This window comes from Malaclemys terrapin, chromosome 11, assembly GCF_027887155.1.
Source record: "Malaclemys terrapin pileata isolate rMalTer1 chromosome 11, rMalTer1.hap1, whole genome shotgun sequence".
NCBI classification, from domain to species: domain Eukaryota; kingdom Metazoa; phylum Chordata; order Testudines; family Emydidae; genus Malaclemys; species Malaclemys terrapin.
Genome location: NC_071515.1, coordinates 9,538,234 through 9,654,794, shown reverse-complemented (window position 1 = coordinate 9,654,794; position 116,561 = coordinate 9,538,234). Strand labels below are relative to the sequence as shown.

The following is a 116,561-nucleotide window of genomic DNA, read 5'->3' as shown; positions in this document are numbered from 1 at the left end:
ATTGTAGTTTGGTTACCTTAAATCCATAGTCTCATCTATTAGTCTATTGGTCAGACTCACTGGTCAGACTACATCTCTCATGCTGGACCACAGCCTGGGACTCCCATGATGCCCCACTTCCCCAAAAAGAAGAGTGTAGTGCATCATGAGAGATGTAGTCCAACTAAAGAGCCCTGTCTCTAGAGAAGAATAGGAGCAGCGGGAACCTGAACTACAACTTCCATGAGGCACCACAGTATTTCCAAATAAAAAATATTTCATTTTGTTGGCCCAAATACTCTGATATTCAAATTTTTGCTGAAAAATAGAAATTTTCAGTGGAAAATGTAGACACAAAAGTTATTTGTCTTTCTCAACATTTTCCAACTAGCTCTGCTCCTGTCTCTTTGATTGCTGAGAGTGTGGTGTGTTGTAAGGAGCTGTGTGTCTCTTGATACCAGAGCCCAGACTACCTCCTGATGCAGCTCCGCTAACCCATTGCCTTGTTTTGTATTTATTTCTGTTGGTTAACATTACCCAAAGTTTACACGTCTGTGCTCCCTCCCCAGACCTGACTTCATTTATTGTAGAAACAGGCAGAGAGTAAGACAACATTTAGTAGAAACTGCTATTCACATAAAGACACGAAGCAAGCAAAGAAGAGTGTTAGGAAGAGGTACTAAAATAGATACTGATACTTAGCATATCTAACCATGTAATATTTTGACTATTATCTCTACCCTCCCCTTGTTTTCCCCTGCTAATGTTTATCATACTCCCTTGTTGTGTCTTGTCTTAAATCAGGCCTCTCTCGTGGAATCATTTATGTATGTGAATAGTCCTATTGGCCTAGTCTTGACTAGTGTAATGAGGCATAATTCTCCAGCCCCTCTTCTTTTAGTGTCCACTCCATATAATGTATTCAAGTCTTCTCCACCCACACCTGTAGAGTGCAATACCTCTTACCGTCAGCCCCTCTTCATCAAAGCCCTGGGAGGAAAACAGGTCTCCCTTACATGGATCAGATTAGGGCGGGGCCAAAGCCAGACCTGCCCTACCCCGATAACATTTCCTTCCTGCTTTTTATCAAGATAGTCATCTGAGGGGCCAGTTAGTTCCTTGATTTACCCAGCCTCCCGATCTGATTAGCTATTTCATCCCTATTTCCTCAATCAGCTGTCACTAGGGAAAGTAATTGATGCTACAATGATCAGAGGGCTAACCCATCTTTTAGACCTCAGCAGTCTATCACAACTAGGAAGAGGTCATGACTGACAACATGTTATGGGTTTGTCCTTCCTGCAGACATCTTTTAGCACACCAGCTAGTTGTGGTCAACCTTATGAAGGAGTCTAGGGTCAACCATGACCAGCTAACACCTGTTAAAAGCTTTCTACACCAGGAACAAAGCCATGGCTGGTGTTGTATTAGCCAACATGATGTCAACCATGACCACTTTCCCTAGTCAAGCCATTGCCTTTGAACTAATAGATTAATAGATTTTAAGGCTTACTTCTGAGGGAATTCTGTGCCAAAAAATTAAAAAATCACCACAAAAAATAAAAATGATGCACACACTATTTTAAAATTCTGCATATTTTATTTGTTAATAAGTAAATGTGGAGGTTCCGCATGGCAGAGAGGAGCACAGACAACTGGCTGCACAGAGGTGGGAGATCACTCTGCAGTGCCCAGACACAGACTCGACGGTGTGGCTACACCCAACCCTGACACAGTGCAAGGGCTGGGCCTGCCCCAGAAACACCCCAGGGCCCTGCCCCTCCACACCAGGCACACCAAGATAGCAAGCGAGAGGGACAGAATCTCACACAAATGCCCAGCCCTGGCCCCCAATCTGGGTGTGGGGCAAGCAGGCTCAGCCTGGCAGGATCCAAGTGTGGGGGGATCCAGATGTGGGGTAAGAGGGTTCTGTGTGGGGCAATCTGGGTGTGGGAGTCTGGGTGTGTGACTGAGGAGTGATGGGGGCAGGAAGGGGGAGGTGTGGTGTGGAGCTTCCTGCAGCTGGGTGAGGTTTCTGAGGGTGGGTCTGCCCCAGCCCCAGCTGCTCCTTGTATGGGAAGAGGAAGTCCCATCCTCCCCAGCCCAGACAGGACGAGCAGCGGGGCCCCGGCACAGGGTAGGACCCACTGGCCAGGGTGTCCTCAGCCTTGCACACACACACACACACACACCCCCGTGGTTTTTACCTCTTCGCCAACTGCTCCAGGTACCCGAAATGATGCACCCACACTGCTGGGGAGGGGCATGTGATAGCTCTTGCGGCTTCCCTTTGCTTACCAAATAATCTCTATAGAAACCACATTGGAAAAAATGAGCTAGAGAAGAAGGATGGCCCAGTGACTAGGGGACTAGTGTGGCTCTCAGAGGACTAGCATCAACTCACTTCTTTACCAACAGTTTCTCTCTCATTCTTAATGCCAGCTGAGCTACTACTGTTAGTCAGATCTCAGACTTCAGAGTAAAGTGGATTGCTTCCGGGGACAGAAAGGCATTTCCCTTCTCCTCTCTCACTCTGTACGTACAACATTACTCTATCGGGTTAGAAGCTCTTGCTTCCCTCTGAAACCTCAGCTATTGGTCTCTGCTAGAGGCAAGATACGTGACTAGAGGGACAAAATCTTCGATCCTTGAGGGCAGGTGACCCATTTGTTCTTGTCGAAGGAGATCCTTGATGAGGAAGAGGAGTTAGTGGGATCTTCACACTGAAACATTCTGAAAGGAACTTATCTAGAAGGAAACATGGATTTGGCCAATATTTCCATATATCTTTTTCTCTCAAGTTAGGTTTTAAGAAGAGTTTCCTCCTGACAGCTCAGTTTTTTCTGCTTCACCTGCCAATGAAGTTACATTTGAAGATGTGATATTCCAATTGACTGTGGCCCATTTGGACAGAGATGCCAGGAGATCCCCAGCTGTCAGGTTATATATGATCTTCTAAGCAGTGCCAATTACTCCATGATCTAGGAGTGACTGAACCATGTGGTCCCATCAACATGACCAGCTGCTCCCTATGCCATGGTAAAGATGCCTATAGTCAGCAGGTTTCTTTCAGTGTCCTAGCTATCAAGGAATGAGTTCCTGTGTGCTAAAGGGCTCTCTGGCTCTAACACAATCCAACAGAGTAATGATTTTTATTATTTGTAGGCATTTCTTGGCTCGGTGTGGAAGGAATTCCAGCCTATGAAGTCACAGAAGAAATAAAATGATTGCTTCTAGCTCCTTACTTATTCCATTTTGGGGTGATTTTAATTGTATGTCTGAGAAAATTGGTAACAGCAGACAGATGTTTTTGAGAACAGATGGTAGACTTCTACAATCAGTTATGTGAAGTCAGCATCAGCAGAAGATATCCACAGGGAATGATAGCTGAATAATCCTGGATGTAGTGGACATATGCAAGATTATGTCCTTAAAGTCTAAAACAGAAAAACCTACCAGTGAAATGAGACAAACCTTTTTCAGAGTTACAGGAAAGAAGCGTTTGAAGAAAATAATTTCAAAAACAGTTGAAAAAAGGCTAGAGAGACCCTCTCAAACTGAATCTAGAGCTAGGTGGGAACTGGAATTACCATTCTGTGGGAAATTCCAACATTCTGGTGGGAAAAAATTGTTTCAAATCAGAAACAAAAAATCAAAATTTCCCTTGAAACAAGAATTCTGAAAAATTTTGCTTCAGGACCAGCAAAATGTTTTGTTTCAATAGTGCCATTTTGTTTAATTTCATTTTGACTTTCATAATATATTAATATTAAAGTTAATATTTTAATAATATTACTGTCTAACCAAATCATTTTGATTTTTCCCCATTTAAAAATTTAATCAAAATGGATATATTCCCACAAAATGTTTCGATTTCAACCGAAAACTGTTCAATGGAACATTTTTCGACCAGCTTTACTGAAATATATTGTTTTTTAAAAAAAGTGAGTGTAAACAGTGTTAGCACTACACCTGCCTTCGAATGCCCTGCCCATTTGTGTGGCTTCATAAGCGCATCTTCCTGTTTTCTTAAAAAAAATTCTCTCTCCCGTTGCTTGGTGGAAGACCCAGTCACAGAACAAGGAGAAATGGACAGAGGATACAATGAAAATGATCCTAGAGACAAAGTGCTGTCAAATGCACTAAGTAAACCAACTGAAAGGAAGAAAGTATCTTTTCTGATCTTTCAGTTTTAGGAATCATGAGGGTTGCTTGCAACAACAGTAGGTGAAAAGATGCAGAGAGGTGTGTGATTTTTTTTTTAAGCTGCTGGTGTCCTTTTAACAAAAACAGGTGATGAATAATAATACGAGATGTTAGTAGACATGTATTCCAAGAGAGCATTGCAGTATGAGGGGAAAGGGAGACAGAAATCAAAGATGTGAAATAAAAATGGGACGGTTATTGATGTCATTTGTATAACAATAACACCTAGTTGCCGCAACTGAGATCAGGATCCCATTGTGTTAGGCACTGTTCAGAAAGGTAGTAAGAGACAGTCTCTGCCTTGAAGAATTTACCAAAAAGTAGAAAAGCTAAAATAATGGGAGGGCAAACAGAGGCACCGAGATACAGCCTGATTCCCAGCTCATTGCAGTCTCCACTTGGCCATATTATCAGTTTCAGGCAATCAGCAACTGGAGCCTGCCTTCGTGGTCTTCTCTAGCCATCACCTCTCTTTGGGCAGGTACCCACGTCCCACTTCCTTCTCACCATGCATTTTAGGCTGCAGTCACCTAGCAACCACTGTGATTCTTCCCAAGCAGGTCTGACAAATGTCCAGCCCCCCTCTTTGGCATCACTCTGGGGACAATGGCAGTGATTTACCAGTGACCATACAGTCTTCTAGAGCACAGTACATGTATTCAAAGATAAAAACATTCAGAAAAAAACACAGAACCCCAAAACAGTATCGAAAGCCTTTACCAGTAGTTCCCCATCAGTCCTATGGAGACCCTGCCAGGTTCCAGTCTTTGGGTCCCGCCTTGGGCCAGAGGCCAGGTCCATTGGTTCAATCTAAAGGCAGGCCCTGAGGTTGTGCCTTTATACCCAAGCTCTTGCTTTGCTTTCCAGGTAAAACTAGACACTGCCCCTCTCCCCAGGAGGTCAGACCTCAAAGGGTTGGTTATCTGCATAGCCAGCTTTGGACTTCTGCATCAAGCAGCCCCCAGACATTTTAGTTCCTGAAGGAATGCAACAGCCCTCCACCATGGAGTAGAATGCAATCCCGAAAGGTACTGCATGTGGTTGTCACACATACTGCCCCCAGATCATTATAGTAGGATTAGTAACATTATATAGGATAACTACAGGGCCTGATGCATCCAATTCCTCTCTAAATCTTCCTGTTTCTATGACACAAAAGACAAACTAAATGGTGTAATTTGGGGGGGGGAGGGGTTCTATGGAACTGAAACCTCATTGAATTTGCTGAACAGGGTCCTAAATGAGAGTAACAGTCATCAGCTTTCAAGCAGAATACTTTAAAAGAAATGCTTGCTAAGGACATCCTAGAATGCCAAGGTGTTAAAGAGAAAAGAAGGTAAGAATAAAAAAAAATCTTCATTTCTAAGAAACCCAGAGGGGTTTTTAAAGCTGTTTGTAGATTCCAAGGATACATTCTTTGGAAGAAATGCAATTAGTAGTTGCTCAGGGGCTAAGCAGAAGTCTCTACTGCTACTAGAAAGATCTTAGCAAACATTCCTCAGGTCAGATGATCTGATATCAGCGTTTTCTGAAAAGTTTAAGACATTAATCTATGACTAGATGTTGAGATCTTAAGGATCAGAAATATAGCTAGACCACAAGCATTTCAATTACGTAACTTAAGACAAAGTTTCAGTTTAGCTCTGGAAACTGCTCTCCGAATCTCTGTCAAATGGAGAAGGGAAACCACTAATCTCAGCTAACAATCAGTGTAGTAACTTGGCCTCAGAGTTTCAGGAAGTTCCCAACTCCCACTGACCTAGAGGGAGATTGTCATAGGCACAAGTGGGAGTTCAGTGCCCAACTCCCACTGGAAATCAGTATGACCTGGGCACTAGCTCCTGTTTGGACCTTTGAAAATCTCCTTTGTATGCCTAGCTCCTTGAGGCTGAGACTGGGGCCTCCATCAGTAGGAAATGCCCCTGGCATTCCTAAATGGGAAGGATGGCCCAGTGGTTAAGGTGCTAGTTGGGAATGCAAGTTGAAGTCCTTGCTTTGCCACAAACATCTGATATGACCTTGGCCATCATTTAATCTCTCTCTGACTGTGTTCCTGATCTGTAAAATGGACATAAGAGCAGTGCCCTGCCTCATAGGAGTGTTGTGAAGATAAATACATTAAAGATTATGAGGTGCTCAGATACATTAATATAGAATTAAAGGACAGTAATATAATTAATGCCAATCAACCTAGGTTTATGGAAAATAGATCCTGTCAAACTAATTTGATATCTTTTTTGATGAGATGACAAGTTTGGTTGATAAAGGTAATAGTGTTGACTTAGATTTCTGTACGGTGTTTGACTTGGTACCTCACAACATTTTTATTAAAAAACTCCAGTAATATAAAATTAATATGGCACATATTAAATGGATAAAAAGCTGGCTAATTGATAGGTCTCAAAAGGTAATTGTAAATGGGGAATCATAAAGCGGGTGTGTTTCCAGTGGGGTCCCACATGAATCGGTTCTTGACCCTATGCTAGTTAACATTTTGATCAATGACGGAAGAAAACATACAGTCATAAAGTTTGCAGATGACACAGAAATTGGAGGAGTGGTAAATAATGATGATAGCTCACTGATATAGTGATCTAGATCACTTGGTAAACAATATATGTTTTAATACAGCTAAATTTAAATTTATACATCTAGGAACAAAGAATGTAGGCCACACTTACAGGATGGGGGACTCTATACTGGGAAGCAGAGACAGAAAAAGACTTGGGGTCATGATGGATAATCAGCTGAACATGGGATTCTAGTGTAATGCTGTGGCCAAAACTTGGCTGCATAAACAGGGAAATCTTGAGTAGGAGTAGTGAGTTATTTTACCTCTGTATTTGGCACTGGTGTGACCACTGCTGGAATACTGGGTCCGTTTTTTGTTTTTCACAATTCAAGAAGAATGTTGCTAAATTGGAGAAGGTTCAGAGAAGACCCACAAGAATGATTAAAAGATTAGAAAGTTTGCTTTACAGTGATCAACTATTTAGTAAAAAGAATGAGGAGTACTTGTGGCACCTTTGAGACTAACACATTTATTTGAGCATAAGCTTTCGTGGGCTAAAACCCACTTCATCGGATGCATGCAGTGGAAAATACAGTAGATAGATAGATAGATATACACACACAGAGAGAGAATATGAAAAATGGGCGTTGCCATACTAACTATAATGAGAGTAATCAATTAAGGTGGGCTATTATCAGCAGGAGAAAAAAAAACGTTTGTAGTGATAATCAGGATGGTCCATTTCCAACAATTGACAAGAAGGTGTGAGTAACAGTAGGGGGGGAAATTAGCACGGGGAAATAGGTTTTACTTTGTGCAATGACCCATCCACTCCCAGTCTTTATTTAGTAATTCCCTTATTCCCTCCAGAAAATGCATAGTAGCCTCCAGAGTAACCTACTGGAAAAAGCCCTGGAGAGCAGCGAGATAGCCTTTAAGCAAGTATCCGGAATCAGATCACTGCAAAATTAGAATTATTATTATTACCATTTATATTATAGTAATGCCTAGAGTCACCAACTGAGATCAAGGTCCACTGTGCCAATGCTGTACAAATACATAGTATGAGTGGCATTTCCTGCCCTGAAGATCTTACCATCTAAATAGAGAAGACAGAGAAAGGATGGGAGGAGAAACAGATGCACAAAGAAGTAAAGTGATTTGCCCAAGGTCACATGGCTGGCAAAGATGGGCATAGAACCCAAGTCACCTACCTTTCAGGCCATTGGGCAATACTGCCTCCACCTAAATACCTTCCCCTTGCCACGCTCCTACTACATTCAAGAGAGGTACTAGCAAGCAACTGTACAGTGAGCTCCCATAGGCGAGATGAGCCTGGAGATTTCATTGGAGTTACATGCTATAGTGTTCCTCTTTGAGAGAGTCTGCCTAAATGCAGGTCCCTGTGTCTTGATCTAGATGTCTTTAAATGCATGTCTCCATTGTAGTGGCACTGTTTTATGAAGGGGAGGGGAAAAGGAGGTTGGTGATAGCCAATTGGCTGACATCTGCTGATGTTATAGACTCATAGACTTTAAGGTCAGAAGGGACCATTATGATCATCTGGTCTGACCCCCTGCATGCTGCAGGCCAGAAAACCGTCCCTACCCTTCCTTTGACTCTGCTGATGAAGTCCCCAAATCCTGTGTTTTAGTGACTTCAATTGGCAGAGAACCCTCCTGCTAGCGATCCCTGCCCCATGCTGCGGAGGAAGGTGAAAAACCTCCAGGGCCTCAGCCAATCTACCCTGGAGGAAAATTCCTTCCCGACCCCAAATATGGCGATCAGTAAGACCCCGAGCATGTAGGCAAGAGTCTCCAGCCTGACCCTTGTTAGCCATTATACTATTTACCTGCCATTGCTCGGTATTCCTTGGCTAATATGTTTTACCATTAAACCATTCCCTCCATAAACTTATCTAACTTAATCTTAAAACCAGACAGGTCCCTCGCCCCCACCGTTTCCCTCGGAAGGCCGTTCCAATATTTCACCCCTCTGACGGTCAGAAACCTTCGTCTAATTTCAAGCCTAAACTTCCCCACAGCCAGTTTATATCCATTCGTTCTCGTGTCCACATTAGTACTAAGCTGGAATAATTCCTCTCCCTCCCTTGTATTTATCCCTCTGATATATTTAAAGAGAGCAATCATATCCCCCCTCAGCCTTCGCTTTGTCAGACTAAACAACCCGAGCTCCTCGAGTCTCCTTTCATATGACAGGTTTTCCATTCCTCTGATCATCCTAGTGGCCCTTCTCTGCACCCGTTCCAATTTGAGTTCATCTTTTTTAAACATGGGAGACCAGAACTGCACACAGTACTCCAAATGAGGTCTCACCAGTGCCTTATACAACGGAAGCAGCACCTCCTTATCCCTACTAGTTATACCTCGCCTAATGCATCCCAAGACCGCGTTGGCTTTTTTCACCGCCACGTCACATTGTCGACTCATAGTCATCCTGCGGTCTACAAGGACCCCTAGGTCCTTCTCCTCTTCCATTACTTCTAACCAATGCGTCCCCAGCTTGTAACTAAAATTGTTGTTAGTCATCCCTAAATGCATCACCTTACACTTTTCACTATTAAATTTCATCCTATTTCTGATACTCCAATTCACAAGCTCATTCAAGTCTCCCTGCAGAATATCCCTATCCTCCTCCGAATTGGCAACGCCTCCCACCTTCGTATCATCCGCAAACTTTATCAGTCCACTCCTGCAATCGGTTCCGAGGTCAGTTATAAATAGATTACATAAAATGGGTCCCAAAACCGAACCTTGAGGAACTCCACTGGTGACCTCCCTCCATCCTGACAGTTCACCCTTCAATACGACCCGCTGCATTCTCCCCATTAACCAATTCCTTATCCACCTCTGGATTTTCATATCGATCCCCATCTTTTCCAGTTTAACCAATAATTCCTCATGGGGTACAGTATCAAACGCTTTACTGAAATCCAGGTATATTAGGTCCACCGCATTTCCCTTATCTAATAAGTCCGTTACTTTCTCAAAGAAGGAGATCAGATTCGTTTGGCACGATCTGCCCTTCGTAAAACCATGCTGTAATTTATCGCAATTGCCATTAACCTCAAGGTCCTCAACTACTTTCTCTTTCAGAATTTTCTCCAGCACCTTGCACACTACAGATGTTAAACTAACAGGCCTGTAGTTACCCGGATCACTTTTTTCCCCTTTCTTGAAAATAGGAACCACATTAGCTATTCTCCAGTCTAACGGGACCACCCCCGAGTTTACAGATTCATTAAATATTATCGCTAATGGGCCTGCTATTTCCCGCGCCAATTCCTTCAATATTCTCGGATGAAGATCGTCCGGTCCTCCCGACTTAGCCCCATTAAGGCGTTCGAGTTTTGTTTCTACCTTGGATACGGTAATCCCCCATTCTGTATGCCCCTCTGTCACGGTGCTAGTATCCCTAATATCTTCATTGGCCTCATTAAACACCGATGCAAAATATTCGTTGAGATATTGTGCCATGCCTAGATTATCTTTAATCTCTTCTCCGGCTGTAGTCTTCAGCGGTCCCACTTCTTCTTTCTTTGCTTTCTTCCTATTTATATGGCTGTAAAACCTCTAACTATTGCTTTTAATTCCCCTCGCTAGGTCCAACTCTACACGGCTTTTGGCCTTTCTCACTCTATCTCTACATTCTCTGACTTCACTAAGGTAAGTTTCCTTCCTGATCCCTCCCCTCTTCCACTCTTTGTACGCTTTCTGTTTTTTCCTAATCGCCCCTTTGAGTCGGTTGCTCATCCAGCTCGGTCTAAATCTCTCGCTTAGTAATCTTTTTCCCTTTTTTGGGATACAGGCCTCTGACAGCTCATGCATCTTTAACTTAAAGTAATCCCAGGCATTATCTGCCTTAAGATTCATTAATATGTTTGCCCAATCCACTTCCCTTACCAGTCCCCTTAATTTGTTAAAATTGGCCTTTTTAAAATTATAAACCCTAGTCTTTGATTTAATTCAAAGCTGTTATGAACAGCTGTCTTTCAAAGAAGTTCAGGAACAACAGGGATGTCAGCCCAGGTCGGCCCTCCAGACAACAGAACCAGCATTGCATGTGCTTGAATGATTGAAGTGGGCATAACATGCAAGCAGAGGGAAATGGAGGGACGCATCAGAAGTGCTGCCATTCCCAGGTGCTCCCACTCTATGGAACCAAGGAAGACCCTGCCTCCCTTCCATCCCATAGGAAAGCAAGGAAAGCCATCCTCGCGTGTGCAGATGATTAGCTCACGGCTTTCTCATTTGCAAGGGTGCTCCAGAAGCAGGAAAGAATGAGCTGTGAAATGCACTCTGTGAAGCTCAGATGAATAAGTCATGAATTCATTCACCACTGCCCAACATCTGCTGTTGTGCTGCCAGGCAGATCAAACCTTCACAGTTAAAAAAACAATAAAATAAAAAGGCAGCTTTAGGCTTACTATACATTTCAGTCCAGACCTGTTTGCTTCTTAAAGAAATGGCACCATGGCAGTGTCATCACATGGAGTCTGCAAACCCCTTCCCAATGCAGCGCTGGGGACCTGCCACAGCCCTCACACTTCCCAAGAGCTTTAAGGGCAGACTTTTCCAGGGGAAGTAAGGCCTCTAGTCAGTGACAACCATGGGCCGTGAGACAGGCTGAACTCTTCCTGCTCAAAAGGGAACTGCAGTCCAGTTGCATCACCTCTTAGTCTGGGACTTTGCACACTGGCGAACTTCTGTGGATCAGAAGAATAATACTTGGTCTGTGATTAGTCAAAGGCCAACAGAATACAGAAGAAACATTTCCCAGCATCTGTTAGTTACGAGCCAGGTTGTGTCCTCAGGAGCACAGGAAGGATTCAAAGTTTAATGCAGGATTCCAACTGGCAGCCCTCTCTAATGCAACAGCTTTCCCTCCCCCTGACAGGGTTCATAATGTGTGTGATTTTAGTGATGCGTAGATCTTTTGCTGGTGAATTTCACCCCCTGAGACTAGGGGAACAGAGGCGGCTGAAATTTCATGTTCTCTATGGCAACCCAAGGGGAAAATCTGTTAAATGGTTGATTCTTGTAGTACAACCCCCTACTGATGTAGAGTCCCTCGTGGAATACAGACGGAGACCCCTCCTGCAGAGCTGGTTTCTTCCTTCCTTCGTCCAATTGCCCGGCCAACTCTGGTGATATTTTGGTGATTTTCCTCAACCCCCAGCTTCTGGAGTCATCTGATTACATGGCAATCTCAGGGTTTGTTTTTAAAATAAGTTTCTAGCCCTTGTTGGTTCCAGAAACAAGTTGATAATGGACCCAAGAGTAAGCTAAAGGCTCAAAAAGCAGAAGGCAAAGAAAAAGGAACCACACATTCATTATTTTAAAAATATCTGATTTTTAAGGCAATCTCATGATTTTTTGAGGTCCACCACATGAGTTTTTAAAACTGGGGATTGGCCATATTGGCCTTATCACAGAAGGTGGAGAGTTGGTTATTCTTACTGCAGGGATCTCTTTGTGGCAGGTTTCCCTGGAGCAAGAAGAGGCCACTATGCCTGATAGGGGCTCTGGGACTCCATTTTGGGTCATGCAAGGAATGCTGCTGTTTATACCTTTGCACGGCACCATCTGATGTTAGGAATGCAGGACTGCAAGGAAGGCAACACTACTGCTTCCCAATGATGAGTGGTGAATTGCTAGCGATTATAACACCGCTTAGTTTAGTCTCGTATTGGTGGGGGCCCTGTACTTCTTTCTGGCCAACTGAGGGAAAAGGTTAATGGAGGGGAGGGTGAAATACATCCATGGAAAAAGAAGAGAAAAGGAAAAAAACAACCTCCCCAAAAGTGTAGAGATCACAGTATGGGGAAACTTGACATGGCTAGATCCTAATGCAGGAACTGGGCTCTTCTCCGGAACACAGCAGTGGAGTTTGGCAGAGTGGATGCCAGTTCTCATTTAGCCCAGGCTTTCCCAAGGTGATATCTGCTTGGCTGACAAAGGTTCCAGCTGTGTGAGTGTTGTCTGGACAGATAGCCCGTACAACAGGCTCCGATCAAACTGCCCAATAACCACAGACTCCTTTAGAAGCGATGGCACTCGATCAGGTTTATTGCCAATGAAGCATGGTGCTAATGCCCCGGCTCAATGGTTACAGGTACACTAACATATATATGCCCGTGACAATGGACCAGCTCAGTCAGTGGCGGGACATTCCACTGCCCCCTAGACCAGACAAAGGGTTAAAGTGAGGTATTCCAACATTGGTAGATTGAGACAAATACTCTGGGATAAACAACTTACATATCACGTCACGTGTTTTATGACATGTTTGTTATCTCCCCTTGTACTCTGCTCCTGATGTTTCAGACAAAACATCCCTATATACCACCTGTCTTTGTACCTTTCCTCATGATGTTTCCGACAAAATATCTCTGTTCATCACTTTTGTCAAACCATTTTATTATGTGCTTGGCCAGGGTGTTCTTGTGCTGACCTGCTGGAATGCATTTACACATTCAGTGTGTTTTAGCAATGCTAGCAATACTAGTGCTGAGTTCATGTACTGGACGCTGACTTGTCAGCAAGCATCTGCTTTTGACAGGGCCTGACTGTTGCTCATAGCATAACTTTTGCTGACTTTGGTTCAGGCCTCAGGACTTGCACCAGGACCATGCTTCAGACTCTCTCTTTCAATTACTTTCTCCCACTTTTTGTGTTTTTATGGGGAGGGTGTTTCCCCATCGTCCCAGAAAAGCATAATGCATGGACTGAAGATGACCCAGTGGGTTAAACACTGTTATGTGGTCATCTTACTTTACCATCCATATATCCATGCCCCAACTGTCCTTTAGTCTGCACAGTCCCTTGTATGACCAATGGATAAATTTTATCTTCCAACTGTGTTTAGTCCTTTATGGTGGGCCTGGGAACGTTAGGCCCAGGGCCATGATTGAGGAGTGGGGTTCATAATTCATAGATTCATAGATTCTAAGGCTGGAAGGGACCTCGAGAGGTCATCGAATCCAGTCCCCTGCCCTCATGCCCTCATTGTGCTTTGATGACCTTCGGGTAGTAGTATAAAGGGAGCCACCTCTTGCACTTAGTTGGTGGTCAATAATATGGGCTTTGGTCAGGATTATAGATTACATTTGTCATCGTGCTTATACTTTTGAAGAATATATATATGATTACATGATATACCTATCTATCTCGATAGTTTACTTGAATTTATATAAACGAATATGCAGCTCAGGGGAGTCACCGGTGGACAAGGTGAACGGAAAAGACGTCATTCAGGTAAATGAACAATTTAGAAATAACGTTAGAGGATTTGTGTGTGTGCGTGTGTGTGTGAGATGGAGTTAGGAACCAGGGTTGTGTAAATCTACAAACAAGCACTGGGAACTTACACTTGTTTCTTTTCTAAAAATCTCTCAACAGCTCGACGATGCCTTTCTAGAGGACCCAGAGGCCCTGGACAGTGTTGCATCAAACAGCGAAGATGAACCGGGCCCGCCTTGTTTTTGCTCAACACCGAAACAAATTGTTGAAGAGGACTCCGAGGCTGACGGCTATGAAGAGTTTAGGAGGAGGCTTGGCATGGAACTAACTGAGCCAGTGCCAAGTTGTGAGCGTAAACAAGTCATGCAGACTCCTGTACATGTTGCTATTTATGCTGTCCTTAATCACTGTCTTAGGGAAAAGCTTTTTGAAGCTTGTGAGGGCTGTGTCATAGATGGACCAGGCCAGCGGCACTATGACTGTGTGACTTGGACTTCAACGGATATAAACTGCAAGCTCTGGGGCCTGTGTGCTGAGCTGTGTTTGGAAAGCTTACTAAAAACTGTTATTGCCGTAGGTTATGCTACGTAATGTCTGTGCTTAACTCAAGAACATTTAGTGCAAGGGGTGACCTTGATAAATGCTGTGCAATTCAGTGGAGACCCTGATCGTGTTTTAAAGAAAATGACCAAACCAGAAGATGCCTGCTTACAGCGTTATATTGACCATCTGGTCCGCACAAAAAGTTACAGAACCTCACTTACGAAAAAGTCTATTTGTAAGAAATCTAAAAGGATTAAATTAGAGAATGGTGAGGGGACAAACATGCGATATAAAACTTGGTAGCTGTAAATTTAAAAAAAAAAAATCTATTGAAAGGGGCTTTGTGACTATCTGTGTTTCTGTTAGAAGGTCTCTGTGGCCCTTAAGTGAGCTAAAAGTTTGAATGGAGCATCTTGGTTTGTTTTGAAGGAGCTGTATGTCTTTTAAATAAAAAAAATAGTTTGTGAGAACCTTGTCTTTGTGTAAAAGAGACCCATTTAGAGCACAAAGCTGAAATGTATGTTCATAGAATATCAGGGTTGGAAGGGACCTCAGGAGGTCATCTAGTCCAACCCCCTGCTCAAAGCAGGACCAATCCCCAAATGGCTCCCTCAAAGATTGAACTCACAACCCTGGGTTTAGGAGGCCAATGCTCAGACCACTGAGCTATCCCGCCCCAAAAGATATGTTTTAGAATCTTGGAGGGGGGGCCCTAAAAATGTGTTGAAAAAAAAAAAAGCAGGGATGGTTCAGACACGTTGTTTGAGTACAATAGAGCTGACTCACCCTGTTGAACTGAATGGTTTTAACCACACCCCCACGGAATAGCCAGGGTGACTGAGATTACCCACCCTTGTTGCCATCAGGGTTAATCGTGTTAGTGATCAGTAATTAAACTTGATGGGTGTACACCCACAGTAAGGGAGGTGGGTGGGTGAGCATGGTGAACTCTGATTAATAGGAAATGAAATAAAACCCCAGGAGCTGGCAGAACTCTATTGGACAGTTTAAATCAAATCTCAGGAGTTGGTTGAATGCTATGGGTCACTCTTTCTAGCAAATCAAAGTCATTAAAAGTTTAAAATAATATATTTACAAAAATAAACAAGGATCTAACCCCAAACTGATATGTTTCCAGAGTTCATAAATCTCCACCATACTTTAGAACAAGCTTTTGCTCTAAAGAAAATCAAACATTTAAAAGCTATGGGTATTTGTAGGGTGCTTACTATGGTTGTGATACACCCATTTTATTTAAAAAACAAACCCCAAACTTTAAGCATGAAAGAAATGTATTTAAAAAACAAACAAATAAACAAGCCCCAAGACATCCATTGATATCTGCAAGGGACCCCCACTTGGGAATGGGTACAGTAATGTTACGGACTGTTGTGTATGGTGATTTACTGTTTAATACTGTAAGAAGACCCTACAGAAAAAAATAAACTATATCGGGGTGTCCGATAGGGTATTTTTTGGTTTTGTTTACGAAAGGGTACAGGCTGGTAAAATCATAATAGTGGATTTCTTCTCCGGGGTTAGGTTTGTAATACAGGCGGGACTTCGGCAGCAGCTCAATTGGCTGCCGGTACCTTTGCCGGCATGTCAGTGTAGGGTCCTTAGGCACCTTGCGGGGCCCTCTTAGGGGCACGGGGCCCGATTTGGGGGAATCGGGTGAATCGCCCTAAAGCTGTCCCTGCCTGCAAGCTCCCTGTCTGTGTCTTTCATCACCTCCCACTCATGCTCCCAGAGAGTCCTCGCTACAAAACCAAATGGTTTCAGATAGTCCGTCTTGAGCTGTGTCTTGTAATAAAGAAACCCAAAAGTTGTCCCCGTCATAGGGTTCTGGGCTTTTTCACAATAACAGGTGACACAGCCATGGAAAAAACACCGTTAAACTCAAAGGCCGTGCATACCCCGTCAACATTGGCGTAACTGTCTAAAATGTAGGGGCCTACCTGTAGTTCCCCACCCTGTACAACATGCCGTAGCTGTATATTTTCTGTGTGAGAGGTATGCAATAGCCACTGAATAGATGGGGTCGAATATCTCCTTCTCTGTCTGTGGTAGTTGTCTGGAGGGAGAAGAGCTACTATGTTAGGCTCCAAAAACATAAACCTGTACACAGCCATGCAGACAGACGCCAGCATTATGTACCGGAAAGGATCTAGACACAGTTTTATTTTGGTGAATTTATCAGGGTCTCTCTCTATATCTCCCATCTCTGTCATTTTCATAATCTCTGTGGGAAAATGGGCCTACTAGACACTGGGACAGATTTCGGCCTAGACGAGACTTACAGGCCACAGGCCTGAGCCAGACTATATGTCAAGGTCTCTGCCAGCATCGGTCGAGAGTTATGGCCAGAGGAGGGAGGGAGAGGCCGACGGAAAACAGAACAAAAAGCCCCAGCAGACATAGCACGTGTGTTTACGCTTGGTGAAATATAATAACCACTTGTGTGACTGGCGAAATATAATAACTGCTTGTGTGAAGCAATAAGCGAAACTGTAACTAATTGAACTAGCTAATCATATCGCTGCATTTGGCTGCCCTAAACCCACCTTTCTCCAAGTGCATGAACTCCCTTCCCATATGCTGCACCCTGACGGGACCATTTGCACAAGAGGCACCCAAATGAGGCAAGATAATACCAGGAGCAGAAAACCACCCGAAACCCCTCTACTTAATTAGCACCCTATTCCGAGAAAATTGCCCAAGGGTTGCCGAGAAGGGTGGAGGTTGCCGAGAAGGGCAGAAAGACCCTAACTCTCCTATTCTGATAAATGACATGTAACGTGTAATATGTTTGCGGTTTTCGACTATAAAGGTAACTCTGTATGCTCAATTTCGGGGAGTGGTTTGTAACCTCAACCCCCAACGCGTTGGTATGTATTGCAATAAACGGGCCTCAGGCTTGAGTCTCTGATCAAAATGATGCGTGGGTAACTTTTTCCACGACATCTCTTTTCTGTATAGGATTCAGGTCTGTCTCAAAATTTTGACATCCTGCTGACAGTAATATTTGAGCTCTTTCTGCAAGTCAAAGTCTCATATCTGTAGTCCCGATACCGGCCGAGAAACTCTATTTTCCCCCTGGGCATCATGTTGTCTACGCAATAGTACTCTACCCCAGGCATAGGCCCCACGTAATTTTGATTTTCTAAAGTGTTAAAAAAATACCCTTTACACCCTTCAAACTCCATCGCCTTCAGGAGCTTGCTAAGCTTCATGGGCAAGAAGTTTAAAGAGTCTATAAAACGAATGCCCAGGGCCTTAAATTCCACACACATTCGTTTACTACCTAAGTGATTAGTTTACTATGCACGTCTTTTCCTTCAGTAACTGTCTAACGATGAACTACGCATCGTAACCTTTGGAACTGTGCTCTAGGAATGTGTAGTCCCGGAACTCTTTGCCAGTAAAGTTCTTAACAAAGTTAGAAAGACACTCATCGCCCTTAAATTCCCAGGATTTTTCTGGCTTTAGGGACATAGCAAAAATGTAATTGGGCATGTGCAACCCAGTCTCCTACGTGCATTCAAAATAATTAACAAATATACTTTTCTGATGACTCGGGCTTTCTAAGGCTGTCCATAAAACACAGGTGGCTGTCTACATCACTGGCGATCAAACCCTGACATGGCTTACAGCGCCTGCCTTTACACCTGTGCCGCTTGTCCACGTAAGACTGACACTTATCACACAAAGTTTTAGACAGGCATTCGACTTGTTTTTTTGATACACAGTCGACGTGTCCGTCTAAACACTCTTTGGATCGACAATACAGTCTACAGCTAGGACACCTCAGCTGCATGCCCACACTGTTTGAGCACATTACGCTCAAGCAGAGGCAGCATCGATACCTGCACGAGTGGTTGTGACTGTACACCGTGTGGCAAAACTCACAGTAATTTTTCGCTCTGAACAACTTTTTCACATCCAGAACCCCACAGTAATGCTCATTGTGCAACAGAATGAAATAAGTCTTGGAGTATACTGGGCCCCCAGTTTAAAAAAAAAAAAACCTGTCTGCCTTTCACCGCATACAGCACCACCTGTATGTTGACCCCTAAATGCTGTTCAAATGTTGCTACATCACTGATCAGAACCATTTTTTTAATCTGACCACCCCAGTTTCTCATGCAACTTTCTCACCCTCGCTAACAATTCCACATCTGTAGGTTTACAGTCGGACATGACAGCCAAAAGCCAGCCCACAAAACACAGATTGGTACTGGTGTAAGTCAGGTCTACTAAACACTGTCTCTTTTTATGGATGATTTGACTACTGAGAATAGAATTTAAAACTCTATGACTGCTCCCACCCGTTTTTTACAACTGTCACAATCGACATGCATCTCTCTATTGCTCTGTAGCAGCTTTGAGGTCTGATTTAAGAAATTCTCAGCAGACAACTCATCCCTAGTTCTTCTGACAGAAAACAAAGGGTTAGTTAAATTACGGCTCTCTAAACATAACTGAACATAATCATAAGGGCCTACCCTGCCATTAACGTCATCAAGAACTAACTGTATCTCCCTGTACATGGCTTCAACAACCTGCTGAGCTGAACTTATTCGCTCAAGATTGACAAAAGAAATCTCTCACAATACACCGACCCCCCCAAATCTAGGTAATTCACATTGCCAACTTCTCACTCTCTCCATATACACCTCTGCATTTTCAGGGTTACTTGGGGGTTCCTCTACGTGGGACCATCAGCGGCATCTTCTACATCAGATGCTATTTGAGAGTCAGACTCTGAGGGGCCTCCGTGAGGGTCATCAGGAGTAGACGGGAACCCATCTAGAGAGTCCTCTGGGAAATTTTCTAAATCAGACTCTGTGTGAGAGTCACCACCACCCTGCAGGTCGGATTCCACCTCCCCATTTTCAGACAAGCCAGTTTGAGAGCCTCCAGTAGGGGCCATCTTTCTTTGTTTTTTCCCCCATCGTTACCTCTAGCCTTTTTTAAAAAATTTACAGCGACCCTGGCCTGGAACTTTTCGGCAGCCGTCTGTTTATCCCCCAAGCACTGTCCCCCCTTTTGTTTACACCTTATCTGATGTGTACCCTTGAGGGTGCCCCTTTCACCGAGGCCCCTTTCCACAAATAGTCATGCCTGCTCAGAGCCACCCTTTGGAAAAATTGAAGTATTTTTCAAAAAGTCACCCGCAAGAGCTTTTGCATTTTTGATGTAGTTTCCAGTCCTCCTTTCTTTTAGAACCCCTGAAGATACGGCGTCCACCGATATTCTGAATGAAGCGTCATATTTTGCAAATTCCTGATTCTTTGGCGGTTCTGGTGGAGGTGTCCCTGTAGCTCCGACTACAGCATTGCAGGAGAGCTGCCCATGCCTAATTAGGGGGGGGAAATATTTTACAAAACTTAACTTTACCATCTTTCTCCCCCACACCTATGTATTTACTTAAAATACACAACCCCATAAAACAACCAAACCAATAAGCAAAATGTATTTACTGAGCTTCATCCAGCCATCAGTTACTGATGCTGGTGAGTTTTCCTTTTCAGCGGTCTCTTTCCATTTTCTTTTGAGCTTGTTTATCCTCTCATCTAAGGGTCTCTCATGTTGTGACCGTACTGTGTTTTAAAACACATAAAACAGTATTGTAAACTTAAAAATAAAATACTCATTAGGCTGTTATTCTATTTAAAAAGTCATAGCTTTAAACAAAATAATACATTTCAGGCTCTCCAACAAACACAGGTTTTGCTTCATTTCTACCACTTTAAAAAAAATAAATAAAAAACCCCCACAAACATTTTTAAAAACACACTCATTTTGCAGAATAAAAACCAAACTGCTTTAAAAACTAGAACACTCCAAACCAATAGTTTGCAGCCATATACTTTTTTTAAAAAAACAGCAATATACTTTTGAAAAAATGCATCTATGTTCTGCACAAACTCAGACACACACACGAAGCAGTTTAAAACACCAAACCAACATTTTGCAACAAAATATTTTTTAAATATAAGTTATCTCTAGCGTAGGCCCCTGAATCACTAACAATTTAAACATTAAAGTGAACTCTTTTAAGAAGACAAACCATCCCATTTAAAAAAAAAAAAAAACACACACATTTTTTTTGCAGAATAAAAACCAAACCGATTTTAAAAATCAACTTTTAAAAACCATTTTGCACAGAAAAACAGTTAGTTTAAAAAACACCATACCATCACTTTGAAGCCATAAAACTCCAGCAGTTTAAAACAAAGTTTGCAACAAAATACTATCAGCAGTTTGCAGCCATAAAAACCCTTAGCAATATACTTTTTGTTTTTAAAAAAAAACAACCTACTGTATACCTTGAACAGCCCCTAACTCACATTTTAAACATTACAACTATTAAAAAAAACACACACACATACGCTTTAAAAAACAATTGCAGAAAGTTACTTTCCACCACAGGATAAAGGGTTGCTGGTATGTGGTTGTTCTGTTCCCACCATGTGTGTTTGGGCCTATGGGTTAAAGGACAAGCAAAAATTTTAGTTTTATTACCCCCAAAACACTATGCAACCTGTGTAATACCTGAAGGGGTTTTTTTTATTTAACAGTATTAAGCTCAACTGTAGTTAAAAATGGTTTGTTGGTTTATTTTGTTTTTGTTTTTCTGTTTTTTTGATTTGTTTTTTACCTTGGTCTGGTGGTGAAATGCAACTTAAAATTACTAGTTCCATGCTAAACAGATCACACTTTAATAAAGATAGGTACCATTATTTAGTAAGGACAGCATGGCCAAAGAGTGACATTATATAATATATATTTTCAGAGTTAAAAACAGGGAGCATACCTTCTCTTGCAGGATACAACACAAAGGGGAACTCATTGTTAGGGGCGGCCAAAGTAGGCGCTTCCATTACCCCCTTTTTAAGTTTTCGCATACACAAGTTGCTTCTTCTGTCCAGGTCCATTGCGGTCTTTTAAGTACCTCATACAAGGGTCCTGCTTTTTCTGCATATCCCACCATAAATTTTCAGCAAAATTTAGTGAGATCCAAAAGAGACTGCAAGAATTTAGTATCCACTGGCATTGGAAGGTTAACAATCACTTCTCTCTCTCCTTATCTACTGATCTTCCCCCTGCACTGAGTCTGATTCCAAGATACTGCACCTCTCTCTGTTTGATCTGGGATTTAGAAGAGTTAAGTTTCAAGTGTATGCCTGGCAGCAACACAGTAACCTCCACACTAACCCTGCATGCTCCTCTTCTGTTTTGCTTACTACCAAGATCTTATTCCCATATTGAACTATTTTACCCATTTGCAACAATCCTTCCTTTTCCAACATATTCCTTACAGCAACATGAATATTGTGGGGGCATCGAAGTACCCCATAGGCAGAACTTTCCAACAATATTTAGTACCCTGGAATACAAAAGCCATTTGATACTGGGATTCCAAGCTTAAAGGTAAGCTTCAAAAAACATTTGCCACATTAAGTACAGTAAACCACTTCATTTCGGGGGGCACTACCTCCAGCAGCTCAAGCTAAGTAGCTAGAATGGCGGGGGGGGAGCTCTTAGCGGTTTTATTTAACCTTGATAGTTAATTTCCATGTTCCATCTGGCTTTTTTACCAGCGAAATTGGGGCTGCATTAGGCGCTGAGCATCTCCAGATTAGTTTTCACTTTTCCAGTTCTTCTATGACCTGTTTCAGTGATTATTTTGCTTCCTGAGGTATCGAATACTGTTTAATGTACAGAGGGTTGTCTCCTTATACTGTAACTGAAGTCTGTACTTCTCCTATATCTAAAGAGTCTGTAGCCCACACATTTTGTATTTTAGTCCACCACGTTTCCCAGCCTTCCAGTGTGGGAGGTGGCTTCTTTGGTTTTATTGCCTTTACTGTTTGAGTAGCAAGCCCCATGGGGATCAGACTAACATGTTCCTTCCCCTCTTTTACAGCAAGGGCTTGTTTGTTACAAATATTTGAGCTACAGTCTTACTAAAGACAATCTAAGACAGTTTTTGAAAACTATTCTGACAACATTTTTGGCCCTGTCCCCACCATCTCCCAATCTGAGCTCAAAAAAGATTTACTGGAGAACTTTGTTAGAAAAGCACAGCAAACGCAGCTCTTTGCAAGTATAGATGAGCTCCGTCTCTCACAAAAGTGAGCTCTTTTAAGGTAGTGTGGTTGAGTGGCTGTAGTGATAGACTAGCAGGTAAGAAGTTTAAGGATCTAGTCCAGGGGTGGGCAAACCTTTTGGCCTGAGGGACGCATCGGATTTCGTAAATTGTATGGAGGGCCGGTTAGGGGAGGGGGTTGTGGCCTGGCCTCCACCTCCTATGTGCCCCCCCCGGACCTCTGCCACCCCATCCAACCCCTCCTCTCATTCCTGACAGCCCCCCTGGGACCCCTGCCCCATCCAACCACCCCTTCTTCCTGTCCCCTGACAGCCCCAGAACCCCTGCCCCTTGCCGCCCCATCCAAACCCCCCTCGTTCCTGACTGCTCCCAGGATCCCCTGCCCCCATTCAACCCCCTGTTTCCTCCCAACCCCTATCCACACCTCTGCCCCCTGACCACCACCCCGAACTCCCCTGCCCTCTATCCAACCCCCCCTACCCTCTTACCACTCTGGCTGGAGCACCGGTGGCTGGTGGCACTACAGCCACGCCACCCACCTGGAGCCAGCCACGCCTCCACCATCACCATGCAGCTCAGAGCACTGGGCCAGGCCGGGCTCTGCAGCTGCGCTGCCCCAGGAACTCACAGCCCTGCTGCCCAGAGCATTGCACCGGCGGCGGAGCGAGCGAGCTGGGGCTGCAGGGGAGGAGGGACAGCAGGAGAGAGGCCAGGGGCTAGCCTCCCGGGCCAGAAGCTCAGGGGCCGGGCAGGATGGTCCTGCGGGCCGGATGTGGCCCGTGAGCCATAGTTTGCTCACCCCTGGTCTAGTCTGAGTGCTGCTATTACGCTGCTGGGTGGTCATTCAAGTCAATTCCCTCCTCAGTTTCCCACCCCACCCCCTTTGTGAAATGGAGAAAATGACCTGGCTTTCAGATCTATGGACGGAAAAACTAAATATTATCCTGCAGTAGGTGCATTTTCCCACACTGTCCTCACTGCCCATCTTAAACCAGCACTTAAACCTGGCTCCAGGAATGACTAGATACCTCTCAGGTGGGGCTCATCCTGTAATCAGGGTTGGCTTAGCCCGAGGCTCTCCAGCCCCTTGGGCAAGCCACCCTGTTACAGTCCTGATTCGAGATGGGAACATTTTTCAAAATCTTGCAAATTCTCACAGGATAAGAAAACCATTTCTTGCCCAGCGTACCTAGTACTTGACATCCCCAAGACAGCAAGCATGCCCCTTGAAGGTTGGGGGGCACCAGCTGGGGCACTGTCTTGTCCTCCAACCTACTGGTCATTGAAAACTTGAGCAGTGTTTTCTAGTCCTGCTTATTGCTGCGGGGGGCACAATTCACCAATACACTCATGCAGTGGTGGGCAAGATTTTGCTCAATACATACAAAGAAATGAAAGAATCCTCACCACCTTGCTGGAAGGTGGCAGCTTTTTACCCACACCTAGCAACCACACACAAGAGATTAGAACTGGAAAATAATATTGTATCCAGTTATACCTGTAGGGCAGTTCAGGTAGAAAGAAAATGTTTACACTAGCTGGAATCTGGAGAGATCACTCCTTTTGTGGAGGTGACGTGGAATTGTTAGTGGACACAAATGGTGAAGACCTCAGTTTTACAACTCATCTGAAAGAAAATACTCAAAAGGCACAAAAAACAGTGTTTACAAAACTGGGACCACACACTGCCCCTTAGATCTATTCATACAATTCCTACTGAAGATAGATGTTGCAATTTTTTAATGGTAAGCATGACTCAAAATGATGAATCATAGAAGTGTAGGACTGGAAGGGACCTTGAAAGGTCATTGAGTCCAGTCCCCTACCTTCACAGCAGGACCAAGTAGCATCCCTGGCAGATTTTTGCCCCAGATCCCTAAATGGCCCCCTCAAGGATTGGGCTCACAACCCTGGGTTTAGCAGGCCAATGCTCAAACCACTGAGTTTGAGCTCCCCCCAAAGACCAGAGTGTGTGACGAGAAAAGTTTATACCAGGAGTGGAAGCAAATTCCTGACTACAAGAAGTGCTTTTAAAAAGTTGGAAAACAGGCAGGGTTGAATTTCAGCCTTTCTTCTCTGGAAAAACTTGAGGAAAGTACAGGTTTGGAGATCTTGACCCCACCTGCACTGGCGCAGTACACTGTCTGAATGGGATCCTAACTGTCTTGAAGGTCCCATGGTATTCTTAGCTAATCTTTTCATGGATAATAGCGATTTTCACAGCCACTGAAATCTGACATTTCTTTGATCTTTCCAGACCATCCAGCTGATCCCTGGCGATGGGAGGTGGCAGCAGCACAGTGACTGCATCCTTCACATCTCATCACATGTGGGCTAATGTAAAGAGACACGACAGACACAACATGCGCCGTGTTAGGGTACATCACATCACAGAAGACTAAACAGGAACAAACAGTTAATCTACAGTGAAAGATCTGAGTTTCCAGAAAACTAACGACTCTAAAACATTTATCAACTGCTGCAGAGCCCCTGGAAGTCAACGGTCCCATTGACTTCAATGGGCTGTAGAGCCAGCTCTTGGATACTAAAGTAATTGGGAAATTAGAAGGATTATACAGTACATAATATTACCAAGATTTACATTATCTCTGATAGAGACAAGCTAGGGGAGGTCCAGTAAAAGATACTACCTCACCTACCTTGTCTCTCATATTTTGGGACCAACGTGGCTATGTCAACACTGCAAACATTATCGCTGATAGACCAGTTCATGCAAAGCCCAGTGTCCAGAGGATAGTACCATATGCATAATAGTATATCATTATAATTTCTCTTTCTGAAGCTCCATTATACAGCAACACTTGCAAATATAGGTATTTCTAAGTTGGGGAGAAAGTCAAAATCCAACAAAATGGGCAAAGTCACTGGAACACAATCATTACAACAGGCCCTTGTGCTCCTCACACTGCTCCACTGCTGAGCCCTGTCATCTGGCTCCAACTCCTCTTATTTATAAACTCCCCCCTCCCCTTGAGTTCCCATTTAGTTCCACTTTCAGAGCGCGTGACAGGGTTTGGAGGGCAATCCAGACCAGGGAAGGGTTGTGTCACCACTTGCCCTGCAAACCTGATGCCTCACGATGCTTTGCTGCTGTAGCTCCCAACCTGGGATGTTCCCAACCAGCCTGCAAACATGCAAGTCACACCCTGAAGTGTCTGTGGGCTTAGACGGCCCTGGTTCAGCAGCCTGTCCACAGCCCCACTCTGGCTTCCACCAGCCTTGGTTACAACCAGCAAGGTGAGCCCAACACAGTCCCAATCTCAAATTTTCACAAAACCATGTGCTCTGTAATGTCCAGCCCTTTCCTGGATAGTTCACAGCTGTTCATGCCTCTAACGACAAAAAAGGAGTCTGGCAAGTGTGAATGCAGACAGGGACATGCGTAAGCGGGGCAAGCAGGGCCACAGGCCCCTCCCATCAGTGGAGGCACAGAACTCCTCTGGGGCTGGGCCGGGGGATGACATTCCTAGGCCTGGGGAGAACCAGGTCCTCTGGCCACGGGGGACGAGCCAGCACTTCCAGGCAGGGGGGGGGCATGGGAAAAGAGCCAGCTCCTCCGGCTTTGGGGGGGCCCAGAAAGTACCCCTCCAAAAGTGGCCACATTTTTATTTCTGGGCATGCCCGCACATGCAGAGTCCCCCAAACAAAGATAAGAACTATGTATCCTCCCCACTTATTATATCTTCCCTTATTTACAACACTGAATGCTACAAAACAAGTATGTGGGTACACAACCAATAGACGCCTTGGTGGGAAAACCTGTGCCTAATCCTAGGAGATAGGAGATATATGGCAAAGATAGAATCCTAGGACTGGACGGGACCTTGAGAGGTCATCTAGTCCAGTCCCCTGAACTCAAGGCAGGACTAAGTATTATCTAGACCATCTCTGACAGGTGTTTGTCCAAACTGCTCTTAAAAATCCCCAATGATGGAGATTCCACCACCTCCCTAGGCAATTTATTCCAGAGCTTAACCACTCTGACAGTTAGGAAGTTTTTCCTAATGTCCAGCCTAAACTGCCCTTGCTGCAATTTAAGCCCATTGCTTCTTGTCCTACCCTTAGAGGTTAAGAAGAACAATTGCCCCCCCTCCTCCTTGTAACAACCTTTTATGTACTTGAAAACTGTTATCATGTCCCCTCTCAGTCTTCTCTTCTCCAGACTAAACAAACCCAATTTTTTCAATCTTCCCTCATAGATCATGTTTTCTAGAGCTTTAACAGTTTTTGTCGCTCTTCTCTGGACTTTCTCCAATTTGTCCACATCTTTCCTGAAATGTGGCACCCAGAACTGGACACAATACTCCAGTTGAGGCCTAATCAGCACGGAGTAGAACAGAAGAATTATTTCTCATGTCTTGCTTACAATACTCCTGCTAATACATCCCAGAATGATGTTTGCTTTTTTTGCAACAGTGTTACACTGTTGACTCATATTTAGCTTGTAATCCACTCTGACCCCCAGATCCCTTTCCACAGTACTCCTTCCTAGGCAGTCATTTCCCATTTTGTATGTGTGCAACTGATTGATTGTTCCTTCTTAAGTGGCATACTTTGCATTTGTCCTTATTGAATTTCATCCTATTTATTTCAGACCATTTCTCCATTTTGTCAGGATCATTTTGAATTATAATCCTATCCTCCAAAACACTTGCAACCCCTCCCAGCTTGGTATCGTCCACAAACTTTCTAAGTATACTCTCTATGCCATTATCTAAATCATTGATGAAGATATTGAACAGAACCGGACCCAGAACTGATCCCTGCGGGACCCCACTTGTTATATCCTTCCAGCATGACTGTGAATCACTGATAACTACTCTATGGGAACAATTTCCCAACCAGTTATGCACCCACCTTATAGTAGCTCCATCTAGGTTGCATTTCCCTAGTTTGTTTATGAGAAGGACATGCAAGACCGTATCAAAAGCCTTACTAAAGTCAAGATATACCACATCTACCACTTCCCCCCATCCACAAGGCTTGTTACCTTGTCAAAGAAAGCTATCGCTGGTTTGACGCAATTTGTTTTTGACAAATCCATGCTGTTATTTATCACCTTATTATCGTCTAGGTGTTTGCAAACTGATTGCTTAATTATTTGCTCCATTATCTTTCTGGGTACAGAAGTTAAGCTGACTGGTCTGTAATTCCCCGGGTTGTCCTTATTTCCCTTTTTATAGATGAGCACTATATTTACCCTTTTCCAGTCTTCTGGAATGTCTCCCATCTTCCATGACTTTTCAAAGATAATGCTAGTGGCTCAGATATCTCCTCAGTCAGCTCCTTGAGTATTCTAGGATGCATTTCATCAGGCCCTGGTGATTTGAAGACATCTAACTTGTCTATGTAATTTTTGACTTGTTCTTTCCCTATTTTAGACTCTGATCCTACCTCATTTTCACGGGCATTCACTATGTTAGATGTCCAATTGCCACCAACCTTCTTGTTGAAAACCGAAACAAAGAATTAAGCACCTTTGCCATTGCCACATTTTCTGTTATTGTCTTTCCCCTCTCATTGAGTAACGGGCCTACTCTGTCCTTGGTCTTCCTCTTGCTTCTAATGTATTTGTAGAATGTTTTCTTGTTTCCTTTTATGTCCCTAGGCAGTTTGATCTCATTTTGTGCCTTGGCTTTTCTAATTTTGTCCCTACATACTTGTGTTATTTGTTTATATTCATCCTTTGTAATTTGACTGAGTTTCCACTGTTTGTGGAACCACAAAGTGGCATCACACTACGCAGAAATTTGCCACTGGAACAGGAATGGAGAGTAATGATAAAGAAATGGGCATGTAGCTCTGTCCTGGGTTGGTTGTACCTACCTCTGACAGATAACCTGACCCATTTCTTTTTACTGTCTGGCAATCCTTGTGTAGCTTGTCACACCAAAAAAAACCAAAACCCAGTGAGTTGAATTGTATTAAGTATGGTGTCAGACTTGAATAATTAACCTATGGTGATTCCCATAGCTTTATTTTTCTTTAATACTGTATACAAGGTGTCTGTATTGTTTGGGGTAGCATGTCTGCACTTTTAAGTGTTAAACAGTGGAGACAGTTTGGGAATTAACATTGGTTACAGCTGCCTAGAGCAATGGGCAGGCAGACTCCTGTACTCATGCAGAGCACCACTGATTTCAAACAGAATCTGGGTGGGGTGGGGCGCTCCCCTATAGAGCTGATTGCAGGACAGTGGTCTTAGAAAGTAACCTCTTTGAAGACATGGTAGGGCCATTGTCTGCCCTTTGTTCTGTGGGGGGCCACGCATATCCCTAGGGCTAACAAATAACAGGTGGCTCTACAGTTGAGCTACTCCTCCCTGGCAAGTGGAGTGGACTGCTCATCTCTCCTGGGGTAGCACAGGACAGGAGTCAGCAACCTTTCAGAAGTGATGTGCCGAGTCTTCATTTATTCACTCTAATTTAAGATTTTGTGTGCCAGTAATACATTTTAACATTTTTAGAAGGTCTCTTTCTCTAAGGCCTGGTCTACACTACGGGTTTAGGTCGACTTTAGCAGCGTTAAATCGAATTAAGCCTGGACAAGTCCACACGATGAAGCCCTTTCTTTCGACTTAAAGGGTCCTTTAAACCGGTTTCTTTACACCACCTCCGACGAGGGGATTAGCGATAAAACCGGCCTTTGCGGGTCGGAATTGGAGTAGTGTGGACGGAATTCAACGTTATTGGCCTCCGGGAGCTATCCCACAGTGCTTCATTGTGACCGCTCTGGACAGCATTCTCAACTCAGATGCACTGACCAGGTAGACAGGAAAAGACCCGCGAATGTTTGAATTTCATTTCCTGTTTGCTCAGCATGGAGAGCACAGGCGACCACGCAGAGCTCATCAGCACAGGTAACCGTTATGGAGTCCCAGGATCGCAAAAGAGCTCCAGCATGGACCGAACGGGAGGTACGGGATCTGCTCGCCATATGGGGAGATGAAACAGTGATAGCTGAACTCCGTAGCAGTAAAAGAAATGGAAAAGTATTAGAAAAGATCTCCAAGGCCATGAAGGACCGAGGCCATAACAGGGACACACAGCAGTGCCGCGTGAAAACTAAGGAGCTACGGCAAGCTTACCACAAAGCCAGAGAAGCAAACGGAAGGTCCGGGGCAGAGCCGCAAACTTGCCACTACTACGCGGAGCTGCATGCGATCCTAGGGGGTGCAGCCACCACTACCCCAACCGTGTGCTATGACTCTCTCACTGGAGAAACACACAGGGAAGACGGTTCGGGGAACGAGGAAGATGAGGATGGAGGTACTGTAGGTAGCTCACAGCAGCAAGGAAGCGGAGAAACCGGTTTCCCCAACAGCCAGGATATGTTTGTGACCCTGGACCTGGAACCAGTAACCCCCGAACTCACCCAAGACCCTCAGGGCACACAGGAGACCTCTGGTGAGTGTACCTTTGTAAATATTTGTAAACATTACACATGGTTTAAAAGCAAGCGTGTTTAATGATTAATTTGCCCTGGCAATCGCGGCCAGTACATCTACTGGAAAAGTCTGTTAACGTGTATGGGGATGGAGCGGAAATCCTCCAGGGACATCTCCAGAAAGCTCTCCTTTATGTACTCCCAAAGCGTTTGCAAAAGGTTTCTGGGGAGGGCTGCCTTATCCCGTCCGCCATGGTAGGACACTTTACCACGCCAGGCCAGTAGCACGTAGGCTGGAATCATTGCATAACAAAGCATGGCAGCGTATGGTCCCGGTGTTTGCTTGCATGCAGACAATATCCATTCCTTATCTCTCTTTGTTATCCTCAGGAGAGTGATATCATTCACGGTCACCTGGTTGAAATGGGGTGATTTTATTAAGGGGACATTCAGAGGCGCCCGTTCCTGCTCTTATGAACAGAAATGTTCCTCGCTGTTAACCACGCGGTGGAGGGGAGGGGTGAAGTGATCATCCCAGAGAATCGTGTGTGTGTGTGGGGGGTGGTTTACTTGTGTTTGTGCCGCATGTTAACTGGGAAACCGCAGGACAACCCAATTCATCCTTGATATGGGAAATGCGCTGCTGTTTGCAACCTTTCCCGCATGTTAAGAAGGTTAAAAAAGCCAAAACACTGTGGCCTACCATGGCTGCCTGCAAGCCGAAATATGCGACCTTGTAATGAAAGAGTGTACCCATTGTTCTCTAAAATGTGTCTTTTTTAACCACCTCTCCCTTCTCCTCCACCAGCTGCAAATGTTTCTCCTTTGCAGAGGCTAGTGAACATTAGAAAGAGAAAACGTAGGACGAGGGACGATATGTTCACGGAGCTGCAGATGTCCTCCCACGCTGATAGAGCACAGCAGAATGCGTGGAGGCAGTCAATGTTGGACATGAGAAAAGCACAATATGAACGAGAGGAGAGGTGGCGGGCTGAATGGCGGGATGAAAAGAGCAAGTGGCGGACTGAAGACGATAGGTGGCGTCAGCTTGCAGACAGACGGCAAGAGTCAATGCTCCGTCTGCTGGAGCATCAAATTGATATGCTCGAGCGTATGGTTGAGCTGCAGGAAAGGCAGCAGGAGCAGAGACCGCCGCTACAGCCCCTGTGTAACCAACAGCCCTCCTCCCCAAGTTCCATAGCCTCCTCACCAAGACGCCCAAGAACACGGTGGGGGGGCCTCCGTCCACCCAGTCACTCCACCCCAGATGATCGCCCAAGCATCAGAAGGCTGGCCTTCAATAAGACTTAAAGTTTTAAAATGCAGTGTGTCCTTTTCCATCCCTCCTCCCCCACCCATCCCAGGCTACCTTGGCAATTATCCCCCTACTTCTGTGAGGAACTAATAAAGAATGCATGAATGTGAAAAAACAATGACTTTATTGCCTCTGCAACCGGTGCTCGAATTGGGGAGGGGAGGGGAGGGTGGGGTGGTTGGTTTACAGGGAAGTAGAGTGAACCGGGTCGGGGGGGGGGGTTTGGAGGGTTCATCAAGGAGAAACAAACAGAAGTTTCACACAGTAGCCTGGCCAGTCACAAAACTCGTTTTCAAAGCTTCTCTGATGCGCACCGCGCCCTGCTGTGCTCCTCTAACCGCCTGGTGTCTGGCTGCGCGTAATCAGCAGCCAGGCGAGTTGCCTCAACCTCCCACCCCGCCATAAAGGTCTCCCCCTTACTCTCACAGGCCTGGTCTACACTAGGCGTTTATGTCGAAGTTAGCGCCGTTACATCGAATTAACCCTGCACCCGTCCACACCGCGAAGGTATTTAGTTCGACATAGAGGTCTCTTTAATTCGACTTCTGTACTCCTCCCCGACGAGGGGAGTAGCGCTAAATTCGACATGGCCATGTCGAATTAGGCTAGGTGTGGATGGAAATCGACGCTAATAGCTCCGGGAGCTATCCCACAGTGCACCACTCTGTTGACGCTCTGGACAGCAGTACGAGCTCGGATGCTCTGAACTGCCACACAGGAAAAGCCCCGGGAAAATTTGAATTTGAATTCCTTTTCCTGTCTGGCCAGTTTGAATCTCATTTCCTGTCTGGACATCGTGGCGAGCTCAGCAGCACTGGCAACGATGCAGAGCTCTCCAGCAGTGATGGCCGTGCAATCTCAGAATAGAAAGAGGGCCCCAGCATGGACTGATCGGGAAGTCTTGGATCTCATCGCTGTGTGGGGCGATGAGTCCGTGCTTTCCGAGCTGCGATCCAAAAGACGGAATGCAAAGATCTACGAGAAGATCTCTAAAGACATGGCAGAGAGAGGATACAGCCGGGATGTAACGCAGTGCCGCGTGAAAATCAAGGAGCTGAGACAAGGCTACCAGAAGACCAAAGAGGCAAACGGACGCTCCGGATCCCATCCCCAGACATCCCGTTTCTACGAGGCACTGCATTCCATCCTCGGTGCGGCCGCCACCACTACCCCACCAGTGACCGTGGACTCTGAGGATGGGATAGTGTCCACGGCTGGATCCTCGGACATGTTAGCGGACGGGGAAGATGAGGAAGGAGATGAGGAGGACGAGGCAGTCGACAGCGCTCACAACGCTGATTTCCCCGACAGCCAGGATCTCTTCATCACCCTTACAGAGATCCCCTACCAACCCTCCCCAGCCGTTACCCCGGACACAGAATCTGGGGAAGGATCAGCCAGTAAGTGTTGTAAAAATCTAAACATTTATTTGTAACAGAACAGGAATATTAACAATTTAAAAAATGGGTTTCTCATGATTAGTTTGATTAGCTTAACGGTTCAGTCATGGGCAGTGCAACTATTGAAAAAAAATCTAGCAATGTCCGGTTTTGCATGATTGTCCTGCCCAAGCCGCTCTACTGGTTAGTCACAGCTACAGCAGCTACAGTAAAATGCGGTCTATATGTCCGGGGATGGAGCAGAAATCCTCCTGTGACATCTCGAGGAAGCTCTCCTGGAGGTAATTGGAAATCCGCTGCATTAGGTTCTTGGGGAGAGCGGCCTTATTGGGTCCTCCGTAGTAGGACACGTTGCCACGCCACGAGACTATCAAGTACTCTGGAATCATTGCTCTGCACAGCATGGCGGCATACGGCCCTGGTCTTTGCAGGCTTTCCCGGAGCTTTCTCTCTTTCTCGCTGTCAGAGATCCTCATGAGGGTGATGTCGCTCATGATGACCTGCTTTGAATGAGGTAGGGGAATGTTAGTGTTGGGACTGCTTTGCCGTTCCTTTACAGAACTGTAACCGCTGGTTTGCAGCCACGCGGTGGAGGCGGGAGAGGGGCAGCCGAAAGGGATCGTTCCCGGGGACAGCCGCGAGGGTGTGGGACAGGAGCAGACTTCCTGCTTGCCGAATTGCTGGCAGCAGGGACCGACATTGATTTCAATGTGAAATGAGGCCATTGCTAATATTAAAGTTTTAAGCTGCCACAAGTCTACGGCTTACCATGTCTGCCTGCAACAGAAATTCCGTTCTCCTGAGAGGCTTCTCAAATGTGCTGTAGAAGACCCCAGGCACTGAATGCAAAGGCCGAGAATTCGACCTTGTGCTGAGTGCGCATGTGATAGGTGCTGTGCATGGTCTTGTTAACAGAGAAAGACTATGTTCTTTGTTCACAACTACATTTATCTTTCTGAGGAATTCACTCCCTTTTTCCCATTCCCACAGCCCCATCTGCGACTGTCTCACAACCTAGCCTGTCATCACACTCCCAGAGGCTAGCGCGGATTAGGCATAAGAAGAAGAGGACACGGGAGGACATGTTCTCGGAGCTTATAGCCTGCTCCAGAGCCCAGGCAGCACAGCAGACCCAGTGGCGGGAGAACTTGACCCGAATGCACCAAGCCAACATGGATCGGGAGGAGAGATGGCGTCAGGAAGACCAGCAGGCGACTCAAACCCTGCTTGGACTAATGAGGGAGCAAACGGACACGCTCCGGCGCCTTGTGGATGTTCTGCAGGAACGGAGGCAGGAGGACAGAGCCCCGCTGCAGTCCATCTCTAACCGCCCTCCCCCGCCACCAAGTCCCATACTCCCCTCACCCAAAGTGCACAGAAGGAGAGGCGGCAGAGTCCCTGCTAACTCTCACTCCACCCCTGCAGAGAGCTCGAGCAGCAGAAGGCTCTCATTCCCCAAAATTTGACAAGTTCTTTCCTTCCCGCCTGACACAAGCCCCCGTCCAAGTTTCACTTTCCCAGTTCCATGTTTGGTTGATAATAAAAAATACGTTTCTGTTAACTACTGTTTCCATCATGTTCTTTTGGAGGAGGGGGGGATAGGGGGTTGGTAATTCGACAGGACAGTCACCTTTGGCAGGGTATATAGTCGGGGGCAGGCACAGCAGCAGGGCACATACATAGTGCAGTGATGCAGTGACTAGTTACCCTGGTTAGTCTGGGAGGTTGTTTTCATGTTATGTGGTGGGGGGTGGGTTGCTCTGTGACTTTGTGGCAGGGGAGGGCAGTTACAGATCTTAAGCGGCGGTCCTTAGGCAGGATCACAGAGCCACACAGCAGGGGATCTGTAACCGTCCTCCCCCTGCCACAAAGTCACATAGACCCCCCCATACACACAGTCCCTATCAGGAGGGGTGACAGGCTCCGTTGAAACAACCATCCCACCGCAGCGGAGCCTGTCAATCCTTGAGTTTAGAAGCTGCATTCGCGCCACTACAGTACACCCGCTCCGCACCACAGTCTGCGTCCCAGTTTTAAAAAATTCCCGCGAATACAGTATTAAAGAAAACGGTGTGCTTTAACAAAGTAGAACTATTTTTATTTTGAAACGTGTGTTGGAAGTGGGGTGAAGGGGGTATGTAACTGGATAGGATAGTCAACATTAACTGGGTAAAGAAACGGGGGCAGGTTTAGCTTCTCAATACACAAACTTTAAAGTCACAGGTTACCCTGCTCACTCAGGAACTTTGATTTCAAAGCCTTCCGGATGCACAGCGCTTCCCGCTGGTCTCTTCTAATCGCCCGGCTGTCTGGCTGTGAGTAATCAGCAGCCAGGCTATTTTCCTCAACCTCCCACCCCGCCATAAAGGTCTCCCCCTTGCTCTCACAGAGATTGTGGAGCACACAGCAAGCTGCAATAACAATGGGGATATTGGTTTCGCTGAGATCACAGCGAGTCAGTAAGCTTCTCCATCTCCCCTTGAGACGTCCAAAAGCACACTCCACCACCATTCTGCACTTGCTCAGCCGGTAGTTGAAGAGTTCTTTTTCAGTGTCCAGGGCGCCAGTATAGGGCTTCATGAGCCAGGGCATTAGCGGGTAGGCTGGGTCCCCGAGGATGACTATAGGCATCTCCACATCCCCAAGAGTTATTTTGTGGTCCGGGAAGTAAATACCTTGCTGCAGCCGTCTAAACAGACCAGAGTTCCTGAAAACACGAGCGTCATGAACCTTGCCCGGCCATCCCACGTAGATGTTGGTAAAACGTCCCCTGTGGTCCACCAGTGCTTGCAGCACCATGGAAAAGTAGCCCTTTCTGTTAATGTACTGGCTGGCCTGGTGTTCCGGTGCCAGGATAGGGATGTGAGTTCCATCTATGGCCCCACCGCAGTTTGGGAATCCCATCGCTGCGAAGCCATCTATGATCGCCTCCACGTTTCCCAGGGTCACTACCTTTGGCAGCAGTACATCAACGATTGCCTTGGCTACTTGCATCACAACAACCCCCACGGTAGATTTGCCCACCCCAAACTGGTTCGCGACTGACCGGTAGCTGTCTGGCGTTGCAAGCTTCCACAGGGCTATGGCCACTCGCTTCTGGACAGTCAGGGCTGCTCGCATCCGGGTGTCATTGCGCTTCAGGGCAGGGGACAGCAACTCACAAAGTTCCAGGAAAGTTCCCTTCCGCATGCGAAAGTTTCGCAGCCACTGGGATTCATCCCAGACCTGCAGCACTATGCGGTCCCACCACTCAGTGCTTGTTTCCCGTGCCCAGAATCTCCTTTCCACGGCATCAACATGACCCATTGCCACCGTGATGTTCTCGGCGCTGGGTCCCCTGCTTTCTGAGAGGTCTGTGCTACTCTCAGACTTCAGGCCATCACCGCGTTGACGTAGCCTCCTCGCCTGACTTTTCTGCATCTGCCTCAGGGAAAGGTGTATGATAAGTTGCGAGGCGTTGAGAGCGGCCACAACTGCAGTGATGGTTGCAGCAGGCTCCATGCTCGCAGTGCTGTGGCGTCCGCGCTGTCACTGACTAGAAAAGTGCGCGAACTGATTTCCCGCCGTCGCTTTCAGGGAGGGAGGGCGGGAGTGATGGACGGATGACGACAGTTACCCAAAAGCACCCTGGACACATTTTTTTTACCCAGAAGGCATTTGCGGCTCCACCCAGAATTCCAATGGGCAGCGGGGACTCCGGGAACTGTGGGATAGCTGACCACAGTGCACCACTTCCAATGTCGACACTTTCCCCGTTAGTGTGGACTCACAAAGTCGAATTACTGTCCTTAGTGTGGACACACACGTTCGACTTTGCAATATCGATTCCAAAAATTCGATTTAAGTAAAATCGAACTACTCTCGTAGTGTAGACAAGGCCACAGATATTGTGGAGCGCACAGCAAGCAGCAATAACAATGGGGATATTCTTTTCGCTGAGGTCTGAGCGAGTCAGTAAGCTGCGCCAGCGCGCTTTTAAACGTCCAAATGCACATTCCACCACCATTCGGCACTTGCTCAGCCTGTAGTTGAATAGGTCCTGACTCCTGTCCAGGCTGCCTGTGTACGGCTTCATGAGCCATGGCATTAAGGGGTAGGCTGGGTCCCCAAGGATCACGATAGGCATTTCAACATCCCCAACGGTTACTTTCTGGTCCGGGAAGAAAGTCCCTTATTCCAGCTTTCGAAACAGAGCAGAGTTCCTGAAGACGCGAGCATCATGTACCTTTCCCGGCCATCCCACGTTGATGTTGGTGAAACGTCCCTTGTGATCCACCAGGGCTTGCAGCAGCATTGAAAAGTACCCCTTGCGGTTTATGTAGTCGGTGGCTTGGTGCTCCGGTGACAAGATAGGGATATGGGTTCCGTCTATGGCCCCGCCACAGTTTGGGAATCCCATTTCAGCAAAACCATCCACTATTGACTGCACGTTGCCCAGAGTCACTACCCTTGATATCACCAGGTCTTTCATTGCCCTGGCAAATTGGATCACAGCAGCCCCCACCGTAGATTTGCCCACTCCAAATTGATTCCCGACTGACCGGTAGCTGTCTGGCGTTGCAAGCTTCCACAGGGCTATCACCACTCGCTTCTCAACTGTGAGGGCTGCTCTCATCTTGGTATCCTGGCGTTTCAGGGCAGGGGAAAGCAAGTCACAAAGTTCCATGAAAGTGCCCTTACGCATGCGAAAGTTTCGCAGCCACTGGGAATCGTCCCATACCTGCAGCACGATGCGGTCCCACCACTCTGTGCTTGTTTCCCGGGCCCAGAATCGGCGTTCCACGGCATGAACCTGCCCCAGTGACACCATGATTTCCACATTGCTGGGGCCTATGTCCATGTCAATTTCCTCATCACTCTCTTCGCCGCGCTGCAATCGCCTCCTCGGGTGGTCCGGGTTTCGCCTTGGCATGTCCTGGCTCTGCATATACTCCAGGACAATGCGCGTGGTGTTCATAGTGCTCATAATTGCCGCGGTGATCTGAGCGGGCTCCATGATCCCAGTGCTAGCTATGGCGCCTGGTCAGAAAAAAGGCACGAAACTAGTATCTGATGGACCAGGAAAAGGAGGGAGGGCGGGCGGGAGGGAGGGCCGAGTGACGACATGGCGTACAGGTACAGGAACAGGGAATTAAAATCAAGAAAGGTGGCTGTGCATCAGGGAGAAACACAAACAACTGTCACACAGAATGGTCCCCCCAAAGATTAAACTGAAAACCCTGGGCTTAGCAGGCCGCTGATTTCACGGAGGAAGGGGAAGCAAATGAATACAGAACAAATCTATTTTTTACATCTTAAGCTGGCAGCCGACGGTGCAGCATGAGTGATAGCCTCTCCAGTATGATGATGACGGATACCAGTCATAATATACCATCATCTACCAAAAGGCAAGGGCTGCTGCTGTGTAGCAATGCAGCCCCACGTCTGCCAGCCCCACGTCCGCCAGCACCCAGCATCGCCCTCGGCCTCTTCTGGGTGCTTAGCAGACAATACTGGGCAATTGGCAGAAAATAGTATACTACGATTGGTAGCCATCATCATCGAAACAGTAGCATGTCTGCCCAGGTGGCCATGATTGACAGCCACTCCAGTACGACGACGATGGGTACCAATCATAATATACCGTCGCCTACCAAAGGGCAAGGGGCTGGTGCAATGCAGCCCTACGGCTGCCAGCCCCACGGCTATCACTCATGCTACACCGTCTACCGCCAAAAGGCAGTCAGCAGCTGCTGCTGTGTAGCAATGCAGTCCCACGTCTGCCGGCACCCAGAGGACATATGGTGACGGTGAGCTCAGCTGAGCTGAGCGGGCTCCATGATTGCCGTGGTATGTTGTCTGCACAGGTAACACAGGTAAAAAGGCGCGAATCTATTGTCTGCCGTTGCTGTGACGAAGGGGGAGGGGCCTGACGACATGTACCCAGAACCGCCTGCGACACTGTTTTGCATCATCCGGACATTAGGATCTCAACCCAGAATTCAAAGAAAAGGCGCGAAAGTAGCATCTGACGGACTAGGGGAAGGAGGGAGGGCGGGCCGAGTGACGACATGGTGTACAGGTACAGGGAATTAAAATCAAGAACGGTGGCTGTGCATCAGGGAGAAACACAAACACCTGTCACACAGAATGGCCCCCCAAACATTAAACTGAAAACCTGGGTTTAGCAGGCCGTTGATTTGACGGAGGGAGGGGGAAGCAAATGAATACAGAGCAAATCTATTTTTTACATCTTAAGACGACGGTGCAGCGTGACTGATAGCCCTCGGCATCTTTCTGGGTGCTTGGCAGCAAATACTGGGCGCTTGGCAGTTAGTGTATGACGATGGTCTTCAGGCCTATTGCACGATCTGCTGCTCGGGGAAGACTCTTCTAATGTGCGATGACCCAACTTGTAATAGGGCGGTTAACAGTCGTAATACACCATCTACTGCCAAAAGGCAAGGGGCTGTTGCAATGCAGCCCCACGGCTGCCAGCACCCAGATCGCCGATGAAGGCTACCAGTCTACCGCACCGTCTACCGCCAAAAGGCAGTTAGCAGCTGCTGCTGTGTAGCAATGCAGTCCCACGTCTGCCGGCACCCAGAGGACATATGGTGACGGTGAGCTGAGCGGGCTCCATGCTTGCCGTGGTATGTTGTCTGCACAGGTAACCCAGGTAAAAAGGCGCGAATCTATTGTCTGCCGTTGCTGTGACGGGGGGGAGGGGCCTGACGACATGTACCCAGAACCGCCCGCGACACTGTTTTGCATCATCCGGGCATTGGGATCTCAACCCAGAATTCCAAGGGGCGGCGGAGACTGCGGGAACTGTGGGATAGCTGTGGGATAGCTACCCATAGTGCAATGCTCCGGAAGTTGATGCTAGCCTCGTACTGTGGACGCGGTCCGCCGACTAGAGCACCTAGAGCATTTTATGTGGGGACACACACAATCGGCTGTATACAACCGATTTCAATAAAACCGGCTTCTATAAATTCGAACTAATTTCGTAGTGTAGACATACCCTAAGTCTATAATATATTACTGAACTGTTGTTGTATGTAAAGTAAATAAGGTTTTAAAAATGTTTAAGAAGCTTCATTAAAAATTAAATTAAAATGCAGAGCCCCCTGGACCGGTGGCTAGGCCCCAGGCAGTGTGAGTGCCACTGAAAATCAGCTCACATGCCGCCTTGGGCATGCATGCCATAGGTTGCCTACCCTTGACATAGGGAGTGCATGACGATCATTACACCCTGTCCACAGGTACTTTATCCACGCCCCCATCAGTGTAGCAGCTGAACCTGCCCTGCTGTTGAATCACTCCCCTACTCCCCCCCCCATGAGGCAGATCAGCAGTGCCGCTGTTGCCATGTGGCACTTGGGGAAATTGAGGCACAGAGAGACTGGGGTTTTGGCCAAGGTCACAGGGGGAGTCTGTGGCAGAGCAGGGACTTGAACATGGGGCCTGGCCCCCTTCCAGCCCGCAGGGAGGGGCCATGCTCCGGCCCGGCCCACGGGGGCACCCCCAGCCGGCGCTGGCCCCTCGGTGGTGCAGCGGAGCTCGGAGCGCCCCACGCCCGGCCGAACGGGACACTCCCCGTGGCGGGGGGAGGGTCACAGGAGAGAACCAAGCGGAGGAGAGACTGAGAGCAGGCGCCTCGCCCACAACTCACCCTATCCACTCAGGCGCTCGCCAAGGTCACCTATGCACCGGGTCCTCTTACGTCATATCCGCGCCGGCACCCGGTTAGGCCCCCGCCTGTGGGTCCTTCCGCTGCTGGCGTCGCGTTGGTCGCAGCGGAAGAGCATCTTCCAGCCGTTGTGCTGGGTCCGCGATGTCCTTGGGCCTGGGGAAGCTCGCCCGCCCGGGGGCTGCGGCCGCTCGGGGCCGCCCGTGGCTCGGCGCCGTGCGAGTGGTGAGGCGGGGCGGGGGGCTTGCGGCGTTCCGCGTCCTAGGGCGGGCCCTGGCAGCGGGTCCCTCGTTATCTCTGTGCAGCGCCGGGCCCAGCTCCCGCGCTCAGGGACTGACAGGTCCCCGTACGGGGCGGGGGGAATTTCCCCCAGGACTCACGGGCAGTGACCTTGGCGGGTTCCCACCTTCCGCTGCAGCCTGGGTTGTGAGTCGCCTGCCAGACTCATCTGGGGAGAAATTCCTACCATTGTGGGGGGCCTCGGGCACTGGTGTAGCTTGGCCGCTCCTGTGGCACATCATAGTCTAGTCTTTTGTAGGCTGTAATACTTTGGTCTCATTTTGGTGGCTGGGTTTAATGTGCAGGGGTTGGGTCAAGGTGGTGATCTGTGATGTACAGGAGGTGGGGCTAGTTCTTTCTGGCCTTAAGTTCTATAACTTTAAATGTTACCTCAAGCCGTGTTTAGTAATAATCCTGGGGAAGAGTACTGGATCGGTATCGCATCTTGCTGTCACAAGTGACTGGATACCACAGAAGTGATGCACTCGACCTTTTGCAAGGGTTCAGAGTGAAAAAAGTGATACGAGGATCCTTTATAAAATTCATGTTTGGCACCCACATTATATTGATATATATATAAAATATGCACACACACATCTAGGTAAACTTAATTCATATTCTAACCTGGAATTCATTACAAATCTGAAGACACTTCTTGTGTTTTCTAAGACTTTGGCTACATGTTACATGTAATCATTAGCAGATCACTTGGACAGGAAGAATGGTTTTGTTATTAAGGCACAGGGCTGGGAGTCAGAAAAATCAGCATTCTGCTCATTGCTCTGACAGATTTCTTTTCACAAGTCATTTCACCACTCCAGCCCAGTTTTTTATCTGTAAAATGGAGCCCCTGATACACTACTATGGTACTATTCCAAAGACTTGAGGCTTGATTTACCCATGTTTGGAAGGCGCTTGGAAAGCTTTGGGTGGAGGGTACTATAAAGTAGCAAAGCACTATTTATTTTCTTTATTCTTAGAGCTCTACATTTAAGAGCTCAGTCTTGCAAACATGTTCATTTTTACCAGTCTAAAAACACAATCTTCTTGGCTGTTCTTTTTGATGATGATGAGAAAACTAGTGATGTTTTACTAAGCTCAGTGGGGGAGAACAAGAAGACAGTCAAGGAAAGTGTGGGCCCCTTACTGAGTGAGGGAGGCAACCTAATGACAGAGGATCTGGAAAAAGCTAATGTACTCAATGATTTTTTTGCCTCTGTCTTCATGAAGAAGGTCAGCACAGTATGGGGAAAAGGTGACCAGCCCTCTGTGGAGGAAGAAGTGGTTCGGGACTATTTAGAAAAACTGGACAATAACAAGTCCATGGGGCCGGATGCGCTGCATCCGAGGATGGTAAAGGAGTTGGCAGATGTGATTGCAGAACCGTTGGCCATTACCTTTGAAAACTCATGGCGATCGGGGGAGGTCCTGGATGACTGGAAAAAGGCTAATGTAGTGCCCATCTTTAAAAAAGGGAAGAAGGAGGATCCGGGGAACTACAGGCCAGTCAGCCTCACCTCAATTCCTGGAAAAATCATGGAGCAGGTCCTCAAGGAATCAGTTCTGAAGCACTTAGAGGAGAGGAAAGTGATCAGAAACAGTCAGCATGGATTCACCAAGGGCAAGTCATGCCTGATTAACCTAATTGCCTTCTATGATGAGATAACTGGCTCTGTGGACATGTTATTCCTTGACTTTAGCAAAGCTTTTGATACGGTCTCCCACAATATTCTTGCCGCCAAGTTAAAGACGTATGGGCTGGATGAATGGACTATAAGGTGGATAGAAAGCTGGCTAGATTGTCGGGCTCAACGGGTAGTGATCAACGGCTCCATGTCTAGTTGGTAGCTGGTTTCAAGCGGAGTGTCCCAAGGGTAGGTCCTGGGGCCGGTTTTGTTCAATATCTTCATTAATGATCTGGAGGATGGTGTGGACTACACTCTCAGCAAGTTTGCAGATGACACTAAACTGGGAGGAGTGGTAGATATGCTGGAGGGTAGGGATAGGATACAGAGGGACCTAGACAAATTAGAGTATTGGGCCAAAAGAAACCTGATGAGGTTCAACAAAAACAAGTGCAGAGTCCTGCTCTTAGGACGGAAAAAATCCCATTCACTGCTACAGACTAGAGACCGAGTGGCTAGGCAGCAGTTCTGAAAGGTTGCCGACCCCTGCCCTGGGTCCTTTTCTGCAGAAGTGGTGTGCTGAGTCTTCATTTATTCACTCTAATTTAAGGTTTCACGTGCCAGTAATACATTTTAAAGTTTTTAGAAGGTCTCTTTCTATAAGTCTATAATATATAACTAAACTATTGTTGTATGTAAAGTAAATAAGGTTTTAAAAACGTTTAAGAAGCTTCATTGAAAATTACATTAAAATGCAGAGCCCCCCGGACTGGTGGCCAGGACCCAGGCAGCGTGAGTGCCACTGAAAATCAGCTTGCATGCTGCCTTCGGTACACGTGCCATAGGTTGCCTACCCCTGACCTAGGGGTTACAGTGGATGAGAAGCTGGATTTGAGTCAACAGTGTGCCCTTGTTGCCAAGAAGGCTAACGTCATTTTGGGTTGTATAAGTAGGGGCATTGCCAACAGATCGAGGGATGTGATCATTCCCCTCTATTCGACATTGATTAGGCCTCATCTGAAGTCCTGTGTCCAGTTTTGGGCCCCACACTACAAGAAGGATGTGGAAAAATTGGAAAGAGTCCAGCGGAGGGCAACAAAAATGATTAGGGGGCTGGAACACATGACTTATGAGGAGAGGCTGCAGGAACTGGGATTGTTTAGTCTGCAGAAGAGAAGAATGAGGGGGGATTTGATAGCTGCTTTCAACTACCTGAAAGGGGGTTCCAAAGAGGATTGATCTAGACTCTTCTCAGTGGTACCAGATGACAGGACAACAAGGAGGAATGGTCTCAAGTTGCAGTGGGGGAGGTTTAGGTTGGATATTAGGAAAAACTTTCACTAGGAGGGTGGTGAAGCACTGTTACCTAGGGAGGTGGTGGAATCTCCTTCCTTAGAGGTTTTTAAGGTCAGGCTTGACAAAGCCCTGGCTGAGATGATTTAGTTGGGATTAAGTCCTGCTTTGAGCAGGGGTTGGACTAGATGACCTCCTGAGGTCCCTTCCAACCCTGATATACTATGATTCTATGAAAGCTGTTCATCATGGGCAAGTAGAACATTATGAGACTGTGCGGGTTGATCCCTTCAGTTTAATTGTAAATCTCTAAACGTGGACATGCTGTTGCATAGAATATGATCGCTTACATAGCACTAGCGTAGCAATGTAGCTCATGTTACGTGGATTGGATGGAAACTGGTTAACTGACAAATTAGAAAGTAATTGTATGTGGGGAGTCATCATCCAATGGGGGTATTTTTAGTAGGTCCTGCTGATGCTGTTCAATAGCTTTTTTTAGTGGCCTGGGAGAAATTTAAAATCACTCTTGGTAAGGTTTGGAGAAAGTAGTTAAGGACCTTGAGGTCAATGGCAATTGCGACAAATTACAACATGGGTTTTACCAAGGGCAGATCGTGCCAAACCAATCTGATCTCCTTCTTTGAGAAAGTAACAGACTTATTAGATAAGGGAAATGCGGTGGACCTAATATACCTTGATTTCAGTAAAGCGTTTGATACTGTACCGCACGAGCAATTATTGGTTAAATTGGAAAAGATGGGGATCGATATGAAAATCCAGAGATGGATAAGGAACTGGTTAATGGGGAGACTGCAGCGGGTCGTATTGAAGGGTGAACTATCGGGTTGGAGCGAGGTCACCAGTGGAGTTCCTCAAGGTTCAGTTTTGGGACCCATTTTATTTAATCTATTTATTACTGACCTCGGAACCGATTGTAGGAGTGGGCTGATAAAGTTTGCAGATGACACAAAGCTGGGAGGTATTGCCAATTCGGAGGACGAACGGGATATTCTGCAGGGAGACTTGAATGACCTTGTGAATTGGAGTAACAGAAATAGGATGAAATTTAATAGTGAAAAGTGTAAGGTGATGCATTTAGGGATGACTAACAACAATTTTAGTTACAAGCTGGGGATGCATCGGTTAGAAGTAACGGAGGAGGAGAAAGACCTCGGGGTCCTGGTAGACCGCAGGATGACTATGAGTCGACAATGTGACGTGGCAGTGAAAAAAGCCAATGCGGTCTTGGGATGCATTAGGCGAGGTATATTGAGTAGGGATAAGGAGGTGCTGCTTCCGTTGTACAAGGCACTGGTGAGACCACATTTGGAGTACTGTGTGCAGTTCTGGTCTCCCATGTTTAAAAAAGATGAACTCAAACTGGAAAGGGTACAGAGAAGGGCCACTAGGATGACCAAACGAAGGCTGAGGGGGGATATGATTGCTCTCTTTAAATATATCAGAGGAATAAATACCAAGGAGGGAGAGGAATTATTCCAGCTCAGTACTAATGTGGACACGAGAACGAATGGATATAAACTGGCCGTGGGGAAGTTTAGGCTTGAAATTAGACGAAGGTTTTTGACCATCAGAGGGGTGAAATATTGGAACAGCCTTCCGAGGGAAACGGTGGGGGCGAAGGACCTGTCTGGTTTTAAGATTAAGCTAGATAAGTTTATAGAGGCAATGGTTTAATGGGATAATATGATTTTAGTCAAATGAACAGCGTGCCATCGCTGGTAAATAGTATGATGGCCAATGAGGGTCTGGCAGGAGAATCTTGCCTGCATGCTCGGGGTTCTACTGATCGCCATATTTGGGGTCAGGAAGGAATTTTCCTCCAGGGTAGATTGGCAGAGGCCCTGGAGGTTTTTCGCCTTCCTCCGCAGCATGGGGCAGGGATCGCTAGCTGGAGGATTCTCTGCTAATTGAAGTCTCTAAACCACAGGATTTGGGGACTTCAACAGCAGAGTCAAGGGGAAGGGTTGGGACGGCTTTGTGGCCTGCATCATGCGGGAGGTCAGACTAGATGATCATAATGGTCCCTTCTGACCTTAAAGTCTATGAGTCTATGTTGTTCTTATTGGTCGAGTGGTAATGCAAATGTGTATCCGCATCCAATCTGCTATCTGCAAAAATTATTTGCGGATATTCGTGGATTTGCAGGGCTCTACACTGGGGGCCAGGCTGAGGCTCCCACACATCCCCTTGCCGGAGTCCAGTCGGTGAGAGCCGCAGGCAGCTTTAGGGAGCCCACGCGGCGTCACAGACCCTCCACCTAACCTCGGCTGGGTGGGGATCCTGGGGAGCGGGGACACGGTTGGGGACTGCTCTCAGGCCCCCCTCCGCACCGCGGGCAGGTGAAGGGTCCACAACAGCTCCTCAGCTAGGCTCCATGCTGGCCTGGGAGGGGGAGACCTGGGGAGCTGCCCGGGGGCTTCTCAGGCCCCCCCACCCAGGGCAGGTGGAGAGACCCAGGCTCCCCACAGCTGCCCACCCAGCTCTTACTGTGTCCGGGCTGCGGCTCCCAGCCGCCCCCCACCCTGTCCGGAGCTGGGTTTGGGAGAGCCACACTGGCAGCTGTGGGGAGCCGCGGCAGACCCTCCACCTGCCCTGGGCGGGGGGCCCGAGCAGCCCACAGGCAGTGTGCCAGCCTTCCGCCCAGGGTAGGTGGAGAGACCCAGGCTCCTCACAGCTGCCAGCACGGTTCTTCCAGACTTAGCCCGGTGGGGTGGTGCTGGGGGTTGTAGCCTGGCCATGATAAGAGCTGGGCGGGTAGCTGTGTGGAGCCGCGGCGGACCCTCCACCTACCTTGGGCAGGGGGCCCAGGTAGCCCCCCGCCCAGTTTACCTGCTCCCCAGATCCCCGCCCAGGGCAGGTGGAGGATCCGTACTGCAGTTCCTCGTAGCTGCCTGCCCGGCTCTTACCGTCAGAGCCCTGTGTGGATACAAAATTTGTATTCGCATCCAGGCTGCTATCTGCAGAAATGGTCCATGGATATAAAGTGGATACCCGTGGACTCTGTATGTAGTACCAATGAGAGCATTAGTAGAATGCTGTGTCCAGTTTTGATGTCCACACTTCAAAAGGGAATTGGAAAAATTGGAATGAGTTCAGACAAGAACTCCAACAATCATTAGAGATCTGGAAAACTGCCTTACAATGAGAGACTAAAGCAACTCAGTCTATTTAGTTTATCCAAAGGAAGGTCAAGAGGTGACTTGATCATTGTCTGCAGGTATGGACACGGCGAAGCAATTTTTGTTAATAGATGGCCCTTTAATCTTAGTAGAAAAAGGCACATAAGGAGATCCAATGGTTGGAAGTTGGAGCTTGACAATTTTGGAGTAGAAATTGGGAGCAAATGTTTAACAGAGAAGGCAATTGACCATTAGAACAGCTTACCTAAGGATGTAGTGGTTTCTCCATTGCTTGAAATCTTTAAAACAAATCTGTATGTCTTTCTGAAATATATGCTATGGCTCAACAGATGCAGAAATTACTGCGTGAAGTTCTATGGACTGGTAAGCAGAAGATCTGGCAAGATGATCAGGATGGTCTCTTCTGGCCTGAGTAGTGGACATAGATATGTATAAAATTAGTAGTAAATAAATTGTACCTTAAAATAAGTCATTTAAGATGTTTGGCACTTTTTAGACTAGGGATATCCATCCTTTTCTTCTGGCCAAGTTCTATTTTGTGGTAACATATTCAATCACTTTAAATCACTCGTGATTTCTATTAGATAGTATTTTCTTCACTTCCTGGGTTACGCTACAGATAAATCTAATCATTTAATAGATCCTGATTCTACAATCAGGGCTGCAGGACAGATGGTTATACTCTCATGGATCTGATTACAAGATCAGGTCCTAAAACTAAACGCTCCCAGGCGGGAATGATGCCTTTAATTGTGTTAGGCGCTATACACACTGATATAGGCATTGATTCTGATTGGGGCCTCTGGGTCATTGTATTAATATAAATATTATGTTAAAATCAACAATTTGAATTCATTAGTTTGGTGGTTGTGTTTTCTTGCAGGCAAAAATTCACGTGAGCGCTCAGCAGAAGTTGCGGTATGGCTGGTTGGCTTATATGCTGGGAGACAGATCTACTAAAAAGTTCAATAAATACAGCAAAATCTTTACTGTGGATGGCAACTTATCTTCTGGGAAGGGCAAACTTGCACAACAAATAGCAGAAAAGCTAGGTATGGCTGATTCTTTTTCTGTCCTCTATAGTATTTTATGGAACATAACACATTATTGCAATCCTTGTACAAGCAAAGGCACTGATTCATCAAGTGTCAGTGGTTTGGGGTGGCTTGAATAGTTCTTTGCTGCCACAGTTAATATAGTGGTTTGACTGGCAATGAGAATACCAAATATATGGCAAACTGGGATTTCTGGATGTCACATTTTCCAAATGTGTGGGCAGTTCTAGAGGTGTTGGTGGAAGAAATCCTGGCCCTAAGGAAGTCAGTGGGAATTTTCTCAGTAGGTTGTCTTGGGTTACACTGCAGTAAGAATGTTCTCTCAGCAATAGAGTGGGGTTATAAGAACGGTGGACAGGGAAAGGGCTGCTCAGAACAACAGCTTAGAGGAAGGAAGAAGAAACTGAAAGATGTATTCATTGGAGAACATTGTGTAGTAGTAATTTGCCCAGAACTTGTGGAGATGAGTTATGTATGCATGCCTGTAAATAAAATAATTTCACTTTAAACTACAGTTTTAAAAATAACTAAAATGAATAGGAAATGTCCAGTTTAAACCAAAGCAAACAATTTTATGATCTTGATTCCTCTTTGTCTCAGGTATGCAGTATTTCCCAGAAGCAGATGTGCATTATTTGGACAAGGTCACAGGAGATGGAACACTACTGGATGAGAAATTTAATGGCCATTGTAGTCTAGAGAAATTTTACAACGATCCTAAATGTTCTGATGGAAATTCATATCGCCTACAAGCCTGGTTGTACAGTAACCGTGTTTTGCAGTATTCCGACGCACTGGAGCTGCTCCTGTCTACAGGTTAAGTTTCATTTCTAAATTAATTGGTGATTTTGGATTCTAGAGTTGTTAAAATGATTAAGCTGCCTTTAACAGTTTGGCTGCCTCCCATAGCTGTATTTTAAAATATAAAATCTCATTATTCCATTAGTTTTTTGAATAGTCCTTTTTATAAAGTAGTGTTTAAAAATGAGAAACCGTCTGAATTATTAAAAAACAAAATAGCAGTTCTATTCAGAATATAAACTATACTATTTTTCATTATGTCTGTCTAAAAGGCATCACACTGTGATGGTGAGCTTCATTAGCTCTTTCAGGGGGACAGCAGAGTTAAGTTGGTAATCCGTCAGGTCAGCTTGGCAGAATTTTCCAGAGGAAACTGCACTTAGACCTGTTAATGTGGCTTTTTGAATATAATCATTAAGGTGGCACAGTTAAAATCAAAGCCCAAAAATACATAACTGAAATTGTACAGTCATCTTTCAGGATAAAAATACGCTTTGCCTTGTAAGGGTCCATACCTGTGGCCACTCTGTGACTAAGCAGAATTGATCTGGAAGCTTGGGGCGGGGGGGAGTGGTTTTTCTAACATTCAGTCTTGCAAGCTTGACCTGGAATTTGAAAGTTAAGCTGTGGTGTTTCTGGTTCACACATCACCAAGAATACAGATTCTGTGATGACGTGTAAGCCAGAAAAAAAATCTGACTCCCTCTTCGATAGCTGTATCAGATTTGCCTCATTAACAGAGATAAAAATTAACAATCTTATTCTAATCAGTGTAAAGTAAGCAAATGAGAGGAACAGGTTGGTTAGGTAAGAAGTTGCTATTTCCATAGCCACTTTTGTACCCTAACTATACTTTTAAGGTTCCAGCAGCAGCATTAACTCAGCCATCTTGCACCTGCTATGTTTGTTACATGTATTTCTAGGGTAGCCCTCACTGTAGTATCTGAGTGTATTTTAAACACGAGAGCTCTTTCCTATAAGGAGGAACAATAATATCCTTGCCTTCACATTAACAAACTAGATTTCAGATGGGGTCTCCTCATGATGTATTGCTTATTGCATCATTGGAAGGTATTTGGATATTATGATGATAGGTGTGCTATAAAAACCTGAATAGAATTTATCAATTGGTACGTTCAGTAGTGCTAGAGATGTACGTTCATTTGAACTTATGCCTGATATTATGTTGAGGGGTGAAATCTTTACTCTTTTGGTACGTTAACTTGCCCAGAGAAGAGTGTGTTCCAAGATTATGTAATTATAAGAGCCTGACTGTTGCTTATTATCTAATAGCTATGACTTGATGTTGTTGCAGCATAGTTTTATTGAGTCTTTCATGATTAGAACCTGTTTGTAATCATAGGACAAGGTGTAGTGATGGAACGCTCCGTCTACAGCGACTTTGTGTTCATGGAGGCGATGTTTCAACAAGGCTATATCCACAAAAGATGTAAGTCCCTACCTGCAAAAAGAAAGTTAATTTGTAACACTGTCTGAGGAATATGATGGCCATGTAAACAGATGGAAAGGCAACAAGTCTGAATCCTTAATGTCTGAAGGTGTCATTTAGCCAGTGGGCCATGCTACTGACCTGTGCACCAAGGAACTCTCTAGCTGCAGGATTCCAGTCCCTTTCCTTCAGTGCTTCAGTTTTATTTCTTTAACATTAAAGTTGTTGAACACAAGTTCCTCCTATCAATTGTGTTCTTTTCCCTGATTTGGGAACATCTGCAGAAGCACTCCTGGTCCTTGCAACTCCCCCTAATTGTGCTCTTGCTGCCTCTAATAAGGACCAGGTGATCTTCAGGCTATTATCTGATCTCTGGCCACATAGCGCCAGCTGGGAGACGGCTGATTAGGGCTAGGCCCAATTCCATTTAAAGGGCAAGCCATCTTGCGCCGGGGTTTAACGGTATTCTTAACAAATCAAACAAAGTTGCTTCTACGGTCTTTTTAATGATTACCCAGGCCTCTTAATCTGTGGTGTGATGTTCTACATTTCCTTTCACACTTCTTATCACAACATATGAGTATATATAGGGGACAGTTCTCCTATGGTTATCCCCTTAGTTTTGCCTGGATTCAGTGATACCATAATTTTTTGTTCTTTCATGAAATCATAATCTATTGCTATGGAAATAGTCCCTGAGTAAATCTGCAAGGGAAAGGGGGCAGATTAGGAAGAAGAGCTAACTTGGTGATCAGCAGGCAGGAGACAGAGACAATACAATATTATTAAATCCACACTGTCGCACAGCTGGGAATAAAACTCAGGAGTGGAGTTCCTGGCTCCCAGCTCTCTGCTTGGTGCACTTGACCATGATGCTTCTGGTGCCTGCTTTCCCTGCCCCTGGTGGAATTATTGAGATGCTTCAACTCAGAAGTTGAACTAACAACAAGAATTTTTGCTATAAGATGGGGATTTATCAGTTGGAAGGGATAGAGGAGGAGAAAGATCTGAATGTATTGGTTGATCAGAGGATGACTATGAGCTGCCAGTGTGATTCATCTGTGAAAAAGGCTAATGCAGTACTAGGATGTATCAGGCCAGTAGCGACAGGGAAGTATTAGTATCATTATACAAGGCACTGGCGAGACTTCATCTGGAATATTGTGTCTAAGAAAGATGAATTCAAACTGGAACAGGTGCAGAGAAGGGCTACTAGGATGATCGGAGGATTGGAAAACCTGCCTTATTAGAGGAGACTTAAAGAGCTTGGTTTTTTTTAGCCTAACCAAATGAAGGCTGAGGGGAGATATGATTGCTCTCTGTAAATACATCAGAGGGATAAATACTAGGGAGGGGGAGGAGTTATTTAAGTTAAGCACCAATATGGACACAAGAATAAATGGTTATAAACTGGACTTCAACAAGTTTAGTCTTGAAATTAGATGGTTTCTAACCATCAGAGGATTGAAGTTCTGGAACAGCCTTCCAAGGGGAACAGTGAGGGCAAAAAACCTAACTGGTGTCAAGACTGAGCTTGATGAGTTTATGGAGGGGATGGTAAGATGAGACTGCGTACATGCTCATTGTAGGCAATCTGTGATTGCTAGCAGCAAATATCTCCAGCGGCCGATGATGGGACATTAGATGGGGAGGGCTCCTGAGTTACTACAGATAATTCTTTCCCAGATGTGTGTCTGGTGGGTTTTGCCCACATGCTCAGGGTCTAACTGATTGCCATGTTTTGGGTTGGGAAGGAATTTTTCCTGGGTCAGACTGGCAGAGACCCTGAGGGGTTTTTGCCTTCCTATGGAGCATGGGTCACTTGGAGGTTTAAACTAACGTAAATGGTGGATTCTGTCACTTGAAGTCTTCAGTAACTCAGCCAGAGGTTAGGGATCTATTACAGGAGTGGCTGGGTGGGTGAGGTTCCGTGGCCTGCAATGTGCAGGAGGACAGACTAGATGACCTTGATTGTCCCTTCCGGTTTTAAAGTTTGAGTCTATGAGAAGTGAGGCAGCTTCTTGAGCCAAGCAGGAGTATTTCATACCAGCCGAGAATGGTCCTTAGAAGCTTCAAGGGGGAGCTCATGGGCTACTGAAAGATTCAGAAGTCTGTAGAAATGACTGAAATGAAGCGTAAAACCTTCCCCCAAATCAGTTCTTATTGCATGGTTGTTTTTGTCAAGTACAGGTTGATAAGCCAGTTGGGAGTTTGTTTCTGAGGTGATGTTACAGAACAGTTAAACATTTTTCAGAAGGTGAAAACCCCTTGTCTGTCTTACCTTGTATGTTTCAAATGTGTTGTCTGATTCATGTTGGATTTAGTTAAAAACAAAATCACCTGTTGCGAGACCACTGTTGCATTATGGGGTGCAGTCCAGACCAGTGCAGAGTTGTCACCTCTTACCTGTAACGCTGAGTGCCTCAGTGTTTTGCTATCATAGTTCCCATGCGTGCAGGTCACACCCCAAAGTACCTCTGTGTACTAGACCAGAGGCTCTCAAACGGGGAGGCACGGAATGTCGCTCTCTGGCCGCCCACCTCTGAAGGCAGCACAAGAGTAAGCGTTGCCATGACCTTCCCCCCCTCTCCCCAATAGGCTTGCAATCCCCTTTTTGGTCAGGACCCCCAGTTTGAGAAACGCTGCTCTGTATACTTAAATGGCTCTCTTTGAATCAATGCCTTACTGTTTTTAATATTTAGGGGGAGTTGAAGGACCAATCTTTCTCAGCTTGTAAGAGCTATATTTTCTTGTATCTGTCTAGTGATGGATGCCAACGATGGCTTCTGTCCTTGTTTATATCACCAAAAGTTCAATGATTTTGTTTCAAGAGGCATGATAATACTCAGGGTGCTTTTCCCTTCCTGTGAGTGTCCTATCCCCCTGCTGATCTCCATGTAAATGCAGCTTCCATTGTTTCTGGTCACACCTAGCTTAATTTACAAAGCTGTGACATTCCCTCCTGTCTGGGTGGGAATTGTTCCTTCCTTTCTTCAACCACATGCTTTAAAACATAATATTAATGAGAATCCATAATTCCTTCTGTAGTGTTAATGTATACATTTCACAGTGATATTAATCACCAGTATGGCATTATCTTTGAGAGAAGACCTCACTCTCTACAGTTGATTCAGTTGCTTACCACTTGAGGTTCAGCCCCCAGTCTTTATAGACCAGTAAACCGTTGAAACGAATTCTTTGAGAACAAGCTTCTCTCTCCTGCTGGGTGTAGATGCCATGTTGTCTTCTCCCACACTTGCTAGTGTGAGGTTTGCCTCCATCCCTCATTAGCTTGATGTCTGTTTGCTGCTTATATGTAAAACTGAGGAAAACACACATTCCTTTGAGCATGGCTACACTTGCAGATGTAGAGCGCTGAGAGTTAAACCAGCCCTCGGAGAGCACAGTAGGGAAAGCGCTGCAGTGTGTCCACACTGTCAGATTCAAGCGCACTGGCATGGCCACATTAGCAGCTCTTGCAATGCCACAGAGAGCAGTGCATTGTGGTAGCTAGCCCAGCATGCAAGGGGCTGCAACGTGCTTTTCAAATGCGGGGGGTGAGGTGGAGTGTGACAGGGAGTGTTGGTATGTGTGGGGAGAGAGAGTGGGTTTTGGGGGGGGCTGAGAGCATGTCAGCATGCTGTCCTGTAAATTCAGACAGCAGCAGACCTCCCTCTCCCCACCCCCCTCTCTCTCTCACTCACCGCAAGCAACATTCCACGCTAATGGTTGCTTTGTCTCGGAGCAGATAAGCAGCCGGCTGTCAAACAGAGCTTTCAAAGGGCATATCCAAAACAATGACGAGTGGTCACTTGACTTAAGGGGATTATGGGACGTTTCCTGAGGCTGATTGCAGTAATGCAACACCTTGTTCACACTGACTCTGGGGAGTTTCAGCCGAGGCGCAGCAAGCGTTATGCTTCTCATGGAGGTGGATTACCAGGAGCGCTCCAGCTGCAGAGTCCAGGCGCTCTAAGTGCCTTGCCAGTGTGGACGGGTCGTGAGTTAGGGTGACCGGGACTGCTTTAATGCGCTCCAACTTGCAAGTGTAGCCAAGTCCATAGCTTAGGATTGACCCATTTAACAACTTACCTTACATATTTGTCTTAAAAATATTTTAGTTAACATTCCTACATGTGTCCATATCTCTTTATACCCACCACATACATACATGATACAAAGTGATACCTCACAAGGCATATTATGCAATATGGCATATTATGCAATATGGATACCTCACAAGGCATACAATAGCGTGTAAGGTGTGAATACTGGGTGCTTAGTGTCACAACCACAGAGGAGAAATTTCACGCAGAATGGATTTCTTTGGAAGAATTTTGTGGAGAGAGGTGTGTGTCAAAATAAGGCTTACAATAGAAAGTTCGTCACAACCTACTGTGGTGTTCATGCAAACAGCTCAGGAACCTTAGAACAATAACATCTTGTTTAGGAACACACCCTTGTGCATAAATCTTCTTTTATAGAAAGCAACTAATCTGTTATGAAACATCCAGCAATACTGATATCCTCAAACAACATATACTGTACTAACCATAAATATGGACATCCCAGTAAAGACAGTGACAGTGTTTTATCAGTGGTGCTAAAGATCATCTTACAAATCTGGAAAGCTCTCCAACTATTTGGATTAGAACACAATAAAATATATGTAGCCAAATTCACCCTTAATTTCCCCTGACTTTATTGAAAACGCACTAAAGATAAATTTAACAGAGGCATTCTACGCTACAGTTGAAAAAGCTACTACAGAAGAAAAGATATTCATAGAAATCTGTTCATGGATGGTTATTTCTGGTTGTGCTCAGAGACCTCGGTCATGGTTTGAGCGAAGGGGGAGGGTCCCAGAGCCCAGATTCCAGCCCGAGCCTGAACATCTACACTACAGTTAAACAGTGCTGTAGTCTGAGCCCCCCCCCAGCCTGAGTCAGCTGACCCAGGCCAGCCGCGGGTGTTTAATTGCAGTGTAGACATACCCAGAGGGTCTTTCTTTACTGGAAGCTGAATCTGGGTTTTAACTAGTCATCCTCCACTCCATCATCCACGCAGAAAAAACAGGTTTGGAGGTGCTTTAATCCCAGGCTAATTTACTTGACTGAGGCTGTGCATTAGAGCCCAGGTTCCACTTCAACTCTGGCTGGAATCCACCAATTTTGCTGCGGATGCAGGCAAGTGTAGATAGAAGTCCCATGCCTTCCCACAATTCTTTGCAAGGTACAGAGAGATTTTCCCACAATTGCCTGGGAAAGAACCCTAAAGCTGCTTTGCACAATGAACCCTGGGCTATGCTCCCAGACCTGCACGGGCAAGTGTAGAAACTCTGAGGGTACCGTATGGCTTTGTGGGAATGCTTACACCTGGATTAAGCTAGCTCAGGTGCTTAGACCTGGTGGTGATTATCCAGGTTAACTTCTTTCCTGATGAGATTGCACAGAGCTGTTGGGAAAGTAGCAGTAGAGCAGCGGTTCTCAACCCATGGCCTGTGGACTGCATGCTGCCCGATTAGCTCAAAGCTGCAGACCAGCTCAGCTGTGTGCTGAAGGCCGGCCCATATGCTGGGGTCCTAGAGGTTCCCTCCTGCCTGGCGCAGAGTGGACCAGGCTGCCCCAGCACAGCTGGGTTGGGGTCTGGGCAGCCGCCCAGCCCCACAAACTCCAGGATCCGGGGCAGCCGGCCGGCCCTGCCGCCCAGGTAACACATTGTGGGTTGCATATGCAGCCAATAATGTGTAATAAGTTGAGAACCACTGTAGTAAAGTCTGGGGGCTCCACAGACTGTAGTGGGAGGGAGCACTAGGCTCACAGCTCAGTGCACTCAGATGCTGGGCACCCCAACAATATTTCCCTTCCTCCGAGACGTCCCTTTCTGGTGTGTGTGTGTGTGTGTGTGTGTGTGTGTGTATTGTGGGAGCACAGATGTGCCTCTCACGCTTCCCCTCAGATTTCTTTAAGATGGGATAGGATGGGTTTTTTGTGGAGTGACATGACGTGGTTATTCCTCCTTTTCTTCCCTAGACTCCTGAGAACCCATGATTCTCTCTAGAATCCCTTTTGCCCCGCTGCCATGTTCTCAGTGGGTGCAGCTCTCCTCATACTGTGGCTATTGGAAGTAGCAGCCTGCTGCCTTCAGACAGTGTCTACAGCTGCCTCTGCCCTTGCTCTCTGCTGTTTCTATAAGAACCTACCTGTGCAGGTTGGGGGAAGGGTCACTTTTCTGCAAGTTCATGAAAGGAGGGAAGGTTGGAGGCAAAAGGGCTAATGCAAAATAATTAAAGGGAACTGGGATTTGTGGCTTGTTAGGCTGAGACTCTTCCTGTTAATAACAGTGACCTCAGTGAATCCGGCAACATTTAAGTCAGAAGTAAACTACCCTATAATGTAATAGTGGCATATGAAAGACTAATATTTGTTGTCAAGTATCAGAGGGTACCTGTGTTAGTCTGGATCTGTAAAAAAAACAGTGTGTCCTGTGGCACTTTTAAGACTAACAGATGTATTGGAGCATAAGCTTTTGTGGATGAATACCCACTTCGTCAGATGCATGCTGATTAATATTTGTTGCTTATTTTCTATTTTTATAAGGCTCTTTCGGCTTTAAATTTGTTAAATCTCTTTGCCTGGGGGAAAAACCCAACCTGAACTGTGTATTCCGGCTGAAATCTTTGCAGGGAGATAAGATTTCATAAACACTTCTGCTGAGCAGACAGACTTCTCTGAAAATGAAATGCAGTTATAAATGCTGACAGAATCCTTTCAAGAGGCTGTATTGATCATTTACCTGGTGGGTGGGATGATGGTGATCAAAATTAAACTGTTTTTTTTTCTGTTGTTTGTTCTTGAGCTTCATTACATATATAGAGATACGTAACCATCTGTATTCTCCAATTAAGGAATTCCATGCTCTTGTTTTGTTTTTTTCAGGTGTTGATCATTATAATGAAGTCAAAGGCATCAGTATCTGTGAATTCCTGCCACCTCATTTGGTGATCTATATTGATGTACCAGTCTCAGAGATACAGAAAAGGATCCAAGAGAAAGGAAAGGTAATTCTAGCTGTTAGCTTACTTTTTTTGTGTTAAAATGTCATGATCAGGGCCTTGTGCATGAATCATGCAGCTGTGGAACTTATTGCAGAGTCTGTCCCTCTGCTGCAGAACTGTGCTCCAGAATCTCAAGTTTCTTTTTTTTAAAATTGTGTGTCATCCTCTTGTGAAGAAAACCTTCAGAAATGTTTGGGGTCCCATCAATGAGGTTCTGTCTTCCTGAGCATGCACTTAGCCTGACGTGTCAGCTCTGACTATCTCCACGGGGCTCTACTGCTGCCATAGAAAGTTGGTTGACTGTTAAAATGTGTGCATTGCAAACTCTTTTGGCTGGAATTTTCCAAGGAGCCCAGGGAATTAGATGCCTGACTTCTATTGGAAATCCTGGCCTTCACTGCTAATCATTTTTAGTACAAACATCCTGCTCTGACTGGGCTTATCCCAAACGTCTTAGCAGCCTCTCCACTCAACTGCAGCCTCCCCTTCTGGCAACCCTTAGCGTGCAGTTATATATTGTCAGCATGTGATCAGTGTAAAACGAACGGAACTTGGTATTCAGATAAATAACATGAAGGCTACTGTACTGATTGCTATTAACTTTCATCTTTGATTCAGTAAAATCTTTTTTTATATTTAAATGAAATTGCCATAGAGGTTTCCACATGCTGCAGAAACCAGAGGCTGGTTCTTAAGTCCAGCTCATTGCAGAGTACACAGAGACTTGGCTATTATTTCAATTATTCATTGTAACATAGAAATGATTTCACTTCCTAGTCTCAAATTGTGGTGCCTGAACTCTCCTGAAACTGGGATATTCTGTGAAACTCAAGGGTGTTCTCCCTTTTCTTTTCAAAGTCTTCTAAAAGTAGAATAGTTCTGTGGGAGACGAGAGAGAATCTGCCTTTTGTTAACGTATGGTACTGAAAGAAGAATAACAGTTTTCTTGAATGCTTTGACTTCTGGTATTCTGTAACAACATGTTTTAAAATTACCCCTCTAATGGTTCTAGTAAATTGGGTCAGTAACACAGTCTGAGAGCAGGAGAGCTGTGGAGTGTTTTCATTTAACAGATAATCTGAACTAGTTTTCCTCCCCCCTCCCTCCCCAATGGTATTGGGCCATGTATCGGTAACTGTTCCCAGATGTGCTACAAGAGCCAAATGATGTTTACCCTGCACCTTGTTCAAAGGTTACAGGAAATTGGATCTGAGTGAGGAATTTAACCATGAGAAGTCTAATTAATAATAATAATAATAACAATAAAAAAAAGCCTTTTATTCAGATATCTACAAACATTTGACCACATCTGTTTTCCAAAGCCCTTTTGTGTATGTTAGAATATCTGAGAGGGAGCTTTGGTGACAGACTTGGAAATTGCTGTGCTCGTGTCAAAGCAAAGTTGACCATTGTCCAGGAAAGGTGTATATGTAGTGGGGGGCAGCGGGGGGAAACATAGGCAGTTTTCTGTAACTTCACTGTGATAACATTCTGCTAAGATAGGTTTGTCACTGGCCTGAGTTGCTTTGTATATCACAGTCTTGCAGTTCTTTAATATAGTAAAATGCCTGACAGATATTCAAACCATGACTGAACGTTACCCTTTTGTTTAAAAAACAGGATCTTACTTTATGCACCAGTAATAATGGGCTGTTTCTTAACTAGAGGAAAGCTACTCCGTTTAAATTAAGCTGCTTTTTTGAATACTTATGAAGTCCCATGAGAGGTTTTCTAATTTTTACCTCCCTCAGCTTATCTTGGGGAAAATAGAACTGGTCTCCTTGACCTTGCAGTCCTTTTTATTCTGGCACAAACTGCTCCTACAATAACATTTCTCAGGGGTAGAGGCCTTGAAGGGTGAATGTATTTATTAATACATCCTTGTTTGATAGCAGCAGTCTGGATCTCTTCTGTCTGTTTACATTAATGGCTTGTAGTTGGCATTGACTGAACAGTAATTAGAGGCTTGGAATAGAAAAGTACCTCTGTGTGCTCAACTAACTGAGGAGCCTGATTCCCCGAGGTGCTGCACACGATCTCTGACATGCAGGTGAGGGCATTCTGTACCTCACAGGCAGGATCAGGCTGCAAATGGGTAGGGAAAGAGCAGAACAGATCTGCTCTTAAGGGAAGCAGGAAATCGTGATGAACCATGCACTCAGGAAATGTGATGAAAGAGCTATATAGAGTAACTGATGCTTGCCGTTGATGGGTAACCCCTTGATAGTAGATTTGCAGTCCACTTATAAGAAAAAGTTCTTCGGCTTTGTATTGAGTGCACTGATGCTCATCTGTCTGCCTAAAAATTAGGGAGGATTATATCTGGGGTGCACGCTGTAATCACGCACGTCCTAATCAATCCTCAAGAGAAGAAATGATGGTTAGTTGGCCCATTCTGATTAACTTGCTGAAAGGGTCAATGTGGGCAATCCTTTTTTTTTTTTTTTTTTTTTTTTAAACCAGCTGACTATACATAACTTCCTTAAATGTGCAGGTGAGTATGATTAGTCATCTGTTTGGAAATTAATCTGTCTGGAGCCTGTTCTTGGTTGGTAACTCTGTGTAAGCTTAGAAAAATTGAGATTCTTCCACCTTTCATCTCAGTCTGGTAGAGAAGTGTCTCTTTGTGCATTCTTCAGCAGTACTTGCCTTTTTCTGTCTTTCCAGACTCTCTTCTGTACCAAGAGACTCCTATTCATCCATATCGTTATTAAAAGAATTGCAAAACAAATACATTCAGCTTTATGGAGAACATACGGAAAAGTACAGTGAAAAGCTATGATTCTACAGCAGCTGCAGCTTATTCCGTTTGCCACATATGTAGTGTTCGATATGTTAATACAATATTCTGTAATCCCAAATACTCCATATGTTACTTGTAATTTTGAAGTCTTCATAAATGCATGTGGATGTAAATGATTGTTTGGCTGTTTAATACAGGAGCTGTGCTTCAACAGATGGTGTGGGAGCCGTGGCTTCTACTTGGGATCTCTGGCATCTGTACCAGTGTAAAAAGAAAACAAACACCCACGTTTCACAGCGTTTTGTTTTCTTTGTGTTTAGCCCCATGAGAAAAAGGTGTCTCCTGCCTACCTCCAGAGCATTGAAGATGTCTACAAGAAATCTTTCCTGCCAGAGATCAGGTTAGCAGCTAAAGCCATTTTATGTGACAAATATTTATGCAAAACTATTTGTGCATGTAGAGCTAGACTCGCCACACGTACACTTGATTCAAACTGCTTGTATGTAAAAATCCTCCTTGTGTTTTGTTACCATATTTAACTCTGGATGTAGTAAGTTATGCACCTACACAGTTGGGTCCCTATGCTAGTGCTGAAATTTACCCTTTGAAATTATTCACTGCAGTTACCCTTCATGTCAAGGAACTCTGGCTACCAACATCATAGAATCATAGGACTGGAAGGGACTTCGAGAGGTCATCTAGTCCAGCCCCTTACACTCATGGCAGGCCTAAATATTAACTACATCACCCCGACAGGTGTTTGTCGAACCTGCTCTTAAAAATCTCTAATAATGGAGATTCCACAACCTCTCTAGGCAATTTATTCCAGTACTTAACTACCCTGACAGTTAGGAAGTTTTTCCTAACGTCCAACTGCCCTTGCTGCAATTTAAGCCCATTGCTTCTTGTCCTATCCTCAGAGGTTAAGGAGAACAATTCCCTCCCCCCCCCCCCTCTTCCTTGTAACAACAACAATTTTCAAGTACATAAAAGGTTATTTCCCCTCTGTCTTCTCTTCTCCAGATTAAACAAACCCAATTTTTTCAGCCTTCCTTCATAGGTCATGTTTTCTAGACCTTTAGTCAATCTTCTCTGAACTATTTCCAGTTTGTCCACATCTTTTCTGAAATGTGGCACCCAGAACTGGACACAATACTCCAGTTGAGGCCTAATCAGCACGGAGTAGAGCAGAAGAATTACTTCTTGTATCTTGCTTACAGCACTCCTGCTAATACATCCTAGAATGATGTTTGCTTTTTTGCAACAGTGTTACATTGTTGACTCATATTGTGAGCCACTATGACCCCCAGATCCCTTTCTGCAGTACTCCTTCCGAGGCAGTCATTTCAATTTTGTATGTGTGCAACTGACTGACTGTTCCTTCTTAAGTAGCATACTTTGTATTTGTCCTTATTGAATTTCATCCTGTTTATTTCAGACTATTTCTCCATTTTGTCCAGATCATTATGAATTTTAATCTTATCCTCCAAAGCACTTGCAGCCCCACCCAGCTTGGTATCATCCACAAACTTTTTAACTGTGTTCTTTATGCCATTATCTAAATCATTGATGACTGTATTGAACAGAATCAGACCCAGAACTGATCCCTGTGGGACCCCACTCGATATGCCCTTTCAGCATGACTGTGAACCACTGATAACTAATCTCTTGGAGCGGTTTTCCAACCAGTTATGCACCCATCTTTTAGTAGCTCCATCTAGATAATATTCTCCTAGTTTGTTTATGAGAAGGTCACATCAGACAGTATCAGTAGCCTTACTAAAGTCAAGATATACCACATCTACCACTTCCCTCCATCCCCATGCTTTGTTACCACATGACCTGTCAAAGAATGCTATTAGGTTGGTTTGACATGATTTGTTCTTGACAAATCCATGCTGACTGTTACTTATCACCTTATTATCTTTTAGATGTTTGCAAATTGATTGCTTAATTTTTTTTGCTCCATTACCATTCCGGGTACAGAGTTTAAGCTGACAGGTCTGTAATTCCCCGGGTTGTCCTTATTTCTCTTTTTATAGATAGAGACTATATTTGCCCTTTTCCAGTCCTCTGGAATCTCTCCCGTCTTCCATGATTTTTAGAAGATAATCGCTAATGGCTCAGGTATCTCCTAAGTCAGCTCTTTGAGTATTCTAGGATGTATTTCATCAGGCCCTGGTGATTTGAAGACATCTAACTTGTCTAAGTAATTTTTAACTTGTTCTTTCCCTATTTCAGCCTCTGATCCTACCTCATTTTCACTGGCATTCACTATGTTAGACGTCCAATTGCTACTAACCTTTTTGGTGAAAACTGAAACAAAAATGTCATTTAGCACTTCTGCCATTTCCACATTTTCTGTTACTGTTCTCCCCCCCCCCCCCCCCCCGTGAGTAACAGGGCTATGCTGTCCTTGGTCTACCTCTTGCTTCTGTAGCATTTGTAGAATGTTTTCTTGTTACCGTTTGTCTCTAGCTAGTTTAATCTCATTTTGTGCCTTGGTTTTTCTAATTTTGTCCCTACATACTTGTGCTATTTGTTTATATTCATCCTTTGTAATTTGACCTAGTTTCCACTTTTTGTAGGACTCTTTTCTGAGTTTCAGATCGTTGAAGATCTCATGGTCTCTTGCCATACTTCCGATCTTTCCTACTCAGTGGGATAGTTCACTCTTGTGCCCTTAATAACGTGTCTTTGAAAAACTACCAACTCTCTCTTGAACTGTTTTTCCCCTTAGACTTGCTTCAATGGGCTTAAGAAAGATGAAAGACTTTATTTGAACTTTTAGGTTCCACTGGCTTTCTAAAAGCATAAATTTATTTTTGGGGGGCAGAGTAGTTGCTAATGGTCACTTGGATTGTAACTCAACTGGATTTCTAGACTGAACTCAAATTCCTATATGGTAGCAGCATTGAATATATTACAAGGTTTATGGACCCAAGTCCATAATTCAGTGCTTTTCGTCTTAGTATCTCAGAGCACATTATAAACAGCCTCACGATTCCACAGCTGGGTGGAGAAGTATTATTGCATTTTACAGAAGGGTGCACAATAGTGCAAAGAGTTTCTGGCTTGCTCACAACCAAACAGTATGTCAATGATAAAGCAAGGAATAAATCCCAGGATCAGAGATTGCTGTCCTCTTTATTCCAACTATGAGAGATGTCTTCCTTGCCTCTCTTCTAGTGATGTACTGTGGGCATTTGGCATTAGCATCTTGGCTGCTTATCCAGTTGACAAGATATTGTGGACAGCCTATAGAGGTGAAGAGAGCACTTTCCTAGAGTGGTGTCTTTATTGTTGTCTGTGTTTGTAGGGGAAGGGGCATTGCAAGATGAGGAGGAGCGGAGGTGTCCTAATATGATCACCTGTCAGATTTGTTTGGAGAGAATACTTGCTTCCTCTCTCTCCTTCCCCCCCCCCCCCCCCCCCCCCCCCCCCCCCCGAATCTACTCATGTGGTAGCTCTGTAGTTGTCTGTTTAATTTTTTATTTTTTTGGACAACTGATGATAAAATAATTCAGGGGGATTTTCACATCCATCTCTTGCTTTAACTCTCTATCCTCCTATCCCATGTGGCAACCACTTTCTGAGCAGTCTTCTGTGGCCAGAAAAGACTCTTTAGTTGATCTTGTGGAACTCTTTAGTTGATCTAGTTGTCCTTGAAGGAAGGACCTAGGAACTGAATTTGAGATTACAGTATGGCAGCTCTGAGCAATACCATGGAGACCATTTCAATGTGTCCCCATTCCAGTTCTTATAGGAGAGTTTTGATTTTGATGGGTCTATCTTGTGGGCTAAATTTGCATGAAAGTACGAGTCTTTGGGGCAATTAACATAGGCCATTTCTACACTACAGGTGCTGTAGCGGCAGTTATGGTGCTGCAGTTATGACTCTGTAGTGTAGATGCTTCCTACATTGACGGAAGGGGTTTTTCCATCACCGTAGCTAATCTGTCTCTGAGCAGCGGTAACTAGTTTGACAGAAAAATTCTTCTATTGACCTAGACACATCTACTTAGGTAGGCTTATCTATAGTGTTCTGGGAGGAGTCCTTTCTCTCTGCCGTAGCCCCCAGGCAGCGGGCACCCTAAACCCCTCATCCCTGGCCCCACCCCAGAGCCCACACCCCCAGCTGTAGCCCCAGCTCCGCACCCCAGCCCTGATCCCCTCATCTCTGGCCCCAAACAGGAGCCCTCACCCCCCCACCTCCACCCTAATCTTCTGCTCCATCCCTGAGCCCCTCTCCTACACTCTGAACCCCTCGGCCCCACCCCCACCACATGAATTTTGGTATGAGTATCAATATGGAGTTGATGTGTGACGCATCACCTCCATATTGATGCACATACCAAAATTCATTCCACATGTGCATGGGAAAAATTAGAGGGAACACTGGTTGGCTTGTGTATACATTTGGTTATCTAGTCTCATTGATGCAAGTCAGAACAAACCTTAAGGTGTATGGTCCATCTCCTCTTGTTTTCTTGCTGCAACTCCCAAGATAAATCAGGGTAATTGTGCTGCCAGCAATTGAACTGAATAATTTCATGTCGTCGTCTTGAAGCCTGTCTGTCATCTGGGGCTTGAGATGTTGATGCAGCTAAGGTCAGCTGCCTCCCTTGGCGAGTTCACCCCCATTGATAAGCAGCTAGCGCACAGCTGTCGGGACAAAGTTGGAACTAAAGGCTGAAGAGAAAGGGTGGGAAACTTAGGACTCCCATCCCTGAGGGTAGAATTGTTTTAATTCACCAGTGAGGAGAAAACTGTTGCTTGTTCTTTGGATCAAATCGAGCCCCTGAAACATACCACGTTGTTATTTCATTCAGGTTAAGTCCTGGTCTAGCTTGTCCTGCTGTGATTTCAACTCTTCATCTGTATGTGGTTTAATACACTTGTTAAGCAATCACTCTGCATGGCATCTCCAGTGTATGGGTTTATAACAGCCTGTCAAACTGAAGTTTGTACTCAGTTTCAAAGGAGGACACATCTGCCCCTATGATGTTAAAAGTTTTAACATGTATGACACTTAAGTTTCACACAACAATGGAATTCATCAATAGTTTGTGTTAGATGAAAACAGGAGGTTGATGTCCTACTGGAGATACCAGAACCTGTTCGTGCATCATCTGATAGTCTCATAAACGACTAATGCCGGGATAGGTACTTTCTTCATCATGTTGAACAGACCACTTCACTTCAATCCTTTTGGTGGTCGTTTCCTGGCCAGAAGCCTAAAATTGCAAATCTGTTCTTAATCTTCATATCTAATTCTGCTGTCACTGAGCAGCTGCTTCCTCTTTGTGAAAGCTGCCAAGTATCAAGTGGCTTGATCCACTCTATAATGCAATTGCCAGTTTAGAACTCTGTATTTGGTCAAAACAACCCACTATCCTTTGTTCAGTGAAACTTGAAACTGAAGATGCAAACATCTGTGCTGTATTGTGACAACAGTCCCCTTTTGGGGAGGAAAAAGCAAGGCAGTTTTGTTCCTCTGCCAGTTGACTGTAGGGAGATGAATGTTAGAATTGAGGATTTCAAGAATCCTACAGCTTCTTCTTCGAGTAGCGTCCCTGTGGGTGCTCCATTGTAGGTGTGCTTGCGTCCTTGCGCTGCTGATCAGAGAACTTTGGTATCGGAGTCTGTTCAGCCTGCATGTGCTCTGTCTCCTCTCGTGCCCCGAAATGAGGTTAACCAGCGCGTGCAGGCGAACTCCCTTTAGTTCTTTCTTAACCACAGAATCCTTGACAAGAACTCCAAAGTAGAGGGGTGGAGGGTGGGTTGTGGAACACCCATAAGGACACACGTCTTGAAGAACCATCGTTATTGCACCAGATGAGTAAAAAGAACAAAATAATGAAATCCCTTCTTGTAACCAGGAAACTCTTTAAACATTAAAGTGCCATGGGCAGTGGCTCTCTAGCCAGTAACTGACTGTGTATCAGTGGTGCGGTGACGTGCTTTGGGATCCTTTAGAATAAAGGGCATATGTTTCTTATTAACAAAGCTGTCTGGATGGACCACTATTAACTCAGGCTTCAAGCTGGTTTTGGCCTCCACGCTGCTGCTGTCCTGAATTGTCACTTACTGGTAAGATGACTGCTGCCGGCAGTAGGCTTCAGATTGCCAGGTTTTATTTCCACTTTGGACTTGCAGGTTGTTCTGCTAAGCAAAAGATGATTTTTCTCAGAACTTTCTTTAGCTGCAAATTAAATAAAATGCTGTACTTAAAAATTGCCTGGGCTGTGAACTTCCATCTTTAAAGAACCTAGAAGAAAAATAAAAGCGTCCAAGATTGCTATTTGCTCCTGTAAAAAGCACAAGGGTGTCTTTTGAATTCACAGGGGTTTACTTGGGAGGAACTGGGGGACGAGCGTGGAGTTACAGTACTGCAAAAAGTGTTTGTGAATCACAGAAGTGAATGGAACCAAGTTTGTTACTTCTATTGCGGTAGTGCCCAGAAGTGCCAGTTAGGCACCAGACCCGATTGTGCTAGGTTCTGTACAAACACAGAAAGATGGTCCTTGAGCCAGGGTGCTTTACAGTCTGTTTTGTGGGCATTTTTCCATCCATAAATATGGACCCAGCTTTAATGTCATATTGTTTGTTACCTTTTATCTTGGTAAATAAAGATAAACAATTTAATCCTCTCCAGAAATAATCCACAAATGTAGTGGTTATAGTAAAATGCAAGACTCTCACTGAATTTTGGGTCAGACAGCTGCTAATAGTTTGAAGAGTGGTTGTCTGGACTGAATAGGAGCAGAAGTGCATAATTAGGACAAGTCTCATATTAGCAAACTCTTAGATTCAGCTGTACTTAGATAGTTTTCAGTTAATTCTGACATTTGGAGTTTTTAACGTTTTCATTGCAGGAAAGAAACATTGAGCAATACAAGGAGCAACAACTTCTCTAAATAACTCCTCCACAAAAAAAATCTTAATTTGAAATTATTCCATTTATCTTGATGTATTACATCTTAATTTCATTTCATCATGAATAATTGGGGTCTTTTTTTTCTGGGGGGGCAAGGTAGCTATATCCAGTAATTTTATTATTATTTCTTTTCTTTGTAGTGAGACCTCTGAGGTTTTGCGGTACACAGCGAGCGAGGCACAGGATGTAGAGAAGGTAAAAGAGCTTGCTGCATGGAGTAGATATCATTAAGCTTTGATTAAGGAAATCTGTTTTTTTGAAATGCATTGTCCTGACCATCTTTTGTAGTTAATCTTGGATTTGCAATTTAGTCATGTCTTTTAGAATAACAGCAACATAAAATAATCCACTCTAGTCTTGGAACTAGTTTCTTTTAAAAATTAAAGGGAATATTAAGTTATTTTATTACTTTGCTAGAAAACTACTAGTGGATCTAAAGTTTGACTCCCTTTACCATCCCACGGATTCTTCGATCTGAGAAAAATGTTTGTGATAACTGTAAGAGCCAACTGCTGGAAGGTAGTCATGCAACTACAAATGTTGAGACTGCTAAAAGGCCAGTCACTTGATCTGTATCGACCGTTGCATATGGTATCTGTGAATTGCAGTTCTTCTCTCCAAATGGATTGGTGCAGACCAGTGTGGACTTGGGGAGAATCAGCCAAACTGCAGGATAATAGGCCAGTTTACAGTCTCCAATTTGATTAGCCTGGGGTTGATTCTCTGTGACTTTATTCTGGAAAAATGCAGTCCACTTGGTCACAATGTGGGGAGAAGTCGGAGAAGGTTGTAGAGGATTCATAATGGGATAATTAAGGCCTTTCACCTCTTGTTTGTTGGTTTGTATCTACAGTTGTGGCTAGTTTCTAATTCCTGCTCACTGTCTTCTATAGCTTTGGAAAAGTTTTTGTAGTAATTTGATCCCTCATCAAAGGATCATCTTTCATTTTCAGTACACAACTCCTTAAAAGTACAATCAAATTTTATACAAGTGATAAGGTTCTGCACAGCTCCTAAGATCTACATCACTTAACTCCTTTCATCTGCTAGAGAAAGAGAGGTGCAAAGAATCTTTCCCAGGGCTGATTGCATAGCCCGAGAGATCAGTCCCAGACCCCTGCATGGTAACATGTTGCTTACTTCTGAAAGAGGAGGATTGGGAAGAGAGGATTTACAGAATGGTGACCTCCTGAGGGAGATGGGGACCTAATTAGTTCAGGGATCTACTAGCAAAGTAATCCTCCTAGTTAAACCCAGACTTTGCTACGGATGAAACCGTCTCAGGAACAGCTCTGTTGATGCATCGGGGGTGGGGAATGTTCTATCCAGGTTTCCATGGCAAATGTGGAGTTGGGAGGTTTTTATCAACATTTGATAATAAATTAGACACAGGGATGCATATTGGTCTTAGAAAATGTGCTAAAATCCCTGCTGACAACAGCTGTACATAAACATACATGTTAATAATACAGTTTCTGCCATCATGTGAAAAGGATTTTGCTCCTTCACCCTTAGGGTATGTCTATGCAGCAGCTGAGGTTGTGTTTTTCAGCATGGGTAGACAGACACTCACCAGCTCCGCTTGAGCTAATGCTCTAAGAATAGCCATGTGGCCACAGCGGCTTGTGCCAAATACCTGAGTACAAACCTGCCTGACCACCTGCGTGCGTATTTGTGGTGCTTTGGCCACATTGCTATTTTTAGCACTCTAGCTCAAATAGAGGTTGCGTATTTCTGTCTAGCCATGCTGGGAAATGCCACCCCAGGTGCAGTATAGGCACACCCCTAAAAGTAGAAGAATTCAGGCATCTCATAACTTTCATGAATTTCCTGCTGCTGTGGAAAGCCCGCCTTCCGTTTGGTGATCAGTAGGTAAATAAACACATTTGAGGACCAGTCCAGAAATGGTTAAACAAAAGGGTTAAGTAGTTAACATGGGCAAGTTCAACCATAATATTCCATTATGCTATGTCTTGTTCTGATCAAAAATGAAGCCTCATAAGAGATTGGTGACTTTCTAATGGTGACAGTGTACTTCAAGGATGTGAGGCAGATGTGAATTTTGTTGTTGAGCAATCAGACAGCAAAGCAAAGTTGTAGCTTTGTAATTTTCAGAATTCTGCCTCTTGATAAGGCTGAAAATATCAACAAAAATTTATCACTGTGAATTCATGTTGGATCAGTTCATTACTCTGATTTTATTTTTAATGAAAAGTGGTGCATTTTTGTAAGGAGTGGGCTATAAGAACCTGGATGTAATGGGATGTACATTTGAATTCAATGCAACACTCAGATCCAAGTATACATCTATTTTCCACCTCTGTACAACTGGGGGATGCCGAACTGATTTTGTTTTAGCTGTGAAAATAGCTTTTCCACAGGTCTTTGCACAGACTGCAAAGTTACGCAAATCTTATGTAATAAAAGCATTGTTTTTCAGTGCTGGGTAGTAATTTTAGAGTGTTTTTCTATGATGAGCAGCACACCTAAATTTGCCTTGGGAGTGATTTTTATAGCATTCAGGTTGGTATATTAATACCATGCTGCCAGTTCTTACTTCCCCATACGATGATCTTGAGTTCCTCTTCTCCACCTGGTCTGCAACGAGATGCTTAACTGAACATATTTAAATGTAGATCGGCAGTTAATAGCAAAAGAGGCTCCTAACCTAGCTACCATATTGCTACCTTTGTGAAGTTTTTATACTGGATTTTTGCCTTTCAATGTTAAACGGCTTTAAAACCTTTGTGCCTCGCTCATTGATAATGACAATGCAGCATCAGGATACAAATGAAATATGGAAATCCTGAAATCAATTGTCTTTGGAATCTCCAGAGAAAACTAATTGTGAACTGTAGCTGAATAGACTCTGTCAGCAGCAGAAAAATCTTTGTGCCACCCAATTTCTGTTGGAATCATCTCTGTAATTCCTATCAATTCATGTTAGGTAATATGTGTATAAATTCTACTTTCTGAATTGCAGAATGAGATGGGTTTGTGTTTTGACCAGGAGCAGTACAAGGCAGAGAATGGGAGACATATGATGTAATACCTACCTCCAATTGGTAGATGTATCTAATTCGCAGGTATTGCAGCCTAGGGTTTTAGCTGCCTCTCATGGGGAAAAAAGTGTCAAATGAAACCTCATCCCATGTGATGCATGTTTAACTATTTAATCCAGATGGTAAAGTCTAATAATTTAGTCCAATCTCCCCTCTCTTATTGATTGGTTTTGGTAGCATTATTTATGTCCTGTCAACTCTATTAAAATCTTGAGTTGGGGAACCTAGTTACCTCATGCTGTGTAGAGCAGTGGTTCTCAACCTGTTTATCATTGTGGGCCGCAGGTTGAGAACCACAGCTCTCCCCTCAAATCCCCCCCCCCCCACTCCCCTATGCCGAGTGGCCCCCCTGCCCTCGCCCAGAGACCTCTCCACAGAGGGGCCAAGAGCAGAGCTTTGGGGCCAGGCAGCCTAAAACATTGGGGTGCTGCAGCACCATCACAAACCCCTAGTTCCTAGCGCCTCCCACCCCTCACTGCCCAGAACACCTCTCTCCCCCAAACCTGCCCAGAGCCCACTCTCTTGCCCCCTGCCGCACTCATCAGCCCCCTGGTGGCAGGAGTGCTCCAGCAGGCTGCCAGACGCTGTGTGCCCCTCAGCCAGCCCCGCCCCCTTTCAGGTCAGAGCAGAAAATTTTTAATTTTTTAGCACAAAGCTGGGCTGCAGCATTTTAGTTTTGCTGCACATTTTAGTCCATTTTATGTTGGTAATACAGATGTGTGTTGGGTACTACTGTGTTGTAACCAGATTCCGTAACACTGAATAAGCAAAGGCTAATTAAGAAAATCTGATTTAAGAGGTTGGTTGAGGGACTTGTCAGGCAGCTTGATTTCAAAATCACAAACAGGGCTGGTTGTTTCAGTGTGCATATGATAATGGAGTGTGTTAACCATTTCCCCAGAACACACATTTCTAAGCAATGACTTGCGTCTCATGTCAGTGGTTATTAAATGATTGTCAAAATAATTATTATAGAGATAAAGATGTGTAATAGCTATCATTGAAAGCTTGCTTAGAACTGCTGACAAAGCGCTGTTCGCACCGGTGCTTTTCGTCGGTGAAACTTTTGTCGTTTGGGGATGTGTTTTTTAACACCCCTGAACAACAAAAGTTTTGACGACAAAATGCCAATTTAGACAAACCCTTAGTGAGCCACAATGGGGAGAGCACCCGTAGAGCAGTATAAAAAAGGTAATATTGAGATTAATAGGGTAACAAGGTAGATGTCATTGATGGAGGTGGGGCTGGAGAATATAAGAGGAGGTCAGATGCAGGAGCAGATTTGTGTATGACCCTTAAAAGCAAAAGAAAAATCTCTTAGATCTGAAGTGTTGGACAATGTGGTGCAAGTGAAGTAATTCAAGAAGGATTGTGATGTGGTCAGATCAACAGGCAAGGAATAACATGTTCGATGCTTCATTTTGGGCGCACTAAGGAGAGATGTTCAGATATGCAAGGGAGGAGGCAGCTGTAATAAACGAGAGGAAATAATCAGGGTGTTGATGAAAGAAACAGTTGGATTTTTAATATGTTGCTGAGGAAGATACAGCAAGATTTGACAGGACCTGGTTGTGTGGGAGGAATCAAAAGATGATCCCGTGTTGTAGGGCTAGGGGGATAGTCACAGGGGGTAGGCCCAGGCTCAATAGGGAAGTGGAGAGGATTTAGGAGAAAAGATTACTTACCTTCTATTCCTTCCTGGTAACTTTTAGCAAATCCCATTGCTGACAATTTTATTTTAATCCTGTAAATCGGGGTTTAAAGTAGCCTAAAGGTCTTATTGCTCAAGCAGATATTCCTCCGGGCCAGCAGTATTACATCATCACAGTACATGGCCAGGGAGTGTGTTTATGACCCATGTCACGCCCATGTTTATTTTGGATTTGAGCAGATCTGGAGTAGAGTAGGAATTTATTATTTTCAGTCACGGACTGCAAGAATAGCATACAATTTAGCAAGTTCGATGCCAAGTGGGAACCACAAACATGGGTATTAATTTTGCTTACAAGGAACTTATGCTATATTTTCCCTTTTTGAGGTTATTTCCCATCAAAGTGAAATTTTCCTTAAAAACTGATGGAAGACAGACAAAATCATTTATAGTCTATAGATTCTGTAGACAAAAAATACATATACATGCACATGCACACTGTCACCCACCCACAGTAAAACAATGATGTGTTACGGATAAGAAGCTGCTGAAAAGATGCTCTTTCCCACAGTCACTTGAGTAAATGCAACTGATTAGAATACTGATTGATTTCACACATGCTGATTCATGATGTTTTTAGAAATTAAAATGCGAGAGCTCTTTCGCCAGCCATTTTCGGCATGAAAAATAATTGCTTTCACATTTGTCAAGTGAGTATTTGGAATCTAAAATTAAGAATAAAGAAGGGGCATTTAAACTAACTTGCCATACCATTCCCCAAGAAATATTTAGTGAAATCAAAGACAGTGAAAAATAGGATATTATATAATGCTAAGGTACATGCTTTATAAATCATAGACATTGTAGACTTTGGCACAGTTAATTAGCCCCTTATCTTGCCACTATTGCAGTTAGTAACAGATCAACAGTGTCAAGTATCAGAGGGGTAGCCATGTTAGTCTGAATCTGTAAAAAGCAACAGAGGGTCCTGTGGCACCTTTAAGACTAACAGAAGTATTGGAGCATAAGCTTTCGTGGGTGAATGCCCACTTCATCAGATGCAAGTAATGGAAATTTCCAGAGGCAGGTATAAATCAGTATGGAGATAACGAGGTTAGTTCAATCAGGGAGGGTGAGGTGCTCTGCTAGCAGTTGAGGTGTGAACACCAAGGGAGGAGAAACTGCTTCTGTAGTTGGATAGCCATTCACAGTCTTTGTTTAATCCTGATCTGATTAAACAGGTCAACAGTGGGCATAGAGGGTTCAGGGTTTTCTTTAGATTCTGTCAGGTTTTGAGACTATCGCACATCAACCATCTGTTTATAAGTTTACATCAAACTAGATGGTCTTAAGAGAAACGTTCACTACAATGCTCAAAGTAATGATGATCATTCAGTTAGTCATACCTGTGTAAATTAACTCTTGTTCCTACTTAACATGAGGAACAAAGCAGAATTGTTTAGGTAATAGAGCCTTTTGTAATATAAACAATGGATACCTTTGCCACCCCTTTCTGTTTAAATGCCAAGAAGCATTTGATGCTCTGTGAGATACAGGGAAGTGATTACCATACAGCTCATATGGACATAGTGTGTCATACTATGTAGCGTAGAATAGAAATGTCTGTTGTGTGTGTAAATAAGTAAGTGTCAGTAAATAGATAAATACAAGTGGACTGGAACCTCTGCTGCTGTAGATTATCGATCCCTTCAAGTCAGTGGAGCTATAACAATTACACCCGCTCAGGTTCTGTCCTTGTAGATGTATTGCTAACTGTTTCATCTAAAGCAATGGTTCTCAGTCAGGGGTGCATGTACCCTTGTGGGGACGCAGAGGTCTACCAGTTGGTACATCAACTCATCTAGATATTTGCCTAGTTTTATAACAGGCTACATAAAAAGCACTAGCAAAGTCAGTACAACTAAAATTTCATACAGACAATGACATGTTTATACTTCTCTATATACTGTACACTGAAATTTAAATATAATATTTATATTCCAATTGATTTATTTTATAATTATATGATAAAAATGAGAAAGCAAGCCGTTTTTCAATAATATTGTGCTGTGACACGTTTGTATTTTTGTCTGATTTTGTAAGCAAGTAGTTTTTAAGTGAGGTGAAACTTGGGGGTATGCAAGACAAATCAGATTCTTGAAAGGGGTACAGTACTCTGGAAAGGTTGAGAGCCACTTATCTAAAGGGTCTTCCTGGAAGACCTCTTAGGAACTACCCTCTTCACTGCAGCCTCCAATTTTTCTCCAGCTGTTAATCCTCACCTCATAAGAACATAAGAATGGCCAGACTGGATCAGACTAAAGGTCCACCTAGCCTAGTATCCTGTCTTCCAACAGTGGCCAATGCCAGGTGCCCCAGAGGGAATGAACAGAACAGGTAATCATCAAGTGATCCATCCCCAGTCACCCATTCCCAGCTTCTAGCAAACACAGGCTAGGGACACCATCCCTGCCCATCCTGGCTAATAGCCATTGATGGACCTCTCCTCCATGAACTTATCTAGTTCCTTTTTGAATCCTGTTATAGTCTTGGCCTTCACAATGTCCCTTGTTTAACTAACTTCCACATTTTTGTGTAGTCCCCCTTTCTGAAATTAAATGCTGCAGTGTTGGTCTGCTGTGGTGTTTTCCCTGCTACAGAGATGTTAAATTTGATTATATTATGGTCACTATTACCAAGCGGTCCAGCTATATTCACCTCTTGGACCAGATCCTGTGCTGCACTTAAGACTAAATCAATAATTGACTTTCCGCTTGTGGGTTCCAGGACTAGCTGCTCCAGGAAGCAGTCATTTAAGGTGTCAAACTTTATCTCTGCATCCCATCCTGAGGTGACATGTACCCGGTGTATGTGGGGATAGTGGAAATCCTCCGTTATTACTGAGTTTTTTATTTGTATAGCCTCTCTAATCTCCCTGAGCATTTCACTGTCACTGTCACCATCCTAGTCAGGTGGTCAATAATATATCTCTGCTGCTATATTCTTCTTATTCAAGCATGGAATTACTATCCATAGAGATTCTGTCGTACAGTTTGGTTCATTTAAGATTTTGACTTCATTTGATTCTATGCTTTTTTTTCCCACATATAGTTCCACTCCCCCATCAGCATGACCTGTTTTGTCCTTCTGATATATTTTGTACCTTGGTATTACTGTATCTCATTGATTATCCTCATTCCACCAAATTTCTGTGATGTCTATTATATCAATATCTCATTTAATATGAGGTACTCTAGTTCTCCCATCTTATTATTTAGACTTCTGGCATTGGTATATAAGCACTTAAAAAAAATTGTTATTTTTTAGCTGTCTGCCATTACATCAGGGGTGGCCAACCTGTGGCTCCGGAGCCACATGCGGCTCTTCAGAAGTGAATATGCAGGTCCTTGCCTATACTAGGCACTGACTCCGGAGCTGGAGCTACAGGCGCCAACTTTCCAATGTGCTGTGGGGTGCTCACTGCTCAACCCCTGGCTCTGCCACAGGCCCTGCCCCCACTCCACCCCTTCCTGCCCCCTCCCCTGAGCCTGCAGTGCCCTCAGTCCTCCCTGCTCACCCTCAGAGCCTCCTACATGCCACGAAACAGCTGTGTAGGGAGGGAGGGGGAGGCACTGGGAGGGGGGGGTTGGGGAAAGAGCTGGTGGGGAGCTGACTTATTACTGTGGCTCTTTGGCAGTGTACATTAGTAAATTCTGGCTCTTTCTCAGGCTCAGGTTGGCCACCCCTGCATTACATAATGTAATTGAATGGGCCTCTTTTTCATTTCACTGTTTCTCATCAGATCCTACCCGTATTTTATCATCTTCCATCCTCTCCTCCTTACTAGGACATAGAAAATCTCCATTAATAGAGCCTCCCTTAAGGGATGCCTCTGTGTAACAGCTGCAGTCTGGACCACGTGTGCATCTAGTCAACATCCTAGCCAGTCACTTTGGAGTGTTTTGAGAGCAGCACAAACAAAGCTCCTACCGCCACCCTAAGTATTCCCCACCTAGCCCTTCATAGGGACGTAAAGCATCAGTAAGTGAACTCAGCAAGAGTTCCTCAAGGACTTCAGTTACTGCCTTTGGGCTGTTCTGAACCTGTGATCGTTACTAACATTTTGCATTATTGTTGGAAGGTGATAGCAAGTCACCTATTGGGATGGTTTTGTTGTTTAGTTGTATGTATTGTTTGCTTGACTGACTTTTATTTTTCTTGACTGAGGATAGTAATTTTGATAAACTCTTGTAATTGTAATGTATGCCTCTCTTTCAGGTAATTGAAGATATTGAGTATCTGAAGTTTGATAAGGGACCTTGGCTGGAACAAAATGATGTTAGTCTCCATCACTTGAGGCTTTAGTAAGTAACTAATCCTATTCAAGGTTGCCGCCGAGGGGAAACTTTTATTGTCTTTTACTTAAAGCATATATGCACCAAGACTTAGTTTTATACATTGTCTGTCAGAGGTAAACAATGATAGTAGAATTCCATGGTGTAGGTAGGCTTTTGTGAGAGGGTGGTTGCCACTGGTCTGGTTTGGGGACCACCAACTTTTAGTAAGCCGGACATCAGATGGTGGTGGCTCTTTGGTTACTACCAACTTGAACTAGATTCAGCCAGAGACCCACAGATGAAGGCTCCATACCCCATTAATCAGTCCCTAAACCACAGAATCCTATGCTTATTTCATAATATAAGAGTTTTGCCACGAACTGTGGCTTTTTGAGCTTTGGGAAATTGTGTTTAATGTGCAAGTTATATCAGTGTAAGTACTCTTGTCCCCAAACAGTAACCGTACCACAATGAGAGCCTTAAAAAACAAATGCTGTAATGTGCAGTTAGCTACCCTGTATCTTTCACTGTCCCCTTTTGTTGGGAGGTGATGGTATACTAAAGCTTGCTGAGATATGTTGCTGTTAAATTATAACAGAGCCAATCTTAAAGGTTTGGGGGTGGGGAGGGAGCCCTGTTAAGCCCTTGTGTGCTGCACTTCCATTTCCGTTTTCAGATCTCTGCTATTCAGGGAGAGCAACCAACAAGGAATCTAAAGGGAATGTAGGAGAAGAAATGCAACTTATGCCATCTTGGATGGTTGACAGGAACACAGTTACTCAATACTGTTTTTCCAGTAAATAATCCTAGATAAAGAGCCTTAATTAATCCTAATCTGTGTTTTAGAATATTGCAGGTTTTGTCATTCAAAGATTTTAGAATATTGCTCTTTCAGGACATTTTTTAAAAGGTTTCTGTTTAACTGGATCAATAGAGATAGAATCAGAAGAGAGAAGACCTTACTGAAATAATCTGTCAATGGGATCCTTCTTTTTAGGCTAGATTGTCAGTGAATATCTACATTAAGCTCTTCAGTAGTGTGGGAGGCATTGATACTAGTGCAAAGAGTACCTGACAGATCCAATTAACTGCCTGGACATTCCATTTGTCCGAAGAGAGATCCAGTGCATGTATGCTGAGATAGGAGCAGGGGATTGACTGCTTTGCTGACTAACTTTGGTCCCCTTGGTGCCCTTCCTACTCAAGGAGTGCTTTCACTGACTTCAGTGGGAGTTCTGCCTGAGTGTGGAGGGCTGGTTCCAGGCTCTGTCAGTTGTCGGAAAGGGAGATGGTGGAGTCATAGCTATAGGTGCAAGAGAGTTGAGGGACGAGAGAACAGCACTGGCAAAAGGAACACTTGCATGATAAAGAGCAGGGGCTGCAGTGTTGTGACTCTCTGAATGCACCTGCTGGCAAACACAGCCCACTCCAGGGAACTTGCCCTTAGTTCAGTTAAACATGGGCACAAATTTAGTTTAATACCTCCGTTTATTTTTGAATTGACAGCCATTTACACTGATTTTGCTACCTGTGAACCAACTCTAGAGCTGGAAACAGATCAGCTAGCCCCTCTCCTTTCATGTGCAGGATTGCCCTGGGGTAAATTTACTAGTGTTTTCTGCCAGTCTAGATTTAAATGGTGAATTGGTCCAGTTCCCTTGGGAGACTATTTCTTGATATTTTTTCTTTCTGAATTTCATCCTCCTATTCATAGTGTCATAGATTCCAAGACCAGGTGGGACCATTGTGATCATCCAATCTGACTTCCTGTATAACACAGGCCAGAGAATTGCCCTAAAATAATTTCTAGAGCAGATCTTTGCATTTTTTTCTAAATTTTGATTTAAAATGGTCCGTGATGAATAATAATACCCTCTCGATGGATTATATCCTTTAAGCATTGTAGATTGTCAGCCCTTATCCTGTGCCCTTAGTTCAAATGCATAGCAATGTTGGAGGATACTATTTCATTATGAGGACGACGACTTTTTGCCTTTTCATGTAGTTATATGATGAAAGTCCTTTATTCTCAATGTTTAGATTATCCTTTTTAAAACAAACAAAAATTTGCTGTTTCTTCACTAAAAATTCTCCTCCCTGAAGTTACTGCTTTTGTAGCTCTTACATAAGCACACAGCATAGTGTTCTCCCTATGTTGGCTGCAGCAGTTAACGAACTACCACTGTAGATTCACAAAGGCACATGTCTGGGTAGATGGAGGTGCTCTTTAAAGAAATTTGCTACTTCAGTGTCATTTGCATGTAAATTGAAAGAGACAATTATTTTAAAGGGGAAAATGTTCAAACTTCTACAGTAGGTTTATAAGCAATGAAGAATAAAAGACCAAATCTAAAAATGACTTGAGTGGCCTTTATACTTCTAATTAGAATTTTCACACAGTATTTCAAGACAAAATCAGCTGGCCACTTGCACCCAGGGCAGCTTTCAAAAGCGAGTTTTGTTTTGAATGACACAAAATACCACTGTAGCACCGTAAAAGACACTACAGCGATAGAACAGGTTCTTCTATTGCTGTAGTAAATCCACCTCTCCGAGAGACAGTAGCTAGGAAGATTTCTTCCGTCGACCAACCTACCGGTTGCAGTTTTTTTCCTCAGCAGAACTCAAGGAGCCTGCCCTGGGTGCACAAGCCCTACTTATGTGTGACTTGCCAAGTGTTAAAAGCTTTTATTTGTTACGGAAGAATCTACTTTTTTTTTACTTATATATTTCTCGTGTGCTCGGTGAACTGCTGTCCATGTTCGTGCACATGCTGCCCCCATGTGGACATTAAAAGGGATAAGCTATTAAGTTAATGTCTCATTCTGTGGTGAAGTTGAGTTGAAGGGACCTCTTGGATCACCAAGTCCAGTCCACTGCTATTGCAGGTAACACCATCATATAGTCCTGTCCATAAAGTTAATTCGCGAATACAGCATGATGCATCTTATAATTTTGCATCATGATCATTCGCACCAAATTCCTTCCAGTTTGTGTAGAGCAACACTCGCCCCTTTAGTTTGATTTAATATGAAAGAAGCCTGTTCTAGGCTCCCTGCCATTAACTAAAATACAGGGACGCAGCATGATCTGGTGTCTAGGGCACAGGACTGGGAAATGAGACCTGGGTTCTATTCCCAGCTCTGGTAGTGGCCTGCAGGGAGACCTTGAGCAAGTCACTTCCCACCTCTATGCCTCTATTTCCCTTCTCACCTTTGTCTGACTTGACTTCTTAGATTGTAAGCTCTTTGGGGCAGGGATTGTCTTTAACTGAGTTTGTGCAAAGACCAGCACAGTAGGTCTGTTATGCATAAGAATGGCCATAGTGGGTCAGACCAAAGGTCCATCTAGCCCAGTATCCTATCTTCCGACAGTGGCCAATGTCAGGTGCCCCAGAGGAAATGTACAGAACAGGTATTCATCAACTGTTGCCCATTCCCAGCTTCTGGCAACCATAGGCTAGGGACACCTTTCCTGCCCATCCTGGCTAATAGCCATTGATGGTCCTATCCTCCATGAATTTATTGAGTTATTTTTTGAACCCTGTTATAGTCTTGGCCTTCACAACATCCTCTGGCAAGGATTTCCACAGGTTGACTGTGCGTTGTGTGAAAAGATGCTTTCTTTTATTTGTTTTAAACCTGCTGCCTATTAATTGAATTTGGTGGAACCTAGTTCTTGTGTTATGAGAAGGAGGAAATAACACTTCCTGATTTACTTTCTTCACACCAGTCATAATTTTATAGACCTCTATCATATCCCCCCTTAGTCATCTCTTTTCCAAGCTGAAAAGTCCCAGTCTTATTAATCTCTCCTCATATGGCAGCCGTTCCATACCCCTAGTCATTTTTGTTGCCCTTTTCTGTACCTTTTCCAATTCCAATATATATTTTTTGAGATGGGGCGACCACATCTTCACACAGTATTCAAGATGTGGGCGTACCAGGGGTTTATATAGAGGCAATATGATATTTTCTTTTTTATTATCTATCCCTTTCTTAATGATTCCCAACAAATAATATGCAAGTAATAAATAAGTTAAAAGGGCAGACCCTTCCCACATAAAACAAACCCAGTGTAATAAAATCTCTTACCTCCCTGTCCCCTTTTCCATCCCAAACACTTGGGGGGGGGGGGGGGGGGTGAAGGGCCTCTGCACCATAGCCTGAAGGTAAAAGGTCATGACTATTTCAGTGTGTGTGGGGAAAGGGGATCAGAAGTCCAAGGGCCCTCTCAGAGAATGCTTTACCAGTATCTCCCATTCCTATGTTCCAAGACTCCCATTGACTTCAACAGGCTTTGGATCACACCCAAAGGGAAGCCCCAGTGTGATTGCTGCCTGAAACAGAGAGAGGTTATCTCTCAAGTGGGCTGGTCCCAGGCCATTTAGGGCAGCACTAACACCTTTGAACTCCAGAAACCAATGGGCCTGAAGTGCATCTCATAAGCATCGGTGTCATGGGCTCCCAGTGACCTACTCACTTAATATGTGGGCTGCTGGATTCCACTCTAGCTTCAGCTTCTGACTGGAATTAATGCCTAGTCACTTGTAGAGCACATTGCGATAGCCCAGTCTGGGGCAGACAAAGGAGTATCCTCTGTTCCAGGATTCGTGTGTGTAAATAAGTTACAGTTGGAATATTCCCAGACTGAGTGTTGCTTCCCCTGGGAAGCTAATCTGCAAAGCCCAGGATGTCTGCTACAGTTTGGCAGAGGGTTAGTGCTGTTGTTAGAATGAGACACTGCTGTTGATAAATTGGAGGATGATATAAAGCCAGTGCTTTTAGGCCCCAGGGCAGAAAGGTACTTAAGCACCATGCCTAATGCTAACCATGTGCAAAGTCCTATTGAAGGCAATAGCCATGGTTTGATGTCTTGTAAACAGGTGCCTCAGAGACCTAATCATGGGTCTCAGAGATCTAAATTTGGTAAGTTCTGTACAAATACAGACCAAAAAGACAGTCCCTGCCTCAGAGAGTTTACACTCTATAGTGCTGGCAGACTTCCCTTAGAGGGGCTGGGTATAGATGTGAAAAGAGTCACCACTTGGAGAGGTCCCTTCTGCATGGGAGGAGGCTAAGTTAATTCCACTTTAATGGCTTGCCCCTGTTCTACAGAACCTATATGGACCAGATTTAACATATGGCAAGGACAGAAATGCTCTTTACTGAGCCAGTGGAATTCACAATGGGAATCGCATGTGATTTTTATACTATTCTTCCAAGCAGAACTTACTCTGCCTTAGGTTTTTGCTTCTCTTGGGGTGGGAGATGAAGGTGCAGGTGTGGAGCGAGTCATTGGCAGTGTGGCTCCTAATAGACCCACATTTGTCTTGGCTGGAGGGTCCATCTTCCTGTCCTGTAACTTGTGGATGAGGCTGGCTTTGGAGACTTGGCTTCTTTGTTACATCCAGGACGACTCTGGTTTTCCTGGTAAACACCATCTTGCAGATAGGGTTATAAATCCCCAAACCTGTTCTTAAAAAAAATCCCATAAAACAAAGTACCAGTCCTCTCCCTGCCCCAATATACTAAATTGGAAGGGAAAAATGATCTCTGATTAAGGGAAAACCACAGTTTTATAGCAGGTAGTATGAACAATCTTTTCAATTGTAGGAGAATTTCTTTGACATTATTTCATCCTAACTTTGACAAATGAGCATTTACTGTTGTTCATTTTTTGATCTTGGAATAATATTCCGGTTGTTAGTTCAGTGTTTTATGTTCTCTATATGTAATAGAGTAGCACATAGATTTATATCTTAACTCACAAACCATTTGGGTTTGTATTCAGTTGTGAATTAGCTAGCTAACTCATGGGTTACTGTGTTCTTCTATGTTCTAAACAGCATTGAGCACAGCGAGGTCCTGATTTGAACTCTTGGAGCACTACTATAATACAAATGATTAACAGTAGTAATTGAGTCACCCTTTTCTGCACCATGTTTACTCCTTTGCATGCTGGTGTAAATATTTCTAGAGAAATGGCAATCCCTGAAAACCAAAAGCACAGCAGTGTTTGTGTGTCTCTGTTTTTGAATTCATTGTCCATTGCAATGCCATGATGGGTGTGCTTTCCTCAGACTTTATATAGATGGCACTGTTCCTCTGTATATAATTTCTTCATCTACATAGTTTTGCTTTTCTAGCAGTTTCTTAAGCTCTTCAAGTAAATGTTAGATTTTTGAATGTGCTTAGTGTTGCTACAGAGTATCCCTTTTGTGGTGGATTGCTGCTTATATCTGTACTAATCAGAGGTGAACTGCAGCAAAATCCTAATAGCACAGCAAGGTATCTCTAAATGTTCCCATTTTGGTAAAGGGACACTGTTGACTTCAAAATCATGTTTCCAGTTGAAATTCTGTTGCTGCTTGTTGCATGTAACATTGAGGATTAATGTAACTAAAACATTTCGGATAGGAAGTTTGGGGAGATAAGCATGAATCTAATATTTTTGTTCTGTTTGGGTTCACTTGTCTACTTGGCAATTTTTTTATATGAATCTTATGATGAAACGTGACAAAGTGCTGAACTTGATATAGGAATATAGCAAGACAGTACTGTACATAGTGAATTTTCTTTTTACATGAAATTAATGCAATATATATTTTAAAACTGTTTCAACTTCAAAACTTTCAAAATATCTGGAGCAGCTATTGAAAGGTATGGAAATGCAGGGTTATGCTACTCATAACAGTGTTATCTATATCCCCAGGATGCACTATCCAGTTTATGGGCATAGCGATTTTTTTTGAGATATGAAGTTCCAAAAGCCGGACCACTTCTACAAAAGTCAAGAACTTCTCTTCTGTCTTCTTCCGAGTGTCTTGTCCAATTAGCACCTAATCTTTCCCCCAGTCCTATCCTTCTCTTCAGATGGGAAAGAGACTTGTTAGAAGTTCATTAGTATGACATTCTGGGGTGCAATCCTGACCAGTGAGGGTCTGTATCACCACCTGCCCTGCAACTTGGGTGCCTCACAGTGCTTTGCTTCTGTACCTTCCACCTGGGCCACTCGCGGACAGCATGCTTGTAACACTCTGAGTGTCTATAGAGCCACAGTCCCGGTCCAGCAATTCTGCCCCCCACAGCCTGTCAGCAGCTCACCAGCCACACTCTGGCTTCTAGCAGCCTTGGTTACTGCCTGCAGGGTGACCCCAACACACTGCCAGTCCTGGGTTTTCCCCAAAAAACATGTGTTCTGCACTGTCCAGCCCTCTCCTGGACAGTCCAGATATATTAGGTCCAATGCCTCTCTGAGTGGATCCATATACAACAGTTTGCTACTCTAAATGGAGTTACCTACACAATTCTGTTTAAAGACAACACTGGATTTGTTTTAATTAAAGAATAAAACAAGTTTATTTAACTATAAAGAGAGAGTTTAAGTGAGTACCTATATAAGGCATTAAAGTGAGAAATGGTTACAAGAGAAATAAAGATAAAATGTTAAGTTTAGAAAACAACAAACTAGACTTGGGTCAAGGTGAAGTCCATTCCCACTAACATTGTTGACCAAATTCTCAGGCCAGCATCTACTCCCAAAGTCCAACACCTGTTTCTTTTGTCATCTGAGGTGGAGAGAGAGAGAGAGATGGATAGGGAGAGAGAACTTGGAGTGTTTTGCCCCTCACTTTCATAGTTCAGGGTCACTCTTGGAAATACATTGTACTGAGGATTACCCCGAGTTAAAGTTCATTCAAACAGTAAAGAAGGCAACATGATGTCTGGTGATGAAAGAGGTTACATGCAGTTTCTTCTTACCTATGCTGAAATGCAGATTTTCCTTGTCTCCTGTCTTCTCCCTCTCACTATCTGAGGACCCTGTTTACAACTTACATGTAAATTGAGGTAAACACACATTTCTTTAAGAGCTGCTTGACCAGTCTGGCCTAACTGCGGCTACATGGGTTTGAATATGTGCTACCAACATCATTCAGGGAGAATTCATAACTTTATATGTAATGTTGCTACACACATTTCATCATGATGTTATTGACCAGTGAGTGATTACTTTTCAAATAATACCTCACAAGGCATATTTTGCACAAAGATTATTACAATGGTGTATAGGTTGTGAATATGGGGTGCATTCCATCACAATTCGGCAGTTGTGGATAGCTCAGAAACATATTGCTGTCATTGGCACTTGTCTTTCTAGTTTCCCCTCTTGTTGTTTTCTTTCCTATAACCCCCTGCCATGACATCTTGTTGAGAGAGGCTAGAGAAGGATTGACTAACATCATCTGAGCCAACCTAAGGAACACTGTAGCTCCACACGGTGGTAAAACAGAGTTTTGCTGTGAAGAATGGTAGCATATTGAGTATATTTCCTCTGCTCTAGCCTCAGATCCCACCAGTTGAGAGACTGGGAGATTGCCAGTAATTGAAGCAGGTGTTGTATGTGACCATGTCAAGAGCTACCATTGGGCCAGTTCTTGTTATGTTGAATATTTGTGAACATGTATCACCTGGTGTGTTGCCAGGTACATTTAAAAACATTTTCATACAAATTGTTACTGAAAAAGTAATAGAATTTAGATGCTGCGTATTTATAGCCTCGTAATGGAAGAGGAGACCTATTCCCTCACTTGTTCCTGAGCCATTAAGAAATGAGAATGTATTAAATGATTTTGAATGCATTTAGAAGAAAATGCGAGTAAGATCTCTATTTACTAGTTTCATGAGTTGGGCTAAACTTAATTTACACAATTTAAGCAAACTGGATTAAAAAAAGAACAATATGAAGCTGTTGTATTAAGCTCAAATTTTATCTGGGACAGAGCCATACATGTGCGATTTGTTCATTTCACTGAAGATGGAAATATAGATTAATATTGATGAGAAAAGCATCCTTCCACTGAAAATGAAATGCCAGAGCATGGATTCTATTTGCAAAATATTAATGGAGTACAAAAAATCCATCTGTTTTATTTATATCTGTTACTGAGTTACAAAATGGAAATGTTTCATAGAAGCAAGTAGCTGCAGCATTTTGACACACCAGGCTTCCAGCAACTGCAGAGCTACCATTAGAGGAGTTAGCCTTTCTTTCAAATAAAGGCCAAATGGGAAAAGGGCTATACTGAAATGGGGTAGGGAAGGGTGCAATGGGCAGTCTGTTCATGCATACAGTATAGCCAAAAGAGAACCCTACATCTGCAGAAATATAGTTAAAGTATACAAAAAATCAAATTTTTGTATTTGGTTTGCCTGAAGTAATGACTTCTTTCTTGTCCTCTGCATCCAGATTATTAATGCATTTCAGTTTGCATTAATGTATGTCTCTGAATTTCAAAGTTGATTGAATTATTTCCAAGAACGATGGCTATAACTGTTTTATTTTCTTCTTTCTTTCTTTTTTAGTATGGAGGACAAACATAAAGTGGTGAACCCTACAACTATCCCTCGCTACATCCCAGAAATCACAATTGGAGGCAATGAATTTGATAAAATATATTACCAATACAGATCGGTAAGAAATGTCTGTAGGGGATGAAAATGTTGTGGACAGGAAAGGTTTGGGGAATGAAGATATTCCTGTAAAGGCATGAGCCCATGCATAAAGTGCTCTGTGTAGCTCAAAGGTTTCTTTCTCACTAACAGAAGTTGCTTCAATAAAAGCTATTACCTCACCCACCTTGTCTCCCTAATATCCCAGGCCAAGCACCGCTACAACCACTCTGTCACTTATGTCAATTTTATGCATAATATGCTGATGTCTTTCCAGGAGTGGGGCCTCTTATCATATGTACTAGCTTTGTATAGAACCCAACTTTTCTTAAAATCTAGCTTCTATTTAGGGGAAATAATGAAGCAAATTATTAGATCTATAAGCTGATTTTTTTCTCTCTCTAAATTTGGACTAAAAGATAAATCCTTTTTTTATTCATCTTTCTGCCCTCTGATAAATCTAAAATACTCCTTTGGACTTTAATTGAATCCCCATTGAAACACCTTTTTTGATACAACTATAAAATACTTGTTGCTTTCAAAAAGTAGGTGCTGAGGATGTGAACGTTTCATTGTTTCAGTGAAATGTTATTGCTTTAAATAAACATGTTCCTATAAGCGTGCAATATGCTGCACCGCTTCCTGCAGCCCACACATGATATGTCTACGCTGCAGTTAAAAACCCATGGCTGGCCTGTGGCATCTGTCTCACGCTCAGATCTAAGAGACTGTTTAATTTAGGTGTAAACATTTGAGCTCAGGCTGGAACCTGGGCTCTAGGACCCTGCAAGGGTCCCCTTAGACGGAGTCCCGCAAGCCAGAGTCAGCCTGCTTGCGTCTATTTTCAGTGTAGACATACCTAGAGACTCCCAAACAAATTAGCTGCTTGCCTTGCTGGTTTTGGAGATAATGGCTTGTAATGGCTTGTAATTGGCTTCCTACCTTTATGCAGTCAGTCTTGCATGGGGTTTTGTGGGACTTGGTGAAAATTAGCATCACCTGCTCTTAATGGTACTCTGCAGAATTTCTGTAGGACTTGGTAAATTCTTAGTTTGTACAAATTGAACAACCAGCTGATGGTGGTGTCTATTTATTTTTAAACGGTATGGAAATTTTTTCTCTGCTGACTGCTGGGGGAAACTAGGGCAGGTAAAAGTCCAAGGAAAGTGTATTTGGAAGTTGTAGTAAACTATGATCTGCAGAGTCAAAACAGTTTAGTGCACTAGCAAGGTTAGAAAAATCACTTGTGGTATGTTTAATTGGTGTAAAATTCTGGTATTTGAGACCCATTTGGAGAGTGCAAACTGTTGGGGGGTGTGGGGGAAATGTATGCATTAGGTTTAGAATTTCCAATAAATATTACCCCTTCTCGGCTCCTACTCAGTCTGTACAGACCTGGCTGTAGAGAAAGATGCTCTGGGTTCATACAATTCCACATCTTCTGAGATCTCTATTAGCAAGCATTCTCTACAGCTTGTAAATTGAGTTAGAATAGCAGAAGGCTTCTCGCTGTTGCATAAGTTCAAATCAGTTGATGTCTTTGAATACTCCCTAATAAGTTTCTGGAAAAAATACTTACAGAATTAAATACCTTTATGGTAGCTTTTGGCATCATTTCCAGCATGAATCTGAAACTTTGGACTTGATGACTAAGTATATTTGTTCCAAGAATTATTAGGATTCTTGTGTTTCAAAATGAAACAGAAACCTTTGTATGCATTATTGCATATTTAAGGGTGTTGCTCCGGTATGTGCACTGTCATCAGTGCAGTATCCATCTGTACCCACTATGCCTGTTCTGTGTAAGAAAACAGGCTTTCCCTGCTAAAGGATCACATTGTGGTGGAGTTCAGAATTGTAGGTGTGTGTTGAGCTCCCTCAGTAGGTGACCTCAGTGCAGCATATTGGGAACCTAGGGATGCTAGTTCTAAATACGCTTTTTTTCCTAACTTGTGTAACTGACAATCTTGGTTCGACAACAAGGCAAGGGTGCCCTGTCTCAGTTCGAAACTGGCTTTCAAATACACCTCTACCCCGATATAACGTGACCCGATATAACACAAATTTGGATATAACGCGGCAAAGCAGTGCTCCGGGGGGGCAAGGCTACGCACTCCGGCGGATCAAAGTAAGTTTGATATAATGTGGTTTTCCTATAACACGGTAAGATTTTTTTGGCTCCCGACGACAGTTATATCAAGGCAGAGGTGTAGCGAGATCCACTTCCCAGATATGATGGAAGGTTATTTGGCAGGAAGAACCATATAAGCCTTCTAGAAAGGAAGACAGGAAGCTCAAGTCACAGTTTCTCCATGATGCCAATCAAGGAAGGTATGATAGTCTTAGGGACCAAAACCATCCAGCTGAGACAGTGCTTAAGTACTTTCCTGTATTGGGGCCATATTTCCTACTGCTGTTTCTCTTCATCTTTTCTTTTTACTTGGCCAGTATGTTTAAATGATAGTCATAACCCTTCTGTACTTTCACGTGGCCGCTCTAGAGAAGGATTCTACCCAAATGATGTATCTGCCCTCAATCTGGCCCTCCTTCCCCACTTCCCTCCTGCAAATGTGACCCAGTAGCTCCCTCCTTCCTCCTCCCACTCCCATCTGAAACCTTTCTGCTCCTGGGTAGTGTCCCTCCTTCCCTCACAGGCCTGTTCCTGCAGAGGTGCGGCATAAGAAGCATCTCCTCCTCCAGCCAACCAGCTGCCCCTATGCTAGGAAACGCCCCTGACGTTAGGGGGCCACACAAGAGCCACGAGTGGCTAGGGCAGCCCAGGGCCAGTGTCATGCAGGGGGCATAACAGAGCACAGTGCTACAGAAAGTCTGAGCTTGTAGGCCTAGTCAGTTAGTAACTCCAGACTTAATGAACCTGTAATTAAAACATCAACAGAATTGTAAACTTTTCATTTTGGACAATGCGTGCCTGTTTTAAGTTAGTGGAAATAATACACTTACAAAGGGAATTGCACAGTATGTGTTCTCTGTTTCATAAATCTTTCACATGTGGTTGTTTTTTCCCCCCAGTGCTTCTCTTCCCCCAAGGGTTGGGACAAAATCACAACCCTGGATCTAATCATCAGTCCCAATGCTTACAGATAGATCACTAACCTCTAGGCTTTCCAGACCAGCGCATGCATGTAGTTTTGCTGTTTAATAATGGCAGTTTCAAGGTTTCTTAAATTATAGGCAGAAATTGTTTTTCATTCAAATTCTCATTAGGCATGAGGACCTATGAAAACACCTTCCTAAGAACAAGGTTTAAGGCATATCCAACCTTTAGTTTTTGTTTTGTTTACGGTAGTGAGGCAGCTGCATAAGATTTTTGTTTTTACCTTCTTCAAACTGTCATAGAAATATGGGTCTGGCAAGGAGCTTGAGAGGTCATCAAGTCCAGCCCCCTGCGCTGAGGCAGGACCAAATAAACCTAGACCATCCCTGATTGGTGTTTTGTCCAACCAGATATTAAAAACCTCCAATGATTGGGATTCTAGAATTTAGTTACCCTTATATATAACTTCCTTCCTTCCATTTTTTTCTTTTTTGTTGTTCTTAAATGATCTCTCTTTATGAGACCAGACTTGCTGCATCTTTCTTTTAGTATTAAGTAAGTATCTGGCTCGGTTCAGCAGCTTTTTATAAAAGTTAAAGATGTGCGTTGGGAGGTAAAAGGAAACTCAGTAAAAAAATAACTTTGTGTCAAGTCATGCAGATCACTGGAAGATAAGCGTGTTAACTATGACAGGAAGCAGCAAAGACTTTAGAATTCTTTAACAAGTGCCCCTTCTCTTTTTCCAATGAGAGACAGCTTCTGACAGAGAATACGCCAAAGTCCTTGGCCTTCCTGGGATGCTAGATTGCTTAGAGGTGTCCACAGAGGGGAAGGAATCAAATAATACTACACTTCACGCTCCCAAACTGAATCAGTGAGTCCTGCTGGAACCTTCTAGGGACTTCTTTTCTCACCCCTCCAAACATGTCCTCTCTTCTCCCAAAATTAGGCAGATGATTATTTGAAGGAAAACATTAACACAAGCAGCATTTGTACCTCAGAAACCAGAGCTGGATAATTCCTCTCTTTTCACTGCAGATCAAAGGAAGACGAGTCAGTGTTTCCCTTACACATACTCTTTGAAAACCTTTGATATTGCTGTTAATTGAGAACTAAATAAAATTAGTGGGGGCTAATTATCACTAGACATCCTTGAGTCTGAGGCTGGTACTGAAGTCCACTGCTCCCTGTACGTTTGTTCAGGACTGTAAAATGCATGCAAAATCATTTTCAGTGTGTCAGGTTCACTTGGGATTTCTCTGAAAGTGCAGCTCTGAATTAATAACCATGCAGCCCAGCAATTTGTCTCTTTTCTGGAATGTATATTATAATTACAATAGATGGAAGTCTCCCTTCTCATTCGTCTATGACAAGAAGAAAACATAGCTATTGCATTAGAGGATCCGACCTGCGGTCTGTCTAGTCCACTGTTCTGTCTCCTACAGTACCTAAACTAGCTGCTTTAGAGAAGGGTCTGAGAAACTCTTCAGCAGACGAATGTAAGATAACTTGTCTCCCTGTAACTCTTGTCTTGGTCCCTATTAGAGATCTGGCTTAAGCCCTGAAATATGAAGTTTAATATCCCTTCCCATTTATTTAGGCATTAACTGACATAACTGTGGACAAATTCTTGTCATCCATACAAATGTCCATTCCCTCTTAGAATCTTGTTCAATTACATCCTGTGGCAATGAGTTCCACAAGTATTTCTTTTGATCAGTTTTGAATTTCCCACTTTTCAATTTCACTGAATGCCTACTCCTACCTCCCCAGAAAAAAAACAAAAAACCCAAACCCCAAAGATAAGACTTCTATAAAGAGATGTATTTTTATTGTATAATGATGATACTAGCCCAAGAAGTGAGTTAACTAAAAGAAGATACAGCGTGGGCCCTCACTGTGTGTGAAGTGCTACTCAGACACATGCTGGCAGCTCTGGTTGGGGTGGGGATGATGCCTAGAGTGGGAATAAACACTCAGGCAGGCCTCCAATCTTCCCATCCTTCTTCATTAGTACAGAGCACTTGGGGCTTCCATACTAATCCTCCCTTTACAATAAATACAAGGACACCACAGAGCAAATGCTTTAGATGCTGGGGATTCCAGAGTCAGGGTGAGCAACAGGGAGATTGTGGCAGAATAATAAATGTAGGGTTAACACCAAAATAATTGTACTGTGGAGTAATAAACATTTTGGCCATTGGTCTCAGATTTTAGATATGGTGATTGAGACAAACACCATGTTACCTACCCAGAAAATGTCCTCAGTACGTTGAAAAGAAAAAATTATTTCCAAGCCAGACATTGTCATGTTTTTAGAACACTGCAGCTCTTTCTTTAATGTAAGTAATTACATTGTAAATTGTGTTTCAGTTTAGCCTCTCTCTGTTTTTCCAAAATTAAGGACGCTAATTATTGTTAGGGTAACTCCCTCCCTTCTTATGTTTGACTTTATCAAAGACAGCTGCTATGGCAACACCATCTTCTGTTTTCTCTCCCCTGCTATTTTTTCCTTTACCATCTTCAGTTGTTTTCATTTTTCTGGATCAAGGTCTCCCTTTCCATTTTTTATTTTAATGGAGATATTTGACAGCTTTAATACAGAGCACTGTCTGTTCTCAGCGCTAGGAAGAAAAAGTTTAATAAAGACAGACGTGCAATAAATAAGAAAAGGCTCTAATTTCTAAGTGTTCTGCTTTGTGAAATATTTCTCTTCAAAATTACTTTTTTAGCAGATTCCAGTAAATAAAATTGTTCTTGCTATCAAATGTAATGTTTGTGCATATTATGTGAAAAGGCTGTTGTCTGATAAAATATCCTTAAGAGTCTAACAAACAAAATCCAGTAGATTTTAAATGAACTACCAAACTATCTTTAAAGCTGACCTGCAATGGGGAAAATGGATGTTCTGTGCTTTTCTTTCACTACTTATAAAATGGAGCATAAAAGATTTTTGTTTGTTGTGTTTTGCTTTAGAAGTTTAAATCTTACCTGCCCTGTTTTCCCTGGAAGAATCCATAGACAGCTAAAGAAATAGTAGGATTCTGAAGTAGAGTAAAAGGGAGTGAAACCAGTGTAAATGATGAGTCTGAAGGCTTGGTAGACTGCTTCAAAACTTTTTTGGGACATCATTACTAATACAATAAAATGCCAGCACCATTAAAATAATCATTTCGAACAGGAACCCAGTCAGCAGGAAACCTAAAATAAAAGAATCTCTCTTCATTGTGAGAAGCATGCTGTCAGCCCCCTCCAATGACCCTGTTGAGCGGATGCCTGTTGCAACATGCCTGTAAAGTTACCAAATTCAGGCTATAGTTGACCAAGCAAGTTCCAGACTTCTGTAGCCCTCGCAGAGTGCCGCCTTCATAACAAGGGAGATCCAGCTTGAGTGTTTCTACTGACCACCGCTATGGCAGTATGATGGGGGGAGAGGTGATTCCTCAGATATGCCTCTTTAACTCAAACAGATAGCTGTGGAGAAAGTTTTGTTAAAGATTAAAACCCTGGCTATTTCACTTCTGGGGTCAGAGAACTCCCATGCCCCTCCTTTGGGCCACCCAGAAGGCCTCCAGCAAAATCAGGGAGGACAAGATTTGATGATGATCCTAGTATCTCTTAGACAGGACTCTCTTTCTTGGAATGGGGAAAGACTTCAGGCTGCCTTTTTCAGATTCTTTACTGTGCAAAGGACACTGGCCCCATTATTTTCCCTTTGGTTGTTCCTGACTTGCTCTGGAAGGTTGGATTCTGCAGGGCTCTCAAAGAATTGAAAATATTGCATAGTTTATATGCTGGACTTTGCATAGCCTAAAACTGAAGGATCAGTTCTAATTTCTGAATTTCTTGGTTCGTGGAGAACATTGTTTTGGAAGCTCACTGACGAGAAGCACTTCTGACAACACACAAACTGAATTATGTGTAGAGCTAACTTTCTGGGGTTAAAATTGGCGTTCCTAAAGCCTGCTGCTACCTTGCTAAAATATGTTAACATGACACTAACCATAAGTAAGCCTAAAGGTAAGAGGCTTCAGATGCATTTTAGTACTGACTAATCAGAAAAATAAATACCCAGTTATAATAATCACTTTATTCAGCATGGCACTAGTCAGTTGGCTCTACAGCGACTTCCTGTGGCGTCATGTGGTGAGCTGGGTCTGCTCCCCACTCTGCCACTGGCCTGATGGATCACCTGCGGCAAGACACTTCACCACCCTGTGCCTCAGTTTTCCCACCTGTAAAATGGGGATGATGATGATACTGCCCTCCATTGTAAAGTGCTTTGAGATCTACTCATAAGTGCTAGATAAGACCTAGGTATTACCTTACTGACTAAAGTCAATGTTTACTATTAACGCTGTTCTGCTAAGAAAGAGCAAGGTGGATTCTGTTCTGCCTTGCATAGGAGTGCTTAGAATAGATGTTGTAGTGATTTGCCATTATAGAAGTATATAATTTTGTTACTAATCTTTTTTTAATCAGCTAAATTCTGCTGCCTGAATCTTTATTATTGGCAATGTTGTAAAAGCAAGAACACAGCTGTGCCCTAGGTTGTCTATAGTCCTGATAGTTGGAGAAATCAACTATTAATTTGAGCAAGTTTGGTAAGTTAATCGGTGAAAGAAAACAAACAAGGAGTCCCAGAGATGTCATTGTTAATGACCCTTCTCAGCACTCTAATACCTTCCGTAGTTTTCTGACAGTTGACCCAATATGAGTAGTGGATGGAAAATATTTCACCTGGCATTGTACTCTTATGCTGCGGGTACCACAGATGTTGTTTTTCAGCATTCTGGATATGCCAGCAGAGAAGACTCATAATTTCCAATTGATGAGCAAAATCTTCACAGTACAGCTCAGTTTATATGCAGCAACATACATCTATCTATGTAAAATTTCAGAACATGTCAGCAAGAAAAGTGTGGTGAACGTCCGTGTTACTTAAAAAAAAAAAAATTGTATGCATTTCATTTTCTTTATTTTTTAGCAATAACGTAGAAAATATTTGGATTGCCCTGACATTACTCTTGCTTATATTGGCATCATAACTGCAGCTTAGCTCACCCTTTTCATGCCAGTGTATGCATGTATTAGGCCAAGACTTTCATAAGTGGCTAGCAATAGAGGTGACCGAAAATCAGGGCCCTTTAAGTTGTTGTTGAGTTGGGCACCCAAAATCAAATCCATGATGAGAATCTTGACACATTTTATGCATTAAGAACCTAGAGGAAACCAGAGATTATTAATAACTGTTCTACTAATGAGCCTGTCAGCTTAGCAGGACAGTTGCTCGTCTGTTCATATTGAAACTTTTTTTACTTCAGTGAAGAATAGATTACTTTAATATTAGGTCAGTACTCATTATTTGGGCTAAAAAACCCATTGACTTCATTGGGAGCTCTGCCAAAATCAGGAACTGTAGCAGTGCCTTAAAAATTAGCATCTTAATTAGTGTGCTATTCTTCTGAAGCATGTGTATCTGGCTCACAGATTTTTTTATTTTCTATTAGATAATTTTGCACTGGAGCAAGTAATACCAAGCTTACCCCAAAAAGTCCAATGTTTAAACCAGTGTTTAAAGAGTTCTAAGAAGAAACGGTATCTGAAGTGAAAAGCACTTTAATTTACAGCCAGCTAAAATAAACCACCTTAGCTATAAACCTCTGAAAACCAGGACTTCTAATGGAAACAGCAATAGACCTTAACTAATAGCAGCAATGACAGGTGCTGCTATGGTACTTACTGTAAATGGTCAGCAAATGAAAAGGCTTGGAGATTGGTGTAAGCCTCCATGCTTTGCAGAGTGATGGCTTGTGTTTTTAAATACTCTTTGATCCACAGTGTTCAAAACCTGTTATTTATGGACCTGTTTTAGCTGTTAAGCACAGCGGTTAATGAAAGCAGCCAAGGAGTTGGGGGAAGGAGGCAGTTCTTCTCTTCGGTCCAGAAATTCTGGAAAATAAGACAGGCTCCAAACTTTCATGATGGATTTAGACATTTCTAGATTGTTTAAACTCTCAGGCGGCTCTAGCTACACATGTCTCATTTTTCATTTTTTTGAGGATCTGTGAAATGCAACTGTAGTGTACAGTAAACACCTTGTTGAAGCTGTTCATTATTCTATAACATATACCATTTTAAAGAGGCATTTAATCATATTCATGTTCTTGACACACTTCTGTGGTGTCGTTTTTAATTTAATTAGTAAAGTGATCTTTTATTTATCTAATGTGCTTTTTAAAAATCTGAGCAAATTAATTCCTGTGTGTGAGTCAGTTCTGTCTTCGGAGCAGCAATTCAGTTTGAGGAGTTGATGTGTCTCATACTCTTGTTAAGATGGGCCCTTTGGTCAAGTTTGATTAAGTCAGTGCAGTGTTACATAGGAGATCAAGGCTTGATTCCTGGTCTCCTACTTCTCTCTGCTAGGATAGTAGAAAAGGCTTTGTTGGGAATGGGCGAGAGGGGACGGGTCACTTGATGATTACCTGTTCTGTTCATTCCCTCTGGGGCACCTGGCACTGGCCACTGTCAGAAGACCAGATACTGGGCTAGATGGACCTTTGGTCTGACCCATTATGGCCATTCTTATGTTTTGCATTACTCAGCAGTGACTATCCTGGAAGGCACATTTCTGCTTTGCAAGGGAGATGTATTCAAATGATCTATTGGGTGTTTCCATTGCTCATGTGTGTCTGTCACCCCGTCTTGTGTTTGATTGGAAGCTCTTTAGGGCAGACACTTGTTTAGTATGTTGGCACAGCATCTGGCCAAGGCCTCTAGACGTTGTTGCAGTACTACAAATAACTTGGCTTTGTTTACTTTATCAGAAGGTGAGTTCTGGGATTTGTATATGAAGATAAGCTGCACCCCACAATCCTCTTCTACTTGGGAACCTTAGTAATGACACAATTCACAGATCTGGCCATGATGTGTGCAGTGCAAGGCCCAGGAAGAAAGGGACAAAGGTGGCTTTGTCTGTGTTTCATACCTCCCTCCCTAATCATGGCACTTCAGGTTGCCTTTGTTCCCAGGGGCAATTCAAATAGTTGGGGATAGGCAGAGATAGCAGTGTTCCAGCTACGCCTCTTTCCCTGGCCGCACACCATAGGTTCAGCTATGCTCCATCTGCCTCACTGGAGAAATCCTCTAAACCGGGGATTCTTTGGTTGGCCATTCATGTAATCACAAAACAGATTTAATTGGGACAGGATCCTGGCCCTAAATGTTTCCCTCTTAATTGTATGAGGAGACGCCTGCTCTGATTTTACGTTGCCAGTTAGCTGCATCTTCTCTTTAGGCTAATTCAAGCCTTAGTGAAATTGAAAAGTTTTCTCAAGCACAGAGCAGTACTGTGAACAGGCCAGCCACTCTCATTAATCATGTGGATTAACTGATTTTCATTTCTGCTTTCTGAGAAACTCTGTTTTCCATGAGACTTAGAACTTTTCTAACTCACGTTAGAACAAAAGGGAATGTAGCAGGTAATCGGGGCGATCTTCCCCCACCTCTGACCAAAAAGGTGTGGGTAGGTAAGGTGGAACCACCGCCTAGGAGCCCAATTTGAGGGGAGGGGGTAATGGGACTGAGATGCAGTGCATTTCAAGTACAAATCCTGCTCTGCTTCTGCCTATTACATAAAGAGAAAAAGTTGACTTATGACTAACTGTTCTTACCCACCAGTTCTTTTAAATACATGTTTAAATGACCTAAAAGGACTTCACTAGAATCACTGGAAAAGATTTTCTCAGTCATTCTGCATTCAGAGAAAGGTGGCATCCTCTGTGAAGTGTGCTCAGAACAAACCATATATATTTCTTTAATAATGTTGGAGTTACATCACTTTTTCAGTTCAGTATCCACTTCATTGCTGCAGGTTTGTTTTCTGAGCTGTAGCTACATGGCATGGCTTACTAGATATGTGACTTCATTTAACTATATTAGTTTCCCTTTGAATTTTTAGCAATTTAAGAGCCTGTCTAGTAATACATCCTCAAATTCATATAATCTTGGCTCTGTATTTTAACAAATGTCTTTGCCAAAAGTCTGACTGAATAACCCTCCTTCGATGAATACATATTATAACAGGTGTAGGCAACCTTTGGCATGTGTGCCAAAGGTGGTATGTGAGCTGATTTTCAGTGGCACTCACACTGCCTGGGTCCTAGCCACCAGTCCGGGGGGCTCTGCATTTTAATTTAATTTTAAATGAAGCTTCTTAAACAGTTTAAAAACCTTATTTACTTTACATACAACAATAGTTTTGTTATATATTATAGACTTATAGAAAGTGATCTTCTGAAAAGGTTAAAATGTATTACTGGCACACGAAACCTTAAATTAGAGTGAATAAATGAAGACTCGGCATGCCACTTCTGAAAGGTTGCCAACCCCTGTATTATAACAATGGCTTTCATGTACTTTATATCTCTAACAAAAAACACATAGCATCTTTGTATTGGATAATTTGAATTGTGGTGGAGGTACGATATGGGTTTTTTTTTAGAGTGGATATTTACTCAGAAATTAAATAATAAAATTCATGTTTTTTTTCCCAGATACGACCTGCCCTCCCCCTCCTTCCCCCATTGCTTTAATAATCTGATTATCATCATCTGGGAATTTCTTTAAATCTGCCTTAACAAAGCTGGGGAGAGCAATTTTTGTGCTAGAATTAATAGATGCAGGCTGGACACAGCAGCCTGATGCCTGAATAGATTTTTCTTTTTTTTTCTCCAGCTTTCCACTGTAAATTTGTGTTGTAGAGATGGAAACAAATGACTTACGCTATCACAAATCTACTCTTCAGTCAGCAGGAGTTGCTGTTAACAGGACTGCATGATTGCATCTGATATTTAGACAAGACATTAAAAGGCAACTTTTAAATTAAAAACCTTAGCGACTCTGATCGGGGTGACTTGTAATAGTTTCTATTGGGTGGGGTGGGTGGGCGTGTTTGTGTTCAAGACACGGAAACCTTTTGTGACTCATTTGATCTCTGTCGTAACAGACGTTGCTTCTTTCTGACCTTAATCCAGGATGAGGCCATTTTTGTTAAACAGATAAATATTCTGTGGCATAGTAAACAGCCATCGACCACATCAATACCTAATTGCACCCCTCTTCCCATGCTGTGAACAAGTGCACTTACTCGAAATAATTCTTTGTCCAGACTTCATTTCTTCTTTAAAAAAGAAAAACAACAAGCCTGTGGTTCTTGCTATATCACCACTATCTGTGTGGGGAACCGAGGCAGGGAAGAGTTTGTACATCACAGATCAATGTTTAGCATTGTTTAAAAAATCATTGAGGTCGCAGTAGATTTTTACAGTGTTAAGTTTTCCTCACGTGCTGAGCATCATCTTACAGAACTGTGATGTGCTTTGTATATTTGATGTTAGTTATGTACCAACTCTTTAGAGGGATAGATGGCTTTTGTTATCTGATGGATCCTGCAAAGAAGAGTCTGAGAACTTCTGGCATTCTTAGACCAGTGTCTGTGCCTCCGTCAGAGAAAGTGTTAACAGCTCAGAGTTTAAAAAAGGCTGAAATGTATTTCCCTCTGTTTGGCCTCTCACTGAATTTGGGGGATTTGTTGCCAAAGTAGTTATTTTATGTCTGGTTTCATCCATATGGATCAGATTGTAGACTCAGGCCTCAGTATGTGTCTACTGAATACATGCAGTATTATAGATGTGTTGGTCCCAAGACCTGAAGAAGAGCTCCTGTGTAAGTCTGAAAGCTTGTCTCTCTCACCAACAGAAGCTGGTCCAATCCGATCTTACCTCACCAACCTTGTCTCTCTACTGGGTGGGTCAGTTTATACTGGGTCTACGTTAAAACTCTCACTGGATAGGGGTGTAACTTTTCTTATGTTTCTATACTGACCAGAGGCCTAGTATAGCCACAGTTATAGTGGCATAAAAGTGCATTTGCTGATGTACCGTCTTTCACTCGGGGAACTGAAATAAGCTTTGACAGCCAGAGCACCTTTTTATCAATTGGCAGGATAGCTATCCAAGCAAACCTTTCCTAGTGTAGGCCTGGCCTTAGACATTGTAATTTGTAATCCTTTAAAAATGCTGATACTCAAAAGAAACACCCCACTGCCTCCACCCCAAAATCTTAACAGCTTGAAATTGAATTCTGTATTGGAGTGGGATTTCTCATTGTGTACCGTGGGGTGGTTTTGTGCTGTTCCTGGATACTGAAAATGTAGGCTGTGTAGTGCTTTGGTTCGACTTCCTGTTCATGTGCATAGGCAGGGGACTATGCTGTCCTGGCATTGCTCAGCAAGGCTGCCTGCGCTCCTTTCCTTCCACCTCCATACAGGAAGTAGTTCTTGAAGTAGAAGAGGTGTGTGTGTGTACTGAGAAATTGCATGAGACTGTCCATAAAGGGATTATCTTTTTTAATATTGCACTTGAATTTTCCATGCTCTTGCTAACACTCAGAAGGTCTGCTGATCCCCTGCCCAGCTCAGACATGGATCCCACAGTTGCTTTCCATTAAAGCTTCCCATCCTACCAAGCAATAGGACTCTTGTTCAGCTCTTCCCATGCACCTTTGCTTTACTTCCATCTATAACCCCCCTTCCTGTCCTCTCTCAAGTTAGCGCAGCAGGATCAATCCTATCTCCTTTCCTAGCAATCCTGGCCTCTCCCCTTTTTTCTCTGCACTTCCCACCTGTTCCTTGGTTTTCACACTTGCACGGTTCTCTCCACTCATTCCTCTTACCTGTCAACTTCAAGTCCTGATCAGCTTCCCTTTCCCTTATGGTCTTAGGCCGACACATCCCAGAGGGTTGGACCTGGGCTATACCATAGAAATTGCCAGAACTGTTTTTAGATAAGTCTCTCACCAGAACTGTCTAAAAAGATGGATCATGTCAGCTGGAGAGTCCATTGGGATCCCACTTGAAGGGGACTGAACTTTCTAGAATGTTAAGGGAAAAGCTATCTAAAATCTATCCAGAAGACTGGTTTCCATTTAAAGGGACGGTGTATTAAGTAATAAAGAATTCTATTTGGAAATGCATTACACTGTGCATAAGTAGCATATAGTAATAAGATTGTGATGTGTCCCAACCAAAGGTTGTCATCGCTTTATTTTCAGATGAAGTCGTTGAGACCTGAATAAATGGTATGAGGAACTTTAGCTGCCATGCAAATTAGGAAACAGCTGTCTGTTAAATGCAAATTGAAAATGCAATGAAAATACTGACCCCTTGAAAAAGTTTTCTGTTTTAATGAGTTCAAGTTAGATCTGCATATACAGGCTGAATATTAATGTGTTTTAAATTGATTAGTTTTACTGTAATAATTAATTGGATTTTTCATGCATGCCATCTTTCATATTGTTAATTTGCATTTATTTTGGGATTAGTATCTACACTCTTACTCTATTTCTGTGGGACAGACTTCAATGAACCCTTTAAATGTTTAGGATCCCTCCAGGTTTCTGAAGCTGTCAACCAAGAGAAATATTGGCCCTTGGTTTTTAAAGTCACTTCTCATTGTGGATGCCCAATTGAAGTCACTTTAAAGAGGCCTGATTTTTAGAAAGTGCTGAAAATTGGGCACCCAAAAATCACTAGTCTTTTTTTAAATTGAAAACCTGGCCAAAGGTGTTGGGGGGGAGGAAGGGGTGAAGTGCGGAGGAAGAAGAAAAAATGGTTTATCATCATAAATGGGCTAGTCGTAACTGAGCTTGTTTGTTTTTTTTCTAGCTTCCTGGTCGCAATTTTGACAAAGGTTACAACTCCGAGGTGGGGGACAAGTGGATCTGGCTGAAATGAAACCCACCGCACTTTGAAGCCCTAACACCGAATGACCACAAAACCTGAATGATAAAGAAGCTGCTTTCAATCTCTTTGCTCACCATTTACTGTATATGCAGCACAAAGGACACACGTGTAAGTGATTCGGGAATTAGAGTGTAAGAGAATGACCTCAGAGTAAGACAAACCACCGTAATATTTAATTTAAGGAAACGTCTTGCCTCCTTGTGGGATTCAGCTCATTTTTATTTTAGAATGATCCGCAATAATTGTAATAATCTGACATTGCAGTGGTAGCCTTTCTAGGATCAACATGGAATCGCCATCAAACCTGGGGCTTCATATTATACAGGATTGTGATTGTTTGACTGAACTGAAAAGAAATAAAGCCTGTATCCTTATGATTTTTCCAATTTATATTTCCATCCCCATGTCACACGCAGTTCTGTTAGGCACACCATTCTGATGCAGCTGTATTTCTATAAATAGGTCTTTCATACGTATTGACATCAAAGCAAACAAATTATATTTTTTTTTAAAAAGCCACCAAGAGTGAGGGGGAATGAGTAGTGGTCACATTTAAACAACAAAGTATTTGTTGCACTTACAAATGTAAAGATTTCATAATAATTGCCAGCAGTAGAGCACTAATTTCTTTCTCTAATATAAAACCATAAATCAAAATGTTGGCGTATAAAAGGCAAAGTAAAAGTCATTATTATTTTATATGTCTCTAAAAATCTAAGTTACAGAGTTCTTTTAAATAAATGATTCATTTGGCTTTAGTTACCAATCATAAAAATTAGGCTTCCTGGCATTACTTCGAGCAGCGCTGTCCAGATTCAGTCTGTCGTAATTCTGCATTTCCAGCTAGGGACCAAGTACTTTAATCATTGAATGAAAATGCTGCCAGGCACTCCCAACATTTAGGGCAGTGCTCTTGTCTAAGCAACCACATCTGGCCAGCACCCTTTTCCTGCACCAAGTCTATTGTGAAAAGGCTTCTTTAAAAACTGCCTTGGGGGCCCAGTTAGATGTTGAGATAGGCAAGCCCCCTTCCTGCCTATTTCCTTGGGCTGATCAAAAATCAGCTGTTTTACTCCATTTGGTAGTGTATTGCTAACTCCCCGTTCACACTGGGGCTTTCAGTTCAGCTTCTGCAGTTCCAGCATAATGTCAGATGTGCAAGTAAAGCAGGAAAGTCCTTAGTGACAAATGTGTGTGCCCAACCACCTGGGCCACAGTTCTCCATTCCAGACTGGCCTGGAGCACTGCAGAGCTCTCAGGCTGTGGGCCTCATCAGATCCTCCAGCCTCAAAGCTGGAGCTTGGCATTTCCCCCTGTGGAAATGTGCATATGCAGGTACCATTCAGAAACATGTCTGCCACAGGAGACAGGCAGGTCTAGGGGCCAAATTGTGCAGCAGGAATTGGCAACACAGTCACACACTTCCTTAGTCCTCACACCTATCCAGATGGCTGTGTGCCAGCTCTCACTTCAGCATGGGCCAGTTTTGAGGCTCCTCTTGCCACCTGGACCTTGTATTAGCCTTGCAGATGAGATGCAAGCTGAACAATGAGTGTGCTAGGCATATATTTTACTAGCTTTTCCTTCTGTGTTTTGAGTGCCACCCTACAAGCAATCATTAAGGAGGGGTGGAGGAGAGATGACATCTACTGGGCTTGCTGTGACCTTACAAGTCCTTTTTTGAGAGGTCCAACACTGTTTTCATAAGCTAGTCCTCCGTGTTCTGCGGACGTTGGTAACTCACTTGGCATTGCGTGTGCAAGTGTGATATAAGCTCTTCTGCTGGAATGTGAAGTTCTGGTATTTGGAATGCTGGAAAAGAGGCTCGGTTTAATTTTCCAGGGTGGGTGCTCTGTCTGTGTATGGTGTGGAGTGGTCGGAAACAAAGAAACAAATCTTCCCCTAAAATTCCAATCGTCCTGTTTGACGAAGTGCATATCCCCCAAGCCCTGCTTTAGATGGAACATAATTCCAATCAGAAAAAAATGCACGCACAGCTCACATTATGACACAAAACATACAGCATAAACCTCTCCAGATTTAACTGGCACTTCAAGGACTGTAAACTAAATATATAAGAAAAGCAATGTTCCTCCTCTTGATTCTAACTTCTCTCTGTTTGCTGTTACTTTTTCCTTACTGGGAAAAGAGTTCCCTCTGAACCAACACTGAAAAAGGTATTTAGATTTTAATTCCATGAATTAGCATTCGGTGTCATGCCAGCGTCAACTTACAGATCCCCGGTCAACTCTCTCCTGCCTTTTAATAGGTTTGAAAAGGTTAAGTATCTACAGTCATCAAGACACCATCAGTTAACGTTTGTTCTGTAGTATCCAGCGTCTGTGCAATATAGGCTTTAGTCTGTACTATCACCAAGACCTCTTGCCAGTCCCAGAGTGCGAATCCCATTGGAGTTTAAAGTCTCCAAAATGCTACAGATATGAACTGAACCAATCGCTGGGTGAAGTTCCCTAGCCTGTGTTATCCAGGAGTTCAGACTAGATGATCACAATGGGCCTTTCCGGCTATTAAATTCTATGAGTTGATAACAACCCCTGACCAATTTTAAAACGAAGGCTATGGCTACGCTAGCAAGCTTACAACGGTGCAGCTGCATCAGAGATCTCTCCTCTTACTCAGGGGTTGAGTAATTATGTCAGCAGGAGACGCTATCCTGCCAGCATAGCACTGTCCACACTGGTGCCTAGGTCGGTGTAACTTACCTTGCTCAGGGGGTGGCTTATTCACACCCCTGAGCAACATAAGTTATACCGACATAAGTGGTAGTGTAGACATAGCCTTAGTTCACAGGGGTTTATGGAGTTCTGGGTTCCCAGTAAACCCTCCCACTCCAACCAGCCCTGCAGTTGACAACTGGCTTGTGTTTTCACACTTGAATTGTCCATTAGTAGTTTCTGAGTCAGCTGAGGGAGAGTTGAAATCTTGCAGCGTTTAACAGGGTCAGTCTGTCTAGATTCATTATCTCCGTGCCCCCTGAACCACAGAGCAAATGCTGTATTTAAGCTTGACGTTTTAATTCTACACCTTCCCTCCCTCCTAAAAAAAATGCTTCCCTTTTAGAGAATGAGCAATGACACTTGGCTCAGGGCTATGGCTTTGGGATCCAATGAGTTATTCTGCTCCCTGTCTTAAGGTACCTCCTTATGTTTTCTAACAGGATGGTTTTGATGTTAACCACACAGCTTTTTTGGCGAGAGCGAATGCAGTGATAAACTCTCCTCTGCTGAAATAGAACAGAAGACAAACTTGCTGTACCAACCACAGACCAAATTCAAACCATGCCTCTCTCCGGAAAAGCTTGCTCGGGGGCAGGTCTACACGAGAAGCTGCACTGCTGTAGCACGTCTGGTGAAGACGCTTTGTGTGGATGGGAGAGCGTCTCCTGCAGACAGAGCGATGGTGTGGACAGCGCTTCAATCAGTGTAACTTGGTCGCTCGGGGGCGTGTCTTTTTCACCCCGCTGAGCGACCTAAGTTACATTGATTTCAGCGGCAGCGTAGACCTGCCCTGAGAGAATGTAATTTAGATCCACAACACATTCTAGCGGGCTAGGGATGTTATTTACAAAGGAACTGGCAAAACACCATTTGTGCATAGGTTAATAGAAACAAGTGTAGCAGAGGCTAAGTAGGGGAGTGGTAACTAGGGAGCTCTCAGTTCAAGCCTTGGGGGTAAAACCACAAGAGTACTGAGGTCAGAGGTCTCAACTCCTCCTGCTGCTGGGAGAACCACACCATTATTTGGCCATCTGTCATTAGGAGAGTCTTATGCTCAGGATGAATGTGCTGTGATTACACCTCATGGGGGACGATTGCATACAGCCTAGCTACATGATACCTGGTTTTAAGACACAGAAGTTACTTAACAAAACCATGCGGAAGTCAGGGCTTCCTTCTTTTCCTGGTCTTTTCATTGGGTTATATGGAATCTTGGGCAGGTAATTTTGGACCTAATTTTCAAAGCTGTTAAGCACCTGCATCTCTCATTGATCTCAACTGGAGTTAAGGGTGCTCTGCAGTTCTGAAAATCAGGCCTTTATCCTCTGTCGGATTTCCCTGTATATGAAAGATTGTAAAACTACCGTGTCTAAAGCAGTGCTCCCCAAACAGTAGGGTGCACCCCCACAGGGGGGCAAGAAAGAATATTTGGGGGATGATGGGGTGTACTCACCTGCACTAGACTGAGAAAGATCAACATTGTGGGCTGAGGAAGCCAGGCCCACCAAGCCCTACTGGGCATGCTCCAAGTGCAGCAGTAGTATAAAGAGGAGCAGCTCAGCTCAGTCTGGGCAGACAGCTGAAGGGGAAGGATGCTTGCACACTACAGGCTCCAGCCCAAGAAGCACCGACAGCGGCAGCCAGGAATGCCGAGACCCAGGCGGAGATGTAGACGTCCAGGAGAACCCAGGATCACTGGGAGCCAGCTGTACCGATGAGTCTGGCGATGCCTGGACCACAACTACAAGGGACAGAGTAGGAAGCAGCCCATGGGGGACACCAGCCGCAGGGCTGAGAACCGTCCGCGTGTTGCGATTGGATCCCTATTGACTCTGTGGCAGAGACCCTCGCCACTGACAGGGCCCTGGATTGGGACCTGATGAAATATGGAGGGCCCAGGTCCCCCTATCCTAGCTGCCACGCACCCCTAGGTGAAGCTCATTGTCTTTGTCTGGCCACTAGGCCTTACTACCCTGCAGATAAGGGCAACCCCAGTTGACTCTGACCACTAGGCCTTACCGCTATGCAGAGAAGGGCAAGCCACTGGACTCTAGCTATTAGGCCTGATCACCCTACGGATAAGGACAATCCTATGAACGTTGGTTCTTCGGCCTTATAATTCTGGGACCTAGAACAGGGCGGTGAACTTATGGATTGGGAACACCCCCCTGCATGCAAGGAGGATGGGGAGCACGCACCCTGCACTAGATGCGGTGCCCATGCCCCGTCACAGGGGGATGCAGCAGGGCCTGGAGTAGCCCCCACAGGGGGTGAGGAGGGAGCACCACCCAGCCACGCCTTGGCCTTGGCTTGGCCCACAATAACAGCCACGGCCCCGGTTCTGCCCTTGGCTCCCGGCCCAGCCGCAACTCTGGGCTCTGCCTAAGCCCCCAACTATGGCCCCGCTCCTGGCCCAGACTCCCAACCGCTCCCTAGGCCTGTGGACAGATCACATTACAGGTAAGGGGGTGTGATGTAAAAAGTTTGGGGACCACGGGTCTAAAGCATAGGGATAATATATGCTATGGGAATACAGAGGAGTTTACCAATATCCTTCAATGGTACCAATCTGTCGCATGAGCACACCTTTCCAAAGGAGCAGTACAAGGGCTTTTAGTGTAACAAGAACATATGCAATAAAATACTTAGATCTAAAAGAAGTACACAAGTGTCTTTGTAAGGGTCTGCAGAGTTCCAGGTGGTGGCGGGGTCTCCCAGTCACACACATCCTCACCCTGGTTGACATGAACAAATCTTCTGGGGGCTAAGACCTGTCTGGCTTGTGGAAGATGAGCTACATCCTTATCTGCAGAGTAAGTTCCCTCCAGCTGGGAGCACTGCTAGGGCATTGCAAGGAAGGTTGCCCAGCACTCTTCTTGGCCTGCAGATAAAGGGAGCGTGTCAGCTTTCAGGGCCAAACTCCAGTACCTTTTATGAGCATTGCATTAAATTTTTTGAAGGGGGGGCGGGGAAGTGAACAGCAGGTTTTTGCATCAATAGAGTCGTAGGTAATTTGGCTACATTTCCGGAAGGGAATGGCACTGTTGGTAATGAAACTGGTGAGACAGCTCTGGTGTGTGGTGCATACCCCACCAAGGGTATGTCTACATGGTGCCACAGTGTGAATCAAAAGGGAAGTGCTCTAAACGCCGTGTGTAGACCCTGCTGGCGTGCTCGAAAAGTGCATGTTAAAAATAGCCCTGTTTGAAACGGGACAACATCCCCCTCTAGTCTGCACTGCAGCAATGGTATTTGTACTTGTATCCACACTTGAGCTGAAGCACATCATGGGAGCAGCACTGCCCTCTGGGGATCTATTCCACAGTCCCTCAGGGCACTGACTTGTGGGACACTTCAAAAGGCCTTCTGGGACCACAGGAGAATGGTAAGAAAAGAGGTCAAAGTCCCATAACTTGTTGGGGACTGACGCCAATTCCCAATAGGCTGGGCCGACCGCTCTGAAGGAGGTGGAGGGTGTCCTGGCAGAGAGCTGAGACTGCTGTTAGATTGCACAGATGTATGGCTGCAGTGGTCGTTTACAACCCCGCACTGCAATAAGCAGTACTTGAAGCTGCTGCTCACTGGGGGAGGCGTTTCTTTGGGGTCCAGCCCATGACCACAGCCGGATGGGAGTGGCGTTGCTCAGGACTGGAGTTGAGCAGCAACAGCTGCAGCACTGAGAAGCTTTTTCTGCCTGTGTGGCGAGCTAGCCCTGACATTACACCACCAGACCATGGGGCGGAGGGTCCCCTCACCGAGGAAACGGTCTGGCTAGCTGCTATTGTTACTGCTCAGCTGAGCACCAGTTTGGGGTTGGGACATCAGCGCTGCTGTGGTGGGGAATGGTCAGCAATGCACACTGTGTGCAAGGCCAGTGTGCCGGAGATCCTTGAGACATTTTAACAATGGGGTTTTCCAAATGGCACAGGAGCTATCCATGGAACCCTGTGCCCATTCCCCCTCGCCCGCTAGAAAGGTGTCTTAGGCGGGAGCCTTGGACGATCAACAGGGCAGGTTCTTGGGTGGATTTGTAGCGCGGCCAGGCATGGGGCATGAACACCAGGGCTCATGAAAACCATTCCCAGACTACATGTACCTGGAGAAACACCGTCTCCACTGCCATTCCTAGATCACGGGATGTGGGTGTCTCCTGGGCCAGCCCATGTCCATCTGGTTTCCCTGGTCCTGGTGTTCTTCCCCTCCCCCCTCTTTCCTCTCCACGGCAGTGGCTGGAGCCTGCCTGCTACACAGAAGCACATTAGACTATGCAGCAGGCTGAAAACTGAGGGAATCAGTCACGCTCCTCACAGACCAGACCTGTTTTCCACCTGGCACTGGAGCTAGGAGTACCACGCCCGTTCTGATTGTACTGGGCCACAAGGCTCTTGACCTTTTCCCGGCACTGCTTGCAGCTCTGAGTGAAGCCAGCACATCGGTCGCTCTGACACCTGCACCTGGCCATAGACCAAAGTATTCCTTATGAATGTCTCCAGCTGGGCTTGGATTTCATTCCCAGGAACCGCATGTCTGCTGAGTAGCTGCCACCAAGGAGTAAGGCCCTACCAAATTCATGGTACATTTTGGTCAATTTCATGGTCATAGGATTTTAAAAATTGTAAATTTCATTATTTCAGCTATTTAAATCTGAAATATCGTGGTGTTGTAATTGTAAGGGTCCTGATCCAAAAAGGAGTTGGGGGGAAGTTGCAAGGTTATTGTAGGGGGGGTTGCGATACTGCTACCCTTACTTCTGCACTGCTGTTGGCAGTGGTGCTGCCTTCAGAGCTGCGCTGCTGGAGAGCGGAGGCTGCAGGCCGGGAGCCCAGCTCTGAAGGCAGCACCGCCGCCAGCTGCAGCAGCAGCGCAGAAGCAAGGAAGGAATGGTAAGGGATTGCCATCCTTACTTTTCTGCTGCTGCCTGCAGAGATAGGCCCTCAGTCAGCATCTGCCACTCTCCAGCCGCCCAGCTCTGAAGACAGCAGCGCAGAAGTAAGGGTGGCATGGTATGGTATTGCTACCCTTACTTCTGTGCTGCTGCTGGCAGGGTGAACTGAGTGCTCGGCCAACAGCTGCCCAGCTCTGAAGCCAGCACAGAAGTAAGGGTGGCAATAGTGTGACCCCCCTAAAGTAACCTGGTGACCTCCCTGCAGCTCCCTTTTGGGTCAGGACCCCCAATTTGAAAAACACTGGTCTCCCTTGTAAAATCTGTATAGTATAGGGGAAAATCACACACAAGACCAGATTTCCCAGTCTGTGACGCATTTTTCATGACCGTGAATTTGGTAGGGCCCTACCAATGAGACATCAGTGGCAGAAGCAGGATGAATCCAGTCGCTACTGAAGAATCTGATTTGCTGGGGAAACTAGCCTGGACCAGAGTCCTGTGGTATCTGCTGTGAGTGTGGGAAGCAGAGTAGAGCGGAGCAGTGCACTGTGGGACCAGAGTGGGGGATTACTTGCACCGTTTGGGCTATTAGGCTAGCAGATCCTGGCATGGCACTGCTGGTGGCTGTCCCAGGGAAGGACCACACCCTGGCTAGCCTGGCCTGAAGTCAACATGGCCACCTGTGTGCTGCTGGGCGTGTCTGTGTAGGTGTGGACGTGTGGTAGCTGGGCCAGCCCTTGGGTGCCAGTTACGGATGCTCAGTGAGCACAGTCACTGGCATAGTAAAGTGAGAGCTGAAGGTTAGTGTTTTCAACAGAGCGTACGGGCATTCGGTGACCAAACTGAAATTCAGTAGCAGCTGGGTGCCCAACTCCTAGGCTGTTCTGAAAACCTAGTTTAAGTAAAAAGAACAGGAATACTTGTGGCACCTTAGCGACTAACAAATTTATTTGAGCATAAGCTTTCGTGGGCTACAACCCACTTCATCAGATGCTTAGAATGCAACATATAGTAAGAAGATATATATATACATACAGAGAACATGAAAAGGTGGAAGTTGCCAGACCAACTCTAAGAGGCTAATTAATTAAGATGAGCTATTATCAGCAGGAGAAAAAAAACTTTTGTAGTGATAATCAAGATGGCCCATTTCAGGCAGTTGACAATCTGTGAGAGAGTCCACATAGTCAGACAATCCTGCTGTTAGGGTGCCAATGCCTGAGATGATGGGGCGTCCAGGATTTCCAGGTTTATGGATCTTGGGTAGCAAATAGAATACCCCTGGTCGGGGCTCTTCAACCTCTCTGGTGACTCAGTAACACACTTAAAGGTGGCAATTTTGCAACAGAAAAGCTTCAAAAACAGACTCCAATGAGAAACGGCTGAACTGGAATTAATTTGCAAACTAGATACCATTAATTTGGGCTTGAATAGAGACTGGGAGTGGCTGAGTCATTACACAAATTAAATCTATTCCCCATGTTAAGTATCCTCACACCTTTTTGTCAACTATCTGAAATAGGCCATCTTGATTATCACTACAAACAGGCTTTTTTTCTCCTGCTGATAATAGCTCATCTTAATTAATTAGCCTCTTAGAGCTGGTTGGGCAACTTCCACCTTTTCATGTTCTCTGTATGTGTATATATCTTCTTACTATATGTTCCATTCTATGGATCTGATGAAGTGGGCTGCAGTCTATGAAAGCTTATGCTCAAATAAATGTGTTAGGCTCTAAGGTGCCACAAGGACTCCTGTTCTTTTTGCGGATACAGACTAACATGGCTGCTACCCGGAAACCTAGCTTTAAGTATTGTGTGTAAGACCCCACCTTGCCCCTCCAGGAGCTGCTTGGCATGGTGCAGAGCTGCAGTTATTGCTTCACAGGCTGGAGATGGCTATCGTGCTAGAAAAATGAGCCCAGGTGCCACGCGCTAGGGAGCTCTTCTGAGAAAAGGGAAACCATTTCCCCCTCACAAGCAGTCAGCGAGAACCACTTAGTTTGATCTGACCCTTTTAACCCTGATAAGACAGCGGCATTCCACCCATAGTTATTAGGCAGATAGCATCGTGGTGTTTGCTCGAGAGGCAGCTGTTGAGCACAACGTGGGCAGGTTCTGCTTCGCTGAGCTGCCAGATGAAATTTTTTGTTTTCCAAATGCGTATTCACAGCAAGATCACAACAGGATGTAGCCTGTGCTTAACCTCCCAGTGCCTAAATCTCCTGCTGGTTGTGTCGCTGGTGGGCTTCTTTCTTTGTGTATCTCTGCCACCCGCCACCTTAACACGATGTCAGGGTTCAGCCAATACCTACACTCTGGGGGTGCACAAGAAGACGCCATCTCTATTAGCTTAGTGCGTACAGACCACGGCCAGAGAGAGCAAGGCTCCCTAACCAGCCCCATGCATGCTGTCTCCCTAAAGGAAAGGCACAGACCCCCCTCCCCTCCTGCGAATGCTGGCACATTTAGTACACAGCACTGCCCCGGAGAGCGAATCCCTGACAGCACTTCTGGGAAGGAGCTAAGGCCCGTGTCCTTTGGTCAATGTGCCTGAACACTGAATTCTCTCCTTCATGCCCATTCCTGCTCCTGCTGGGTCATTGGCTGTGGATTTAGTGGCCCAGCGCCCAGCAGTGTGCTCACCTGCATGCTGGCCAGACATTCCTGCTTTTACTGCTCACCGTTGCAAAGCACCCACCCTTTCCCCAAGACTCGTCTACCTTGATCTGACAAATGTAGGGTGACCAGACAGCAAATGTGAAAAATCAGGACGGGGGTGGGGGGGTAATAGGAGCCTATATAAGAAAAAGCTCCAAATATCGGGACTGTCCCTATAAAATCGGGACACCTGGTCACCCTAGTCAGATGAGAGAGCAGGGCCTTTGTCCTGATCAGAATTCACTGACTGAAAGCAAACCTACCTCAGGGCACCTCTTCCCCTTGCCTTCCACAAGTAAATGTGGCTCTTCCCCAGCACCCACTAGGTGTCACTGCAGTCCTGGTTTTCTAGAGGAGGGTGGTGCTGGGATGGGATTGTCAGGCTGGCCCGTGTTTCTTTGCCTGTGGATTTCCCAGTGAATTCGGTACTTGTGCAAGGTGCTGAGTTTTATAGCATGGGCAGCTGAAGTCCTCAAACCCAATTCGCACTGGGCACTAGCAGCGTTGGCTCCCAGTGCTGCCTCTCTCATGTGTAAGAACCCTGTGGAGTTTGGTGCCCAGGTGCCATCTAACAATGGGCCATCTCATCTTACTGCTGAGATGGCCCATTGTTAAGTCCATTAGGAACACAGCCCAGATGCTTTCCATAGGCCGCTGACCAGCTGTCAGCTACTAACAGCTTCCAGCACCCTGCCTGCCTTTGCTTGGATTTGAACCAGCAACCTAACAGCAAATGGTGCTGTAGCCCAATCCCAGTGCGAATTCCTTTCCCTGTTCTGCAACCACGCGTGAGGCTTTTGCAACCCTTGGAGCGTGGATTTGCAGTTGTCTTTGAGTGGTATGACACAGGGCTCATCCAAGGAATTTGCTTCTCCTCTGGCTGTAGTGTCATAGGTGTAGACTCAATGGATGCTCCAGGGCTGGAGGACCCACAGAAAAAAATTAGCGGGTGCTTAGCACCCACCGGCAGCCATGTCCCCCACGCCTCTTGTCCATTGGTAGCCCGGCTGATCAACTCCTCCCCCTCCCTCCCAGCATCTCCCACTGCCGCAATCAGCTGTTCTATGGCATGCAGGAGGTGCTGGGAGGGAGGGGGAGGAACAGGGCACACTTGGGGTAGGGAGTGGAGTGGGAAGAGTCAGAGCAGGGGTGAAGGCTTGTGGGAAGTGGCGGAGCAGGAGCAGGGGCAGGGCCTGTGGCAGGGGCAATACCCACACACACTAGGTCTCCCCTCCCAGGGAAATCCCCACCCACTAACCCCACCTCATCTCAGGATAAGGCCACTGCCAGTCACCAACTAGCCCCCGCGCCCTGGGGCAGACTGCAGTATAGGCCACTCATCATCAGCAAGGTTGAGTTTGGACCTGCTGCCTTAGCCTAGTCCTGGGCTGCTCTCTGCAACCCCCAGTACCCCTTGGCCTATTACCAGGCTGCAGCCTGGGGCTATCTAGGCTGGAGCTCCCCAGCCCTGTTCCACTACAGGTACCTTGTCTAGTTCCCTGCAGCCAGGCCCTTCTCTCTCTGAAGGCAGAGAGAGAGAGACTCTTGAGCTCCTGGCTCCCAGCCTCTTTATACCCGCCATCTGGGCTCTGATTAGGGTGTGGCCGAGCTGCAACCACTTCCCCCAATCAGCCAGGGTTTTACCTTGCCCTGCCCCAGCCCAGGAGTGGGTGTCCATCCTGCTACACCCCCCTAACTCCCACTGCTCTCAGCCGGCATCTCCAGTAGCCCTGTGTTTCCTGCCTCTAAAGATGCTGTGTCCATTTTTTATACTATTTTTTTCCTCTCTGAATATGATGCATTGGAACCTACTTCCCAGATAATTAGAGGCAGTATGGTCCAGTGGGTAGGCCCTGGGCAAGAAGACCTGGGTTCTATTCCTGGCTCTGCCATTGACCGCATGTAGGTCACTTCCCTTCTAGTTCCCTTCCCACTCTGCATCTGTCTTGTTGGTTTAGACTGTAAGCTTTTGGTCGCCAGGCCTATTTCCTACGTACCCATAGATCACCTAGCACAATGGGGCCCATAGGCTCTATTATAATATGAGATGTATAGTGTCTGTGTTGTGTTATGCCAGTGTAATCCGTGGGAAGACAGGTGGCACCAAAGGACAGGGGACTATGACAGAATGTATCCCCATGTCCACACCCTACACGCTGCTGTGATAATTGTTCTACAAAGTACGCCTTGTGAGGTATCATTTGAAAACTCATCATTTCCTAGTCAATATCATCCTAATAAAATGTGTGGCAACATTGTATTGGGAGTTATAAGACTCCACTGTGTGGCATTATTAACACAGGTGCCAAACTGAGGTTGGTAAACAGGTTTGTCTCAAACAAAGGAGTGTGTGCTCTGCTTAATTTCCATGTATGCAGTAAACAGGTAGGAAGGGGAGACAAAGGAAGCTCAAACAGGTGAGAAAAAAGCAGCAGGGAACATCCTTCCATATAGATCTTTTGTCTCTTGGTCCCCAACTGGAAATGTTTTTCAAAAGAGGGACTGAAACTATATAAAGGAAGCCCCTGCTGCCTATTGCATTCATGGCATGAGAAGCAACAAAGGTAGCATACGTTGAACTCTGGGAGAAGGGGTCCTGACCTAAGAAGCTTGGTCAGTAAGACTGCTGAGAGCATGTGGTGAGAAAACCTTGCTTTGAATTTAACATAGTTTGTTAGGCACCAGTTGCATTTTATCTTTCTTTTTCTTGTAACTGTTACTGAATTTTCTGCCTCGTTACTTGCACTCCCTTAAATCTCTCTATTTGTAGCTAACAAACTTGTTTCACTGTTTTATCTAATCCAGTGTTTTTAATTGAAAACTCTGGGAAACCCTATTTGGGTGGCAAGTTGTGTGCATGTTATTTCTATTAAAGAAATAACAGTCTTTATATAAACTTGTATTGTCCAGGAGAGGGCTTGGCAGTACAGGACATACATGTCTGGGGGGAAATCTGGGATTGGGGAGTGAGTTGGGGTCACCCTGCAGCATAATCAAGGCTGGTGAGAGCTGAGGTGCGGCTGGCTGGCTGCAGAGAACACACAGATGCAGCCGGGAGTGACTTACATGCTGGAGGCTGTTTGTGAGCAGCCCAGGCTGGAGGCTACAGCAGCAAAGCAATGTAAAGGGCAGCCCAGGTTACAGGGCCAGGGTGACACGGCTATTCATTGGTCTGGATTGGAGCCTGGTATGTCGCAGTTGTGTCTGTGTTATGTTATGCCAGTCTAGCTCAGTGAGAGGACTGGTGGCACCAAAGGACAGGGGTGCTCTGAAGGCCACATGAGAAAGCTACAGCCCTTGTCCTGCAAGCTGCTTCAAGCAGGCAAACCCCTCCTGAGCTCTGTGTGGGCATAGGGGTCAGCCTATGGTGATCACTTGTTGGTTTGGGGCCAAAGTTTTCATATCCCTTTCACCAGCGTGGTAGAGACCATGTTCCTGCCCATAAGCATGGGTGGCATCACTTCCTTGAGCAGAATATACATGCACATGACCGTCTCCTAAACTGTAGGGAAAAGTCCTCTTATTCAAGAACGTTAAAGACTTTCCTCTCCAGCCGCCATATTGAATGACACTGGGGATTGAACCGGGGCTGGCCAGCGCTAAGAGATTAAGTTAAAGAGGCAGGCTCTGTTGCTGAGGGCTGTAACAGGCTCACAACCTCTGAGGATCAGCCCCTGAGGATGACATGTGACACACACTGACCAGTGGGTTGCACCTGTTCACTGAGGTGCTGGTGAACAAGTAAATAAGGCCCCGATCCAGCCAAGCACTTAACAGGTGCTTCATTTCATGACTCCAACTTTGCGAAGTGCATAATGAAGAGTTAATGTTTTCCACTAAATATATTTCTTGTTTTCAGGGTGAGGAAGTATCTGAATTTTCAGCACCAGGGATCATAGCCTGTTTTGGTTAAGGAAGAAAAATGCCTGTCTTCAGATTTTTAAGCTAACTAGTGGAATGGCATTATTATTATTATTATTTCTTTGTATAACTGTAGTGCCCAGGAGCCCCAGCCATGGAGTAGGACCCAATGTGCTAGGCGCTGTACAAAGGATATGACAAGAGACAACAAATGGAGACAGACAGACCAATGGGAGAGAACAAGGAAATAATGAGACCACGTTGGTCAGCATGACAGGCAGTGATCAGAGCACACCAGCTGTCTAACCATTGTGAAGGTTTAACGGTCCGTGGGTTTTTTTTGGGTGTGGTTTTTGTTCTGTCAAACAGTCAGTGAACTGAGCCAACTCTGTGATGTCACCCCTTTCACCATAGTGCATGCTGTGACACCGCCTCTCCCTTGTTTAAATAGGATTTTATCTGGAGATCAGAAAACATTTGGGGCTGGATCTTTCGAATGGAATAGCATTTCATGGCAACCTGGCCAAAGGGAGTTGAGTAATGTTAATGCATAATATTTCCTAGCGGCATAATTAGCAGCAGCTGCTTCAGAACTGAAACAAATTACCCTTAAAGAAAGAATTTAAACTGGAGAGAACTTTGAACTGAATGACGGCATAATCTACTGCAATATAAATCCTTTTGTTTTATGAGGAGGGAGCGGGCTTTGGTGCTTAGAACAGGGCTAGGGGAGTCGGGCTGCCTATATTCTTTATGCAACTCTGTCAAAGTGTGAGTCATTAAGGCCCGAAGTGCCCACTAAATTTTGGGCACCCTGGGTGCCCAACCTGGGATACGAATAGAGACACCTCCGAGTGTTAGCGGTGAGGGTAATTAACCACTGGCACAGATTAGCAGATGCTAATGGGGGACGCCCCATCACTTTCCCTCTCCAATTCAAGTTTGGATGGCTCTGTCAAGCCAAGCTGTTGTCGTGCACTTCCAGGTTATTGGCTGGATAGTGGGAAGAACAATTCTTTCCACCGCAGGCATCTTTTGGTGGAATTCTGTGGCCTGTGTTATACAGGAAGTCAGGCTAGATGATCATGATGTTCCCTTCTGGCCTTGGGACCTATGAAATACTAGGGTCTAACGCCCCAGTTATTCAGTTGTTGGGTCACAACTCTGACATAAACTCAGGCTGGGCACCCAGAAATAACAGCTACTTGAAAATGCTGCCCTAGACTTCTGTGGGTCTGTACAGCGATAAAAGACCCGCAGCAGGCCCAGCTCAGCTGACTCAGGGTCACAGGGCTCAGACTGTGGAGCTGTAAAATTGCAGTGTGGACGTTTGCACTCAGGCTGGAGCCCTGGCTCTGGGACCCCGGGGACAGGGAGTAGAGGTGGTCTCAGAGCCCAGGCTCCAGCCCAAACTCAAATATCCACACTGCAATTTTAGTCCCAGCCTGAGTGGACCTGGACTCAGAGACTCGGTGCTGTGGGTTTTTTATCACCGTGCAGATGTACCGAGGTCGTATTCCCCATCTCTAGGCTGCTGACCTACAAGATGGTATGGAAAGGCTTAATCAATTACTCTTTGCACGTATGACGCTGACACCTTCCTCCTGAGGATTTGAAAGTGTTTTACAAAATATTCATAGTAACTGCACTTTTTCAAATAATTTACTGCCAGGCTGTGAATCATCAAACATATTGTGCTCCAACTGCTTCCCTCTGCTCCGTGGATTCTCAAGCCAGAAGGAACGACTGTGATCATATCGTCTGCTCTTCTCCTTAACACAGGCCAGAGAACGTCACCAAAAGTGGCTCCTCCAATCAAAAGCCCCAGCAGTTGGGAGTGAACTACTCCAGCCTCTCTTTTAGCAAGGAGCCCAGTCTGGATTTTAAGTCTCCAAGTGATGGAGAATTTACCACATCCCTACATATGTGGCTCTGGTGATTAATTACTGCATTGTTAAAATTGTGCCTTATTTCTAATCTGAATTTGTTCCAGCCATTGGATTGTATTATGCCTTTGTGCAATAGATTAAAGAGAGCTCTACTACCAGCAATCTTCTCCCCAGGTAGATATTTAAAGATTGTGACCAAGTCACCTCTGAACTCTCCCTGCAGTAGCTGTGATGGCTCAGCCCTGCCCGAAGGCCCAAAATGTGCAGAAGTGGGGAGGCAGGTGGGTGCACATCCCTGCCCAGGAAAGTCACTCCATGTTGCCACTGTGTAGTAGACACCCTGAAG

The 116,561-nt window shown here is 44.5% G+C and overlaps 1 protein-coding gene across 1 annotated transcript; it reads left to right on the top strand.

The window, feature by feature from the left end:
• Positions 1-40,495: 40,495 nt before the first annotated feature.
• Positions 40,496-100,556, top strand: NDUFA10 (NADH:ubiquinone oxidoreductase subunit A10). The gene is made up of 10 exons (XM_054044079.1): positions 40,496-40,640; positions 47,660-47,828; positions 48,432-48,647; positions 49,996-50,082; positions 57,021-57,142; positions 60,203-60,282; positions 66,963-67,017; positions 75,814-75,899; positions 85,238-85,346; positions 100,105-100,556. Exons 1-10 carry the CDS (start codon positions 40,560-40,562, stop codon positions 100,171-100,173), a joined length of 1,074 nt encoding a protein of 357 aa, XP_053900054.1. The 5' UTR covers positions 40,496-40,559; the 3' UTR covers positions 100,174-100,556.
• Positions 100,557-116,561: the final 16,005 nt, after the last annotated feature.

Excerpts from the sequence above, each read along its gene's own strand:
- NDUFA10 (XM_054044079.1), top strand. The coding sequence starts at position 40,560 with ATGTCCTTGGGCCTGGGGAAGCTCGCCCGCCCGGGGGCTGCGGCCGCT. Across the intron at positions 48,648-49,995 it reads GGAGCTGCTCCTGTCTACAG|GACAAGGTGTAGTGATGGAA; the intron begins GTTAAGTTTCAT and ends TTGTAATCATAG. Across the intron at positions 57,143-60,202 it reads GGATCCAAGAGAAAGGAAAG|CCCCATGAGAAAAAGGTGTC; the intron begins GTAATTCTAGCT and ends CTTTGTGTTTAG.